This window comes from Caloenas nicobarica, chromosome 15, assembly GCF_036013445.1.
Source record: "Caloenas nicobarica isolate bCalNic1 chromosome 15, bCalNic1.hap1, whole genome shotgun sequence".
Lineage (NCBI taxonomy): Eukaryota > Metazoa > Chordata > Aves > Columbiformes > Columbidae > Caloenas > Caloenas nicobarica.
In genome coordinates, this window is record NC_088259.1 from 2,013,259 (window position 1) to 2,152,355 (window position 139,097).

The 139,097-nt window shown below is 51.4% G+C and overlaps 5 protein-coding genes across 13 annotated transcripts; 4 read left to right on the top strand and 1 right to left on the bottom strand.

Annotated features, from left to right (window-relative positions):
* The first annotated feature begins 4,728 nt into the window (after positions 1-4,728).
* RAB5IF (RAB5 interacting factor) lies at positions 4,729-12,980 on the top strand. 2 transcript variants are annotated; one of them, XM_065645677.1, is made up of 4 exons: positions 4,729-4,894; positions 7,596-7,699; positions 10,449-10,583; positions 11,181-12,980. In XM_065645677.1, exons 1-4 carry the CDS (start codon positions 4,766-4,768, stop codon positions 11,248-11,250), a joined length of 438 nt encoding a protein of 145 aa, XP_065501749.1. In that variant the 5' UTR covers positions 4,729-4,765; the 3' UTR covers positions 11,251-12,980. The 2 variants fall into 2 exon arrangements, with proteins under 2 accessions (XP_065501749.1, XP_065501747.1); XM_065645675.1 differs by having other exon boundaries at positions 10,449-10,578; positions 11,213-12,980.
* Positions 12,981-19,336: 6,356 nt separating this feature from the next.
* Positions 19,337-40,415, top strand: GGT7 (gamma-glutamyltransferase 7). Its single transcript, XM_065645785.1, has 15 exons — positions 19,337-19,517; positions 22,623-22,849; positions 24,188-24,339; positions 25,248-25,362; positions 25,830-25,897; positions 26,580-26,653; positions 27,421-27,614; positions 29,828-29,915; positions 30,654-30,781; positions 33,237-33,325; positions 34,092-34,244; positions 34,741-34,858; positions 35,576-35,713; positions 36,710-36,809; positions 38,177-40,415. Exons 1-15 carry the CDS (start codon positions 19,337-19,339, stop codon positions 38,338-38,340), a joined length of 1,989 nt encoding a protein of 662 aa, XP_065501857.1. The 3' UTR covers positions 38,341-40,415.
* Positions 40,416-41,797: 1,382 nt separating this feature from the next.
* On the top strand, positions 41,798-48,495 carry LOC135995015 (proteoglycan 4-like). Its single transcript, XM_065645974.1, has 4 exons — positions 41,798-41,875; positions 42,077-42,232; positions 46,538-46,735; positions 46,843-48,495. The coding sequence occupies exons 1-4, from the start codon at positions 41,798-41,800 to the stop codon at positions 48,493-48,495; spliced, it is 2,085 nt and encodes a 694-aa protein (XP_065502046.1).
* NCOA6 (nuclear receptor coactivator 6) lies at positions 47,868-93,906 on the top strand. Of its 6 annotated transcripts, XM_065645383.1 has the most exons (16): positions 47,868-47,901; positions 55,019-55,121; positions 60,272-60,424; positions 60,528-60,802; positions 63,729-63,884; positions 64,474-64,596; positions 66,027-66,155; positions 67,860-68,675; positions 71,490-71,636; positions 72,590-73,709; positions 80,126-80,247; positions 81,149-84,184; positions 85,783-85,851; positions 87,664-87,700; positions 90,329-90,477; positions 93,326-93,906. In XM_065645383.1, exons 4-16 carry the CDS (start codon positions 60,568-60,570, stop codon positions 93,370-93,372), a joined length of 6,186 nt encoding a protein of 2,061 aa, XP_065501455.1. In that variant the 5' UTR covers positions 47,868-47,901; positions 55,019-55,121; positions 60,272-60,424; positions 60,528-60,567; the 3' UTR covers positions 93,373-93,906. The 6 variants fall into 6 exon arrangements, with proteins under 6 accessions (XP_065501455.1, XP_065501457.1, XP_065501454.1 ...); XM_065645385.1 differs by lacking the exon at positions 90,329-90,477; XM_065645382.1 differs by lacking the exon at positions 93,326-93,906 and having other exon boundaries at positions 90,329-93,261.
* A 2,923-nt stretch (positions 93,907-96,829) lies between these two features.
* Positions 96,830-119,782, bottom strand: TP53INP2 (tumor protein p53 inducible nuclear protein 2). 3 transcript variants are annotated; one of them, XM_065645314.1, is made up of 4 exons: positions 119,631-119,782; positions 110,284-110,622; positions 106,553-106,685; positions 96,830-105,102 (listed from the first exon to the last, which is right to left on the bottom strand). In XM_065645314.1, the coding sequence occupies exons 2-4, from the start codon at positions 110,405-110,407 to the stop codon at positions 104,850-104,852; spliced, it is 510 nt and encodes a 169-aa protein (XP_065501386.1). In that variant the 5' UTR covers positions 110,408-110,622; positions 119,631-119,782; the 3' UTR covers positions 96,830-104,849. The 3 variants fall into 3 exon arrangements, with proteins under 3 accessions (XP_065501386.1, XP_065501385.1, XP_065501387.1); XM_065645313.1 differs by having other exon boundaries at positions 106,553-106,865; XM_065645315.1 differs by lacking the exons at positions 110,284-110,622; positions 119,631-119,782 and adding an exon at positions 107,389-110,266.
* Between the last annotated feature and the right edge of the window lie 19,315 nt (positions 119,783-139,097).

Consider the following 139,097-nt stretch of genomic DNA (forward strand, 5'->3'; position numbering starts at 1 on the left):
GACCAGCAGCCCGTTTGGGGGACACGGAGAAGCTTTGAGGGCACCTGGAAGGCTGCACCACAGCTGACCGAAAGCTTCTGTTCATGGGCCAGTGGGAGCACGCTAGCAAGGGAACAGTGGCCAGAAAGACCAGCCGGTTGTTCTGAGCCCTGCCTCTGCTGGGCTGCGAGCCCCAAAAGGAGGTGGTTGAACAGCCCCTCGAAGTGGAGCGGAGAGCAGCCAGGGACCTGGCCCATTCCCGAGCTGGGGTCTGGAGCCCCGAGGGGCAGGGATGAGAGCTCCTGCCCCTCACCAGCCCTGGGGTCGCCTCTCCAGGGCAGCATGTCTTGCTCATGTTTCCTTCCCAGCACCAACCCTGCACCGCAGCCCAGCCCCCGGTCACCCAAAGGAGCTCCCTGTGGGCTGCTGCTCAGGAGGGTGATGCCCTCCCCAGACATCGTCCCAGGGGGAATTTATCTTTGGTTTGGAGGACCCCATGACACTGGAGGCAGAATTCAGCCCGCAGAGGAGCAGGCAAGTGGGAGACGGAGACACCAGGAGCGTTTCTGAGAGGGATTTGGCCAACCCTAGAGCAGGCAGCCGGAGCAGGGCTGCTCTGCCCGGGCACTGCCTGTGGCTCTGTCACTGCCCACAGAGACGTGGGAGCTCGAGGACAAGGACCATACTCTGCTGTCACTCCTGGCCACTTCCCAGCATGGAAGGGTGCCAAGGGGACAGCATGGAGCACACGGGCTGCACTCACAGCAACACAGGTGAAGAGCGGAAATGAGCATGACATAAATTAATCTTCAGCTGCTGTTCTCCTGTGGGGCATCACTACAAACTCTTAAAAAAAAAAAAAATGTTTCAGCACTGGTGCAAAAGCATTGGCCATGGCCTCCGGCAGTCTGGCCAGACCCTGCCCAGGGCACAGATTTTGCTCCCACTGGCTCAGAAGACCAGTGACCTGCTCTGCCAACAGCCTGCCAGACTTGGGGACATCCTAATCATACTCCTGTGCTGCTTGAAGAAACCTGCCAGGGCATTTCCTCCTCCAGGGAAAGGGGAAGCCACAGGGCTCGTTCGGCCTTAGCTGGGGCAGGTGTCCCACCCACACCCCTCCAGAGCACAGGCTGTGCTGGGGGAATCAGGAGCCGGCCAGGTGTGGAGATGGGGTTAGAACCACCACTGAGCACCGTGTGGGGCAGAGGCGAGGCAGGGAGAGCCCAGAGCATTCTCCATGCCCGTGGTCTGCCGGGGGGTCCCAAGAAGGTTTGCCTTTTTAAAAAAATATAAGGAAAGAGAAAAAAGAAAGAAAAAAAGAACAAATCACACGAGTCAGCCTGAGCTGCCACCCTGTGGCTGGTCCCAGGTTTTCCTGTGCTGGAGTAAATCCGGGCCTCAACCGTGTCCCCGGGAGGCTGGCAGGAGGCAGGATGCCCCGCCAGCCCCTCCGGGGTGGCCACTGCCCCTCCTCGAGCCCCAGTTCCCCGCCACTGGGCAGGTGTCAGCCCAGGCCCTGGAACTGGGGAAGAGGGGCTGTACGGACACGGCAGCTCCTCGCACGCTTTGCAGCCCCTGACGCTGCACGCACATAAGGGGCTGCTGCTGGGCTGCCTTGTGCAGCACCTCAGGCTCACCCTTGAGGCCAGTCCAGCCCTTCCCACCTCCCCCTGCCTGTGCCCAGGCTCCCCATGTAGTCCTTCTCCCCTACTTCCACAAGCCTACTGACACACATGCGTTACTGGGGACCTGTTCGTACCCCCATGATAACCTCTGGCATCTCTCCTGTCTCCTTGTTCTTTCAAGCCCCAATTTAATTTGCTTTTCTCTCTGGGGCATGGATCGGGCAATGGAGATGGAGTAAAACAAGCCAGAGTTTTTTTAGCATGTGAATTTTAGATCATTTCGCTGATCCAGATGTCGTGTCACTGTGCAAGTGCTTCCACCCCTGCAAAGTGGCCTGGAGCAGGATCGTGGAGCTGGGGACAGTGTGACTCCTTCCATGCCCAGGACACAGCCTGAAGTTCTGGAAGAGGTCGGCCATGGGTCCCTCAGCTGGCACCTTCCTCAGTGCTCAGCAGCCGTGTCATCATAGCACAGAGGGTGCAGAGCAGGAATGGGGCTGCCATGCCCCAAGCACCTGAAGAGCACCCTGGGAGCAAGGCTGGAACCCCCAGCACGAGAGACCTGGACCTTCTGCAAAGGGCCCGTGATGGTGGGCGCGTCAGAGGCAAAGGTCCTGCCAGAGATACAGTGATGACCCCCCAGCTGCATGTCCCCTTCAGTGCAACATGGCTCCATCGGCTTGGACCAGCCTTTGGCTTGTGGCAAATGCCCAAGTGGTTGGGCATGTGCTCACGGGCCTTTTGAAGTGCAACAGTATCTTGCAGAATCTGTATTTAAATTACATGGCCTCGGTTGGACATGACTCGAGGTCTGGGACAAAGACTCGCCTGCCTGCTCCCCTCAGTGACAGCCACACACAGCGCACGCAGGGCCTGTCTGCCCCTGCAGCTTCCCAGCTCCTGCTGCAATCACAAGCAAGGTGGCTGCAGCTGAAGTAATTGATATTTAGCGCTGCAGAGAGCAGGCACGCTCCCGAGATGCTCAGCACATCATGCATTTACTGGTTTGTGCAACAGAAAGAAAAGCAGGACCCTGGGCCTGGGGTTTGCTGACAGGGAAATGAACCAGTGAACGTCATCGAGCATCCGTGCTGGGGGCCACGTGTACAAGTGAGGAAGGGCTCCCCACGAGGTGTCTGTGCAGGGCTCAGCCCTCACCACCACCAGCAAGGTTCGTTGCAGGATCAAGGTCTCTCAGCAATGCCTCGAGTGGCCCTTGCACTGCTGAGCAAAACTGCTCACCACGCCGCCCACCAGAGGGGAGATCTAGACCCATAGGCATATGCGGGTGCATGGGAATATAGCGGAAGATTTGGCGAGGAGGTTAGTTAAATGTAAATACGCTCAAGTGACTTGCACCTGGTTTTAGAAAAAGCACATACATCACACAAATTGTTTTACTGACCTTGTGTGCTTGAGGAGTAGAACCTCTGTGTTAGATAACATAGGCCTGTGAGAAACTCCAGACAACTTATCACCATGTCTGAGATTCCTGCTTTGCTGTGAGAAAGAGCAAGAGGCTGCGCCTGCCTGAAACCTTGAAATCCCGGCGAGCTCAGCAGGCCCAGCGATCTTCCAGCAGCGCCTGCGTCCCCGCTTGTGTCACCTCTGCCTGGGAGCTCAGGTGCTACTTTGGACATCCCCCAGTAGAGAGGTAACTAAAATAAAACTTGCTCTTTGCAAATGCATTCGTGGCCTCTGGCTCTTCTTGCGACGTGCCTGCGTATGTGTACACAGCGGGGAATTCAAGCATTTATTGTCACAAACCCAGGCCCCGCCCTGCCCCCCTGCCCACATGAGCTCACTCTGGACAAGATAATAGTGAACTGATGCCAACCAAACACCCTGCACACCCCAGGCTGAAGAATTAATTCCCAGCATGTTTTTTTCATGAGGAACACAACTGTTTTAAGTTGAATACCATTGCCCTTTTAAGGCAAGAATATTTAAAAAAAGGTCAAATCTTTAGGACTCCATACGTGTTCCAGTGATTATTCTATTTGCATACACTTCCAAGAGCATAGTTTCTGCAGACGGGGCGTGCTTGCCTGCTGTAATGTCTGCTTGAATAAACAGACATAAAAAGCTGTAGTGCCCTGCACAACTGTGCTTTATTTTAAAGGCTGTCCTGCTCAAACAGCCCGGTCCTGCAGCCCGCCTGCAGGAAGGAAGGACAGAGCGTCTCCAACGCACGGATCCGAGCAGCCCAGACACAGCACGGAGAGACCTGCCCCCGGAACCCTGGTCTCCGTGCGGCGGTTCTGTTTGCACGGCTCAGCATGACACTCCACTGCGTGCGTGCGGCGAAGGGCTGTCCCCTGTCCCCGTCCCCATCCCCTGTCCCCGTCCCCATCCCCTGTCCCTGTCCCTATCCCCATCCCCTGTCCCCATCCCCTGTCCCCGTCCCCTGTCCCTGTCCCCGTCCCCATCCCCTGTCCCCATCCCCTGTCCCTGTCCCCATCCCCTGTCCCCGTCCCCTGTCCCTGTCCCCGTCCCCATCCCCTCTCCCTGTCCCCGTCCCCATCCCCTGTCCCCATCCCCTGTCCCTGTCCCCTGTCCCTGTCCCGCCAACGCGCCAGGACAACACGGGGGCTGCTGTCCCGGGGGCTGCCCCTTCCCCGGGTGTCCCTTCAGGCAGCGGTGCCCGGGGCGGCCGGGATCGGCCTCTCTCACCCCGCGGCCGCTGCCAGCCCAGGCACCCCCGGCCCGGCGGCCTGGCCGAGGCTTGCCCGAGGGGCCGCCCCGTACGTCCGGGTCCCTCCCCGGCCTTCGCTCCAGCGAGAACAGCGGCGGCAGCGCCGGGCCCCGCAGGGCTGCGGAGGCGCCAGGAGGCGGCGGGCGGTGCCGGCGGTGCCGGCGGTGCCGGGTCGCCGGAGCGCGGAGGCCGCGCGCGGCCCCGGCGGCGGCGGGAGGAGGAGGAGCCCGGTGGAGCCCCGCCCCCCGGCCCAGGCTCCGCCCCCCGACCCAGCTCCGCCCCCGACCCCGCGCGCACGTCCCTCCGGCCTGGCCCCTCTCCCCTGCCGTAGAAGGAGTGGCGCTTGTCTTTGTCACGTCTAACGCGCGACGCCTCTGCGATTGGCGGAGCGGGGGCGCGGGCGGGTGACGCTGCGCGGCGGCCGCTTCCGGGCCGGGCCGGAGCGGGGCGGGAGAGCAGGAGGATGAGCGGCGCGCGGCGCAGGGAGGAGCCGCCGCACGCGCAGCAGCACGCGGTGGCCAACGGCGGCGCGGGCGCGCGCGGGTCGGTGTGGGGCAAGGCCCTGCGCAGCGACGCCGCCTGGCACGACAAGGTGCGGCGGGACCCGGGAGCGGAGGGGGGGAGCCGGGGGTGTCTCCGCCGTCAGCGCCGCCCCGCCCGCGTGGAGGCCGCTCTCGCCTGGCGGTACCGGGGCCTCACTGGCCTCTTCCCGGGCTTCGGGCGTCGTGGCGCGGAGCGCTCGGCGGGGACAAGCGGCCTCCGCCGCGGGCGGAGCTCGGGGCTCGGCAGTGCCGGAGCCGCGGTGGGAGCGGGGCAGACCGGCCGCACGGACACGGCAGCGCCCGGCACGGCGGGTCGGGCGGGGCGGCCGCCCGGGAGGGTGTGGGATGAGCGTCCCCGCGGTGCCGGGCCGGCGGCCGCTCGGTTGGTTTAACCCGCTGTGCAGGGGTTTGTATTGTGTCCAGTGCTGGGCCCCTCAGCTCCAGAAGGACAGGGAACTGCTGGAGAGAGTCCAGCGCAGCCACGAAGATGCTGAAGGGAGTGGAGCATCTCCCGTGTGAGGAAAGGCTGAGGAGCTGGGGCTCTGGAGCTGGAGAAGAGGAGACTGAGGGGTGACCTCATTCATGGGGATCAATATGGAAAGGGGGAGTGTCAGGAGGATGGAGCCAGGCTCTTCTCGGTGACAACCAGTGACAGGACAAGGGGCAATGGGTGCAAACTGGAACACAGGAGGTTCCACTTAAATATGAGAAGAAACTTCTTGATGGTGAGGGTGCCAGAGCCTGGCCCAGGCTGCCCAGGGAGGTTGTGGAGTCTCCTTCTCTGCAGACATTCCAACCCGCCTGGACACCTTCCTGTGTAACCTCATCTGGGTGTTCCTGCTCTGGCAGGGGGACTGGACTGGATGAGCTTTCGAGGTCCGTTCCAATCCCTGACATTCTGTGATTCTGCGCAGGACCGGTGGGCAGATGGCCTGTGTGTGTCCCTGCACTGCCTGCCCGGAGCTGCTGTCTCTGCCGATGTCTCTGCCGGTGCCAGCTCGGCCACGCCCCGGGTTCTGCAGCACTGGGGGGGGGCCGGGGTGGCTGGCGGTGGGTCCCAGCAGGCACAGCCCTGGTCTGGATCCGGCCGAGCTGTCCACCTCGGGTGTCCTTCGCTGCACACAGAACCTGCCCTCCCAGCCCTTCCTGAAGGCAGATGTGGCACATCTGTGCTGAAGCCTCCAGCAGACCCAGTTCTCTGCTACTTGGGCACGGAACCACAGTAAACACAAGCCGCATTTATATTAAGATACCTCAGTTAAATTTGACTTTTGGGTTAAACTCTTACAGGACTAAATAAAAAAACTACTTTGTGTAATTAAAAGAAAAGTAGAAATATAATCTACCTTAAGTTGGGGGAAAAATATATTCGCAAATCCAGCTGACCTGTCAGGCATGAAGGGAAAGGGCAGCGGCAAGAACAGGCTTGTGTGCCTCTCTCTGCTGCGGTGCCACGGCGCAGGTTCTTGCAGAGGAGTAGCGTTGTGCAGTTGTTTAGCTGTTTGTGGTCTGCTTTGCTGTGCCTAACCTCACCATTTCCAGTGAACAAAGAGATTTGACTTCCACAAAATTTCATGTGTGCTCAACTTGCACATTTTGTTTGTGTTTGCCAACAAGCCTTCCAAGTGTGGGTGAAAACATGTCAGCCACAGACTTCCCAGTGGTTTTGGCGCTAGTGAGGCCTTTTTTGTGTGTGCTGTAATGCTCCAGGTCAGTGCCTCTTCCTGCTGCCCCCAGCACACAGGCACAGGGTGCTCTGAGCTCCGGCAGCAGCCCGGGTCCTGCCGTGTCCCCAGCCGGGGCGCACGGTGTGTGGTGCAGCACGACGTCTCCTCCCCGGTTTGCTGGCTTTGCCTTTCAGTGTGGAGAAGGTGCGGACTCCGTCCTGCTTTTCCTTGGGGGACAGACATGAATCTATGGCACTTTTTTCTTATCAGTTGCTGTTGCTCACAGAACTGGTGGAGCTCTCCTGTACTCAGCCTCATCCCCCTCTGACAAATTGGACAGGAATTTCGGAGTTAGTGAGAGGAACAATGACAGGCTGTGACAATGCAACAGGATGTGACCTGAAGGCTAAAATGACTGAGAGATCATATCTGGCATGGATTCTGGTCTTCCACGTGGAGCCAAGCAACTTTGCCCATCCTACAGTAAAATCACAAAGGCTGTTGGTGTTTGGGGATGTGCTGAGGCAATCTCATCCTTGGGGAGGGCAGAAAAAAAGATGTGAGTGGAAGTGAATTTTATTTAAAGTGTAAGTCAGCATTGTCCATCTGCAAGACGTACAGTTGTGTCAGCCCTATGGACACACAGGAGCATCCACCTCCCGCTGCTCTGAAAGAATGCAGATGTGCCTGCAGAATGTGTGAGGTACAGTTTGTGGTTTGGAGTTGGCTGAGTACTGGGTAGGAGAGAGCCTGGGGCACTGAGTGTGGCATAAACAGTTCTTTAAACTTTTATTCCAGTGAATTTTTGTAGACTTGAATCTTTAGTAAGCAAGGGGACTAGATACTTGTTGGCCTCTGCAGTTAGCCCATTGGAGGACAAAGCCATGTATTGAATTTGGAAGCAGAGAAGTCCAGGGTGCGTCATGCCATAAGCTGCTTCCATCTGCTCTGAGTGCAGTATCTTACGCTCTGAATGGAAAACTAAGTGTTCAATGTGCTAATTTTTCAACTGTTAATTGCATGATGCTTTAAAAAAACCAAACATAATAAATGCCAAAATCTTTCTTGTGCTTTATCTCCTCAGGACGAATTTTTAGATGTGATCTACTGGTTCCGGCAGATCATTGCAGTTATTTTGGGAATCATCTGGGGAGTAGTTCCGCTGAAGGGATTCGTGGGAATAGCAGTGTAAGGTTTATTTCCTTTTCTGTCTTATGTACTTTCCCACATTTGGACTTCACTTGGTGTCTGTTTTAAAGTTGTGCTGTAAACAGTGGGCTGCCCAAACACAGTCTCTGTCTGCTGTGCATCTTAAAGCCAGCGTTGCATTCCAGACTGTTATTTGTCATTAAATTCATACAAATCATAACATATCTTCATCAGCCTCTTTCTCCTCAGCCTGATTAATGCTTTTAAAAATTATTATTATTTTTTAAATATTTATTTTTATTAAAGGGGGCAGAGAAAGAAGAAGGGAGCAAAAGGTTCAATTGACTTGTGAAGTGGCCTGTTCCTGCATGTGTGAGTAGGGGCTCTGAGTATGGTGCCTAGTGTGGCAACCAAAGAAGTAAGACCCATAGAACAGAAGGGGTCGTAGTCCTTCTCTTTGAGTCAGGAGCCCTCCTCAGAGAGGAGGTTCTGTTAGTAGACAAGAGAGGCAGCATCTCTTTGAAAAAGAAAAGGTTTCTTCAAAACACCAGCAGCCGCAGGCAGCCAGCAGGCTGAGCGGCTGTGTTGGCAGTGCTCCTGCAGCGCTCCCGCTGTGGGGAAGGCAGGGCCCGGAAGGGTACGGACGCATTGGATTCCCACCAAGACATGAGATTCAGGCCACCTCCCAGCAGGTGTCCCAAGGCTGCAGTGAGCACTCTGAGTTATAAAACAAAAATTTATTTGGTCCTGGTACGTTCTTGAAAGCCTCTGGAGGTTCAGCAGAGATGGGAAACACAGCCCTGCCCCCTGAACACCAGGTTGGAAGATGCTGCATCTGTCCTGGGGAGTCACTGTTTGCAAATGCCTCTGCCTAGTCAAGGTCCCTTAGTCAAGTTCACAACCTCACAGCTTTTCTTAGGGAAAATTAGCTTGTCATCTTGTCCCTCCTCCTGAGTGTCCTGGCTGTGGCAAGGAAGTGGAGGGAGTAGCAGCAAGTCTCTGTAAGAAAGAAATAAAAAAAGTTTGAAATCTAGGGAATCAACAGGAACATGATAGCTACAAGCAAACAGTTAAATCTCAAGTTTTTCCAGTAACAGATGTGGAGTAGCCGACAAGAATTGTTCTTACTTAGTCATCCATTAATTTACAAGGCCCCTTCAGGCACCGAAGCCAACTCCTGTGCTAAACGCTAATAAGAAATTAAATCGATCTGGTGTACAGAGGAAAAACTAAAAGCTTCTGGAACAGTGTGCGTGCTTGCTCTGTGGTTTGCAGTCGCACAGCTGTTCATGGCTTGCTGCCAGTCACTGAGATTGTGCGTGTCTTCCCATATGGCCCTTCCTGCACAGCCTTCTTTCCAGGAGATGTACCCATCGCTCCCCAGGTTGCACCAGCCCTAAGCTGGGGTGGGTAAAGCCAGAAGTGTCTGAGGACAACCAGGAGGTCATGTTTTTTTCTCTCAGTTGAAGCATAACTGTTGGCATGGACTAGAGAGTGCCGAGAGTTGTCTCAGGTTGAACCCTCATGCTGTTGCTCTGAGGGCGCTATCGAGTCTTCTCTGGCCCTTATCCCTAAGTTGCTACATTGGGTCATGGGACTTTAACAGGGATCTCACACTGAGCACACAGTCTAACAGTCGTCCCTCTTAGCAGCCTCAAAATCAAGTAGCGTGCACAAGGAAATTGGATTCTGTGTGGAAGCAGGACTGCTGCTGATCTGTGGGACAGGAAAACCTGCAGGGTTTGCTGATTTGCTGATACTTCCAGCTTTTGACAACTGTCTATTGAGCCTTACCAGGAGTAGGTGATGCGTTGAGAGGTGAACTCCAGCCAAACCCAGCATGCTATGGCAAGCTGTCATGGTTTAATCCCAGCTAGTAATATAACCACAACAGCCGCTCACTCACTCCCCCCGACCCTCAAATAGGGGAGAGAATCGAAAGGGAAGGGAGAAACTTGTGGATTGAGATAAAACCAGTTTAATAAAATAATACAAACGTACTACTTCTACTACTATATATAGAATAGCAATAGAATATTACCTGTGCTGAGCAGCCGGTCCCAGGAAGAGAGGGAACACCTTGGTCCTGTACAGCCAATCCCAGGGAAAGAGAGAAAAAGGCAGAAAGGCCCAGAGGCCACCGCAAAATGGTGGAATGGCAAAAAGCCAAACTCAGAGACTCCCAAACAGAACTCAACCGAAACAGAGCAGAACTGGAATGGGTCTCCCCAGCTGGAAAACCCGTCTCTCATTAAATATGAAGCCTGACGCTAATGGTGTGGAATATTCTCATTGCTCAGTCTGGGTGTCAGTCAAGGTCTGTCCCACCCATGTCCCCGTTCCCAGCTGCCTCACACCTGTGGGCAGAGCTCAGAGAGACCTTGGCTCCCAGACAACAACTAAGATAACAGTGAGCTCTGACATTGTCTTTGTTCCAACTCACAACGCTGGAAAGGTGCTTGGAGAAAAACATTAATTGTGTTGCAGAGTGTTATCTTCTTGTTCTCAAACTACATCCAAACGACGACTGTGCTAGCTACGAGAAAGAAAAAGTTTCTAACTGCATGAAGAAAATTAACTCACTTTCAGCCAAACCAGCGCACAAGCTGACCTGGAGCTGCTCTTCAAGCAAGTGACCGAGTGGCCTGGGAGCGTTGCAGGAGCAGGTTCCCCTTTGCTTCCTCTCTGCTGCGGCTGGAAGGTGTTTCACTGCTACGTTGCTGTATGGTGTGTTGGATACCTTCACCCTGTATCACTGACATGATGGTTCCTCGTCTCTTTCTTCCAGATTCTGCCTGATCAATGCTGGTGTTCTGTACCTCTACTTCAGTAGCTTCCAGCAGATAGATGAGGAGGAGTATGGCGGGACGTGGGAGCTAACAAAGGAAGGATTCATGACGTCTTTTGCACTGTTTCTGGTAATGCCTCTTGCTTTCTTTAAGCCGATTAGTGAATTGTGTTTCTGAGGGAAAAGACCTGGAAGAAAAGCAGATGAGGTCGTGCACTGATAGAAGAGAGATGTGTTAACGTCATCTAATAATTGAAGTTGATTGGGCAAGAAAATCCCCAAATCTGATGGCTACCGGCTATGAAATACAGTATTAATGCCTAGGATTTCTCTGTAAGAAAGGATGTTGGAACAGGCAGCTACACTTCTGCATCTGCCACTTTACTTTTACGTCTTCCCATTCTCTGTCCCAGATATCCTGGTGGAGTTTCATCTAGAACTCGTTACACCCAAACTGGTGGTTTGGGGGTCTTTGTTTGTTCCCGTACTCCCCTCTCCCAAGTCTCTGAATACACCCAGCACTTGATTTGGTGGTGTTTCTAAATCATTAGAGGGACTGTGGTGGGATTTTAATGTGGAGAGACTAGTCACCCCAGAAGGAAAGCAAGTTGAATGGCACATGGTGATCCCAACATCTCTCCAAGACCATCTCAGAGCTGAAATTCCGTCCCCAGTCCTATGTTGAGAGCAAAGCATGAGGCTTCTTTTCTGTGTCTGAACCATCCTCCAGAGGCTTCAAAATAACCATTGCTTCCTTTCCACAGGTTGTTTGGATAATCTTCTATACTGCCATCCACTATGATTGACACAGTCTGCAGCTTCTGCCTGTTAAATCAGTCATCAGTAAATTGAGAAGGTTTTAATAAATCATAGTCTTTAGTGGACTGGTGGGAAGGCCGGGGAAGGCAAATCAACTCCCTTCTGTACCAGCGGTCTGATTAACCTGGAGGAGCCCCAACTCTTCTGCTGGAGAAGTCCGTCTCCGTTTTATATACCGTTAATTGTTGGAACTATTAAAAAGCCATTGGAATTTTTGGCAGTGGTTCAAGACTGTTCAAATTTTGAACTTTCTGTGACTCTAGCCAGTAATTCTATCAAACTCCTGTGTGCTGAAGGTTGAATCTGTTAATTTAATGTATGTGTGCCCTTCTGTTTGAAATCTGTCATTAAATCCTGACTTGTCTTCCATTGTTGTCCTTTAGACAAACAGTTTTTAGAAAGCAGTTGTAGGCTACATGGGCGGCAGGCACTGCGGCATCCAGGATATGAGTTGAGTGGCTGTCCTTAGCATGTTTTTGTAGTAATCAGATCCGATGTGATTGAACAGACTGTGTTGTTACCATTTGTAATATTATTTGTTTTATTTGCAAATCAGTTGTTGACCAGAATTTTTAAATTGTCTTTGTTGAAGACAAATTTTTAAGCAACTTTACTAGAAAGAATTGTGATTCTTTTGGTTAATGAATGTTTAACTTGAGGTGTGTTCAAGAGGCTTAGAAACTCCGCAGCATTCTGCTAGCGTAAGTTACCAGCACATACCTCAGTAGTCTTGAAGGACAGTCATTCTGGAGATAGCTTTTTAAATGTTAAGCATTTAATTTTTTTTTTTTTAAGAGCTATTGAATTGAACTGCTCATTGTTAATAACTGCAGGAGATTAAGACACAACTGAGGCAGCTATTACCTTAAACACAGAATTACTAACTTGCAAATCAGGTGATGTATTATACATTGCCTCTGGTTTGTGAGGTGCTTTTTATGAGTTGATCACTTCATAGCTCAGTTCCTCCTTAGTCATGCCCTTTTTGTGCATCAATGGGGGAGTCTCTGCATCAAGATATTTTTAAGGACATGTCTTTCAGAAATAGTTCTTGGGAAACACGCACAGTCCTTGTTGTTGTCAGAGGACCTTGTAGTCCTGTTGCAATGTGGTCCTTGCTTTTCTAAACAACAGCTCAGGCACTCAAAAAGTCCTGACCTAAAGCTGCCTTATAGTGAGGAGTTGATAGGTTTAGTGCGCTCTTGCTGAAAGTCTGCATTGCTTCCTCGCTGGTGGACGTTCAATATCCTGTTCTCACATGTGATTACACAAAGCCAGAGATCTGTATCTCTAAGTGCTGTGCTGGGGGCCCAGAATCGCCCAGCGGTGCAGGTCTCCATTCTTACCAGGGAAAGTGCTGCCTGTTCTTGGTGGAAAAAAACACACCTGGCTTTTTCAGGTCCTTGGGCTGCCAAGGGAAGAGTGCAATAGCAGACAACTTCTGCTGCTTCTGAGTTGCCAATTTAAGTAAGTGATCTCAAGCAAAAACTTATATAGTTGCTCCTTCCCATCCCCAAACTTGCTCAGCTTTTTAGTCTGATACTTTCTTTTCCTCTACTTTCCGCTGAAAGCATTAATTTCCCCACAAGAATTGCATAGCCTGCTAGTTCTAGGTCACCCTTTCCTACTGGCATCTGTTGCATCGTAGCTGTTCACAGCCATCAGTAAAATCATTGTATACATTAAATGCTCTAATAAATGTCACCTGGATAATCCGCTGTGCAGCTTCTGTGTCCTCTGGTCTTTGAAGTTTTATAAAATGGTGAAAGTGTGGGATTCCTTTAAGAGTTTGATTTTTGGTAAATATCTAAGCCAGCAGCTCTTTGTGGTTCTCAGGTCTCCTGTGCTGCAGGCCTGCACCGTAAGAAGAGGCCAGAAGCATTTGTAGTGGAAGTAGTACTGCTTAGATCCATGCTTTAATGGGTGATTAAGCAGCTTAAGCCAAGTGTTGCCTCTACATAAACTGTTCTGCTGCTTCAGCAGCTGTCCCTGCCCCGTGATACGCAATCCTGACAGAGCCACTGCCACGCTGCAGGGTCCCCAAGCCTGGGCAGAGCAGGACTTGCAGCACGGCTGTAAAACCTGCCGAGTGAAAGGGTGCAGAGCTGGGGACTTGCTTACCTGCCCCTTGGCTTTATTCCTTGCTTGCCTGCAGTCCCGCCAGCTGAGTTTCTTGGTCTTTGCAGTTCTCTACAGTTCTAGTGTCTGGAAGCTGAGGCAGAACCTGAGTTGAGGAGGATCCTCTTTTGAGGGTCATGACTGTGTGGAAGGGACACTGGTCTCTGGATCTCGTCCTGGTAAATAAGTTAGTGATCATAGTCACTCAGCTGCAAGCTTTTAATCTCTCACGGTTTCTGTTTTAAGGGGTGCCTCAATGGCTAGAAGTAGGTATCCCCAGTGCTGATCACCAAGAGAACTAAAGCTATGATGTCTGCCCCCAAAGAAATGAGATTAAGTTTAAGAAGCTCAAGGAAGTGTGGCAGCCTGTAGAATGGAGCTGAGCATCTTACAATGATGAGCACTGTAAAAACGAGGTTTTTTGCAGAGACTTGAGAGATTGACACAGGGATGGTCTAGCTGAGAGCATGAAGTTGAGTGCTGGGAAGACACAAGAGCAGCAGCTGACAGGGGCAGGGACTATGGTGAGGGGAACAGGCTCGGGCAGCACCTCTGTCCTCAGCAGGTTTGGTGTGGGCACAATGCACATACTTGCTCTGCACTCTCCTCTCCTTGAGGGACGAGGGGGCTAAACCAACGGCTGGTGGGAGATCTGTGCTACCACGGAGCAGTGACTCATGGAGAAAAAGGTCTTTCCTGCACTGGAGAGCTGAGCTGTGGGAGCCACAGCTGTTGGGATACAGTTCCACCAGGAGGCTGCGTCCTTATGGGGCCTACGTGATGGTGCAGAGAAGAGGCTGTGCTGCCGCAGGCTCTCTGAGGCTCGCTGCTAGCTGCAGACCTGGAGGAACATCACTGTGGCTTTCAGCAAAAAGCAGACTGTCCCTGGCAGGGTGGACAGAGAGATTTCCTGGCCTAACCTCCTCATGAGGAGAGAAGCAAGTGCATTCTGGAGTGGAACTGGCAGAGAAATTTCTTGTGGTCTTTCTTGGGCTTCAAGCATAATAGAATCATTTAGGTTGGAAAAGATCTCTTAAGATCATCAAGTCCAACTGTTAGACCTGCCAAGTCCACCACTAAACCATGTCTCTAAGCACCACATCTACAGATCTTAAACCCCTCCAGGGACGGTGACTCCAGCACTGCCCTGGGCAGCCTGTTCCAATGCGCAACAGCCCTTTGGGGAAGAAATTGTTCCCCAGATACAACCTCACCCTCCTCTGGCACAACTTGAGGCTGTTTCCTCTGGTCCTGGCGCTTGTTCCTGGGGAGCAGAGCCCGACCCCCCCTGGCTCCAAGCTCCTTTCAGGCAGGTCAGAGATCAGAAGGTCTCCCCTCAGCTCCTGTTCTCCAGCTGAACCCCCAGCTCCCTCAGCCGCTCCCATCACACTTGTGCTCCAGCCCCTCACCAGCTCCGTTCCCTTCTCTCAACTCGCTCCAGCACCTCAAGGCCTTTCTTGGTGTGAGGAGCCCAGAACTGACCCCAGGATTCGAGATGCAGCCTCAGCAGTACCCACTACAGGGGGATGGTAGCTGCCCTGGGCCTGCTGGCCACACTATTCCTGGTACAAGCCAGGATGCTGGTGGCCTTTTTGGCCACCTGGGCACACGCTGGCTCATGTTCAGCCGCTGTCACCAACACCCCCAGGTCCTTTTCCCCCAGGCACTTTCCAGCCGCTCTTCCCCAGCCTGGAGCGTTCACGGGGTTGTTGTGACCCAAGTGCAGGACCCGGCACTTGCCCTTGTTGAACCTCAGACAATTGGCCTGAGCACATCGATCCAGCCGGTTCAGGTCCCTCTGCGGAGCCTTCCCACCCTCCAGCACATCAACACTCCCACCCAATAGGGTGTCATCCGCAAACTGACTGAGGGTGCACTCGATCCCTCATCCAGATCATTGATAAAGAGATTAAACAGAACTGGCCCCAATACTGAGCCCTGGGGACACCACTCGTGACCAGCTGCCAGCTGGATTTGGCTCCATTCACCAGAACTCATTGGTCCTGGCTATCCAGCCAGTTCTTTATCCATCACAGATACACCCGTCCAGGCCATGAGCAGCACGTTTCTCCAGGAGATGCTGTGGAATATGGTGTCAAAGGCTTTACTGAAGTCTAAGTATACAACATCCACAGCCTTTCCCTCATCCACTAAGCAGGTCACCTTGTCATATCTGTTAAATATTACTGCAAGTTATTTTTGTTAAAGGGAAAAATGGCGTGGGTGCAAAGATGTGCTAACAGGTGTTGAGAGGTGGGTGCGCATCTTGTGTCTTGGCACCAGCGCCTGCCCACCGCAGGGCAGCTCTGCCGCAGCCATGGCTGAGCATGCAGCATGGTGTAAATTTGTTACCTGTGGGTTTGGCCTAGCAAGGGAACGTTGACGTCACTTGTTTTTGACAGTGCTCGGGATGTCTTTAAAGCAAGTGGTGCCTGTTGGGGTTGGGAGCATGGCCTGTCCCCCCTGCGGAGGTGTCATCTCTGCATTTTTCCAGCTTGATTTCCAGTCTTGCAAAGGTTGTGCTCATAGTTGCTGGGACTCAGGTGCCCACAGGTGACAGAGCTGATCAGGTTTGGTTTGTCAGAAACATGACAGTAGTAGAGCCTGGGTTGGTCTGGAGCAAGCAGGGTCTTGAAAACCCAAGAAGTGGGAAGTAGAGCTTTGTCTTCAAGCACTGTTAAGTCACATGAATAGCTGTCAACTGGGGACAGTGTTTGCTGCGACGTTCTGGGACAGCAGCATCCCTGCCCACACTTCCTGGGATGTTTCATTCCAAGGATGTCTGTTAATACTCTGCCAGGCAAATGAGTGGACGAGGACACAGTGTGCAGAGCTCCTGGCCTTGGAGGAGCTGCTTTGGTGGGGAAGGGACCACCTCCAACTGCTGGGGGTGGGAAGGCTGGAGAGATGTCTGAAAATGGGGCAGGCTGAGACTGGCTTGTAAAAGCCCAACTACCCTCCCACAAATATTTAATTACTAACTGGCAGTGTCCATTATGCCCTCATGCTGCTGGAGAGCACTAGTGAAACCTTGGTGCTGCCACAGCAAAGGAAGGTTTCCAACTCCCTGCGTTAAGGAGCATTGAGTGAGCTGGTGGAGCTGCTCATGCAGTGAAGAGCAGGGGGCACTGGCTGGCTCGTTGGAGGATGAAGAAACAGGACTCATACCTCTCAGGTGACTTCCCCAGAGCCAAACAGCCCAGCACTCAACACAGTCTGTCTCCCAAAACAACAGATGGCCAGGATAGATCAGGGCAGAGGGTGGATTTTTCAGATCTGGCAGCCAAACAGCCAAGCACATGTGCCAACCTGAGAGGGAGAGGCCAGTGTCGTTGTGGGGGAAAGCAATTTGTACAAACCTGAAGCATTTAATTTAATGAAATTTAATTTAATGAAATATAACAAGGGAAAATGTAGAGTCTCACATATGGGCAGGAACAACCCCAGGTTCCAGTACAGGTTGGGGAATGACCTGTTGGAGAGCAGTGTCGGGGAAAGGGACCTGGGGGTCCTGGGGACAGCAGGGTGACCATGAGCCAGCACTGGGCCCTTGTGGCCAGGAAGGGCAATGGGACCTGGGGGGGATTAGAAGGGGGGTGGTCAGTAGGTCAGAGAGGTTCTCCTGCCCCTCTACTCTGCCCTGGTGAGACCTCATCTGGAATATTGTGTCCAGTTCTGGCCCCTCAGTTCCAGAAGGACAGGGAACTGCTGGAGAGAGTCCAGCGCAGCCACGAAGATGCTGAAGGGAGTGGAGCATCTCCCGTGTGAGGAAAGGCTGAGGAGCTGGGGCTCTGGAGCTGGCGAAGAGGAGACTGAGGGGTGACCTCATTCATGGGGATCAATATGGAAAGGTGAGTGTCAGGAGGATGGAGCCAGGCTCTTCTTGGTGACAACCAACAGTAAGACAAGGGGTAATGGGTTCAAGCTGGAACACAAGAGGTTCCATTTAAATTTGAGAAGAAACTTCTTCATGGTGAGGGTGCCAGAGCCTGGCCCAGGCTGCCCAGGGAGGTTGTGGAGTCTCCTTCTCTGCAGACATTCCAACCCGCCTGGACATCTTCCTGTGTAACCTCATCTGGGTGTTCCTGCTCCGGCGGGGGGATTGCACTGGATGAGCTTTCGAGGTCCCTTCCAACCCCGACATTCTGTGATTCTGTGATTTTGTTCAGCCGAGAATGAAACAACCTTTCCCACCTTCCAGTTATTTTAGTGGTGTTTTTTAGCTCAATCTCCAAAAAGTGTAGGGGTAAAAAATGAAACGTTTCAGCCAGTTCTATTTCAGAAATGTCCATGCAAACCAGGCCTCCCCTGCTGTACATATTTCAATCGAAATTCCTTGCCAAACGGGAGCTGTTGTTAACCATAGCCCCGGTTTGCCCCAAGCAGGGCTGATTCTGTAGCCTCAGCTGGGGCTCTGTCCTGGCTCTGTGCTGGCCAGTCGAGCTGCCTGGCAGCCTCAGCCTCTCCTTGCACAGGTGCTGGTGGTGCTGGAGCTGGCAGCAGCGATTGCTGCTGGTGCCAGGGCTGAGCCTGGCCAGCTTCACGTGCAAACACCAACGAAAACCTGTGGTGCTGCAGGGAGGTGATCTTCAGCTCTCATCTCCAGGCAGTGACACACAAGAGGTCCACATCGGAAGGCCAAGCTGGCTGAGAGAGAGCACACCCCAGGCTGCTCCGCGGCAGCGTCATGGTGTCTCTCGCTGGTGGTGTCCCCCTGGGTGCCGCTTGTCTCGGTGTCTCTCGCTGGTGGTGTCCCCCTGGGTGCCGCTTGTCTCGGTGTCTCTCGCTGGTGGTGTCCCCTGGGTGCCGCTTGTCTCGGTGTCTCTCGCTGGTGGTGTCCCCCTGGGTGCCGCTTGTCTCGGTGTCCCTTGCTGGTGGTGTCCCCCTGGGTGCCACTTGTCTCAGCGTCTCTCGCTGACGGTGTCCCCTGGGTGCCGCTTGTCTCGGTGTCTCTCACTGGTGGGTGACCCCTGGGTGCTGCTTGTCTCGGTGTCTCTCGCTGGTGGTGTCCCCCTGGGTGCCGCTTGTCTCGGTGTCTCTCGCTGGTGGTGTCCCCTGGGTGCCACTTGTCTCGGTGTCTCTCGCTGGTGGTGTCCCCCTGGGTGCCGCTTGTCTCGGTGTCTCTCGCTGGTGGTGTCCCCTGGGTGCCACTTGTCTCAGCGTCTCTCGCTGGTGGTGTCCCCCTGGGTGCCGCTTGTCTCGGTGTCTCTCGCTGGTGGTGTCCCCTGGGTGCCGCCTGTCTCGGTGTCTCTCACTGGTGGGTGACCCCTGGGTGCCGCTTGTCTCGGTGTCTCTCGCTGGTGGTGTCCCCCTGGGTGCCGCTTGTCTCGGTGTCTCTCGCTGGTGGTGTCCCCCTGGGTGCCGCTTGCCCCTTGCTGCCAAGGCAACAGGTGAAACGGCGGTGTGTGAGCCTCCTTGCTAGAGGCTGGCTTCCATAAGCGATGACACAAGGCACTCGCACGCCCCATGGAAAACTCCTCCAGCCTTCTGGAGGCAGGACCGGGAAATCTCTGATCCCGCTACCCGGGAGGCTCAGCCCGGGAAGCCGGGACCCCTGGCCCGAGGGGGCCGGGGCCGATCCCCCGCACCAGCCATGGGCTCTGCCCCAGCGTGTGGAGGCGGGGGCGAGCTCAGCCCCGCAGAGCTTCACCCGGCTGCAGCCAAACCCGGCCGGGCCGGCCCTTCTGCCCCGCCCCGAGCCCCGCTGCGCCCGACCCCGCCGGCCTCCCCAGCCCCCGGGCCCGGCTGTCCCCTCCAGCGCCCGGGCTGTGGGGCAGCGACCGCAGCCGCAGGGCTGCGCAGCCGGGGCGGCTTTGCTCTGCTGCCCGTGCAGGCCCCGCCGCGGCCTCGGCCGCGCCCCCGGCCCTGAGCTCCCGGCAGCGGCCGCTACCCCGCGCGGCCCCGCCGCGGGGAGGAGCCGAGCGGCCCGGCCCCTTCCGGCAGCGGCGGCGATGGCGGCGCCGGCGGAGGCGGGGGGAGGCCGGCAGCGGGCCCTGGCCGCCGGCTCGCCCGTGGACTACATGAGCATCACCAGCTTCCCGCGGCTGCCCGACGAGGAGGCGGGCGGCGCGGCCGAGAGCGGCCTCCGCGCCCGGAAGGAGGAGGACGCGTTCCTGGGCGAGCAGGACACGGGTGAGCGGCGGCGGCCGAGCCCGCCCGCGGCCCAGCGTGTCCCCGGCCCCGCCGAGCCCCCGCTCCGCCCGCGGCCCCCGGCAGGCCCGGCCCGGGGGTCCCCTCAACCCGCAGCCCCCTCGCCCTCCAGACCGCTGCTCCCCCTCCCCGGCCCCCGCAGGGAGCGGGGCTCGCCGGGCTCCCCCTGGGCCCCAGCCCCTCGTTTACCTTGCGGGGACGTGTCGGGGCCGCGGGCGTGGGGGGAGCGGGAATGCTGGGGGTTCGGCACCGAGCTAGCGATCCCACCCGCCAGGTGGCGGGGGTAATAAAGTCAGGTGGTCCTTTGATCCTTGAGAAAACCCTTTTCTTGTTTCTAATTGATTGCTTCCTTCTCAGTAGTTCAGAGAAACGTTTCTTCTCGCTCATGTCGCGTTTCTCCAGGAACATTGCCCTTCATCCCCGGGGCTGCTTCGTACCCCATGAGCAGGTGTCTGCCCTGCCGACCCCAAAACCCCACGGCCCACGTTTGAGCAGAGCCCTCGTCCTCTGCCCCATCCCGCTGCGACCGCCGGGTGCGGTTCCCATCAGCCGTTCTTGTCCCGTGCCATCCCGCGCTGGTGGGGTGAAGCCGTCGTGTGCGGGTTTGGGAGAGCAGCTCCCCCGAAAGCACGAGGCCTCTTGGCTCGCGCGCAGAGCGCGAGCGGTTTGGAGCAGTTCTGGCCGTGCCGCTGCCCCGCTGGGCACGGGGTCTCCGTCTCCCCGGGGTCTGCGCGGGGGGCGGCTGGAGGAGCTGCTGCTCTCCTGCTGTGTGCAACCTCATGCTCATCTGACACTGCCCGCGTGTTGCAAAATCCAGCTGTTTCTCCGTGCCGCATTATCTGCCGGACCAGCAGGAAGGGAATGAAGATCTTTGGTTTCTACCACCCAGAAGATCTCATTGAAAAGAGTGAGCTCTGTTGTGCTGTCGGTGCTGGGGACAGGCTCCCAAAGGACTGAACGGTCCCACATTGCAGCGCCTGCCAGAGCTTGTGAGCAGCTCCAGTCTCTGCTGTCCCCTCCGCAGCAGCTCCAGAGCTGAGGTGGCCCTGGTTCCCCAAAGCGCTGGTTCCCCTGTGAAGCCATGTCTCCTTCACAGCCCCCACAGAAACCAAGTAGTGTTTGGTGGCTTCTCTTTCAAGCATGGATGTTGGTGGTGGGACAGTCACTTGTGTGTTGGCCTCTCGGGCTGCTTCTTGCCCTCTGTGCTCCTGCCTGACCCCTTCCAGCCCCTTCCATCCCCAAACCATGGTCCTGCTGTCCCCATGCTGCGCCAAGGGTCACAGAGACTAAGTGACTTGCTCAATGCCATGCAGGATGTCTGTGGTGGAGAACGAAGGGATTTCTGTGTGGGTGGGCAAGGCCACCCTGGAGGGCCATGGCCTGACCTCTCCCCTGGTTGCTCCCTAGATGTTCATGTCCCCTTGTGCCGGGCTGGCCTGTCACCAGCGCTATGGGAGCAGAGCAGAGCAATGGTGTCCTGGCGGGGCTGGGTAGAGGAGCCCAGTTCACTCCTCAGTGTTTCCCCACTGGTGGGGCTGGTGCCCCACTGGGGTGGTGCCAGGGGCCGTATGTGACATCGCTCCCCAATGGCATCCCCTGCCAGGGCAGTTATGGCCCCCAGCGGCGACATCCCAGCCCATCACCCCGTCCCAGGTCTCTCCCAGCTCACTCAGACCAGACGCGCCAGGGAGGGGCTCTGTGCATGCTGAGGTGTGGGCTGGGAAAGCTGAGCCTTTCCCAGTCCTACTCCTAAATCACCGCCGCGTAAATGAGATTAAATTCACCCAAAGGGGATTCCCTGGCTGCAGGGGGTTTACTCCTGGTTGCAGCATCACTGAAAAACTGACTCCCTGCCTGGTCCCAGGACAGCTGCACCCAGGAGGTCTTTTTGATGTCATGGCAAGGACAGGGCTGGCAGTCCCCAGGGAGATGCTGCCTGCCAGAGCAGATGGAGTGGAGTGACAGGGGATGCACGATTTCCTGCTCACTCCCTTGTCCCTTACGCCAAACCCAGGAAACGTCCCCTGAGTGGAGGGACAAGCTTCTCATCTTGTCTTTTCCACTCAATGCTTCTCTTCTTCCCACCATGGATGCACAGGGCCCTGCAGCCCCTGCTGTCTCTCAGCAGCCCCTGAAAACGTTCATCCAGGAGCCCTGGCTGATGCCTGAGCTGCGTGTCCCCTGTTGTGCCCGGCAGCGATGGGCATGTCCCCACGGCTGCAGCAGCAGCTCCGCATGCCCGGCAGCGCCCGCACACGGGGAGGGCACGCTCGGCCGGCGTCTGCCCCGCCGCAAAGGAGCTGGCGTGAGCAGAGATTCAAAGCATCTTTCAGAGCAAAAGAGAGACTTTTTCATCCTGCTGAACACTGTTTGCCATCCGGCAGACGCCCAGCAAAACCCTGCCCCACTGCATTTGCCATCTCAGAGCTGGGCATTCGGCGAGCGGCTTGATTTCACAATGGGCCCTGTCAGCCGGAGGAAGCGAGAAATTAAAGCAGAGCCGATCCTGCCGTCAGAGCGGGTGGACGCCCCGAGGCCCTCCGGTTTGCAGGTTTGCTCCTCTCTGTCCCGTTTTGCCTGCTTCTGTAGGGGTATTTCCTGTGCCCAGGCCACACATTTTGCTTCACCTCTACCTTGCTCAGGTGCTCTAGCTCAAGCATAGCTCCCGATAAGGCTGCTGGACTTTTTATTTTAATATCTTAATTTCCTCTTCTTCAGTCCTGATGCATTTCAGAGACCTGTTTGCAAGTCAGTGCTGTGTTAAGAACCCATCCAAACGGAGCAGTAACTGTGGGCCCGTCACTGAAGACTGATGAATGGACTGAAATGGAGCAAAATTCAGGTTTTTTTGCCCTTCTTAATCTCCAGGGAAGTCAGCTTGAGCTGACTAGAGCTAGAGGAAGGGATTGATAAAGCGGCTCAGAGCAGCGTCTGAGCCAGAAATTCTCTATCGAGCTGGAATCAATAGGGAAGGTAATAGCCTTGCTGGAAGGGGTACGGCGTAACGTTAGCGCTGGGTAAACACTGCAATAAGAGCCCCATGTTGCTCAATAACTAACACTTGTTTTCTCCCTGCTGCTCACAAAGACCCAGACTCCTTCCTGAAGTCTGCGCGTCTCCAGCGCCTGCCCTCGTCCTCATCAGAGATGGGCAGCCAGGACGTGTCCCCTCTCCAGGAGACCAGCAAGGACCCTTTTTCTGGAGACTGCAGCTGCCGGCAGGATGGGCTGACTGTCATCATCACCGCCTGCCTGACCTTCGCCATGGGGGTCACGGTGGCCCTGATCATGCAGATCTATTTTGGGGACCCTCAGGTAAGATGAAACAGTGCCTTTGCGGTTGGGCTTTGGCTCCAAAAATAGGAGAAGCTCCCTAACTTTCCACTTTGCCCACAATTTAGTGGGGTAAGTGCTGGTGAGCCCCAGCTGGTGTCAGTGAGACCCTGGGTTCTGAGTCTCTCTCTCTGTGATTCCACCCCAAATTGTCTTGAAAGCTTTTTCCCATGGCTGGGGGTGGTGCTCAGAGAGGCGAGCTGGGCTCTCAGCGCCGGCCCTGTGGTCAGGGCTTGGGTGGCTGTGACCAGCAGGTTTGGGGGTGCTGCCAGGGGGAAACAGGCACCCCCGCTGCTTTGTCTCCAGCTGTGGTTTGAGCCAGATGTGAATGCTTTCAGAAGGCAACCCTTAGTTAAGCAGTAGGCATCTTTCATATATCTCGACTTGAAGAGAGTTCTATGGATCTGCATGTCCTCTGGAAGAATCCATCCAGGACCAAGCAGGGCAACAGCTGAAAACAGAGCTGAACGTCCTGCTGATCTGTCCCACGTTGCAGTGCTAAACTGCTGAGCAAAGGCAGCGTGGCTGTGGGGTTGTACCTTCCTGCAGAACAGCTCCTGCCAGGCGCTGCAGCCCGAGAAGAGCCAAGGGGCAGCCAGCAGTTACCGTCATCTTCTCCACCTGCTGCTCGGAAGGGCAGAGCTGCCTGCAAGTCCACATGAAACAGATTTGCTTTTTTAAATGTTTTGCTCTCTCACTGGCACGCAGAACACAGCCGCTGGGGGTGGAGTGGTTTGGCCCCGCAGCCAGCGGGGGTGCAGCACCGGAGGGAGCCAGTCCTGCCCCCAGCCTGCCTGCGCCCTTCTGTCTCCACAGTTCCCAAAGCCACGCTGGCTCTTGCTGAGATGCAGCAATTTGTAGCATAGGGTTAAAATGAGCCTTTTATAACTTCCTGTGACTGCATTAGTGGTGGCACTGGCACCAGGGCAGGGTGAGAACGAGCCGTGGTGCTGGGGGGATGCTGCATTCTTTGCAGCTGTATTGCTGTTTCCAGTGACCGCATTGTGCAGCACAGGGACAGCACACTGTCACCCGTTGCTCTGGGGTTGTGGAGGACAGGGTGAGACGTGGCCCAGCAGCACAGCACCTCTGCTGTTGAAAGCCAGATGTGCTGATGTTCATGGTTACATGCAGAGCGGCCACTGCTGCCTTGGCGGGCCAAGGGATGTATTACTCCCACCTGCCTTTGGAGGCACCTGAAAATGCAGATCAGCCACAGCCTTGGCAGTGGCCTCAGGCTTCAGGTCCCAAGGAGCTGGGTGAAGATCTGGGTGGCCCCAGCGCTCCTCCCTGGGCACAACTGCTCTCCTCGTCCGGCAGATCTTCCACCGCGGTGCCGTGGTCACGGATGCTGCCCGCTGCACGGCCCTGGGCATAGAGGTGCTCAACAAGCAGGGCTCCTCAGTAGACGCAGCCATCGCCTCAGCCCTCTGCGCAGGAATCGTCAACCCCCACACGTCAGGGATCGGCGGGTAAGCATTGGTCATTCCACCCCGTGATGTTTTCTGTGGTTGTTCTTAAGCAGATGGTTTCCCCATCAGCTGAGACTTGCCTCCTGGTAGCCCGAGTCCCAGCACGTGGTACCGCATCTGTGACATCAGGCGGTGGATGTGTCCACATCTGCACAGGGTCAGGGACCCTTAATGTGCGCCCAGTTGACAGTGAGGGACGGAGACACCCAGGGAGGGAGAAGCTGTGTCTGCCGTAGTGGCTGCCGAGCCCCTGTGCGAGTGTGCTGGGAGCTTGCAACACCCTGGGCTCGGTCCCATCGCTTTCGGAGACTGAGTGCTCCCTTCCGTGAGCTCTGCTCCTGCTGTGGCAGCGGGCTGAGGCTGGAGCCGGGTGTGGGGCAGCAGCCGTGGGAGCACCCGGCGAGAGGTGTCCTCTTCCCAGCCCCGTCCCAGGGTGGCATCCACGTGAGCCTGCTGCTCTCCGGGAGGTCTCGGGAGCGTTGCATAAAACACTGTCACCTGATAGCTTCTCCAGGTTGTGCCACGGGCTGCTGTTGTAAGCAAAAACCCTGTTTTGTTGCAAAACTGCTCAGATTAGAAAGAAAATCCCAGGTAGTCCCAGCCTGACAGTGGAACAGAGCCAGCGGTCCTCTGGCCAGGCTGGCAGGGGCTGCTCCAGCCTCGCTGCAGGCTCAGCACAGGGCTGCCTGTGTCCTGTGCCAGCTCTGGCTTAGTTGTCCTCAACTGCTCTCTGGGGCAGGGCAGCAGCGTTCTGCCAGCCCCAGGTCACTGTGGTGACCTGTGACGATGGCCCTGTCACACTGGGGCCGGCCCCGGCCCTGGTGGCACCCATGCTTTTCGTTTTGGCTTTACGGCAGCAGCTGTTGCAGGGACAGCTGTGCCGCGCTGTGACCCCCGTCTCGCTGCAGGGGCGGGGTGATGCTGGTCCACGACATCCGGAAGAACAGGAGCTGGGTGATCGACTTCCGTGAGGTGGCTCCCCTGGGCATCCCGCTGGAGGGGGACCTGCAGAAGGACACCAAGGTGAGCAGCAGTGTCCCACGGCTGACCCCTCCAGGGCTGCAGCTGGCTGATGTCTCCAGCTCTCCTCTCCCCATAACTCTCTGGCACAGGGACAGGAGGCCTATCCCACCACCAGGGAGATCCTGGACCCTGCAGACATGTGGAGTCCAGGGAAAATGCTTCTTTGGAAGTGTAAAAACACCTGGAGCTTGCAGGGCTGGGGAGTAAAAAGCCACGTCCCTCTGGCAGCAGGGAGCCAGGAGAACAAGGGTCACAGGATGGAGCACAATCCTGCGTTTCTCTGCTGAGTTATTTCTCCTGACCAAGCTGGATTGAGAACAGGATTGAATTTGCCTCTTTCCTTCCAAAACCTCTTATTCCCTAATTCAGTGTGTTGCTCCAGACCTCTTCCCCACTCCTATAGACCATGTGAATGTGACTTGCATCTTCTTGACTTGCAATTCCTTTTTGTCCTTCCTATTGTACAGCCAGGTCTGCTCGTGGGGGTGCCAGGCATGATACAAGGACTGCACCACGCGCACCAGTTACATGGGAGGTAAGAGACGAGGTGGGCACAGGTAAGCTGTCCTTGTGCTGCACAGACTGTGCCCTGGGGTCCCCACAGGGGACCTGGAGCTCACAGGCCCTCGCCATCAGACCATGTTCTCAGCCATCAGTCAAAACCATTAGCTAAGGGATGCTTGGAGGCTTGCATTGAAAAATATGTTCATTTTTCAGTACTTCATTTAACAAAAGAAAATGTTCAGCTTGGTCAGGTTTTCTGCAAAGAAAAATTTTGGCTAACAAGATGGACAATAAATGTTCTTTTAGAAACAGGCACAGAACATTTTGATGCATGTCTGCATTTTCATTCTCTCTTTAGCTGGACCCTAAGAAGTGTGGCTGTCCTTGATGCCCTGTTGGGACAGGGAGGGAGAAATCTGAATGATTTGCTCAGGGCCAGGGCCTGGCTTGAAATTTTACTCCAGAGGTGGCCCTTCCCCTGTCCTTGTGCCGACCTTCCTGTCTGGTGCCCATTATGGAGCATTTGATGATGATCCTGCTAGAAAGAAACGACCCACTGAAAGCTCAGTCCTCCCTTTGGCCCCGCTGGCCCCACAGCCTGGTCTTTCAGGAGCCCCTTGACCACAGAGCCAAGCCCAGCGTGGGCTCCCCAGCACCCTGCCCTGCTGCACCCCTCCAAGGCACGTTTCTCCTTGTCCTTTCTCCTCTGGCAGACTCCCATGGTCCGAGCTGCTGGGTCTTGCGGCTGGTGTCGCCCAGGAGGGGTTTAATGTCACACACGATTTGGGTGAGTACCTGGTGGGGAGCCATTGCATGTGGCATCTGGGGATGTAGATCGTTATTCAAGGGAGATTAGGGCTCTTTGGACCTGGAGGTGATGGTGGTGGGAGCTGAGCAACGGCGTGAGCCACAGACCGCAATGGGAGAGCGTGGTGACAGCAAAGCTGGAGCCCTTTCCCAGGACTGGTCGGGGACAGGTCAGAGCAGCCCACACTGGGCAGCGCCCAGGGCCAGCCGGGGAAGGGCACGGGGTCCTCTGGGTTTCCTTCCCGGCCCTCAGGGATGCACGGCCCAGCCTCCACAGAATCCCAGAATGTCAGGGGTTGGAAGGGACCTCGAAAGCTCATCCAGTGCAATCCCCCCGCCGGAGCAGGAACACCCAGATGAGGTTACACAGAAGGTGTCCAGGCGGGTTGGAATGTCTGCAGAGAAGGAGACTCCACAACCTCCCTGGGCAGCCTGGGCCAGGCTCTGGCACCCTCACCATGAAGAAGTTTCTTCTCATATTTAAGTGGAACCTCCTGTGTTCCAGTTTGCACCTGTTGGCCCCTGTCCTATCACTGGTTGTCACCGAGAAGAGCCTGGCTCCATCTTCCTGACACTCCCTTTCCATATTGATCACCATGAATGAGGTCACCCTTCAGTCTCCCTCGGGTTTTGAAGCAGGGCAAGAGGCAGCAGCAAGTCTCCAACATCCCCATCAGGCGCACAGTGGCTCCGGGTCCCCTGCGCGTTCTTGGCTTTTCTGGATGTCCTTCTCCCTCTCACCCACAGCCAAAGCCATAACTGAACTGAAGGACCTGAACTGCTCGGACAGATTTCGGGAGATCTTCCTGCCGGACGGCCAGCCCTTGCTGCCAGGCACGTTTGTCAGGCGCCTGGACCTCGCGGCTGTCCTGGAGCTGGTGGGGACAGAAGGGGTCTCAGCTTTCTACAGCGGAAACTTGACCCAGGAGATGATCTCGGAGGTGAGTCCCTGTCTCTGCCCCAGACCGCACGGCACAGCCTGGGCTGGGGATACCACTTGCCATGTCACCTGCCCAAGGTGACAATCTGGAGATAAGCCACACCCAAGTGTCAGCACAACAATGGGGACAAATGCATGGAGCCTCCTTTTTCTTTCCTGTCCCTGTCACTGCAGCGGTATAAGTGCCACACAGGTCACTTCCACAGGCTGCAGAAGTGAAACCTCCATTTCCTCTGTAACCAGGACAGACTGGTTTTTTGAAGGCTCATCTCAATTTCAAGACCCCCTCTAGGCTGTGTTGGTATTAGTGGCAACCCCTTTTTCCCCATAACTAAAGGTGCCCCACTGTTCAACACAAATTTTGGTTGTTAATGGGTCTGTAAAATATAGACTCCAGCAAGATGGTTTAAAAATAAAACTGTGAGCCTTGTGAGCAGAGGATCAGGCAGGCTTGGTCCCACTTAGGGTTGCCCTAGTTTAACTCCTGTTGTTAGAGGTGCTCTGGAAAAAATAGCAAAAACAAACAAAGTAATTCTTCTGGTAAAAAACCCCAAACTTATTGCTGTATAGCTGCAGTCAGGGTAGTTGGTGGCACTATTTTTCCCTACCAATACAGTTCAAGTGATGCACCTTCGACATGCTGTCGGTAATCTGGAATGGGCTCATTCAGCTTAAGCCTGAGACATTTGTGAGCTCTGTGTTTGGAAATCTTCTCCTATGGTTCATTTGGGCAACGGCAGAGGTGGAGAACGAGGAACGGGAAAAGTCCCAAGCTTGTGGTGCATCTCCACAGCTAAACCCTGCCTCATCAGCCTGCTCCCCTGGCTGGGCTGCTGCAGGGAAGCACAAGCTCTGTGGAGGGGCAAGGCCCAGAGTTGCAACACCAAAGGCCCTGGCAAGCTCCAGGATCAAGTGCATAATTCCAGCTTTGGTTGCAGAGCAGAGCTGAGTGTTTATTGTTCCAGCAAAGAGAGAGCGTCAATGTGGTGAAACCAAGTAAAGCTCCAGAACACCCCACCCTTTGTTTCCATCCTGTGGTGGGAAGGCACAGGTGCAGAAAAGTTTTCTTCGGCGAACCTGAAATGATGTCAGCAGTGTGTGGGTGACCAGGGCTTCTCTTTCTGTGCCGTCAGGCTCCTCCTGCCCCACTGCCCACCGCTTCTCCGGGGCTTCTGCTGCCTGAGCTGCAGGGAGGCAGCTCGTGGAGCGAGCACAGACCTGCTCACCTCAGCAGAGGTTTCAGCCCGGCCTGTCCTCTGGGACTTTGGGAAGGGGACAGGGATCCCAAGCAGGGGCTCCATCTTATTTTGCAGCTTTGGGGTGGTTTGACATGCTGCCCCCCACAACATGCCCTGCATTAGCTTTTCTGCTCCAGTGATTCATCCGTTTCTGCCAGAGAATTTTTCTTGCCAAGTTAGCTGGCTTGGAAATCAGAGCATGCACAGGTTATTTGTTCTTACCCATTTTGGAATGGAAATCCAGAGGGCTCATGGCAGGAACTCACCCCAGCAGAACCTCTCGCTGGGTTGTGTGGCTTCTCCTGGGTGGAAGGAAAGAGTTGCCCCATGGGCACAGTGCCCCTGTACGCGGGCTGAGAGCACTGCCTGCGTCAGAGCCGGGCAGCAGAGCGCAGTTACCATGATCCCCCCTCATCTCCATCGTGACTCGGCCACAGAAGACCTGCACTGGGAGGGATTACCCATCTTTCATGTGTTCATGAAAATTACCAAGCCCAGCAAAATGTACGTTTAAGAGAGTCTTAAAGAAAAACCAAGGGTACAGCAGACCCACTATCACCTGAAATAACTAAAAATAGAGTGGGAATTGAATGCTAAAGATTTCTAGTGATAGTGACGTGCTACGTCTGTTCTGGATCCATATATATCTTTTATCCTGGTAGTATTCAAATGCTTCCATAACCTTTAACATACTCATCCTTCCTACCCAGGGGAGAGGAGGCTGTGAGGCAGCACCAGTCCCCTTCGTCATGGGGGGGCAGAACGTCTTCAGAGCACCCCTGCGGTGGGTGAGCTTTTTGGTGCTGAGCCAGGCCACCAGGGCCGTGGAAGCACAGGGTGCTGGGGCATCCTGAGGAACCCGGCACTTGGCTCAAGAATCTCGGTTTGTTTGACAACATGATGTGTGTTCACCTGAGGAACACAGAAAGCCTTGACCCGGTGTTCTCAGGGTGCGCTGCTTTGCTGTCCTGCACAGGTCCAGAACTATGGAGGAGTCTTGGTGGAGGAAGACTTCAGCAATTACAGCGTCACAGTGGAGAATCCCATCCACACGGTTTATCGAGGTAAACGCCTGACCCATTGCCATGCAACTCCAGTTAAAATGTGCTCCGCCTGGCAAGGGGTGGTGACGGCATTTAATTGAAGTCAAAGCTGCACTGAGGCACCTGCAGCAAAGTCCACCGGAGAGGTTCCTGCCCTTGCCCGCTGCCACTGGAGCGTTGTCAGCAGTTCAGGGGCTTTTCAGCACTTTGGGCCCGTGTTTTCCTTCATAGTGACTGGTGGTATTTTGATAGTGTTATAATGTAAAGGTGCAACATGATCGCACACTGACGCAATGTCTAGATAGAAGCTGGACTATAGGCCAGCATCTGTGTCTGAAGACAGTTCCCATAGTTGACCTACAAGGGAGAAAAACTTACTTTATGCAAAAAGTTTCCAAAATGTCATTCTCTTCTAGAAATCCTTGTATTTATTCTCCTTATAGCTGTAATGTTGCAAACTCATTTTATCTCCATTCTTCCTTACTGCAGTTTAGAAACCAACTAGCCAACCAACAAGAACTGAATTTCAGATGTAAAAAAAAGTATCCTTATTTGGGCTTCCTTCATTCATCATAAAGAAAAAGAAAGATACAACAGGAATGTTTTAGGAAATCCTTTTCAAATAATGTTGCTTTCTATTATTTCCCCCCAAATCTGGAAAGGTTTCCCTGTCCTCAAGGACACTAGCTTATGGGAAAGTATTATAACTGAACAGTATCTGACAAAAGCAGCTTTATTCCTCTCTTTTTCTCTTCACAGGTCATCTTGTTTTCAGTCCCCCACCTCCACATGCAGGTCCTGCACTGATCACAGCACTGAACATCCTTGAGGGCTTTAACATCACAAGTCAAGTATCCAGGGGGAATGTCTTGCACTGGATGGCAGAGGTAAGAAGAGGTTCAATATTTGGATGAATTTCTTGTGCTGCTAGAGAGTTATTTGTTTATTTATTCCTTGGTTGTGCAAAAATGTTGGTAGGTAATTCCGAGAGGAGAATGAGCAAATAGACCGCTAAGGTGTAAATCTGAGCTATGCTGCTGCCTCAGGTAGGTGCAGATGCTGGAGCCTCCTGCTCAGCTGAGCTCTTTCTTGCTTAGGCAGAGCTTTTTCAGAAGAAAAAAAATGTGGCTTTTGCCCATTTCTTGTATGCAATCATCTCTTCAGAATGACCCACAACAGCTGAGGGTGATCCCATCTATTTCCTTCACCTCCTTATGCTGCAGTGGCCCTGGTCATAGCAGAGCACTGCTGGGGCACTGCGAGGAGAGGCAGCAAAAACCTGTATGTGGCGATGACAAGGAAAACCGATGCAACACTTTATATTTTTTAAAAATCTTTACATGTAGCCAACCTCCTGATCTCAGTGATCCAGATCATGATTTTCCAGTATTCAGGGCTGTCAGCCCTACCAAAATGTTTCAGCTTCCCAGGAAGCCAAGCAAGTCCTCAGGTTCCTGCTCCATAAGCAGAGTTATGTTCTTAGATGCTTGTCAGTTCCACTGCTGGGTTTTAGGAGTTGGGGATTTTAAGCAAGGGTTCAACCACATCCTTCTAGCAGACAGGACAGTGGGCTCTTGGAAGTCGTTGCCTCTCATGAAAAATGCAACAACTGGAGGTGTTATACGCTGTTAGGCCTGTGCAGAGGCAGAGAAGGTTGATTCACTTAAGTTATTTTTGAGCTCTCTTCAGGAAGCTTTAGATGAATCTGTTTGCTCTGCATTTGCACCAGGCCAAGAGTTCTACCCATTGGTTATCATGTCCCAGCCGAGGAACAGCAACCTCCAGATACAGGGCCGTGACTTCAGAAGGTGTGTAACCCTGATCAGCTGGGATCATGTGGCTGAGAACAGAGCTGAGATTCAGTGCTAGGGCAGCACCAGGTAGTGCAGCCCTGGGACAGCCATGGCCAAGGTGTGGGGTGGACATGGTCTGCGTGTTTCAGTGGAGCTCCTCCCCGACCACCAAGTACATCCTCCGTGTGGTGTGGTGGTCAGGAGACTGTTTCATGCAAATGCAACCTTCTCCAGAAGTTAATCGTGTTCTACACTGTACATCAGAAGATAAATTATGACTCTTCTGGATAAGTTGTTGATATGTGGCACCTATCAAAACAGACATCACATCCAGCTACCTACCTGCAGGGCAAAGTACTGTCTTGAAGCTTGAATGAAAATGGCATGACCTGCAAGCTGAAAGTCTGGTGCGTTTCTGCTAGGCACAAACTGGCTTGATGGACAAGCACGTTTCTCCTTGTGGCTTTCTCTGGTTACGCACGACTGGATAAACTGTGTCTTTTGAAATGGCATCTTCTGTCCCCATTTTTAACGGACTGGCTTAGGCAGGATTCTGCATGTATGAGAAACCAGATCCCTTCCTCTTTTTAAACCATCGTTCCCTTAAGTGTGCTGGGACTAACACTTTCTGTTCAAGCACTTTGGATGACTTGCAACTAGGAACATGGGTAGCAGCTGGTGAGCGGAATAGCTCGTTTCTCCTCAGCTGTGGTGCCGGGCCAGTGGAGCTGCTGTCCGGAGGCAACGGTGAGCCCAGGACTCACTGTCCCACTGGGATTCAGTGTAATCTCCACTCAGGAATGGAAACAGAAAGTGAGCGGCATCCTGGTGACCCCGTCTGCCAGCTGGCAGTGCAGCTGAACCACAGAGCTGGGTCAAACCAGCTGGTCAGCACCTGCCAGGGGTGTTCCACCATGTTCAAACAGTGCTGGAGACACTCAGCTCCCCCACACACAGTTTGCCATGACAAAATGATGCCCTTTTGGTCCCCATACCCACATGTGGCAGCCCCTTGCATGAGGTATTTCCAGGACGAGGCTTTTAGACAGTTTTCTTCCTAGCCTTTAGCCAACATGCCAGGAGACCAGATACCTCTTCCTCTTTGGAGTATGAAAAGTTGTATTTCCAGAACCACTTAAGTGTTTCTCTCTCTCTCTTTCTCTCTCTCTCTCTCTCTCTCTTTCTCTCTTTCTCTCTTTCTCTCTTTCTCTCTTTCTCTCTTTCTCTCTTTCTCTCTTTCTCTCTTTCTCTCTTTCTCTCTTTCTCTCTTTCTCTCTTTCTCTCTTTCTCTCTTTCTCTCTTTCTCTCTTTCTCTCTTTCTCTCTCTCTCTCTCTCTCTCTCTTTCTCTCTCTCTCTTCTCTCTTTCTCTCTCTTTCTTTCTCTCTCTCTCTTTCTCTCTTTCTCTCTTTCTCTCTCTCTCTCTTTCTCTCTTTCTCTCTCTCTCTCTCTCTCTCTCTTTCTCTCTCTTTCTCTCTTTCTCTCTTTCTCTCTTTCTCTCTTTCTCTCTTTCTCTCTTTCTCTCTTTCTCTCTTTCTCTGTTCAATTTAGACATTAAAAATAGCCCTGAGTCTAGCTAGTAACCTGGGAGACCCATCTGATGAAGTGTCCGTCACTCACGCTGCAGAAGACATGGTGAGGTAGGTCTGAGGCTGACAGGTAAGGTGACAGTTGCAAGGCTTGTGGTTTGGATATCATTCCTGGATTTGCCCTTTTCAGTGCCCAGGGAAACCTGAGGGTTTTGTGCCTCTGTCCTATTGAGGACACTTCAGTGTCCTCCTGGGGCCCATTCTTCCACAAGGATCACAGCTGATACCAGGGGGCTCTGGGGATGGGTCACGGGATGTCCTCACGTGGAGGCTTCCTGGAGCCAGCTTCATCTTCGGGATTCCTCCTACTTTTTCAACCCTCTAAATATTCCTTCTCAGCAGGTCAGATAAACAGCCATCCACATGGTCATGACCACACACGCACGTTTCTGGCTCTCCCTCCCCCAGCCTGGGGCTCGGTGCCTTTGCAGGACACCCAGACGTGCGGGAGAGGCCAGGCCCGGCGTTTCAGCCCAGCCAGGTTTAGCTGTGGCTGGTGGCCCCGGGCTGCCCCTCGCTTGCCCTCCTGCTGGAGGACTGGCCCTCAGGCAGGTGGTGCCAGCCTGGCTCCACGCGGCTGAGTTCAGCACAGCAGACAGAGCCCGGGAGCTCCGCGGCATTGCCGCTCTGCGCGGGCTGAGCCATCTTGTCTCCTTCCATCGGGGGGGCCGGAGGAGCTCCCTGTCCTCAGCGCCAGCCCCGTTTCAGGGGCACGCTGCCAGTGGCCATGTAGATGTGCTCCCCACAAGAGACCAAGAGATGTTTGGCTTCCTAGGCTCATGGCTTTCTTTCCTCTTTCCCTCCCTCATTGCTGAAGTAAATCAGAAGCTAATTCCCTGCGCCAGCTGATTAATGACTCCCAGTCCTTCTCGTCTGATCTCCATGTGCCTCACTTCTCCGTGGAGAGCGGCCCCGCTGCTAGCCAGGTCCTTGTCATGGGACCCGATGACTTCATTGTTGCGGCTGTAAGGTAAAGGCTTTGCTTCCTCCCTCCGTGATGGACTCAGAGGGTGGGAGCAGGGAGGAGAAGGCAGGTTCACCAGGACGCGATGGGGACCAGAGCTGGAGCAGCTGGGCTGCTCTGTCTCAGTCCTGCAAGAGGAGAAACGGGGAGATGTGTGAGCTGGTGCTGCTCTGCCCTATGCGATCCTACATGTCTGGACTGGCCTGAATCTGCTCCCTGGAGAAGAGGTCATGGCCAAATTTGAGGACTGATTGGGGCATGGAGACAGATCTGTCATGCAGAGGGGAATCCTTAAACACAGGGAGGGACAGAGCTGCTGTCGCCCATGTGGTTCCTGCTCCTAAGTACACGGAGGCTTTCCTCACATCTAACCAGCCCTAAAGAACTACTGACGAGTCCTTATCAAGCCAAGATGGGACAGAAAATTGGAGCTGTGAAAGCCTCGAGGTGTACAAAAATCTCTGGGAGGATTTGCATGAGATTTTTTCATGCTTCTTTTCAGTTCTTTGAATCGTCCCTTTGGCAGTGGAATAATGACACCCTCCGGAGTCCTCCTGAACAGCCAGATGTTGGACTTCTCCTGGCAAAACAAAACAATGAACCACTCCATTCCCAGACCGGTAATGAATGACATGACATTGAGCTGTCTGCACCATTTTTTTCAATTTTATTCTCATCTCCACAACAGGGAGGCTGTGTAATACCATATTAATAACTGAGATGCAACAGCCTGTAGAAAGCTCCTGGTTTTTTATTATACGAGCCACTGAAACAGAGTGAACAGAAGGCTTCATGTGTATCAGTTATTATTATAATGCAGTTTTATCAAACAATACTGCACATCTTAGCTGCCTATTTTCCCTGCAGTCCAGATGCACTTTAAAGCAACCATCCATTTCTCTCGACTTGAATTAAGGACTTACTTTATTAATTGATGCTCTGCAGGTTTAAAATTAAAAGATAGTGGAAAAAAAATCTTCAGGTCTTGGGAAGAAACAATTACAGACCAGTACTGGTGGCTTCCAGTGCTGGGGTGTTGTTTCTTCTTGCCATGTGTTGTAAAACCATCCCAGTTTGCTGGGCTGGTACTTTAGAAGGGGGTGAATGGCTCCATATACCTTCTGTATATATAAGAGAGCCATGGTGTGAAATGGGACAATCCTATTAACATCAGAGAGCATTATCGAAGCAGTGAGGATGTCAGCCTTGTAAAACTACACAAGTGCCATTGCTGGCTGAAGCGTAAAGAGTAAGAAGTTAACCTGCACAACCTGAGCACCGGCAAAGCTTTAGTCACCTTGCTGAAATTCTTTGGTGTGTCTTGTCTTCAACTGCAGCAAAACCTCATTCAGCCTCGGAAACGGCCCCTGTCTTTCCTGTTGCCCACCATCGTGAGACCGTCCAAGGGGATGTGCGGGACATACCTGTGTCTGGGAGCAAACAACGGGGACAAAGCCTTGAGCAGCATTGTTCAGGTCGGTGCTGCGTCCAGGCACCTGCCCCTCGGAGCCGCTGTTGGGCTCAGCGCTGAGTAGGGTCCCCCCCGTAGCGCAGACTTTCCCTTCCTAACATCCCAGGCTGTGTTGGAACTGGTGGCCACAGGATCACCAGTTCAGTCTTTGATGTCACCAGCTCCACACATTTGGGTTTTCAAATCTCTCACAGCTACCGATTTACTTCTCTTGTACCTTTCCTGGTTGCACCACTCACAATTGTAGAGGAAAAGCATCTTGGCAAAATCTGTAATGGTTTTGTGTCTTTCTAAAACCTGTTCAAAGCTTGTCATAAGGATCATTAGGGAAAAAAGGAGCATTTTGTATTCAGAGAATTGCAGGAGACTGGCAGCCCTTTAGCCCTTTTCCCTATGAAACGCTCCTTTTAGTGCATTCCCAAATGAATTCCTCCCTGCTCATCATGTGCTAGAAACTGGGCAGCTCCTCCTGATTTATGATTTATGATAATGAGGAGAAGTACTTGTGTATAGCGTGATTTCATGCTCAACAGCAATGGATTGCTAAAAAGAAAGGCACAACTGAAGCTGGCTCCCATTTTCCTTACCTTTTGGAAGGCATTATTCAGAGCAAAACTAAAGCCAACCATTGCTTCCTAATGCTTTGTTTGGAGAAGTCATGTGCTGAGCTTTTGGCTGTAACAAACACGTATTTAGAGATTGCATCACGTTCCAGACACACAAATCTCCTAAGTTAGCAGGAACTATGTGAGAAGAAGTCCAGGCAACCCTGAGAAGGTACTGCTTTTGCACCAACAGCATACAGGCTGTATTTCAAGGGTCTCTTTGTGTGTGTGAAACCCTGCATTAGTTCATGCTGTTTGGTAAATGGTTCAGAATCTCCTTTGCCTGCTGCATCTGCAAATGTTGAAGCCACCAATTAGAGGGGTGCTCGAGGAGCTGGCTTCTCCTATTCTCTTTACTTTTAAAAAATTATTGAAGATCTTTTATTCTCTTGCAGGTTTTGGTAAATGTGTTAACATTTAACAAGAATCTGAGTGAAAGTTTGTCACTTGGTCGACTTCACCCGCAGCTTCAGTCCGACACTTTGCAGGTTGACAGTGAGTATGGACACTGGGTGTTGTTCAGCCAACAAATCCAGTGTGTTTAGAAAAGGAGATGGATTTTCCTAGCGCGCTGCTGTGGGCGTGCGACAGCCCAGCACACAGCTCACCGTGTTCTAGGGTCCCCAGGGGGTGCAGAGGGTTTTGGGGAAGACAAGAAGCAGCAGCCTGGCTTCTGCAGAGCCTGCAGCCCTTGCTGGGCCATGCCCTCTCCCTCTTGTCTTGGGAACGTGCCCTGGCCCCTCCAACACTACCTGTCCAAACTCCCCATCCCTCCCTCTGTCACAGCTCACCTCCTGGTAGCGCTCCTGCTGTCCTTAAAACCTTTTGGCGATCTGATGTTACACCATTGAGGACATCCAGATAAACAAGCGTGCAACCACAGCTTCACCCAGACATGTCCTGGAAGCTACCAGCTCTGCATACACTTTATTACCACTGCCATAAATGACGTTATTTCACTTTCCAGTCCGTGTCCCTTAACTCCACCAGCTGGGGAGAAGACAACGCTTACGGCAAGGCTTGTAGCTTGACAGTGCTGGAAATGCAGCATCCATGCTGACCCTCTGGAGACGGCACTGCCAGCTTTTGTCCTTGTTATTGCAAGTCTTGGTCTAGCTGGTGTTTTTCACAAAGCCCCATACCTTACCAGAGTGAACCACAAGTGAAAGTTGGTTTAAATTTGACACAAAATAGCCAAAGTTTCTAGGATTTCACATGTCAGAGGAAAATGTAAAAACTAGGAAAATCTTGGAAACTAGAATGTAATTAAAACAAATCTAAAACTTCAAAAGGTCATAATTTGTGGGTTTGGACATTTGGCTTCAACAAGAAATATGCAATATATCTGCAATGTATAGAGCTTAAATAACGGGGATTTCTGTGTGCCTGCTTGGTTTGTCCAGCTGCATCCCCAGCTTCGTGTCCTCAGGCACTTCCATTCATACAAAAATTAGAAAACATCAAATAAACAAAATAAAGGCAGAAGAGCAAACAACCTAAGGTGGATGGCTGGAAGATTAAGAAATACATGAAGAGGAAGTTGGAAGGCTTATCACAAAGTTTGTCATTTGACAACTTGTTTTACTCTTGTTACTTCTGAGTTGCCTTGCATTTTATTTTCACTCATAACTCTTAATACTGTCATTTGTACCTAAGCTCTTAAGAGCAGGAACAGCCTGGTAAGCAGAATAACTACTCGCAGTGGCAGCGCTGGTCCTGGCGCTGGGCTCGCCCCAGCTGGGACCCCCGGGGGGCTGCAGGCGCTTCCAGCACACTGTACACCCCAGCAGGGTTAGGACAGAGCTTGGCATGAAAGGCAGCAGTGGTTTCAGTTACAAGCTCCTCTTTTAAAATCCCTACAGGTGAGTTTTCTGAAGAAGACATTGAATTTCTCGTAGCCAGGGGCCATCAAGTGGATAAAGTCAAAGTGCTCTCCCTGGTTCACGGGGCCAGGAGAACCAACAGTTTCATCATTGGCCTGAAGGACCCCAGGAGCGCGGATGCTGCCGGAGCCACAGTATCGTAGGACCTGGCAGATGACGTGTTCAGTGAACGAGACTCAGACACTGACGGGTCGCCGTGCATGCTGTGACATGGCCCTTCCCACCCGGGGAGCCCTGCACACACCGCTGATTGACTTTCTGCCTTCCCCACCCAGGACGACACCAGAGGGGTTCGCAGCCCAACATACAGCACTCTCGTCTCGTCTCTTTTATTTTTTCATGATTTGAATGGCAAGCAGCCCAGTCCTTGTTAGAGGAGTGCAGGGAGCACACTTTTTTCTTTTGGCAGAGTCTTGCTAATATTTTTAGTCTTTTCAAAAGCCCAGTTCTAGCCAGCATCTTAATTTTAGTGAGCAGGAACATTAGCAAAGGAAAAAACAGCTGCTGCTGATACTGTCATCTTCATCTCCTTGTCTGTCCCAAGTTCATTCTTTGCCACCTGTGTAAGCCAAGAATTAATAGAGCCTAATGTAGTGTCTGTAGCTGCCTGTATCTGGAATTTCAGGGGGTCCTTTCATGCGCCGTATGGGCCAGCTGATTTTTACCAGGGTGCAGCCTCCTGTGTTAGTTCTTCTTCTCACATCACTACACATCTTGAATTTTTGGAGGAAATATTTTGAATCAAGACACTGCGCAGACTCGCTGGCAGTCTGATTTTGTAACCAGAGCAGTGGTTTTCAACTTCTAACTACTTGTGGACCCCCCAATAGTTTTCTTACAGAGGTTCAGCCTCCTCCATGGTAAGTTTAAGCTTAGTGGCAATGGACTTAATTTTCTTAGATACTTTTTGGAGATAGCATAGCAGTACTTTCCAGATTTATAAAAATCCACAGACTACAGACCGAAAATCACATGGAGAGGGTTTAGGTGGGTTCAGGGCTTTCCTTACACTGCCGTGGCTCTGCCTGCTCTGAAAGCCTGAATCGTGTAATCCCTACAGAGAGGCTTGGGATTTGCTGCCTACTAAATTCACGCCTGTGCTTTTGCTCCCTATTTTGATACTGGCGGCTTCGTTGGAAAAGCCGAAGAGAGTGAGAGAAAAGGTGCAAACCAAACCAAACACTACTGTGATAATTTTCTGTCCACAGTGCATAGTGCAAAATATAAGAATACTTATGCATTTCTTGTCTGAAACAGAGTGAAGAAATAATAACACATCTGACAGCTGCATCACTTCATTCAACCCACATTTGAACATTTCCTTCTCTTTTTACTAGCAAGTTTTACAGACACTTGACACTAAAAATTCTGGAATCTGATCATTTTCTGCAGCTTAAAATGTTATTATTTCCTTCATAGTGCAAACGCATCTATGGCCACTGTACATATTATGTATGTGTCTGCTGATGGTTGTCTCGGTCTTTCATTTGATGGTTACACCTGCCACCCCCACACCTTCCTCCTGAGGGACCCGGTGACACCCACCGGTTTGTATCGCACCTTCGAGCACTCGTTGCCGTTTGACACAGGGAGCGCACGGGTCATTCTGTGGCAGTCGGGGCACTACGGCAGATAATCGGACTAATCGTTCCTGCCACCTGCCAGCTGAGGATCTCAAAGCGCCTGATGTGAAGCCTTGCACGTTGTGCCCAGGAAGCACACAGATGCTTTTATGCTCCGCTGAAGCGCAGCCACCCGTGAGAAGAGCCCAGCGGACAGGAACATTGACGGTATTTTCTGTTACGAATGTGCCAGTGGCCTCAGCTGAGAGAGGGGAGAAGTACAACGTTGTCTTTGGGACATTGTCTTCTGTGCCGCCACGCTGCCTGTAGGGCAAGAAGAAACTTTTTTCACCGTAGGAACGTCAAATTATTTATCTTTCTGTCGTCAGCGCTGGAGTTAGTCACTGCCCAAAGTCAGCGCGTTCCTAAAACTTGATGTGTCTTGGAGCAGACCCCCAGGTTTCACAGGGAGGGGAGGCTGCGGTTCTGTGCGTTGAATCTCACTGGTGGAAATTTGGGGTTTTCTGGTACAGTTCAGCAGGGATTTGTCCCTCGGGCACGGGGGTTTACTGAGCACAGCTGCAAAATAAGAGGTCAAGTCATTGTTGCTTCAGTACTTTGCATGGAATATCACAGAACACTTTGAAAGATAAAATTCCTCCTTATTAAATGGATTTGCCAACTTCTGATGCTGGAAACTGTGTATTCATTTGGGAGTTCAAGACTCTGGTCTTGATTCAGAAGGGCACTTCCACACCTCAAGGTACAATTTCACTGCAATTATTCAGAATCTTAAAATAAAGCATGTTCCTAACGGCTCTGCTGGAAAATGGCCTGTGTCGCCAAAAAAAAAAAAAAAAATTGAAGATGTGACTGAGGCCCCTAAGGTCATGGCTAAGAGAAGTAAAGACAATTTGAATTATTTCCCATTTTTTCTGTTTAAAAATGGCATCAAGTATAGCACAGATGTCTTCAATATGGAAACCGTTCATCTGCTAGTTGGCCCGGTGTCTCCGACACTTTGAGTCCATCTGTTGTGATGAGATCTGGTTAATTTAATGTGTAGTACCAGGAAACACCCGATGTTTCCTTCTGTGCAGGTGAGATAGACATTGTGAAATAAAGGGCCGTATTCTGGAGACGTGTGTGTGTGGAGTAACTGCACTGATTTCAACCTGGCTATTGCAGACGTCTAACAGCTCTGAAGCAAATTTGTCCTGAAACTTTCATATGAAAGTGTCAGTGAGGAGCTCAGAATGCAAAGTACAAAATATAAAGTGACTGACAAAAACAATAAAGAAAATTTTAAAGGCGCAAAATAAAACATAAATAAATAAGTGATGCCTTTGTCAAATGTGACTATTATGATCTAGAATGTGATCAGCGTGTCTCTGCCCATGTTTGCACTGCTCCCCATGGATGTGCACTGCGTTTTGCATGGGGATAAGCTGGAGACAGGCTCTGCCGCTCAGTGTTAGCTCAATTTATCAATGTTTCTCACGAAGGCTGTTGCCATTCGTGAGCGCAGTTAACAAGTCATGCTCGCTAGCTGTACATACTGCTGTTCACCTGTGTGCATCAAGCACCGATCGCTGTGTGTAAAAGCCTAAAGGAGGGATGAGGCAGAAGTCAGCACCGCCGTCCCACGGCTGGGGGGACAAGGACGCTCCAGCCCCTCAGCTGAGCCGTTTTGATCCATCGCAGTCCTGTTCAGTGCCTGGACGCCAAGAGGGGCTGGAGCCGGCGCTGCTCCCACTGCTGTGGCCGGGGCAGCTGCCGCCGGGGGCTGCAGTCCCGCTGCCGGCGCGGGGTGCGGCGCCCGGCACAGGCGCGGGAAGCGCCGGGGTCCCCGCTGCCCCCGCACGGGTGGGAGCGCGGGTAGGGCGGGATGTGCGGTTCCAGCTAAAGCGCCTTGGACGGGTTATACAGAAGTACGTTATTTATGAGTGTAAGGAGTGATAGCCCAGGCCAGTGAGAACGATATCTCGCGCCAGAAAACTGCCCCCGTATGTGTGATGTGTGAATGCTGGGCCCGGGCATGCGAATGAGTGGGTCGGAGTGCCGCCCACGAGATATGCACGGGAACGTGACTGAAAACAGTCACGACGCGAGTGTGGTGTGTTTGGGATAACATTTTTGAAAAAATATCCTGTCTAACCTCTTGGTCCAGGCCCATATCTGTAAACCTATAAATTGAGACCTGTTAATAAAAGCCTGGCTCAGCTCTGCCCGGCTCTGCTCTCGCTGCTGACAAGAACTCTGTGTCTGTGCATCTCTGCCTGCGTCTGTAAGAATCGTTCTCGTTGCCGCATGTGAGAGCAGCCCAGGAGCGGCCCTGGGCACCCGCGTGTCCCTGCGCTCCGGTGAGCAGCTCCAGCAGCTGCAGCGCCGGCCCCACTCCATGCCGGGGGCCCAGGGCTGCCAGGGCAGCCGAGGGCAGAGCAGCCGCCGCCGCCAGCGCCGGGGCTGCAGGGTCAGGCCCCGCTCTCCAGAGATGGTGACCCGCGTCCCACAGCTCTGCTGCAGCTCTGCCGGTGTCAGTCCGAGGGGTCCCTCAGCTGGTGTGGCAAATCCCAAAGTACCTGTTCAGCATCCCGTGGTCAGCCGGCTGCCACGGGGGAGCTGGATCCTCCGGGTGTCTGCTGGGCCCCTCTGGCTGGACCATCTCAGAGCCTCCTTCCACCCCTCACACACTCAACCGGCTTCCACGGACTGATCGGGACACTGATTTGTTGGAGAGAAAGGGGAGTCAGGCCTCGGTAAACACCGCGAGATGAAACCTGCATCTCTGTCATGAACACACCAAGACCACTGAATATTCAGTAAGGTTTCGCAAAGGATCAGGTGGCGTGGGATGAGCTCCTGTAGCACCCACGTACCTTCATCACAGTGTGTTTGGAAAGATCTTCTGTACTCCGGTGATGGATATCTGCAGGCTGGGCAGGGCGAGGAGAGCTCCGAGAGGCAAAGCTGGTTCTCGGAGCAGCACCTGAAACGCGGCTGTGTGGAGGGCAGGAGGGCCGATGGAGTAGGAGCAGATGGAGTAGGAGCACCGGAGCAGCGAAACACTCTGCCCAGGACAGGCCCTCCAGTGGCCACAGCACTTTTAGCTGCAGATTGTCCTGGCAGAGCTGATGCTGCTGCCCGGGGGAAAATCCTGTTTGCCAACAGCCCCTTGGCAGCCAGGACCTTCAGCCATCAGAACTGTCTCCAGCACGGGCAGGCTCCCCACCCGGCGGCTCTCACCTCTGCACCTCCCTGGAGCCGAGGAGAGGATGACTCCTACGTGCTGCCACCCCATCTGTCGCGTCTGTAGCCAGTTGCCCACCTCTCCCACCACACTCACGGATCAAAAAGTGGTTGTGCCTGCAATGCTTCATTCTCTCTAAGTGAGCATCATACCAGTTATTAGAGGAGAAATTACTTTGGTCAGGTCATTGTATAATATCTAAGTTTGGAAAATCTAAAGCTGCTCATGAGTTTACTTACTTTTTCTGTGTATTTCCTTTGAAAATACTGTCATATGAAAATGCATGTAAATATAACCACAATCTTGATTGTCATGATCTCAAACGCATTTCCCTGATCTATTTGTGAACACCGAAGCAGCTCAGACAGCCGTCTCTGTGCTGTATGTAGCCCTCCTTCCTCGCGGTGGTGTCCGCTCTGCAGGCGATGTTGTATTAGTTTGTGTCATTTATTTTGCAGCAAGGCTTTGGAATACAAACCAAAATGAGGATCAGCTCGTGGAGGGGCTCCACAAGCACAGATCTAGCTCAAAAAAATCCGCTGTTTTGGTTACGGTGTACAGGGGCCACACAGCGCGGCTCCAGGCTGTGCAGCAACCTCAGCCCTGGAGCGCTGTCCCCACCGGCGCGCAGCAGTGCGGTGCCAGGGCGGGAGCACTGGGCTGTCCCGTGTTTCCCCCATGTCACGTTATTCCCATCTCGGCACCGCCAGGCGCCGGTCGGTCTCCTGCCACACGCGCGGTGGCCGGCGAGCTGCCTGCCTTCCACCAGCTGCGATATGGAAGATGGCAAACCCCGCCTTGGGTTCCTCCAGCTGCCAGTCCTGTCACCCTGGTGTCCCTTCAGCTCTGCATTCCCTTTACATCCTTATGCTGGTGGCGAAGCTATTTTGAGAGAATGAGAATTGATTTTAATCGTGTGGCGTTTGTGGCAGCTCTGGTCTTTCCCGACAGTGAGCAGAAGCCGGCGGAAGAGCCGTGGCAAGCAGCGTGCTACAGGGTGCTGAGCGCATGTACGAGGCACCAAGCTGCTAACGAAGGAAGTTTGCAAACTCCAGGTGTGATTAGACACAGGAAGGTTATAACCGTGGTACCTCTCAAGACCAGAACAGAAAGCCACAGCATTTGGATGGCCCCAGCAGATCTTAGTGAGACACCTCGATATCGCACTTCCAGAAAACTCACATATTGAAAAATAGTGTTCTACCGGTTCTGGTTTAGCTATGGTATATGAGATGTGCCCAGTTTTAATGTGAATCACACATATGAAAACAAGCACATGAAAAACCTGAAGGGCAGAAGGACTGTTCTGCAAGACAAGGACAGCAGCACCAGAGGGTGACACGGGGATCTTCTGGAGGCAGCACTGATCTGACCGCACCACAGTGGGATGTGCACGAGCCTTTTGGAGCAGATCAGGCTGGAGAAAGAAGAAGTTAAGTACAGCTGTGTTAAAAAGTGTCTCCTAAAATAGATCATGAGGTTCACTTGTTTTGGGTTTGTATTTTTGTTGTTGGTTGGCTGGTTTTTGATGGATTTATGTCATTTTTTTACCCTGTGTTCTGAGGTATAGTAACAAATGAATGTGGGGTTATTGTATTTAAAGGGGTTTGCAAAATAAAAAACCAAACCAAAATGTTTCCCTCTTTTCATGACATTTATCCTGCAGTGATGTGCATAAAGGCGATGTCAGGAGGGTCTGTGAGCGCAGGCTGCAGCTGTGCAGCACCCCGGGCCTGCTGCGCCCCTCCTGCAGCCAGCGGAACCTACTCGAGTTAGTAACGTTAGTAACGTTATCACACATATTTCTGCAGGACCAAAGTCTTCCACCTAGCAGACGAGGGAAAGGCTGTGGATGTTGTGTACTTAGACTTCAGTAAAGCCTTTGACACCATATCCCACAGCATCTCCTGGGGAAGCTGCTGCTCATGGCCTGGATGGTGTATCCGCGATGGATAAAGAACTGGCTGGAGAGCCAGGACCAATGAGTTGTGGTGAACGGAGCCAAGTCCAGTTGGTGGCCGGTCACGAGTGGTGTCCCCAGGGCTCAGTACTGCGGCCAGTTCTGTTTAATCTCTTTATCAATGATCTGGATGAGGGATCGAGTGCACCCTCAGTCAGTTTGCAGATGACACCCAGTGGGTGGGAGTGTTGATGTGCTGGAGGGTGGGAAGGCTCCGCAGAGGGACCTGAACCGGCTGGACCGTTGGGCTGAGGCCAATTGTCTGAGGTTCAACAAGGGCAAGTGCCGGGTCCTGCACTTGGGTCACAACAACCCCGTGAACGCTCCAGGCTGGGGAAGAGCGGCTGGAAAGTGCCTGGGGGAAAAGGACCTGGGGGTGTTGGTGACAGCGGCTGAACATGAGCCAGCGTGTGCCCAGGTGGCCAAAAAGGCCACCAGCACCATGTGCATCAAGAACAGTGTGGCCAGCAGGACGAGAGAAGTGATTGTGCCACCGTACTCGGTGCTGGGGAGGCCAAACCTTGAATCTTGGGGGCAGTTTTGGGCCCCTCACACCAAGAAAGGCCTTGAGGTGCTGGAGCGAGTTGAGAGAAGGGAACGGAGCTGGTGAGGGGCTGGAGCACAAGTGTGATGGGAGCGGCTGAGGGAGCTGGGGGTTCAGCTGGAGAACAGGAGCTGAGGGGAGACCTTCTGATCTCTGACCTGCCTGAAAGGAGCTTGGAGCCAGGGGGGGGTCGGGCTCTGCTCCCCAGGAACAAGCGCCAGGACCAGAGGAAACGGCCTCAAGTTGCGCCAGGGGAGGTTGAGGTTGGATGTGGGGAACAATTTCTTCCCCAAAGGGCTGTGGGGCACTGGAACAGGCTGCCCAGGGCAGTGCTGGAGTCACCGTCCCTGGAGGGGTTTAAAAGGCGTTTAGACGAGGTTCTCAGGGACATGGGGTAGTGCTAGAGTTAGGTTAGGTTATGGTTGGACTCGATGATCCTGAGGGTCTCTTCCAAATGAAGTGATCCTATGATTTTTCCCATTTTTAAAATTTTTTTACTAGCCTGAAATAGTAATTGTCACATTTTGGTTTTTTTACCACTGCTAGATAACAGCTTTCTGCTTAAAGCAATGACTGCCAGGAAGAATATCGATCGGACATTTCTGCAGTGCACTCTTTTTTTATTAGTTCAGCATTTCTCATACTACGGAAGGTTTGTAGGAAGAGGCGGGCGGTGTGTCCTGCAGGCTGCTCTGTGGGGCCATCTTGCTGGAAACCCCCGTGAGCTGAGGTGGCTTTTCAAGGGGTCAGCATCACCCTGGGGGCCGCGAGCCTGGTCAGGAACCAGATAAATTGACTTTTAATGAAAATCCAGCATTGTAGCCTTTGCTGGGTGCGTATCAGGTCACCCTCTGGTTTCTTTCCCACCTCCCCAGCGGTAAGGCTAAAGAAAGTATAATTCATTGGTATTTATAAAGTTCGAAACCTTTGGACAATAAGTTCCTCTAAATTAAAATTCTTCTGAACCAGAAACCTTGTTCCCCACTTTTCTTCTATAAAGGCCTTAATTATGATTTTTTCTCAGACTTCACCCAGGAAATACTCTTTACTCAGTGTCAGCAGCGGGTGCGGGCCCCGCAGCCCCGCGCAGGCCGTGCCCGGGCTCCCCTGCCCCGACCCGCAGACCGACCCCGGCCCGCCGGGAGCCCCCGAACCCGCCGGTCCCTCCGCCGGGCTCCCGGAGCAGCCGGGACGTCCCTGCCGGTGCGGCCGCTCCCCGGCGGTGGGGGATTGGGCCCGAGTCCCCGTGTCCCCGAGTCCCCGTGTCCCCATGTGCCCGAGTCCCCGTGTGCCCGTGTGCCCGAGTCCCCGTGTCCCCGTGTGCCCGAGTCCCCGTGTGCCCGAGTCCCCGTGTCCACGTGTGCCTGTGTCCCCGAGTCCCCGTGTGCCCGAGTCCCCGTGTCCCCATGTCCCCGTGTCCCCGAGTGCCTGGCTCCCCGAGTACCCGTGTCCCCGAGTGCCCGAGTCACCATGTCCCCATGTGCCCGAGTCCCCGTGTGCCCGAGTCCCCGGCTCCCCGTGTCCCCGGCTCCCCGAGTCCCCGTGTCCCCGGGTCCCCGAGTGCCCGTGTCCCCGTGTGCCCGGCTCCCCGAGTCCCCCTGTCCCCATGTGCCCGCGTCCTCGAGTCCCCGTGTCCCCGGGTCCCCGTGTGCCCGAGTCCCCATGTCCCCGTGTCCCCGAGTCCCCGGCTCCCCGAGTCCCCGTGTGCCCGAGTCCCCGTGTCCCCGAGTCCCCGTGTCCCCGAGTCCCCGGCTCCCCGAGTCCCCGTGTGCCCGAGTCCCCGTGTCCCCGAGTGCCCGTGTCCCCGAGTCCCCGGCTCCCCGAGTCCCCCTGTCCCCATGTGCCCGAGTCCCCGGGTCCCCGGGTCCCCATGTGCCCGAGTCCCCGTGTCCCCGAGTCCCCGGCTCCCCGAGTCCCCGTGTGCCCGAGTCCCCGTGTCCCCGAGTGCCCGTGTCCCCGAGTCCCCGGCTCCCCGAGTCCCCCTGTCCCCATGTGCCCGAGTCCCCGTGTCCCCGAGTCCCCGGCTCCCCGAGTCCCCGTGTCCCCGGGTCCCCACCACCGCGGGCTGTGCCCCGGGGGCCAACCACGCTCCGCCCCCCGCACCGGCCCCAGCGCGGGGGCTCAGCCCCCCCGGCTCCGCGCGCTCGGACGCAGGCGCGCGCGGGGCGGGCGGTCACGTGGCGCGGGGGAGGCGGAGCGCGCGGGCCTGCGCTGCCGTCCCGGGCGTCCCCGCGCCGCGCGCGACCCCCGCCCCGCGCCCGTCCGGCCCCGCGGGCCCCGCGCGCGCCCCGGCCCGCCGAGCCGGACCCCGCCCTCCTGCGCGCGCTCGCGGCGCGGGCGCGGCGGCGGCGGCGGAGGCGGCGGCACCGGCAGCGGCGGCAGCGCCAGGTGAGGGCGGGGCGGGCCCGCGGCGGGGCCTCTCCGCGGGGACCCGGCGGCGGGCGTGACAGAGGCGGCGGGGCGGAAGCGCGGCCGCGGCGGTGTCAGGGCCGGGAGCAGGCCGGGCCCGCGGCGCGGTGCGGCGGGCGGCGCGGCGGGAAGGAGCAGCGGGGCCTGGCGGGGCGCGGAGCCTGGGCCCGGGCCGCCGCGGCGGATCGCCCCGCGGGGCCGGGCCGGGGTGCCCGGGGCGGGGGTGCCGGGCGATGCCGGGGCCCGCGGGGCTCCGCGGCGGGAGCCTGTCAGCGGGCTGCGGGGCCGCGGCCTGGGCTGCCGGCAACGGGTGAGCCCGCTGGCCGCGGCCTGCAGCCCGTCCCGCCGGGCCGGAGCTGCCCCGGCCGGGGGGGGCTGCTGAACCGGCCCCGTTTCTCCCGGAGCTCAAATCTGAACCTGCTCAACCCTGAAACCAGCCCCGCGGCCCCGGCCGAGCCTGCCGCGGTGGCAGGTGGTCGCTCGGCCCCCGGGGCCCCCGGGGAGCGGGTCCGGGCACTCAGGTGCTGTCAGCCCGGGAGCTTGTCTGCCTTAGGACGTTGTTTCTGGTTCTAGTTTCTCAGCCCTGACCTCATGCGGGCGCTGACATCTTTGTAAGATGTCAGCAAGGACGCGTTGACATTTCTTTGAACCCAAGCTTTTGTTTGAATTACTCGGTAACTATTTAAAATAGTTTGAGAAAGGCTTCTTAACTTATTCCCTCGGTTTGATTTCTGTGTTTCCTTACATTTCATCTACTTTTAGAATGTCTCAGAAAACTCAGGGTTTCTGATCCCCTCACGCTTCTTTGGGGAATGGGAAGCAGCTTTTCCATCGCTCATCTCGCAGGGTTCCGAAATCTGCCTGCGAATCGCAGCTTTACGAGCTTTGTCTCTCCATAGCCCCTCAGCTTCCAGTCACACACTTGTGTTCATTCATGACTGATGCTATAGTAAAACCTTTCTCATTTCAGTTTTACTAGAGGACAGACAGTGCCTCACTGGTATTTATAATTATTGTGCATTGTAGTCTTTCTGGCTGGTTCTTCAGCTAAGGCATCTTTCAGTGTTTCCCATATGAGGAAACAACCACAGAGAACTAACTTGGCTTTTTCGAAAAAGATCCCCAGGTGCAATAACCACAATGTTTGGGTTTAGCAGCTCTTTTACAGTTATAGCAAGTGTTCCCAGCTTTTCTATGCATCTTGTGGAGAGAGAAACAAAGGACTCAAGGCACACATCCAGAAATGCCAGGTCTATGAGCCTCTGGACTAAACGCACTACCTACAGCAAGACGTTTGATAGAAATTCATGTATTCTTCAAATATTCACTGAGCCACGTGGCTTCATTTGAGCATTAACCAGCTTTACCAGGAATTTTTTTGCAGTCATACTGTATCCTGACTCTCTTGTGAGAAAAAATAAAATCAAAATGGGAGGAGGCTGCACACAGACCTGATCTTCTATTGAGAAATGATATTTCTTGATATTTGAAACCTCTAAAAGTGTATTCTGTTAGGCTTTGGGTTTGGGCTGGAAAGACTTCCAGCAGCGCTCTCTGGAAAGCCTGTTCTTCTATGGGACTTGGGGGGAGGAGTTGTTTGCAACAAGCTTCCAACTGATACAGTAATTTTACGCTATTCTAGTAAAAACATAGGTGCTTCCTTAAAATAAAAAACAACTGTGTGGGGAGAAACCTGAGAAATCCAGCCCATCGTGATCTCTAAACTAAGTGTTTTCATTTTTCAGTGGCTTAAATACTTGAAAATGTGAGGGCGTAGAGGTAGATTCTGCTAAAGAATCGTAATGTCTCTCTTGGTTCCGTTTAAGTATGATGCTGGTAAAGGTTGCGTGCCTTCGTAGTAGATGATAAATATTTCAAACTGATATCTGTTGAACAGATTTCTATTCTATTTTTATTTTCTAATACCATATTCATTGCTTTTGGGTGGAAGCTGGAGTTACTATACAACTGAGTTAGACAGACATGCCAAATTTAGGGATTTGCAGCAGCACAGTGTTTGCTGCTGAAGCTCTCAAAGAGTTAATGTGGCTCTAACTCGTTGATGGCGCTGGGAATAGGGAAATTTTACAGATCACTCACGTACCTCGGCAGGGTAGAAGGCGTGATGGTGGGGTCTGTTTTAAAATCGTGTGCTCTGTCTTGAGAAATACAGATGCTGTGGCATGGAGAGGAGTGAGCAGGACACCTGTTGGTGTGTGTGCCATTGAGCGGCAAGACTTAACCCTCTGTATTACAAAAACTGTCTTCAAGCATAAACTTGTTGCTTAACGCTGGGCTGGAGCAGAAGCAATGGGAGAGAATGCGGAGGGTTGGAAAAAGTTAAGGGGCAGAAGGGGAAGGAGAACTAATCCTAGGTGGCACAGACCTGAGGCAGGGAAGATGGAGCATCAAACTCCAGGTGAGATATTTTCCATCTGTTAGCGAATGACCAACTCACCTGTGCCTTACTGAGGCTGTGGATATTTTGTGTTTTATCTTATACTGTTAGGAGCTCTGCTGTTCCCTCCAGAGCGGATCACTGGTGTTCATCAGCAGGAACTGCCCATAGCAGATAACCGTGCGTTTCAGCCATGTAGTCAGCCTGTTCCTCGGTGTGTACACCTTGAGAGCTGGAGGTTTGGCTCAAGATGGTGCATGAAACTCAGCTTGTCTAGTGTCCTGGCTAATTAAAAGGAAGGAAAAAGTCTTTTCAGTGATGCTGCTGGAGTTGAAAGTTCATCTAAGCTTTGGATTACACAGAAGGATAGGAGTGGAAGTTTTCCAGAGGTCCAGGAGCCTGGGATTTTTCCCAGCCCATGGGGCATCGGGGGTCATTTTTCATCCAGCGCGTCCTCTGCCGTTAGTCGATGCTATTACCAGCATCCCGCCTGCGCTCCGAATAGCACACCAAAACTTGCTATTGTCACAATTAAAAATAAAAACTAAAAGTGAATTCTGTCACATATATATTGCGACCTTGAGGTTGTGTCACAGTAAATAACCCTTCTTTATGTATTTGGGAACAAAGAAAGGCGAGCAGTGTGTGTGGCAGTGTCGCTGGTGTGGGAGCGGGGCAAGGGGGAGGCTCCTGAGAGCCACCGGCTGCTGGAACCGAGGACACTCGCCCGCTTCTCCGGCTTGCGTGAGTAGTCTTGACGCACAGCCCTGCGCAGGGGTTTGGATCAGATTTGTATGGAAATTGAAAAGTACAGGACATGAACAATGCCTTGTCTAGATTCATTTGTCTTCATGTAAACTGATTATTCGGGACAGGGAGTTGTGGACACTGATTTGCCTATGTGGGAGCCTGAGCAGTAGGTGTGATGTGTGAAAGGGAATGACCTAGGTATTCCCACTAAAAGATGCGTACTGTTAAATTCTCCAAGTCCTATGCATATCATTTTAATTTTGTAATTTTTATTCTTTTAAAAATCAAATGACCTAGCAAGACTGCGCTGCTGGTATGAGATTGCATTTGCCGACATGGTTTCTGGGTATTACTTGCAGAGACTGAATTTAGATGTGAGCCCCTGTGTTCTGCATACACGTGCACACGTAGACTCTAATGAGGCTGCTGCCTCTCTGGATGGTACAAGGGAAATGTGAGGAGTTGTTTCTGCCTTGCTTCCTGATAAACTGGAAGTTTTGGTGTCTGTAATAACATCACTTTTCCCAGCAGTGAGTGAAGAGCCTGCGAGAGGTGAGATATGCGGCTCCTATTGGCAGTTCCGGTGGGTCTCTTTCCCAGAGCAGTCTTGGGACTATGGCCGTAGGAGCTGAACCTCCCAAAGAAAAAACCCAACGAGCTTTTTTGAGTGAGCCTCAATTAAGAATAATACTGGAGAAGAACTAGTGCCTCAGCTTTTGGTTGCAGCGTGGGAAGGTTCCTGCTCAGGAGCGTCTTCCCGTCCCAAGGCCGCCTTGCTCCCTGGTTCTGCTGCACCCTCGTTTTACCAGAAGGTGCAGGGGTGAGCAGTGATGACGTGGTTCTTAATAGCAGTAGTGACAATAAATGACACTAGTGAAATTTGATTATTCCAAAAGTCCAGAGCAGCACAAAAGAAGCTGCAAGTTCTTATACAATCAGGAAGCTCTCAGAACAATCTTGGTTTTAACAAAAGCTGTACCTACCTGTGTTAAGATTTTTTTCTTTTTATTGGTCAGGGACAACGGTTGCCTGATTGAGTGCTTCATATAAAAGGAATTACTTTTAAGCCGTTTGTTTTATCTTAAATATTTTCTTCATACATTATAACATTTCAGTCTTAGTGACATTAGTGACATTTCCTAGACTTTTTTTACATGTAAGAAGGAAGGATATTGCAATAAGCAAGAGATGCAGTTTTCAGTCAAATCCCAGTTCAGGACTGGTAATCACAAGGATACCTGGACTGGCTGTATCAGTGTTGATGAAGCTTGGTGGGAAGTTGGTGATAAAGGCGGACCTGTGGGGCATGTCAGCCCAGAAGGGCTTGGTAGTGGTTAAATTCAACTTTAAATAAAAAGCTTGTTGCAACACAAACAATGAATAGGTTGCTACTTGAAAAGGAGTTTTCTCATAGCCTTTGGAAGGCAAAAGAAAGTATAGATTCTTGTCAAGGTACATCTGATTTTAAAGAGCATCTCATTGTACTTGTTTGCTGATGCATTGATGGATCTTTGTGAGTTGTATTTCTTCCAAATGGAAATATCCTTAACCTGTGAAATTAATAATTCAGCTAATGAGAACTGATTGTTCAAATATTACATTGTGTAGACTACAACTTTCAACAGAATTGCTGATCCTGAGTTAACCTGTGACTCAGGAGGAGGCCTGGCAGCCTCCTTGTCTTGGTATCTCAGCTGCCAAAAGTGGGAATTTCTTTGTGGCTAACGTAGCTGCCATTGAAACTTGTTCTGGAGTTATCAACTTACTTTTTAAAGCAACCCTGATGATCTCATCAGTCAAATTGTGTTGAAATAAATATTAACAGCTCGGTTGAGATATGTTCATTGCAGCTTGGCATGAGCTGTGGGGTTTCAACAAACTTTATGAAACTTAAACCAGCGTCCCACTAAACCTTCTGTCAAAATACACACTGCAAAGGGTCATATGCGTATAAGAAGCTGTAGTTTTGTCCTTGTTGGAAGCACTTGGCTTCAGGTGTTTTGTGCTTGAGGGCTACAGGAGTGCAGCAGAACAGCATGGAGAGCGGTCTGGATCAGGATGGTGAACGAATCCTGCCTGCCTGGGGGCTGCTTTTGCGTTCCTGCTGTTTGGGAAAGCATAAGCTCTTTCTGTAGATGGAACACTTTGCAGGGCTGATTTTGTGGTGTCTGCTAAGGCATGCATTCAGTCTCTAGGGATTTCCACGGTCTCGGTCAGGTAGCTTACTCTAATGAAAGTTGGAGTTAATGAACTGATGTCGATTAGTTTTTTTCCTTAACCAAATTCGGTATCGTCTCACGTACAGCAGGAATGGAGACAGCAGCAGTTAATTATCCTTCTTCCCATAGCCCGGGCTGACCATGCTCAGTTTGGTGCCCGGTCCCTTGGGCAGCCCGTCCTTCCCAGCCGGGTGTCCCCGGCCACCCCCCCGAAGGACGGTCACTCTGCCCCTCAGGAGGGACAATGGGAGAACTAAAAGCCCCTCGGTTCCTTGTATCAAGTTCAGGTGATTTTCCCTCCAGTTCATCGTCCTTCAGCCAAATGTCACCGCTGAGCCGTGCCAGGGCACGGACGGTGTGAACGGGCGCTGGGAGGCCTTAAACCCAGCTTTTACTGGGCAAGTAAGGCCTGTTCTTTCATCGGAACTCTTAGCACGGCTTTGGAGATAAGCAGCCTGGTTGTTACGTGACTCAGTTTTAGTCCATCTAAAACAGTCAGTGAAACATCCTTTTATAAAAAGGGCGAAAAAACATAACTAATGCAGTATGTGCTATAGAACGTGGAAAGCTGTCATAGTTTTGGCTTACACTTAATAATTAACAAAAAAAAAATCATATTTCAGATTTTGCTTTGGCTTGTCAGCTTGGTGTCCAGTCATGGTATTTATAAGGTTTGCATATAGCTGGAAACAGCAAAGTTACTGCTTATGATTTAGCTACTCAGACCTTCTACTTGGTACTATAGTGCTTACCGAATTCCAGTACTTATTTAGAAAAAAAGACGACACCAGATGTTGAAAAGTGTTAGATGACTATTAAAAGTGCTACAAAGCATGTAAGGTCTGATTTAATGTGAATCATCTTTCCTTCCTTTCCAGTTGCTGGGCCGGCAGAAGTGCAAAGGCTGTGGCACGATACTAAGGCTTTTAAAGTGATTTTCCTTTGTTGTCTGGATAGAAGACAGCAGATTTCTGCTTTGTCTCTCTGAGTCTTCTTCCCTCTTCTGCTTCCCCAGCTTGTTTTTGGGTAGTCCCCTTCCTCACTGAAGAGCAGGCTGGCATGAAAGGAGAAGATCTGCTTGAAAAGTAGCACTGGGATGTTGTTATAATATAAATCATCTTGATTTGAGAGGCGGTGTTTTATTCTCACTGAAGCCATTAGCTTTACTGCCGTGTTTTCATTACCCAGAGAGATTTGAATGAAACTTGCTGAGAGTGTGAACAGGCACACAGGTTGTGGGGACGGATCCACCCAGCCTGGTTGGGCACCTGCAATAAGAGCGGCCACCTGAGGGGTTGTGGGGCTTATAAACGCACTTCTGGAACAGGCTTAACTTGAGCTGGGTTAGACACCTGCTCACGATGAGCCAAGAGCATCCTAGTAGTGCCAGTCTCTCTTTTCGGAGGACGAATTTCATCTGGAAGAGTTTGTCTTAAGGCTTAGATACATTATTCTAAATTAAACTTGCCCCTGTTGAGAAAAATATGATGTTATTTCCAGCCAAAGGGAGTATTCAGGTTTTTTGTCTGTAATGAAAGGTTGATTTTTCCAGATACTCAGTTTTTGCTGTTAATATTTGAATGCAATAACTTGTGCTTTTTACATTACTAAGGAGAGAGTTGAATTTGGTGTGAAACTGCATATTAAAAAATCAAGGTATTCACTATTATATTCAGTATTTTTGTCATTTTGCATTCTTGTCTGTTGAAACGTGATGGTTTTCTTTCAGGATTACATTTTTGGGAGTTGCTGTTTAACCATGTTCGCCAGTCTGGACTTACCTGAAGACCTGTTGCATGCCACAAAATACTGAAGTTGTGGAATTTGTTTTGGTAGGTAAAGTAAGCCTATGATGCATTTGAATGTCTCTCGTTCTTACATATTCTGCTCCGGAGCGTCCAGCTCCCAGGTCCGTGCCTCTGACGCCGGCGTTGTGAAGGGCTGACTCTCCACTCTGCGCAGAGGGTTTCGGGCATTTGCCGTCTGGTTTGTGGTTGTGCTCACACCTCCCCCCAAGAGCAGCTGAGACGTTACCATTCTTCAGTTTGAAATTCCAAATTGCTCCAATGACCTCTAGCTAAGTTGTTTCAGAGGAAATTTTACTGCATGTTTAAGTATTATTTCGTATTGTAACAGTGATTCTCAGCCTTATTTAATCTCCTTGTGTAACAATATGACACTTGTCTAGGATTTATTTAAAATGGTTTTTTGCCAAAACCTATTATGTCATTTTAGTCTTTGTATCATAGAATGATTGTGTGCTTATAAATTTATTCATTGGTCAGATTTAACAAGCTCCAAGATCACTACGTTAGGCAACAAAATGGTTGAAACAGTTGTAGGAGGATAATACGCTGTTAACAAATTAGCAGTAAAACCAGTGTTAGGATCAGAGTGGTTCTGGGTTTTATAGGTGGTACACTTTAAAAGTTTGCCTGTGTGGGTGCATGTGTGTATATGTCGTACATTAAAAGAAAGCCATCTTCTCAATGCTGAACCTCCTCCATCCTCATCCTCAAAAACTTAATAAATACCTTTACATATTTTCTCACTGGCACCAAAAACAAAGGAAACAAGAAAACTTTCAAGTGTATTATTCAAGATCTGGGGTTTTTCTGATTTTTTTTTTCCTATTAAGTTGCTTGAAAGCCATTTTTCAATGATGGTGGAAGGAAGGAGGGTTCTTTGTCCCTTGAAAATCATGCTGCTACTGCTATCAAAGACTTTTTCTCCTTGCTCTCAGTTCTGGATTCCCCAGAGGACTTGATCATAGTCCCATTTCTGAACTGATTTTTCTTCCTCTTCCCTGTTGCAGCTTTAAATAATGGTCAGTGCGGGTGAGGACCCTGCTCAGTGCTGACTCTGCCGTCTGCCAGTGAAGGACATCACTCCATCCTTCCTGCTGCTCTCACCCTTTCCAGTCGTCGGTGTGATTTGGAAGAGTGCTTTTGCAGGCATAGAGCACGACTTTAGTACTTTTTATCTAATTGGTCTCCCTGCATATTTGTTTTTAGAAGGCGCGTGTTCTGGTGTGACATCTGTTGTGAAAGTGTTTATTCTGAGTTGCCAAAAAAACCAGCTTGTAACTCGATAGACCCTGTGACAGAAAACCCGGGAGAGGTTATTAGACAAAGCCTTGGTTTGGTTTACTCGCTTTGTGTAGTGCAGGGGTTAGAAGAAAGCAATACAGAGGGTTTCAAGTTCTGTTTAAGAAACAAATTGACATAGCCTCAAGTTTGGATCAGTTGAGCGGATCTTGGGATGAGGATACCAAGACACCAGGTTGTTGGTTGGTTGGTTGGTTGGTTTTTTGGGTTTTTGTTTGCGTGTATTTCTGGCCCGAGAGCCCAGCAGTCTCATCTGCGGTGCTGTCCCTCCCCACCCTGCCGGCTTCCCCGTGTTTGGCTGCTCCCTGCTCAGGGACGACCGGCTGTTCCAGGTTTTGCTCTAATCCCGTCTCCAGGGACTGGACGGGATTTTCTGGCTCTTGGCCCGTACATGGCACTGGTTTGTCGTGCAGGTTTCCTTTGGCCATCAGGGCTGTTGGTGGGTACGACCTGTGGTGTGACAGGTGCCTTCTGGGACCCAGCTGTCCATCAGCCCAGATCTAGACTGTGGCATCATTTATCCTACGTGAACTTTGCCTCGGGATAGTGTCTGTCTGGCCCATTTTACTCCGTCAGTTGTTTTACCTGTGTGGTCAGCGTACCCAGGAGCTCCAGCAGCCTGGGGGGTGCTCTGCGTCCTTGGTGTGGGCACTCCTGTCCTCATGGGCTGTCCCCTGCCACCCCCTGCCCTCAGTCGATACTGCAGGTGCATTTTGGTTATCAGTCTGTTATCTGGCTGTTTATCCCCACCTCACTTCAGTTACATATTTTTAATAATTAGACTATACTGAATAAAACCAGCTTTCTAACAAACAGGCTTTTTGTGCTGCTGTGGCGTGTCCCAGGCCAGGTTCATGGGTAGGTGGTTGCCATGTGGTAGCACTGGACTTGCTCTGAGTTTGTAGAAACAATTGTGTAATGGGAAATATTAAATTATAAACTCTAAAAGACAGGGAGCAGGGGCGGGAAGGAGGCCATGTGTGTTCTTTGGACAGCTCAGGTTCAGGTATGGTTCTTGCTCACCAGAGATACTCGAGTCTGCTGGGTGTTCATCTAGTTTACAGGAATTATTGAATGGTCAGAGTTTTGCCTGTGTGTAAAGGCTTTTTGTATTTATGTGGAAGAGTGTTGAGCAAAGGTACAGGCTCATTGCGGTTATGTGCTGGCTCGTGATTTATGGAAGTCAAACCTATAACCAGGAGATTACAGAATTTGTTAGGACGAGGGATGCAGCTGGGATTCATTTGGTTTGAGATGGGTGGCGTGCTGTGCTCTGCCTGAAGAGGAAGATTTTGCAGATCATTGCTTCCTCCTGTCATACTTCAGATAAATTATACCTGAATGTAGGAGTGGACTGAGCTGTGTGTGTTTGAGAGGGAGAGAGGAAAGGTGGATGTAACAGAGATGCTTGAGGAGCATAATGTGAAGAGAGAAAATGCGAAGGGAGCTGTAGCCACATGTTCTTACCCAGAGAGTAAATTTTAAAGTTCGGTGCGGTTTTGGTTTTATTTTCCTTAACTCAAGGTTCCCCTGCTGTCCTATGATTTTCTGAGTCAGATGAAACAAAGCCTGTGGTCCTTCAGGATTTAGTGAACTATTTTACTAGTGTCCGTGAAGGGCCATAAATTCAAGAAATGTCAGATGTTGGCACGTTGAGGCGAGGTTGGTGGAATCTGGTCTAAGCTGAAGTCTTTAAACCCCCCCGTTGGAGCAGTCTGGAGCTCTGCTGTTTCACGGAGAAAGTAGATGCTTCAGACACTTCCATTCAGAAAAAGATTAAAAACCTTTTATTTCTTTGTTGTCAGGAATACTCATGTTTCTTGCTGCAGGTGTAACATCCCATCCCCTCTAAGTAATTGTGCTTTTTCAACACATAAGGTCCTGTATGTTGAGCTGAGATCTTTCTGCCTGAAAAACTTACTCAAGATTTTCAGGTAAATAATTTGCTGTGTAATTTTCTTCAAAATATAGTGCTTATATTTCAGAGGTTACTTGCCTCATTCAGTGCACAGAATGACTGTGCTTGGTCGTTAAAAAGATGGTTTGTGTTGGACTCCCAGTTCCTTTCTCCCCGCGGTCGGTTTCCGTGTAATGAACAATGTAGGGGTGCAGAAGGAGCAGGAATTCTCCCCTGGGTGGTGTAAAGCGAGCTCTGGGAGGGAAGTTCTCTGTCCAAGAAATTGTGTGTGAAAATCAATTAAAACAGCTTTTCACAGATGGTTATTAATTGTCATTCTCATTTTCTCGGCACCTGACGTGAAACTAAATAGTTTGACTTAATGGAGGTACTGAACACTCAGGCCTGTAATTTAGATACAGAGCTGAGCAGCAAAGAGCCTGGGGAAAAAAAGATTTATTTGTCTCTGTGTTCACCTGGTAATGAATTTAAAAAAAAAATCTCTATTCCCAGTCTTCAGAATTTCCATGGTAATAAGAAGTAACTTATGAAAGCACTATGGAAATAGATCAGTGACTGTGAAACACTTTTACTTACTTTCTGTTGCAAGACTGCAGAAGAGTTTGTGAGACAAAACTAACTGTGTTTTGAATCTGCCATTTGAGCCACGTTTGAGAAGGAAGGGCTGGTGCTGCGGGATGAGAGAGTAGCTGTGTGTTAAATAGGTGGTTATTCGTTAATGCCATTTAGGCTGCCCAGTGTGGTGTAGGGTTGCCAGGGAGACAAAAAAATATCATATTTTGTAAGATCGCAGTAAGTGTGTTTGTAGAGACCTGATCAAAAGCTGTGGGTATTTTGTGACTTCTGAGTCCTTGTTTTTTCGTTTGTAATATTGTCCCTTCAGCAACATTATGCGAGTGTACAAACAATGTAAAGCTGAATCTCAGCTTGTCTGACATAGTTATCGTTTCCTTAAAAAGGGCTGTTTCCTGGCCAGTATCTGCAACTCAGTGTTAATCTCAGAGTTGTGGTTTAAATTTGTGTTGGGAACTTGAACCTCTGCCAACACCCCGGTCTGTATCCTATTCGAGGGTATGTTGTCCCAAAAGAAACGTTTTTGGTGGGTTGTGCTGAATACTGACAGCTTTGGAGTTATGAGGTCTTGACAGTCCCGGTTGTTGAATTGATTTGTGTCAGGAGCAAGTCCCTTCTTGGGTTTTGCCATCAGCTTTGGCTGTTGGTGTAGATGGTTTTAATCTTCTTAGCAATACTTGCAAAATGTTGAGTGTGATCATAGGGGCCTCACCGGGAGGAGTTAGTGCTGGGGCCCGTGTAATGGCTCGTGTTGGAGTGGAAAAACATGTATCTTAACATGGGTATTGTTCGTAGATACAGGGATAGCTTTTATAGTAGATTGTACTTCTGTACAGATAGCAGATTACCATCGTAATGTCAAGTAAAATTTATTGCAAAGTCAAGACATTTTACAAAATAAAAAACATCAGGTGTGTGACTTGATTTACTGAATTCATTCTTATCCAAGCTCAATAGGGCCATGGAGGGAGTTGTGGGCCAGCAAGGGGGAGTGAATTTCAGGTGGTAATGTGCATAAGCAGCTGAAAACACCTAAACTTTTAGAAAGCAGGCATAGTATGCTTGAGGTTTCTCTGGGTGGGAGTGAAATATTTGTCAAATGCTAAATTTCTCCTGATAAAAATGTTCTCTGGCTGCTTTGTTTCCTGCTGCTTTGCTGGATGGAGGAGTTGCCTGTTGCATCTGCAGTCGTTCCAGCTGCATCTGCTGGGTTTTCTGTCTCTCTCTAGTGAAGTGTTGCTGTCAGTGTCGTCATTTCCCGGCAGTCGGGCACTGCAGGATTGGTGCTGGGTGCTTATTTGCTGTACAATATGGAGATTTAAGTCATTGATTTTTTTTTTTTTTTCTTCCCCACTACCTTGCTTTCTACCTGACTGTCATTTAGGTCAACTGGAACACTTCTCAAGTCATGTGCAGCAGGATTCTGTCAGGAAACCACTTCTGTTTGTTCTAGTGGACGCACAGCTTGGGTGCTGCAATGGCCACGGTTTTCCAAGTCGCACAGTTTGTCTTGCAGACACTAGCATTGGGTCACCCGGTAGGTTTTTCTGTCAATGATCTTACATGCCATTGAAAGCAGTTGTTAATGTCTTTACATACTTACTATTATACTTATTATAATTTTTTTTTCCCCTCCCAAGCATCATCTTAACGTCTGACAGGCTCCCATTGTTGGAAACAATGGTTTTGGATGATCTACCTAACTTAAAAGATACATATGCCTCCTTGTACTCCTCAGCTATGGAAGACTTAGAGGTGGATTTTGATTCAGGACTGGAGGAAGATGAACTGAAAGAGGATGCTGCTCCTGAGGATTCCACGATCTTTGTAGCTTTTAAAGGAAATATAGGTGACAGAGACTTTGAGCAGAAACTAGATATCATATTGGAGAATGTGCCTGGCCTTTTACACATGGGTAACGTACCTTCTTGCAATTTTTCAACTGTCCTTTAAGTATTCATTTACTTAGGGTGCTTGTATAGAGAAATAGATTATGTTGTTTTCGAGTTACTTAGTTTGTAATAAGATTTGTCTGGGTTATTCCTAGTGGATTTGGGAACTGTTGTTCTCAGAGACACAGGGTGCGAGTTTCTGCAGTTGTTTTATTTTTCAAAACTGATTTCATTAGTGAATTCATTTATTCCCCTTCAGTTTCCATGTTTTACTTGTTTTTTTTCTCTTTCATTTCCCTCCATTACATGTCGCTGTGTTACATGAAAGTGAAGCCAGTCTTGTCCACGGAGATGTTTTTTACTACCCAAACCATCCAATTTAAACCACTGCCGTTTGTCTGAGAACAAGTTCACTCTCAAGTAACTGTGTTACTCCAAGATGTTACTACCCCTTTGCTGCTACATTGACCTACCCTACCTGATTGTTTTTGTTTGGTTGGTTTGGTTTTTGGTTTTCTGGTGGAGGACGTGGAGTGCTCTCACATACCCCCGCATACCCACTGAGGTCTGGGCACATCTGTGTATGTAGTGAATGATAACAGGCTTTTGGGAGAATCTTTTACCAGCACATCTAGATCTGGACAAAGACATCTGTCCACTTTCTGAGCATCTTTGCAAAAGATCATAGAATCGTGAGTCGGAAGAGACCCACGAATCCAACTCCTGACTTGGCACTGGACAACCTGAAAGTTAAACTGTGTACCTGAGAGCGTTGTCCAAACGCTTCTTGAGCACCAGCCGGCTCGGGGCCATGACCCCTTGGCTGGGGAGCGTGGTGGTTGTTGACAGCTGGTGACATGGTTGTGCTTGTACAAGTACAACCTTCCTGACTCAACAGCCCCTTGGCGAGGTTGGGCTCAGTGTGCGTGGGTCAGTGACGTGCTCCGTCCCCACCGCCAGCTCCCCACCACTGCCCCTCAGCTGATACCCCTTGAACATCGGGTTAACGGCTTCATCCCTTGCTGTTGGCCTGGTTTGCAATAGGAAGAGCTAAAGCTGGGCGGTGCGGTGGCAGGAACACGTAACCAGAAGAGCGTTGGAGAGCGGGAGCACAGCAGCGCTGGTCTGAGCTGGCACAGTGTCACCAGCTCCAGTCCCAGAGCCACAGAATGGCTCAGACCCCTCTCTCCCTGTCCTGCCGTTGTGGCCCAAGCTTTGCCTCAGAGCTCTGCGTCACCATCCCAGCACGCTACTCCTCTGTTGGGTGATCTGAAATCACACCGTACAATGCAGAATCCACCTTTCTTCTTCAGGCAGGCAGTCTTGGTGTTTAAACAAAACGAAGTTTCTGGATTAGGTTTCAAAATGTTCATTGCAGTCTTTGTTTTTTCAGTAATTGTCATGGTTTAACCTGAGGTAGCAATACAACCACAGTAGCTGCTCGCTCACCTCCTCCCTCACCCCCAACAGGGGAGAGAATCGAAAGGGAAGGGAGAAACTTGGATTGAGATAAACACAGTTTAATAAAATAACTAAATACTAATGCACTACTAGTAAATATATATATAAAATAGAAATAAAAGGTACTTGAGGCAATTCCTGATGAGCTCTGTCCACAACTGAGCAGCCAGTCCCAGCAAACCACACCTGGTCCCACGGCTGATCCCAGAGAGAGAAAAGAGGAAAAAGGCAGAAAAGCCCAGAGGCCTCTGCAAAATGACAAAATGCCAGGCTAAATGTCCCGACTGAACTCCCCCGGCTTGATAGCAAGGGAAACAACCTGGAAGAGCAACTCTCCTTAAATCTGAAGCCTGACACTAATGGGCTGGAATACTCTCATTTCTCAGCCTGGGTGTCAGTCCAGCTCTGTCCGTCCGTCCCCTTCCTCGCTGCCTCGCACCTGTGGGCAGAGCTCAGGGTGTCCTTGGCCCTCAGACCAGAGCAATCAAAAACATTAACTCTGTGCTGGGCTGTTATCTGCTTGTTCTCAAACTAAATTCAGACAACAACTGTGCTAGCTACAAAACAAAACAAAGATTTCTAATGCATGAAGAAAATGAACCTATTTTCAGTCAAATGAGCACAGTAATGTAAAATACCTTTCAGAGAAATAACCTATGACTTCTGAATAATCAAACTGAACCTCTTTGTCACTTTGTTCTTTCCGTTTTGTGCAGTTGTGGTCAGTTGGGTCTGGTGTCCGTTCTTGGGCTCCTTGCTGTAATCTTCTTAGGTACCACTTCAGATAATACATCCACCGTGGCTGCCCTGCCGCTTTGCTAATTCCCACCTGTTGCTTTTAAAACAACTGATCTGCATAGAAATATTCATATGTAGAATATGTTTTCAGAAAATCTGCAACTAAATATTTTGCAAAACATTAATATGCCTTTCGCAGTGGATTGAATGTTCCTATTCAGAAATACTAAATAATATGATAGAAATCAATGAAATACTGCTAGGACTGTTGGCACTGGTCTTCTAAAAAAAAAAAGAAAAAAAGATGGTTTCAAAAGCATTTGTAGAGCAAGTATTTCAAGAATGAGGGTTTAATTCTTGTAGTGATTTTTTTCACACATCCCTCTGGTTCTCTAAACAAATTTACTCTATCTTTTATTAGACATTTTAATATCTTTCCAAAGTACTTTATCCACAGAATATTTCAATTTTTGACTAATATTATGAAGTGGTTGTGTTGGCTGTTGCATTGGTTATTAGTTGGACAGTGTTTATATCACAAATTTTTGGAAAATACCTGAAGTGGTTTGGCAGCATCGGTTGCTGTAACCCGGTGCTGGAGAAATCTCCTGTGCCCGAGACCAACCACTGATCATTTTCAAAGCCAAATAATTCTTTCAGTTTTTTCTGCTGTGCTTTTTTTATCAAGTTATTTCATCGTACTTGTTTGAAAACTGTCTTTGCACTGAGTCTGACTGTTTTCCTTTTAAGAATCCAACAAGTTAAAGCTGCAGAAGATAGAGCCATGGAACAGCGTCCGCGTCACCTTCAACATACCCCGGGAAGCTGCCGAGCGGCTGCGAATTCTGGCTCAGAATAACAACCAACAGCTTCGAGACCTGGGGATTCTCTCAGTTCAGATTGAAGGTACCTCACGCTTAATTTGTTTCCAAAGGCACTAAGCTAAATTTCAAGTATTCTCAACAAGCGGTTTTGTGTACTTGGTTAATGTTGCAAAACTCGTAATTTAGTAATCTGGAGAATGACTTCAGTGAAAAGGTAGCTTGAGATTTTTATTCTTTCAGGAGTAGGTTTAAAAATAAATATAATAGCCAAAGACCCTCAGAACATCAGGAAAACTCCTCATAAACGTTTTTTGACTGTTAGCTAGCAAAATGTGCCCTCATTTTTTTTCCCCTAATTATTTCATATGAGATTTTCTCAAGAACAAGTTTTGAGTGGATTTCACAATTCCGATGTCCGTTCTGGGCGATTGTTCAAGAGCACACTCAGGGTGAAACCAAGGGCTTTTAATGCTTGTCATGGTGTTTGTTTTTCTTAAAATTGAAATCCAGGAGATAGAGGTAGTGTGATGCATAACTATCCTTCTAGAGTTCGCATTATAGGTAAAGTTTGTCCCTCTTTCCATGACATCTTTTAAATGTCGTTTTGAAAATGTCTGTGTCCTGCTTCTCCATGTGTGATTCAGCTCACCCAAGGTGTCCGTCTCTTGCAGGGGAAGGTGCCATCAACTTGGCGTTGGCTCAGAGCAGGAGCCAGGACGTGCGGATCAACGGGCCCCTGGGGGCCGGCAGCGCCGTGCGCGTGGAAACCGCGTTTCCCATGCAAGGGGGACAAGGTAGAGTCCTTTGAAGCTTTAAACACTTGGAAATTTGTTGCTAAGCTAATAATAAAATGTCACTGATTATAGCAATTATTGTTTGCAGAATTATAATTGCCATTTTAATTAATGTGCGGTGTTGTTTCTGTGCTGTCAGGCCGTGTCCCACATTATGTAAAGTAAACAGTCGGCTGCATTTTTTCCCCCAAACGTTGAAATGATCTGGGTGGGGCAGATTGGTTTGTTTAGGGGGTTTTTTGAGGGTTTGGTGGTTCAAGTTTTTGTTTCAGTTTTGGTGTTTTGGTTTGGTTTTTTTCTACATAAATACTGTAAAAGCGGATGAGTCTAGCGTAGTGAATTCACAAATCAGTTTTATATGTCGCCACCTTTATGAAAGTGAGCATAAGCCTTTGTTCAGTGTACAGTAATAAGCGACACTAGATTAAATACATTATAATTGTGGGAAGGACAGGACACTGTCATTGTTAGTCTCTCTTTTTATTTCCTGATAAACTTTTGAGATCTGATCATAGAATATTAATTTTCCCAGAGAGGTGTAGTTTTATTAAACTCTACCTTTTAGAGCATTATATGTACATAAGTAATATTTAACTAAAAAGTCAGATTTCTATGAAGAGTTTAAAAAAAAGTTACTGTAGTATTTTTTAATAGCTGAATCATAAGCAAAATAAACTGATTAGTATCTTAGTAAATAGGATTTAAAGCGATTTAAAAAATGGGAATCTTTTCAGTCAAGAGTTAATATAAGATGCATGTGTGGCTGTCAATGGGAAAGAATGGGCAGAACGTTTCACTTCTGTAGAAACCCGATTAAACAGTAGTTAAATAATTGTGCTTAACAAGGAATGTAAAACATTTAAGGAAAGTGTGCTTGAAAGTGTCTGCTCTGATCTTCAGTGTGACCATCAGGAGCTTCATTTCTTGCCTGCAGGTCAACAAAGTAAACGTAACCAGTATAAATACAACAACAAGGTAACCAGCAGGTCAACAATATAAACCATTTCATAAAATAGCAGCCTGTGGAAGTGAAACATTGAAATCCTGCTCTTACAATGCCTCAGTTACTTTTTCATATCAGATTTTGCAAAAACCTTGATACATGTGTAACTGATACAATCTCATCACTTGGTGACTTTAGTGGCAAGTGAGGCTCAAACAATGACTCCGTGGTGTTTCCTTCTATAGCCTTTTAAAAAGTTCGGTGCTAAAGGAAAAACTTCAGCATGACCTTAATTTGTTTATTTTATACCAGGGAATCTGAGCTCTCAGAGAGACATGTGTCCTCAGGTTATATTGGACAAACAATTCTTAAAGTCGAAATAAATGTTTTCTTAATGAATATAAATTTTTCTTGTAAAAAAATAATCTAAAATTTTTCTGTATGCTAAAACTGCAAGACTTGATAATGTCTATTTTTATTTTTTAAGGTTTAATAAGAATGAGCAATGCTGCAGCTGTCATGATGTCCCAGGGTGGAAACGTGCCCTCCTCAATGGTGGCTGCTGGTGCTGGTGCTGAGCTGCAGACAAGAACACCTCGGCCTTCCTCGCAGCCAGGTGGTAACATGTAGTCACAGTACTGACCTGAAAATGGTTTTGAATTTTTATTCTTCATCACACAGGCTTGAGCGTGTACTCACAAGAGTACTGCAGAATTCTCCTTGAGTATTTCCCCTGTCCTCTCTGGACTTACTCTTTCTGTGGAACCCTCCGTGTCCCCAGGGATAATTTGGGTGCCTAATAAGCTTGGTGTTCTGGTCAAATGCGTTGAGCAGCGGCAGAGGTATTTTCGCAATAGAACTGCTGTGACTGCGCTTTATGCTTAGATAAAGGTGAGAGGGTTGGTTGAGGGAGGCAGATGTCTCTGGTAGGAAGCAAATGCACCAGACTGAGCAAAGTGCTTTTCAGGAGGCGAAGGTAGACTGGGAAGTTAAGGGCTGGGGATCTGAGGAGTGCAAATGGTCAGAGTTTATTCTTCACAGTTCTGCCAGTACAAGTTACTTGCACTTGTAGGACTACAGAAAAAGAGAGGGAGTTTTCATTGTCTCTCCATGTATGGTGGCAGTACTTGCCAGCCTCTGTAGATCTCTGCAATTTTATTCTAACAGATAGCATTTTTCAGAAATGTTTTAAACATTCTGAGAATATGAGTTTACGATACTACCTTAATTCCTTGTTATGCCACTTTTTTAAACTGGTAGGGATAAATGCCCCAACAAGTGGGTTATATATACAAATTGGGGTCTGAGAGGCTGGAGAGCAGCTCCATGGAGAGATCTGGGGTTTGGGTTGATGGCAAGTTGAGCAGGAGTCAGCCGTGTGCCCTGGCGGCCCAAAGGGCCAGGCGTGTCCTGGGCTGCGTCCAGCACAGTGTCCTCTCTGCACTGCCCTGCTGCGGCCCCACCTCGAGCACTGGGGACAGTGCTGGGTGCCTCAGGAGCAGAAGGACATCAAACAACTGGAGTGTGTCCAGAGGAGGGTGACCAAGATGGTGAAAGGTCTCCAGGGCAAGACTAACGAGGAGCAGCTGAGATCACTTGGTCTGTTCAGCTTGGAGAAGGCTGAGGGGTGTCCTCAACACTGAGGGGTGTCCTCATCACTGAGGGGTGTTCTCATCACAGTCTACACCCTCCTCAGGGGGCAGTGGAGGGGAGGTGCTGATCTCCTCGCTCTGGTGACCAGCGACAGGACACGAGGGAAGGGAATGAAGCTGCATCAGGGGAAGTTCAGACCGGACATTAGGAATAGGTTCTTCACTGGGAGGGTGGTCGGTCCCTGGAACAAATTCCCTGGGGAAGTGGTCACAGCACTAAGTCTGTCGTAGTTCAAGGAGTGTCTGGATGATGCTCTTAGTCATATAGTTTATTTTCGAATAGTCCTGCGGGCAGCAAGGAGTTGGGCTTAATGATCCTTGTGGGTATTTTCCAACTTGAGATATTCTGTGATTCTATGATTCTAAGTGTGTTGAGGGTTTACATTAGTTTGTAGCAACAAGCACTGTGGAACTGTTGTGCTTCACTGTAGAGGTTATAAATTGATAAGACCTGGCTTCTCAGGATTCCCGAACAACCTGCAGATTTTTTAGAGCATTGCCCATTCTGTCTGTTGGAGAAATTGGAACATTGGAACGTGAATTTTTGTGCAGAGCAAGCAAATGCAAGCAAGCAATTTATCCTTTCTTGGTTTTGTCTTTGTATGGGTTTTGTCTTCAGTAGGTTATTATTATTTTTTTTTTTTTACTTTTCTTTGCTATTTTAATAGATGCAATGGACCCACTCTTATCTGGGCTAAATATCCAGCAGCAAAATCATCCATCTGGATCTTTAGCTCCCCAGCTCCATTCAATGCAGTCAGTTCCTCTAAACAGGCAGATGAACTCAGCCAACTTTCAGCAGCTACAGCAGCAAACGCAGTTGCAGACGCGTCCTCCCCAGCCACATCAGCAGCCACAGCAGGGTATTCGACCTTCCTTTACTTCACCAGCACAGGTTCCAGTTCCCCCTGGCTGGAACCAGCTTCCTTCTGGAGCACTTCAGCCTCCTCCGACCCAGGGAGCATTGGGTACATTGACAGTAAACCAGGGTTGGAAAAAGGCCCCGTTGCCTGGACAAATGCAGCAGCAACTTCAAGCAAGACCATCTCTAGCAACAGTACAAACTCCTACTCATCCTCCACCTCCATATCCTTTTGGAAGCCAGCAAGCTTCCCAGGCTCACTCAAACTTTCCCCAAATGAGCAATCCTGGCCAGTTTACTGCTCCTCAAATGAAAAGCCTTCAGGGAGGGCCCTCACGGGTTCCTACGCCACTACAACAGCCCCACCTGACCAACAAGTCTCCTGCTTCCTCTCCCTCCTCCTTCCAGCAGGGATCTCCTGCATCATCTCCAACAGTTAACCAGCCGCAGCAGCAGATGGGACCAAGGCCTCCCCAGAGTAGCACGCTTCCCCAGGGATTCCAGCAGCCTGTCAGTTCTCCCAGTCGTAATCCTATGGTGCAACAGGGGAACGTACCCCCCAACTTCATGGTGATGCAGCAGCAAAACCAAGGTGCACAAGGTTTACACCCTGGTTTAGGAGGTAAGAAGTGCTGAGACCTTCTTTTATTTTAAAAAGAAAAGAAACAAAATGGCTAGAACCAATGTTGCTGTGAGTTTTGATGAGATCCTTTGAAAGACAGAATAAAGGTATAAATTGAGTATAAAGGGGGTGGGAGCGAATTAGCGTCAGCATCACTTGGTTTCTCCGTCTCTGCCCTGCAGTGTCAGTGGTGACCTGAGGGCAGACCCTGCGCTGCTGCAGGAGGAAATTGCTGCGTGCAGGTGCTGGTTATGGCTGCCAGTCGTCCTCTTGGCAATTCTTCTGTTGTCCTAAGCAAGTTCAGGATATTCAGAGATGATGTGGGGTTTTTTTGTTTTGGTTTGTGGTTGTTCTTGGGGGAGGGGGCATTTTTGTTTGAGCAAGAGTGTAATAAGAACAAATGAACGTTTTCTTTCTCTCTTCAACTTCCTCTGTCACCATTTACATTTTCAACTACAGAAGTGAGGCATTATTTTGCATCTTCCTTTCCAAGTTGTGGATGTCTCTTCTTGAACCTGTCTTTGTCATTAGTTTCTTCCCACATAAAAGAGGAAAGAGCTATTATTGCCATGCTGTTGTATTCCCTGTTCTAAAATTGAGGTCAAGGGATGTTTTAACTTCAGTTTTAACTATATTGTCTTTAGTTTTCTCATCAGACCTCCACACTCATATCTTTTGCTTACTACTCCTTGGATTCTTCTGTAACAGTGAAGGAATTTCATTTGTCAGTCCCAAGATCTTGTTTGTGTCCTTGGTGTTTTTTCCCTTTGAGCATTTTGTAGTTCGGTGCCAGACTTCTAGCACTTTTCTCTGCTCACTCATTTCTTCATCTTTCCCTTGAATGGCTGCTCTCAGACACCCATACACAAGCTCTTGCTTAAGCCTTTGAAATATTTTATTTCTGTACTTATAAAATGTGAGCCATATACTTTGTCCACCTACATACACACACATACATATCCTAGTTTCTTGCATTCTCACATTGTATGTCTGAAATCTGCCCAAGAGGCTGTAAGGAATACCCGTTTCTTGGTCTGCTGATCTGGACAAGCTTCTCATTTTCACTGTTTGTACCATGGGTCTCATTTGAGTTGAGATTAATTTGATTCAGATGAATTGTCTCATTTTCAAGGTTTTCCTCTTGCAGACCATTCTTACGATCTGCCAGTGCCCTGTACTTGGTATATCTTATCTTGTCTCCATCTAGATCAGTTATTTATTATTTATTATAGTCACATTTCCCTACAGTTTTTCCTCACCAGCCATATGTTCCCATCAGGAATCATTTCCTCTAGGCAGCACAGCCATGACCTCTAGGTAGTAAAACCTCTGTATTTTCCTTCCTTTCTAAGTAAACCTACTACAAACAAAACCTTTTTGAGTTAAAAATGACACCTCAAATAAACTACCCAATACGTGATTTGGATTCACTGTGGACCATACTGCTAAAATCAGCAGTCCTGCTGTGCAGGATTCCACTGGTTTCAGCACAGCTATATTGCTCCCACTTGCTGAGATTTTTGCCAGCCTTCTGTGCATGCCAATTCCTTGCTGCAATTTGTACGTTAATTAATTTGTAACCACAGATTTTTCAGTTTTTAAGCCATCTTGCATTGAAAGGTTTGGAGTAAATGAATATATTAAAACACTTTCCATTTCACCTAGTTAATTTAGTAAATCAGGATTTACGTTAGATTTGGAATCGGCCAAGTTAATACTTGTTTTTTCTCAGTTCAAGCATTCCTACGTTCAAAACTTTCCTAAAAGTTTAGCAGAACTAAAACTATAGTCTGAGGATGTGATGTTTCAAGTACTATATGTTCCATATTTGCAGATGCGTCTTATTGTTTGACCTGTAAGCTTAATTATCTTGAAATAATAATTACAATACTAAGACAAGATTAATTAACACAAGCAATACAATTAAGTGTGCAGGAAAGCTGTAACTGTAGAAGGAACCAAAGTCAAATTCTGCTTGCGTATTGTGGGTCTGAAAAATAAGGAAGGACAGGGTTGCTTCTAGGTCTGTGGCAGCATTTATTTGACAGTGAGTTAAAAGAAGTAGGTTCTATTAAACCCATTTATGCTGTGCTCACGTTGGTAGGTAGAAGGAAGGTTTTCCTCTCTGTCCCCAGCAGCGGTGATGTTTTGGTGTGTCACAGCGTGGGGGTTGTGCCAGACAGGGGTCTGCAGAACAACTTGCTCTGGCAGCAGGAACTGCAGGAGCATTGTTGTCTGCAGGAGCATCGTTGTCTGCAGGAGCATCGTTCTGCGCTCTGGATGTGCCGTCTCATGCGGTTCCCCAGCCCAGCTGGGTTATTTGGGGTGCGCACACGTGGCAGCCATGCAGGAGCGCTCAGGAGTGTGCACCTGGTGTGTTACGGTGAGAGTTGCTGAGAGGAGCACATCCCTGTGACAAAAATGCAAGATACTGGTGTTTGCGTATGTGGAGTAAGTTAAGGGCCTGATTAGAGTTGAGGTGCAGTAGAGAGGAAAACAGCAACGCATCGTACTTTAATTTCTAGTTTCTAAAAAGTCAAACATGGACTTCTTGCCTTCTGTGTGGGGTAAGTTTTGTGCTTAAATTACAGTTTGAACTGAGTCACGGTAACTTGTTAGGCAGAATTATTGCACAGATAAGAGCTATAAATGTCTTCAGTGGGTTTCTTATATTGGCAAAAAAACACTTTCTGCCTGAACGTGTAATGTGACAGTACAGATTCACAGGTATTCTTCCTATCATGCTCCAATTATAGATTTTTATATTTTCCTCCCATTTTCCATGCTTACTAACCAGACAATTCCTGTCCTCAGGAATGCCCAAGCGCCTCCCGCCGGGGTTCCCCGCGGGCCAGCCCAGCCAGAGCTTCCTGCAGGGCCAGGTCCCCTCCACAGCCCCCGGGACGCCGGTGAACAGCGGAGCCCCGCAGCTGCAAACCAGCCAAAACGTGCAGCACACAGGTCTGGGGGAAATGGGCCATTCCTCGGTGTTGTCTTTTTTGGTAGAAAATTATGCCTTTACTTGTGTAACACAGATACCAGAGCGCTGAACTCTTGTCGTTAATAGGGAGTTAGCTCGCTGGAGCTGCACGGGCCTTCTTTGGGTGTTGCTAAATGAGGGAAGAAAAGCAGGAGGCTGCTTGTGTTTTTCAAACTACCCAACTATTATTGATTAGGACTGTGGTACTCATATCCAGAAGAATCTGTTAAGGAATTGAATGGAAGTAGCATTTAAATTTGGAGGCTGGGTTAATAAAGGTAGAACACAAAGGTAACTTCTTGTCCAGGAGAAAAAAACCCAAGGGTGTCATTATCCTAGAAGCAGAACAACAAAATAATCTTGTTTTGCTTTGAAAATATGATTTATTAGTTCCTTTGAAAGCTTTGGAACTGTACTTACAGTTAGTCTTGTAAAATTAAATTTTTAGTTCACAAATGTCTCCATTTAACAATCTGATTATTAGTCTTTTGTCTGGATTATGAATACCCTGATAATGACATCTCAGCAGGATTGCCTGTGTATTTCTTTTTTAACCCATTATAAAATAACCTTAAGGTTTGAAGCTTATTTTAGTTTGGAATTATTCTGTTAAGTCAGGTGATATTATGGAAGATTTTCAAACTTACATATAGATAACAAGTGAAATTAAATTTCTGTTGTGTCCTCTGTAGTGGGGTACGTGGGAAGTATACCAGTCTAAGGGTTTATTCTGAGAAGTATGAGGTTTTGTTTTAACAACTCACATGTACCTGTAGCATCAAGCATTGCATCACAGGACTGCAAACATGTGAGATATTCCAGTTTATTGGAAAAAGGAAGAAAACCGTTTTGGAGTACTTAACATCAAAAGATGTGAAAACTTTTATACTATTCCAAACAGTTTCTTACTGGCAATTTCTTTCTTTTTTTTAAGGTGGCCAAGGATCTGGACCTCCTCAAAATCAGATGCAAGCACCACATGGCCCACCCAATATGATGCAGACCAATCTAATGGGACTTCATGGAAATATGAACAACCAGCAGGCTGGTGCTAGTGGGGTGTCGCAGGTGAACATGGGCAACATCCAGGGACAGCCGCAGCAAGGACCACAGTCTCAGCTCATGGGCATGCACCAGCAAATTGTGTCTTCTCAAGGACAGATGGTGAACATTCAGGCTCAGGGATCGCTGAACCCTCAAAACCAGATGATACTTTCTCGAACTCAGCTCATGCCACAAGGCCAAATGATGGTGACACCACAAAACCAAAATCTTGGTCCTTCTCCCCAAAGGATGACCCCACCCAAACAGATGATTCCCCAGCAGGGACAACAGATGATGTCTACACACAATCAGATGATGGGACCTCAGGGCCAGGTCTTGTTACAGCAAAACTCGATGATGGAACAGATGATGACCACTCAGATGCAAGGAAATAAACAGCCTTTTAGTACGCAAAACCAGTCCAATGTTATGACGGGGCCAGCTCAACTGATGAGAGGACCAACCCCAAACATGCAAGGAAACATGGTGCAGTTCACTGGGCAGATGATGGCTCAGCAAGGCCCTGTGAATGGTAATCCTTCTCAGGTTATGGGAATTCAAGGGCAAGTTTTAAGACCCACTGGACCTGGTCCTCACATATCTCAGCAACTTGGGGATACTACGACTACAACAAACAACGATGTGAACTTGGCACAGATGTTACCTGATGTTCCTGTGCAGCAGCCAAACATGGTGCCTTCTCATATGCAAGCAATGCAAGGAAACAACAGTGCTTCAGGGAGTCATTTCTCTGGCCATGGGCTGCCTTTCAATACTGGGTTTAGTGGAACGCCAAATGGGAATCAGATTTCCTGTGGGCAGAATCCTGTTTTTCCCGTCAATAAAGATGTTACGCTCACGAGCCCGCTCTTGGTTAACCTTCTACAAAGCGATATATCGGCAGGACACTTTGGTGTGAACAACAAACAAAATAATCAGAATGCCAACAAGCCGAAAAAGAAGAAGCCTCCAAGGAAGAAGAAAAATAATCAACAACTAGAACAAACAACGTAGGTTTAATATTACATCGTTTTTATAAGGGGCATGGGGAAGCTCCACAGGGAACTTGTCAATATTTTTCAGCAAGTATGGGGTGAGAAAGGACCTGTATTATTTCATATTCTAACAATTTCTCTCAAGAGTTAAATGATAACCCACTGGCAAGTCTGCCACTGCAAGGTTCATTCAAGATTAAAAAAATCCCATGCAGACATCCGAGCTTGGTTATAAACCCAATTATAACATCACCATTCCTTACATTTACTGGGTAAGGGAAGTGCAGGAGTCGTTTCTAAATGTCAGTGGCACGTGGTGCCGCAGCCCTTGGGAGAGGAGGTGCCTTTTCTGAGCCGTTGGTCAGCCACAAAGGTTGGGAAGTACTTTCAGAAGAATTAGCAGCCTCCATATAATATGTGCAGTAGAGATTTTGGGGGACTTGTTTCATGAATTATGTGTATATCCTGTCATGGTTCTGCCTGGCATTGAGCTAGACTTCTCTCATAGTTGGAGCTGCTGCTAGAATTTAGAGGGAGGAACCTGGTACTTTCTGGGTATGAGGATAACAAGCCCAAGCAGTGCTGGTCTTCCTGGCCTGGAAGAGATTAGGAAGGAAGGAAAATCCACAACCCTTGAAAGGGAAAAGACAAATGGGTGATATTGAGAGATAATGAATGAGTGTACCTGTTAGATGGAAATACAAGGTTGCTGAATCTCTCCGTTCCTCTTTGGCCAACATATTCTTCATCAGCTGTCCTGTCACCTTTCGCTGTTGACAGTCTGCTCATACCAGCACAGGGCAGCAGGATGCTGCCGCTGTCCCGTTAGTCAGCTGGTGGTAAAGACAGGTATGCTGTATCTAATTCTTCTAAAGCTGCAGATGAACCCCAGGAGCATTAACAGGAATCCACCCGATGGAACTTCTGGGCACTGTTTCCAGTTTGCTTTAGAAAAAAATGGAAAAACTCTGCACAGAAAATTATAAACCAGGAATATCCAAATTTCAAAGTTAAATTCTGAAACAAACAAAAAGGTAGCAATGGCACGTTAAGCTACTGGTGTGACTCTGCTTCCACCAGTCCCAGTCTTTTGAATAATCATTATTAGTCGTAACATGAAGTTCATGCTACTGTTTCCAGAGACAGATGTCCAGTTCAGTGCAAAGAGTGGATGGCGTTTGAGTACTAAGCGACTTTTCAGTATTTAATTTTTTCCTTTGGTTATTTGTTGTGTAGCCCCAACCTTCATTTTCTGCACAATGGCAAGATTCCTTTGTGAAAATTGAATTTTCTCAGGGACATTTTGGTTCTGCACTGAAATAACTCGCATCATCTATAGCAAGTGATCTTTTGTGACAATCGTTAACTGGCTTAACTAGTACTAAAATAAAATACAGGAGGTGTTATGTTCATTTTACAGGTGCAAAAATGCTGCATAGCAAAGGTAAAGCAAAGCATGCTGATCTAATCAGCCTTGAAAAAAAGTCTTTCAAATACATGCTATATAATTACATATGGGGGTGGTATGGCCTGTCAGCTCCATGCTGCTGAAAACAGGCGGTGTGATTTCAGGTGAGATCAGAAGGAGACACAGTCTGTGGCCTCTGTGAAAACCTGCTCGAAGTGACTGGGCGGGAGCTGAGTGCCCCACGTGTGGGTGGGCTCAGCGTCACGGAGACGTGGCAACCGTGACCGGGATCCCAGCTCGGCTCTGGCCCAACTCGTTCTGGCTCGTCAGCGTCTGCCACGTGCTGCCCAGGGCTGCCCCGGGCCCGGCGGGCGCTGGGACGGCCGCGGTGGGATGGCCGCGGTGGGACGGCCATGGCGGGATGGCCACGGTGGGACGGCCACGGTCCGTCTGTCCTGCTGCTGCGCAAGGAGCGGTCAGGCCCGCGAGGGAGGCCGCAGGGGAGCTTTCCAGCTTTGCTTGTCTTTGGCTGTGTTGAAGGGAGGTGCGTGAGGGCGTGTAGGTGTCTTCAGTTTGCCGTTCCAGCAATTTTAAGTGCAAGCGCTGGTGAGACCGCATCTGGAATATTGTCTCCAGTTCTGGAGAGAGTCCAGCGCAGCCATGAAGATGCAGAAGGGAGTGGAGAATCTCCCGTGTGAGCCCCACAAGACTATTTGCTCGTTAAAAAGTTTTCACAATAAAGTCAGCCTAAATTTTAGCTTTTCTATTGAGCTATGACAATTCAAAAGAATTCCTAGCTCTTCAATAAGGCTTTTAATCAGATTTTGGTGCATTAACAAAGGAAATACCGCTTTGTAACAATTCTGTTGCTTTTCAGTGAACGTTCTCTTCTCATTGCTGCCTGTAGAATGCTGTTTTGGCACCGGGTGTGGATTAGCAGTTTGTTTCTTAATAGGCTATATATTAATCACTTTATCCTTGCAGGGGCAGTAAGAAGGGAACTATCCTTACAAGTGTGGTTGAGATTATTCTCCAGCAAAAGCAAGGTGACTGCAGTGCCCCAGCACCCTTAGGCGAGCTCAGCGTTTTCCTGTCTTGGAATTGCTGACACTTTAAAATCCAATTTGGATCCCCTTCCTTTGCGTCAAAAGCAAATAGGATGCTTTTCATCTCAGCTTCTCCTCCGTCATTCTTTCTCAGGAAGTTTAGAGTTCAGAGCAGCAAACCCTGTGTGGAAATGCAGTTAATTTGATGAACATGGAGTTTTTTTTCCTTAGAAATCATCTCAGAAGATGTAATAATATAGTAACAAAAGTACCATTAATAATACGGTTTGTAGGCTGAGCCGTATTAGAGTGTAAATAGGATAAGTGAGCTATTGACAAGAGTTCATTCCCCTGAGTTTAAAATAGTTTTAAGGGTTTGTTTAATTGAGCAACTCAGCATTGGAATGAAAACCAAGACATTTTGGAAAAAATAGGTTGTTTAAAAGAGATCGTGTCCGTTTTCTGAACCTGAAGACTGTAGGTAATGGGGTGTAAACTGAGGGAAAAGATGCTAGATGAAATGTGATTGTAGATAAAACATCTTAGTTAATTCTATTAAATGCATGCACAAACGAACTGTTGTTCAACGTTCTCCTGTGCACAGACCATACCCGTGGGGTGCGCTGGGTAGAGTCCCTGGGGGTGCTCAGGGCTGCGGTGCCGGGGTGGGGGTGACGTGCAGGCGGGGACACGCGGCAGCACAGGGAGGTTGTTCCCAGATTCAGAGCTTTTGAGCGTGGGCCTGGAGGTGACAGTCCTGTGCACATGGGAGATGAAACTCATTCAGCATCAGGGGACAACGACTTTTCTGTAAAAGCAAAAGTTGTTGCAGAACATCGTACCGTGTTGGCAGGGCTGATTCTGCTTACACCTGTACCGTGATATCATTTTTGCACGCCTTATTTCAGCATCTGCAGCCCTTTTTGGTGTAGGTTTGTTGGCTGGGTGGTTTTGTTTGTTGGGGGTTGGTTTGGTTTTTTGGTTTTGTCTCCTGGAGTTCTTTCCACTCTGACAAGGGATTTTGTATCTGAAGGTTGTGCTTGAGAATGCAGCTGGTGGAGCAGAGGGTTCCCTTACGACGATCCGTACTGTACCTCGTGTGCAGTTGGCTTTTATTACATCCAGAGCAACAGGAAAGATGAACAAATACAATTTCTTCACCCACAGGGTGCTGGACACTGGAACAGGCTCCCCAGGGAGGTGTCACAGCCCCAGCCTGACAGTGTTCAAGAAGAGACTGGACAACGTCCTCAGACACACGGGGTGACCTGTGGGGTGTCCTGTGCAGGGACAGGAGTCGGACTCGATGAGCATTGTGTGTCCCTTCCAGCTCAGGACATTCTATGACTTTAATATTTGTCCCTCTCACACCAATTTCTCATCTTGCTTGTTACTTATATTCAGAATTTGTTGTTGGTTTGGGTTTCTTTTTGGTGACTGATGGTTGTTAAATATGCCCAGTGAATTTCAGCTACGTTCAAAATTCAAGTTATGTTTAAGTTTTCCAGCATTTACAGTAGCAGTCTTCTGCAATAGCTGCTCCTCTTTGCTGGCAAACAAAGCTCATGCCTATTTTGCAAGGTTTATAGAGCTTGCTCGATTAGACCCATCTGGCAGGAGATGTTTTCCAAGAATCGATTTTGCGTGATTGTTTTCTAGGTTAAACCTGTTTGTGCAGTGATGCTCTGCATCGGCTTTTAATCTAGTCTTTAACTGTAGCATTTTTAATCTCCCACCATTACAAATAAATCACAAATGGCAAAATTACAAACTCCAGATTGTATTCACAATTTTAGGCAGTTATTCCAGTTCATGTTGCTGGCACCTCCATCAAAGGCTGCAGCTCCTCTGGGTGATTTTGTTGCCAGGACTTTTGTTCATTTGGGGCTGCTAATATGCTGCTTCTGGGGCTGCTAATATGTATTTCTGTGGCTGCTAATAAGTATTTTGCCAGTTTTCATCAACTTTATTGGTGGAGGCATGTGAGTGTACAACTGCATCACGAAAGTTGGTGATGTGCTGCATTAGACAAAAGGTTTAACTCAAATACTTCCCTTGGCAACACTTGTGCTGGAAGCGGTTCTGTGTTTGCCCCATTTCTCGCCTTTCTTCTCTCTTGGTTTATGTTCTCCCCAGTTTTGACCTGCAGTAGTTCAGGGTAGTTCAAGTCACACGCTGGTTAAGTAGTTAATAGGACATTAGGACGTGTCTGTGTCTCCTTGTCAGCTGTGCAGATGCCAGAAGCGGTTACTCTCAAGTAAAATTAAATAAGATAGAGTTCTCTGCCTTTGTATACTTCGAATTCTTTTCCTGAAAATTTCTTTTGCTCTTGGCATTTTTGCATGATTCTTCCTCACTTTGGTGGCAGTGGTCTTACTTTGATGTCTTTAAGTTTAACTCAGAGCTTATATTCCATAGATCTCCCTACACCCTTCGTATACTCATGAAGCTGATAAGCAGTTATAGTCTTTTACTCTTCATCCCTCTATATCCTACATCCGCTCACCATATATATTGATAACTATAGAAACTTGGTTTTTTCTAAGTCTGCAAAAGCTGTCTTGGTTCAGTGGAAATATTGGGCATTGAATCTGAACGATTTTATGGAGTCTTAAGAGAGTCTCCTGGAGCATCAGGTAACCCTGGAGAGGTGCTTGGGGACACCGGTGGATGAAAATCTGGACATGATCCGTCATTGTGTGTTTGCAGCCCAGAAATTCAACCGTATCCTGGGCAGCATCCCCAGCCCCGTGGGCAGCAGGTTTGGGGGGGATCTGCCCCTCTGCCCCGCTCTGGTGAGACTCCCCTGCAGGGCTGGTCCAGCTCTGGGTCCTCAGCACAGGACACACATGGACCTGCTGGAGAGGGGCCAGAGGAGCCCCAGAAATGATCCGAGGCTGGAGCAGCTCTGCTGGGAGGATGGGCTGAGAGAGTTGGGGGGTTCAGCTGGAGAAGAGAAGCTGCGGGGAGACTTATTGTGGCCTTTCTGTACCTGAAGGGGACCTGCAGTAATGCTGGGGGGGACACTTACCAGGGAGTCCAGTATTGGGTGGTATCTTGAGGTGCACTAGGGCTCTCTGTTGTCCTCAGGAATGCCAGTCACAGCAGGTACAGAAATTGCAGGATTATGTTGAGGGGTAACAGTTTTAAACCACAAGAGGGTAGATTTAGTCTAGACGATAGGAAGAAGTTCTTCCCCGTGAGGTGTGACCCTGGCAGAGGCTGCCCAGAGCAGCTCTGGATCCCCATCCCTGCAGTGTCCAGGGCCGGGCTGGACGGGGCTCTGAGCAACCTGGGCTGCTGGAAGGTGTCCCTGCTCATGGAAGAGGGTGGAACTAGATGAGCTTTAAGGTCCTTTCCAACCCAAACCATTTGGTGATTCCGTGATCGCTTCCAGAGCTGCAGTGTCCCCCAAAGGTCTGTGCTCTGGCAAGTGACTTTAAATGTCTGACACGTCAGTGCTGTGGTGTTAACAGACATCTCTGATCCCCTGAGCTGGTCACCTCTGGGTATGATACTGGAAGAAATGGTGCTACCATTAGAATAAATTTTTGTGTATCTACCCATGGTACTTACTTATCTATAGAGATGTCACAGCACTATTAGAGGGAAAGCTATTTAATTTTTTAAAAATACATACATATATATATATATATAATTTGAAATATCCATTGGCATTCTTTTAGTTATAAAACTCACATTCAAGGCAGAAACAAAGGAAATGTTTATGATCAATAGAGCACCAGGCAACTCGTTTCCTTTTCAGTAATATTTAAGGCACAGGGGTAACTGTCGGCAGAGCTGGGCTCTGTGTTCGAGTTTGTCGTGTTATACCAGAAGTCGTGGTTTGTGTCAGTGAGTTATGTGCAGGTCTGTGAAAAGTGCTAAAAATGATCTACTCGAGTACTTAGGTATGGAAGCAGAAGTCAAATGCTGATGTGAGGGCTGGATCTTAATTGCAATTATTTTTCTTTCAGTTCTTCAGAACCACGTCCAGCTGGCCTGGAGGAGAGTGATCAGTCATCGATGTCTGGAGAACAAGGAATGAATTTAGATAATTCAGGCCCTAAACTTCCAGATTTTGCAAGTAGGCCACCAGGTAGTAGGACTTTTTGTGCGGTTTATATGAGTGTAATAGCTGTAGGAGAGCTTTTACTGGCCTTTCTGACAGTTCAATTTAATTTGTGCTATCATATGTTCAAGTTGAGAACTTTTTTTTTCCTGCTGATAACTGATTGGTACCATTGTTTAAGTGTTTTCTTTGAATTAGTTCAAAATGAAGAGGTGGTCACATTCTCATGTATCATTCTGCAGGTATCATATTGAATAGTGTAGAGTTATTCAGCAATAACATAATTGATTAAAAAAATCTGTATTTCTAACTGTAGCATGGACTGATGCCATAAAAATGTAGCATTAACCAACAGCTGATTTTTCAGAATTATAACAAGAAGGTTGCAGTTGGAATTATCCTTTGCATGTAGTTAAGATTAAATCCAAAGTCAGTGAAGTAATTTATATTAAAAGCCACACAGGTGGTTCTTAGCACTGTATTTGGCCAAGTGATACATGGCAGATTCTATTTTGTACACTACAAAAATGCCAGATCTGTAGCGGGTATGCTAGTCTGTGTCCCACTGTCAAAGTCTTGTTTGTGTTAAACAGTATTAATTAGCGAAAGTCCAAGTCTGCATTTGCAAGTGAAAACAAGCCCACGGACAGTTGCAGAGACTTTTCAGGTAGAGTGAATTTGGAATAATAGCTGGTAGATGACACGATACACTCAGTGGTCTTCTCCAATTAAATGTCATGCAAGTCATTCGTATATTAAGTAAAAATATTTTTAAGAATTAACTAAAATCTTCATCCTTATTTGTGAAGCCTCGCATAAGATAAACGGGCTCCTGGCCGTACCTTCCATCTGATCCTGTTCATTATAGAAATTCTGCTTTCTCTGATTTTTCTTTGGTTTTAATGAACACATCATCTTGTTGTTGTAGGTTATCCATCTCAGCCAGTGGAACAAAGGCCACTTCAGCAGATGCCGCCTCAACTCATGCCACACACGCAGCAGCCGCAGCAGCAGCCGCAGCCACCGCCACAGCAAGGCCAGGCCCCGCCACAAACACCGCAGCAGCAGCAGCAGCAGATGATGATGATGCTCATGATGCAGCAGGATCCCAAGTCGGTCAGGCTGCCTGTTCCGCAGGGAGTTCACCCACCCAGAGGGCCTGTGAATCCAGACGCTCAGCGAATGCCGATGCAGCAGAGCGGCAACATGCCGGTAATGGTTAACCTCCAAGGTCCAGGGTCGGTGCCTCCGTCTCCTGATAAGCAACGAATTTCCTTGCCGGGCAATCTTCCTCTGGGAAATAATGCAAGAAAAATGGTTTATCAAGATAATGTACAGAATCCTTCTAGCTCACCCCTCAGAGAGGTTTCATCAGTATCCTCCCTTCCCGAAGGAGGTGGAGCTGAAGGCCCCCCAGCATCAGGAGCTCAGAATAACTTGACATCTCATTTAGTAGTTTCACAGAACCAATTAATGATGACAGGACCCAAGCCGGGACCATCCCCACTTTCAACTGCCCAAGGCGCAAGTCCCCAGCAGCAGTCTAATTCTCTGCCTACTGCTCTTACGCACCATTTTCCAAATGTTGCCACCCCATCACAAACTTCAAGGCCTAAAACGCCAAACAGAGCAAGCCCAAGACCATACTATCCTCAGACTCCTAATAACCGTCCACCTAGCACAGAACCATCAGAAATCAGTTTGTCTCCAGAGAGACTCAATGCTTCTATAGCTGGTCTGTTCCCTCCCCAGATTAATATTCCTTTACCTCCCAGGCCTAATCTCAATAGAGGATTTGATCAGCAGGGTCTTAATCCCACTACTTTGAAGGCCATTGGACAAGCCCCGTCAAACCTCACAATTAACAATCAGTCTAGTTTTGCTGCTCCACAGTCACACAAATTGGAAGGTGTTGTCATCAATTCAGGCAAACAAACCAACAGTGGAGGAACAAAGAGAGCGAGTCCAAGCAATAGTCGAAGGTCCAGTCCTGGATCCAGTAGGAAAACTACACCAAGCCCTGGCAGACAGAATTCAAAAGCAGCTAAATTATCATTGACAACTCAGCAGAATCCATCTCTCTTGCAGAACATGGAATTACAAAGAAATATGATGGCTGGTCCCTCTTCTTTGCCAACACCTGTGACTACAAGTTTTCAAAATAATAACATGCTAAGTAATCAGAATCCTACAGTTTCTGTACCTGCTGTAACAGGGATTCCTGAAGACAATAAGGACAGCCTTAGTGTGCCTCAAGATAATGAGTGTCAAAGTGCACAAGGTGTCCAAGGTAACAAAGACCAGACCAGTATTGAACTAAAAAGTGTCCCTGCTCCAGAAATGAAAATGTTGGTTCCAGAAGAACAGTCAAAAAAAGACGGGCAGACCTTAGACACCAGTAAGCTTCCAGTCTTGGAGGAAAGTAAAACCATGGTATCTCCAGCCATGAGGGAGGCACCAACTTCTTTAAGTCAACTTCTTGATAATTCTGGAGCTCCTAATGTAACCATTAAGCCCCCTGGGCTGACTGGTCTTGAAATGGCACCGATAGTCACCACTGGTGAGGAGCTAAAGAAGATAGCTGTTGTTCCTCCACTGCAAGATTCATCCTCGAGCAAAGAGACATCTAATTCACTCAGCTTGCCTCAAAATAATGAGCCCTGTTCAAATTCAGGGCACCAGGAATTGGGAGAAATAAACTCAAACGTTGCTCAGAGTGTTCCTCCAGTAATGCAAAGGCCCGTCAGCTCTTCTTCTATATCAGGTCCTTTACCCCCCAACCAGATAACAGTCTTTGTAACTTCAAACCCTATTACATCCTCTGCTAATACATCAGCACCGTTGCCATCTCACTTGCAACCTGCATTAGTGTCGACTGTTGTCACAATGCCCAATGTAGGGAACAAAGTGATGGTTTCTGAGGGACAGTCAGCAGTTCAGTCGAACACCCGGCCACAGTTTATTACACCCGTTTTTATAAACTCATCATCAATAATTCAGGTTATGAAGGGCTCTCAATCAAGTCCGATTCCAACAGCCCCGATGACTTCTAGCTCTAGTCTAATGCCTCAGTCAGTGGCGGTTGTTGGTCCTTTGCATATACCGCAGAATATCAAGTTCTCTTCCGGGCCCGCTCCTCCCAGCACATCGTCCGGCAGCCCTGCTCCCAGTGTTCCCACCAGCAGGCCACTGGTTCTTAATCCCTTGGCACCTCCTGTTCAGCTGCCTTCTCCCACTACAACTTCTGCCAATGTTCCTTCACATCTTCCTGCTCAGCAAGTCAAAGACTTCAGCCCAGAGGAGACTTCTCAAACGGGTGGGCCGAGCGAGCCGTGCTCTGTCACAGCAGCGCAGCCTGGGCCTGGAGTTGCGCCTCTGCTTACGAGCAGTCCGGGATCTGGGAACAGGCGCAGTCCTGTTTCATCGAGTAAGGGAAAGGGAAAAGTAGACAAGATTGGCCAACTCTTGCTGACTAAAGCGTGCAAGAAAGTCACCGGCTCCCTTGAGAAAGGGGAAGAGCAATATGCTTTGGATGGAGAAGCAGAAGGTCAGGGACTAGAAATGTCAGTCCCAAGTAGTTTGGGAGCAGAGCAGTCACCAGCAGAACTGGATAATAAAACTGCAACTCCTCCATCACCCAGTCTTACAAAACAGAGCACTTCTGGGCCTGGCAACGCGAGTGTCGGCGTCAGCCCTGCAGCTGCTGCTCCTGCCGCGTCCCCCGGTGTCTCCACAAGCACTCCTCCTCCTCCTCCTCTTCCTCCTCCTCCTGCTCCTGCTCCTCCTGCTCCTCCTGCTCCTGCCCCCAGCGCCCCGGCTGTTCCTGCTCCCGCGGTCCCCGACGCGGCGCCCGCAGCCCCCAGCACTAATGGCAGCGACCACGGCGGCGTCCCGGCCGAGCAAACCGCGGCTGGCGTGGCCGAGGAAAAAGCAGGAGCGCATCAGGAACTGCTGCAAAGTGCAGGTAAGTCCAGTGCTACCCCGCGGACATGGAACAACTAAAATTGCTTTTATAAACTTCCCGTGGACGTTTATTCATGAACATAATGAAATTTAGACACTGTAGCCAAGGCTGACAGCTGCTTTTGTTTCTAACATCTGAGTGATGCGCAGGGTTTTATTTCACTAAGATTCGTGTTTCAGATGTTTTATTTCAGTTTCCATTTACTGCTTAAATGGGGCATTTGTTATGAACATATGATGCAATAACAGAAGTGATTTCACTTAACTGTTAGAAACTGGGAGAAAAAGTGAGTGTATCAGTAATGACAAAAGTAATACTTAGCATGCCTTTTATACCAGTAGATACACTGGTATTCTGCTTCAGCCTTGTCAGAGACTTTTTATTTTTGTAACTAATTTCAATTTATTGACTTAATTACAATATTTTGAGTTAATCCTAATTATACTGGTTCCCTCTTTGAACAACATGGACCTTGTGGGGAAATAGCTGAATAACCTCCAGAAGAAAAAGAAAACCAGAAGCCCTTATGCCTAGGGAAAAATTAAAATGCTCATTTCAGAGAAATACCTGAAAAAGTGATTAGAAGTGAATTATATCCAATTCAAAAACATAAAATACCTTCACATCTGAACTGTTTTATCCTTTACTATTTTAATCTAAGCATCTGACAGACTTTATTTATGACATTGCTGCTATTTCTTGATGCCATTTTTAATCTATTGAAAATAGTGTGGAAATAAACCATGACCCTTGAAGTAAGCTGTCAGAAAATCCACTGTGCTTTACATCATTAATTTAGACGCAAGATAAAATCATGGACGATAAAATCCACGGAAGTCAGTGGGACTGAGAGCTTCAGCTTGAATGTGACAGTCCCTGTGGCCATTGACGTGTGTCGTGGCCACGTGCCACCAGAAAATGGGAATGTTTACTCCGAGCTTCGCAGAAGGAATTCTGCTTGTTAGGAAAAAAATGGAAGTGGATATTCTTTATTTAAACAGGAATGTTTAACTTCTTATCCTCATGTTATTTTTAAGTTCATTATCACATATAAAAGAAGACCAGAAAGCATTAGCCCAGCAGAATTGGTTTTCCATCTTGGTAACCTTAAGAAATGTTAAGTCACATCGTCTTATTGCCAGAGGACTTCAAGGGAGCCTCTGGAGCACATTTTGCACTTTTGCAATTTAATTGAAAGAGTGAGGGCATTGATTCATTAACAAAGATGCTATTTTTCCTCAGAACTTCTGTTGAAGTTAGCATTGAACTGAGAGAGACTAAACTCTTTAATTTCTAGGACTTTAATTTCTCAGTTGGGTAAAAACCTGTTAGTTTTAAAAATGTGGTTTATGATACTTAATTTCATCACTTATTCTAGTTAGACAAAACTTGCTTGGGATAGTTTTCCCAAAGTTTAAACTCGGGGCGGTGGGAGGCGGGGTGGAGTAGAGGGGTGGGTTTAAAAAATTGTGTCTGTAAATGGAAAATTGCAGTAAGCTGGAAGATACAGCCTTTTGTAAAAGCGGCCTGATCGCACAACGGAAAATTCTTGTGACTCCCTTTGAAAATAATGCTTTTTCCCTGCACTTCTATTCCAGCATCCTCTCAACATTTAACACAGAAAAAAAGTTCAGTTGCAACATCAGAAAGTACTGTTCAAAGAACAGGTAAATCTTCCTTTGGAAAAACAGAATATAGGTGAACTAAACTCTCTATGTTTGTAACTGAAAATGCATTTATTTTAATGCATATTTAATGGTCACTAATATGTTTGGTAGTTTGGGGGTTGGATTTTTTAAAAATTATTTGTGCTTTTGGGATTGTTTTCATTTTTTTTTTTCAATTTTCATTTCAATTTTCATTTTCATTCATCATTCATTAGCTAAATTGTGCTTTAGAAGTCTCCAAAGCCTTGTTGGAGATTCAAAATGGGATCAACAAATGAAAAAAACAAATGAAAAATCACGGAGGCAGTTTGTAGATCTTCAGTCATGAGCTGGAGGGCCTGGATCTGCAATGATACACTTTGTCTGCCTTCTGAAGTTTTGCTAAGAGCAAATAGGGATTTTTCTTTTATGTGAGACACTTCTGAAAATATTTTCAAAAGCCGTGCTGGGAACGGAAGTTTGAGATTCGTAATCTTTTTTTTTTTTTTTTTCTGTTCAGCTTTTAATGACCCCTTGGCAGTGTTTTGAGCCCAGGCAGACGACTCTTGGTTGTTGCCATCTGTTCTCATGGTGTTTCACCATCGGTTCTGTGGGGTTTTAAAAAAAGTTGTTTCTGAGATGAGTAGGGAAAATGGATAGACGTGGACTTGCACATGGGAAGTGCCGCTCTCCACCCATTTGCCATCTCTACTATGAGTGGAAGTAGAGCTTTCAGAAAGGAGAAATTGTGCCAGCTTGTTTTCTTTAAACTCCCACTGAAAGACGTTCGTGCGCCCTGTGACGTTACATCCCACCCGGGGCCCAGTGCTGATGTGGCCAAACAGGGGATAACTCGTGTTATCAACTTTTATGATTGAACTTTCTCCCTGTTCAAATTTTGGGTAGGAAGAAAAGTAACCTTTATTTCGTTTAGTCTGTTTTTCCTTTGTTACACTGAAGAGTCTGACGTTCCAATACAAATTGTAAGGGCTGTTTACCAGAACGGGACAAATATTATCTATTTTCTTTTTTTTTTTTTTTTTTTACACCTTTATTCCTTGTGCACACTGACAAACTTTGGCCACTAAATTGATCTTAAGAGCAAAGCCCCGGTTCCGTGCTGAGCTGGAGCGCACGGTGGGAACCCTCCCAGCAGGGGCAGCTCTCACGAGAGGTACAGACAGTCCCTCTCAGCAAAGATCCGGTGGATATGGGGAGAATTAAAAGATGGACAGCAAAAAGCTGAGAAATATGACGTGACGAAAAGGAGAGCTGTTTGTTGTCGTGAAGACTCAAAGGGAAACCTGCTCTGCATGGGCAAAATCACTGTGAGAGAGGGAGAGAAAGGAGGCGGGTCTGACTTCGTATCAGCTCCTCAGGGGTTTTTTCCAATTCAGCAGAAGTATAATTTGGCTTCAGAAAACTGCCTTCCTTTGCATTAGAAGATACTGCTGTGAGAGGTGGTTGGGTCAAGGCAAAATTTTACATAGATAATAGGTCCAGATTAGTATTTTTAAGGTTTAACACTAGTAAAACCTAGAAGTTTTAGAAGTAATAAACAGCCTAAAATGGAAGTTTAAAAAGGGAAAGGCTGTGGCCCTTGTCGGGAAGTTTCTCTGCAGGTTTCCTCTGCAGCGCTCGTTTTAACACGTCCCTGAGCCCATAGGCAGGAGCAGCACATGGCTGCGGCGGTTCTGGGTTGGAAATGTCACCTCGCTTTGCTTTGAGAGAAACGATAGATGAGTTTATTCTTCAGACCTAATACACAATGAGAAAAATGTGAGATGGTCGTGCCTTGTCAGCAGACTTAAAAATTATCTTTTTCTCTTGTAGAACTTGAAACAAATGCTCCAGTAGTTGCTGGTCAAAGGTAAGGAGATAGTTTGTGTAGACTCGCAGTAGATATAGCTTCCCTGGGAGGAAATCCCTTTCTCTTTGCTTCATTTGCACAACTTCTGCTACTGCTTTTCATTTTCTTTCTCTCCTGCTAAGAAATTGGGCTAATTGAATGCTTCAAAACACTGCTGAAATGCAGAATGTAAGGTAACTTTTTCCCGAATCTGTCTTCATGCCTTGGACACTGTTTCCTCTTATCCCTTCAGGCCTGAGTGTTTCACATCGTGGAAGGGTCTTGATGTTTCCACTGTTCAATATTTTCTGAAAACAAATCAAAACTAAAACCTCCACAGCCTGCAGCTTAGCTGTCATGTGAATTTTTGTTTTCTGAAAGTAGGACTTCCTAAAGTTTGCTGTTCTTCTGCCTTCCTGACTGTTTTCTCCAGATTTCTTGTGTGTTTGCTTGTTGACACTTTGCGGAAACCTGATAGGAAAGCCAGGTAGAAACTCCATCTTGTCCCAGTTAAGACATTAAGTAATTAAAAGATCAGTTTTCAAATGGTTGTGTTCTGTTAGAAGAAAATATGGTTTCCAAGATCCTTTTCTGTTAGATTCTAAACCCACCAGGCATGAAACTCAGTCTAGGCAGCTGTAATGACAGATCTTACAAGGTTTTTGGATAAGTGTGCTGGCACGACTGGCCGGGTTTTTGATGCTGCCCTCATCAGCGGGACGATGGGGGTGCAATTAGTCCAGCTGGTTCATCAGGGAATAAGGCAGTGTCTTCTTTTGTAAGGAAAGTAACGCAACACACTTCATCAGGTCAGGAATGACTCTGAATTGAATATTTAGCTACATTTACCTTCACATGGACTGGGATCTTTCTAGTTAATATCAAAGATGAACTGAAATGTCACAACAAGTTTTTTTTAAGGTAGAATTTTTCTGAAAAGCTGAAGGTTTGACACTTGGCAGATGAGCAGATTCTCCAAATGAAGTGTCCTTGCATGACCAATCTCCAAACGCCTTCAGCACATCAAATTACCACAAGTGCATTTCTGTTTGAATTTTTCTGCACTGATGCTTTTCGGAGCAAGACTGGAAAAGATGGGAAGTTTTCAGGCAAACTGTGAATGTGCTGTTGGCTGATACTCGCAGCCGTCGGCTTGGAGCTCCTGGAGTTAACGTCCCACGCTGCAAACTGGAGAGCAACCTTGCAACTACGGAGCACTGGAAATATTTTCACTTGGGCCAACTTGATTTCCTCCTATGAAAGGAGAGAAGTGATGTGTTGGTTCCTTTGAGACAATCCAAACTGTGGATTAGTCATTAGAATCTGTAAAAGTTCTGTGTAAGAACTGAACTCGAGGTGATGGTGCCTTTTGTTGCCTCCGGTCCCTGTGAAGCACGTGGCTGCTGGTCCGGCTGCACAGGTCACTCAGCAGGAGACCAGTTGGTGACCGGTTTGGGGGATTTGCTTTGTAGGTTGCCCATGATGCTGACTTCGGGGGAAAGAGATTTCAATAGTCATTTTGTATCTGAGACAATCCACGTGCTTCAATATTCTCCTCTACTGTGTGTTTCCTTGCTTGACAATGTGCGTCTCTCCTGTCATAGACAAATTGTGTTTGATTTCAGGTATCTGTTACTTAAAACTACTAGTATTTGTAGTAGGTTTTCCTCTCAGAGCAGGACTCTGTCACGCACAGGTCTGCTCTGGCTGTTCTCGGTCAGTTCTGATTGAGGAGCCTTTCTTGACGTCTTGCAAGCATCACCCAAAGGGCTTGAAATGAAGTTCCCTTTCTCCTTTCCCATTATCAGCAGAATAATTTATTTGATTGATTACTTAGCTTTGAATTCACAGGAGATAAGTTTAACTTAATCTTCAGAAACCACTTAGTGATTGGAAATTGTCTGGCATTAATGCATTAAGGAGAAAACACCCAAACCTCAGGATGAGTTTACAGGGTTAAGAGTGATAAAATAAAAGAGGAGTTTAATTACAAAATGTAACACTCCATTCATTACCTCAGTGACAAGAAACATGGATTTCCACGCTACCTACAATTATTTTTTATAGCAGAAAAAGCTTTCTGTTATTAAAAAAAAAAAATTTAACTTCAAGTTTTAAAGCTTGAAGAAAGTTTTAAATAAACATTAAGCTTTTTAGTATATGAAGAAATCACTTGGATCAATGGAGTGAGCCTTTTCAGTAAAACAACAGCTGGCACACTCACTGAATGTTCGTAATTCCTCCTTATGTTCATCTGCAATTTCAACCCTGTATTCCCGTACCGTAGCGGTCTCTAATGTAACTTGTTTGCTTTTCCTAGACTTCAGTAATGGTGGCACCTGTGGAAAACAGAGCAGACAATTTATAATGCATCTAATTTGTTGGTCTTCTAATTTTGAAAATATTCTCTTTGAGGACTTCTCAGTTCTGTATCCTCTGATAATTTTTAATAGAAATGGACTGTACTCTGGCTTACTCAGGTCATTCTTCATCTGATAAAACTTCTGGTATCTCTAGCATTTCATATCTTCAGTGCTAATAGTCCGGAACTGGTACCTGTGTCGGTCCATCCTCCAGCTTGTCTGAGTTGCATAGAAAAACATAATTCTTCTTACACTTCATCAGAAATATTTTGTCCCACTTTATTAGTAATGAGACAAAAGAGAATTGTGAAAAGTCTAAAACTCCAAATAGAAGAAATTCAAGAACAGAGGATTCTGCCGCTTCACAGGAAACTGTAGAGAACGGACAGCGCAAGAGATCGTCCCGACCAGCGTCTGCGTCCAGCACTGCAAAAGGTAAAATGCGCAACCACCATGTCCTGGAGAGGGCAGGAGGTAACGAACCTCCCCAGACCGTAACCCTAACGATGCTTCACAGCTTGTATGTGCTGAGTGCTGTTCACTCTAGTTTCAATGGTTTAGACACAGGTTGGTGTGGAAGTATTTACTGACATCTGTACTGGCAGTAAATCTTGTATGAATTTCCCACTGTTCAATTTGTGGAACTCGTTGTCTGCAGGACTCATCAACATAATGTTCTGCAAGCTTGCCTAGTTGAATTCTCTTGGCAGATGTGTTGCCATTAAAAGGACCGTACTCCACTAAAAGTGACTTTTTTTTTTTTTTTCCCTGAAGCCTGAAAGACACGAGACAAATGCTTTAAGTCTTCCCCAGTGCACGGTCAGCTCTTGCGAAGCCAAACGCTGAGGTTCAGGTGGGCTCAGACGCTGCCTGCACGGAGCTCGTGCACAGAGCCCCAGCTGTTCTTGCCAAGAACACATGAAATCTGAAAATGACAGATATTAACCCATGGCATTAGCAGTTGCTGATGTGCCTTATTTCTACACAGGTTGCAGTCTTTAACAAAGGATGCAGCATTTGTGTGATAAACGCGGTCGTTACCGGAGTGCACGGTCCGCAGTGTTATTCTGCGTTTCTGAAGCTGTGTCAGCTCCTTATATTTAAGGGTCAGAAAAATTCTGGTGGACAAAAGTTGTGCAAGAGGGTAGAGCCTGTCAAGAGGCAACATTTGACCAATATTTTAAAAATAACATATAGAACAAAGAGGTATTAATATAAAATGATTATAAAAGGAAGTCAAGTTGAATTCAGCAACCATTTTCCATACTGAAGATACTAAAGTTTGCTGGCAAGAATATTTGCGTTTTAAGAGTTTCAGAGAAGACTTCCAGCTATACGTAATTGTGCAATGACTCTTGAAGATTACGTGGAGGGACCTAAATGTTCTGCACTTCTGTGGCTGCTGAATTGAATTAAATTTAGCTTCTTGTGGCAGGATTGTGCAGAAGAATCTAAGTCTGTATTGTAAAAATATCTTTCATGATTGTGAAGAAAAGTTTGAAAAATGTGAAGCTGATGTAAAACCGATTTGGTGATACCTTCCTGAGTTTGAGGGGATCTGAAACTATGACCTGCCCACACACTGTAATGGATAAACCTAAAGATGACAACCAGTGGCATGTCAAATTCTGAAAATGTGGGAACACCAAAGTACATCAAATTTGAATAATACCAGAACTCACTTAGAGGTTTTGCACTGACTGTATTATTCGTTTACCTCTGTAAGTAGAATCACTGTTTTTAAAACATGCATCTGAAACTGCGGCAGTATCCCAGGGTTTTGCTTGAGAACAAAGGTCCAGCTCACTGTGCAGTGCCCTGGGCTGAGAGTCCTGATCTGTGCAGGGAGAAAAGGAGCAGAACAAGACTCTAGTGGAAGAGGACGGGCGTGAGGCAGGGAGCTGAGGGAGCGTAACAAGGTTTGCCACTTGTGCCTACTCCGTTCTACATGTTTATTAGTGACTCATAGCTTAAGAAAGCACATCTGGTTTGTGTGCTCCTGGCCTGGAGGCTGATTAAAGTCATTGTAAAAATGGCAATTATGAAAAACAGGTGAGGGAGCTGCTGGTGTCGCCCCCAAGGGACAGGGACAGGGACAGGGACAGGGGCAGGGACTGGGACAGGGACTGGGACTGGGGCAGGGACAGGGACTGGGACTGGGACTGGGACAGGCACTGAGCGCAGACCCTTCCCCTTCTCGGCGCTCGGAGCCGGCTCAGCTCTCGCTGCTGCTGCCCCAGGATGAGATGCAGCATTTGCTGCTTGGAGGGAGCTCCGGTGACTGGAAGTCGTGTCTGTTAAGGTGTTTCACTCCTGAAAACTGGTGCTGTATTGGTATTTTCACTTTTTTGGAGTACCTTTCCAGCAAGGGCTGTTTCAGCATTTACTGTAGCTTCAAGTTTGTCGAATTTTGAAATGTTGATTATTTTTTTTTTTTTAATACAACATTTAACAGCCATGGAGTTGTACCGTTGCTTTTCTACTTTTAGATGTCTTGGAAATTTTTTCCCTTTTGACTCTTAAAATACACACGGCTATAATAGCTTTTGGAAAATATTGCAAAGAGCCAAAGATACATTGCCAACATTTAAAATGACATAAAAAAAAAATGTAAAGATGCAAATACCCTTGGTCCTTACTCTTCTCTTTTTTGTTGTTGTTTTGGAACGGAAACTTAGTGCCTTGGTAAGTGCACTGACAATGGCATCTGCTTTTGCTGCAGCTTCTGCAAGTGCTTCTGGTTGTTCTGCTCCAGCGCTATATAGTATTTTGTATCTTTCTGCATAAGCTGTTTTTCTGTGAATCATAATGTCCGCTGAAGGGACTTATTTTCTAATGACCTGACTCTCCAAGGACTCCGACTGCTAGATGCTGCACTTGTGTGCCAGGCTCCAAAACACCTTCCCGGGTGGTTTTTGGAACCATCTCCCCATTTGGGGCTGGCTGAGGCGGTTTGTGCCGCGGGGCTGCTGCTCCACAGCGGCTCTCTCTGAAGGAACAGGTGAAAATACACAGCTTTTGTTTTGAAGGCCGTTATATTAGAACTTGATACAGGTCAAACTGGCGGCGGCAGCGGCGCGGCCGCGCGGCGCGTGTGCTGCTGCAGCTCCCGGCGCCGATGGTGCCTCGTCCTGCGGGGCTGCGGTCCCGGCTCTGGGGAACCCCCGTCTTCACAGGTTTGCACTCTGGTGTGATTTTAGCAAAATGAAAGGGCAATCTGTGCACCTCTGCTGAATGGCTTACCAACTCCGTATCCATGCTTTTTTTCTTCTCTTGATTTCAGAAACGAGTGCCAGTGCAATGCAGTCAAAAAGAAGAAAATCCAAGTAAATTACTGCATGGAAACATGAAACTTGTAAATGAGTGTGAATTTACCAATAGCAATTTTGAGCTGTGATTTTTCTTTTTTAAATAAAATTCTGTACAGTAAGTCATTTTAATATTATACTGTTCCCAATAAATGATTTTTTTTCTAAAAAACTGATAAATAGATATAAAAACCGAGTTCTTCTAAACCCCCCTGGATTTACAAAGTGAAGTCCAGGGTTAGCACATTAGGTTAATGTGTTCGTACGAAATGGAAGGGGAGGGGATGACAATTGTAAATTTATTTGTTTCCACTTTTCATAAAGAAATTAGAATACAGGGTTGTCATTTTTAGGTATTAAAATAATGTATTGTGCTGTTGTTTAAGTACTGTATGTGAATAGCAGTAAGAGGGTTTATAAACAGACCCGATCTTGTTTGGAAATGTAAATAATTCTATTATATAGTAGATCTGATGTATTTGTTGTAGAAATGGACCAGTGAAACAAAAAATAAATTTAAGGGTTTGTATAATGTGGAATCCCTCGTGCTCTAAATAAATGCTATTGTCCTGTAATTTGGGTTGTATTATTATTAGCAGCAACAACAGCATTATTCCAAACAGGAAGACTGGAGGGATTATTTAGAGCTCTAGGCCTGCAAGCTCCTTATATGGAGCTTTAGAAAGGAATTTGTTTAACCACAAACGAATTAACTGATGCAGCTGTTCTTGCTTTGCAAGAAAAACATCGCAAAGGCCGCCCTCCTGCCCCGGGGTGTGCGTGGAGGAGCCCCAGACCACAGCACTCTCTGCAAACAGAACTGCTCGGCAGGAAATCACGGCAGAGAACGATGCCGTGTGGAATGGTGTCGAGACTTTGGGAGACGCGGTGGCTGCAGCGAATTTCTCTGGATAACTGCGCTGCCGTCAGAGGTGACTGGTTGGGTGCGCTGCCCGGCAAAGGGGTCCCGTCTGCTCCGGGAAGCTCACACAGGGAGAAACTGAGAAGCCAGTAGCTTCTGATTGCTTGCTGCTTTGTGCACAAATAGACACTTTAAACTTTTTTTCTTTTCTTATGGCTTATTTTTTTTAAATATATTTATATATCTAGCAAAAGGCTGATTAAATTGTCACCTTTTATAACGCCAGGAATGAGCTATTTGTGCACAAGGTAACAGACCCTGAGCGAGGCTGACGTGTGGTCATCCCTGTCGGGTTCGGCTGCTCGGTGTGGTTGTTGGTCCGGGACCGCTGCCCCTCCGGTCTCGAGGCGCCTGCCCTCTGAGTGCTCACACTTCCCATACATCGGGGGGTAATATATGAAGGTGGTTTCCACAAAAGCTATCTACTCCTTTAGGATTATAGATCCATACATGCACATTGATACATGCTTATATGTATGTCTGTATGCGCTCCCACACATAAGTACAGTCAATAGGAAGCAGTCTCTGGAATGACTCCTTGTTACTGCTTCCATTCTCCACGTTGCATTTCTTAACCCTCATCTTGTCCAGTTCACAAAATCGGTTTTATTCCACCTGTCCATTTGTGCTCAGGACAAGGCAGGATCATCCCGCGCAGGGCAGAGGCTTTGGTGGGGTAGGAGCAGCCCCATCGCGGCGCTGCTGTTTGATGTCCTGCCCGCTCAGCGCCCCAGCGCCAGGGCCGGACCCTGATGATCGCCCTGCCCGGGGCGCGGACTCCCTGCTGGTCAGGTCAGGTGGGAAGTTTTGGAGAATAAGGAACTGGACAAAGTCCACAAAACTAGAAGGTTGTCTTCACAGGTGAGGTCCACGTACCAATAAACTCGAGGACGAGAGAGAGTGCACTCAGCTTTGCCAAAAACACACGACGGGAAGCAGATGAGCTTGAGGCTCAGTGTTTACAGGGACCTGGACCTTGGGAAAGGACAAATGCAAGATCCTACACCTGGGCAGGAGCCCTGGAGGGAGCCGAGGACCCAGGTACCGGCGCCCAAATGGTGCCCAGCTGGTGCACTTGGCAGCGGCTGCCTGGGGAGCAGCTCTGCAGTCAGAGCAAGCTAAGCCTGGCTTAAGGCAGCGAGGAGGGCGGCTCGGCCAGGCCGTGCCAGCGGGAGTGTAGCCAGTGGGTGAGGGAAGAGATCGTTCCCTTCCTTTTGGCACTTCCACATCTGGAATATTATCCCCTGGTTTCCACCCCCCGCCCCTCAACACACAAGGAAGATGTTGATGAGGCAGAGGGGACATGGCAAAGGGCCACCAAGGTGGCCAGGGGCTGGGAACGCCTGGCCAAAGGGGAGGTTGAGGGAGATGGGCTTTGTCATCCTTTCAGGTACTGGAGAAGAAGATGGAGCCAGGCTCTGCGGAGGTGGGTGATAGGAGCGGGGGACATCACCAGAATAAGTGGGAAAAGGAGGTTCTCCCCAGGGACAGCTGGATACTGGACCGGGGCATGGAGGGATCTCCCTCTTCGGAGATTTTCAAGAATTGGCTGTACAAAGACCTGTACAACCTGGTCAGAATTTGGTATTTACCCTGCGGCGAGCAGGAGCTTGGACCGAAGACCTCCTGAAGTCCCTCCCAGCCCGAGTGACCCTTTGCTTTGTCTCTCGCTGCAACTTCGGTTCTCCCGTGAGCTTTATCCAAGCTCACTCTTAACCTATTTTTTAGCTTCCCAATATCTAACCTAACAATTCCTTGAAGTGCTTCTCCCAGCAGCTGGGGGATCACATCTGCAAACCTGGAGCCCCCTTGGCTTTGATCTGCCGGAGGAGCTGGCGCAGCTGCTGACGGGGCCAGCCCCGTCCCACCCTGCCCAGAGCAGCTTGCTCACGGCCGCGTCCACTCTCATCACCTCCAAGGATGGAAACTCCTCAACCTCCCTGGGCAACCTGCTCCTGTGGTCAACCACCCCCACAGTAAAAAGGCATTTTCTTACGTTTAAGTGGAATTTCTCTTCTTTTTTACCTCAGTTTGTGCCTCTCCTCCTGCCCCTGGGCTGAGAAGCGTCCGGCTCTGTCTCCTGCGCTCCCCCCATCAGGTGTCTGCACACATGGACGGGATCCCCAGAGCATCCCCACTCTCGGCCTCTCCTCATGTCAGATGCTCCAAGCCCTGAATCACCCCAGAAGCATCACTGGGCACCAGCCATAGGTGGGTGGTAGGAACATATCGGGCTGTTGTGTGCTCAGAGAAACAGCTGCTGCTGGAGAGAGGGGCTGATGGGGACGCCCCTTTCTCAGGGCAATCGGCATCTGCTTTAGCCCTTGCAGTCAGCTACTGAGTTTTAGGGTTCGGTAACGGGGAGAGAAAAAAAATCCCCTCAAATGACTCAGCCTGTACCATCCCCTCCCCTGTGCATCCTTGTCTTCAAGGGCGACTTTTTTATATTGACTTGAGTCCGTTAATTACAGCATTGACTTGTAAAAGCTTATTTAAAAAACCAAAGCTTTTTGCAACAAGGTTTACTTGCAGGCTTTAGAGGAATACACATAAAATAGCATTTAAATATTTTTTAATTTCTTGTGTTCTTTCTTTATATTAGATTTTTTTTTCAGTCAAAAGACAGCTTTACAACCTAACGACCAAAACCAGGTTACATACACACAGGCACACTACGTAACATACTCCAGGCAGTCATGTCCTTCAGTCTGTTGACACACAGCAAATGTTTAAACAATGTCCTACAAGAAGTAGACACCCTTTCTTTACTGACCTTGCTTACAGCGATTTAACATGTAACACACAACAAGGACATTTTTTGTTTGCTCCGAGTTTCAGACGAGGTGTCAGTCCTACAGCATAGGTGATGTAGAAAAACGTGGGGCTTTTTTCCCCCTCTTCTCAAAATCCCGGCGTGGAGGTTGTCCCGCTGCTGTGGGGTGCTGAGCGGAGCGGGTGACAGAGCGGCTGCGTGGGCCGCGCCGCGATGGCGCCTGGGGCCTCTGCGACAGCCCCGGCTGGGGCGCGGGGCCGGCGGCCGCGGGCAATGACATTCTCCGATTCATCTTACGGAAGGCTTAAGGCAACCTCTTCCAACCAAATAGCACTTTCTTCTCCTTTCTCTTGAAAGAAAACACCAGCTACTGAACACACTGTCCTGGAGAACTGCTGGTGCTCGTTCTGCCACTAGTGCTGGCTCTCCACATACGAACTGGTGAGGAACTGGGGTTTAGGCTGAGCTTTTCGAAGCTGCTTAGGAGATTGAGCATCTGAAATGCTAAATGCTTTTTAACTAAAATTTTTTAAAAAGCTAAATGCTTTTTAGGGCATTATTTCTGTTAGGCTTCTCTGAAAATCCCAGCATCTACTTTTCAAACAACATAGAAACACAGAAATACTGAAAACTGACTCCCCAGTCATCTCTTGCATAGGACTTTTAACTATAGTTCACTGATTTATTCAAGTTCTGCAGTCGTGTTAAAAAAAGATGACAAACCATGAAAAAGGGTGAAAGGCACATGTACAGTCAGCCCCGAACGGAGATGGATAATGTGTGTGGGTGAGTTTTACAAGCAGAATACCTGGGGTTGATACATACAAATAAAATATTGCAGTGCTCAGTGGCTCTGTACAGGTATATTTATGATACAAGAGAAAATATTACTATTCAACGTTATGCCTTGTGCTGTTCCCTCATCCCCGGGTTTCCCAAAGCGTAATTGTGTCAATACAAAGCTGAGGATAAGAGGTGCATGAGTCTTGGCGTAGCTGCTCCCAGCTTCCCTGACGCGGACGCGTGAGGTGAACGTGAACGAGTGCAGGAACTTTGGGCTCCCCTGCGCACCCCCTTTTTAGGCTGCACTTATCATTTACCGTGCTGGTTTCCCCTCCATTTGCAAGGAATAAACTCTTCCTCCTCCCACGCTGGAGGCAGCGGGATTTTCGTGGTTCACTGTACCAGAGCCAAAGCTTCGCGCAGGGTTTTCACGCTCCAGGGCGCTCGGTACCATCTCTAACAGAGCTTTGATCTTGCTCTGGGCGTGGGGCTGGAAAAGCAACACCCGCGACCGGCCCAGGAGGTGTCAGCTCAGAGTGAGTGTGAAGGGGAGACCCCTGTGTGTCGCCCCTCTGTAAAAAAGAATTTAAAAAAGGACTACGCGCAAGAGCCACCTTCGTTATTAAATGTAGCCGCTCGTCTTTGTCAAAGAAAGAGTTGAGGGTTTAGCTAGTGACGCAGATCTCTTTGGAGAAGCGAAAAGAAAGGCTGTTTGATGGGGCATAGATGATGACATGGAACAGGAGGTGGAGGGGAGAGCCCCGCCTGGGGGGGGCTCCCAGCACCGGCACCCGGCGGAGGAGGCAGCGTCTCCAACGGCTTTGGGGACACCTCTCGCCAAGAGAGGGACGCGCCAACCACGCAGAGCCTCTCCCACCACTTCATCCAGCTGCGGCAGCCACGTTCCTGTGACCCGCAACAGCCGCTCTGGCCGTGCCAGTGCGGCGAGGTCTGATCCCTTGAGGACACCGGGAAATTATTCGTGACTTTGACATTGTATTGAGCAGATCCGAGAGAAGCAGGTGGAGATGGAAAACTCTGCCTTGAAGAAGACAAGCCCTGAGGTGATCAACCCCACTGAAGGCCCTTTAGTGTCCCCAGCTGGTCTGACGATGGGAGTCCCCAGGGATGGAAGGGCTGTGAGCGTGGGGGGGGCGTCCCCAGGCTGCGGTCCCTGCGAGCGGCGGTGCTGAGGTCGCCAGGCACAGTCCTGTGGCGGAGAAGGACGTGGGGGGAACCTCAGAGGACTGGGGGGATGCTGGGGTGTCCCTCCCACCACCAGCAGCTATTTCTGAGTGCAGACCCCAAAGCAGGTGCAGCAAACTGGAGGCACATCTGTGCCACCTGTGGAAATGGTGGCTGTTGACGATCCTTGGCGGCTACAGAGTCACCGTGGCAGCCGCTGGACACACGCGGCCTCTTGTTCTAAACCTGGATGCTCAGGGAAGACTCAGGGACTGGAACCTCCCAGCCAGCACAGGGAGCTGGTGCTGCTCTCTGCCAGGCAGCAACAGGCAGATGCTGAGAACCATTTTTCTTGAGTTGTCCTACCACTTTTTACTAGCTGTTTTCTAATTATTATATGGTTTATTCTTCAGGGACTCACTTGTTTTTCAATAAATTCGCCTGAAAATTAATTTCTACTTTACGCAGGGCACTGGAACTGATATTTTTTCCTCCACACAAGTGATTGCAAAGCTGTGTGATTCGAGTCTAAAACCTCGCTGGAGTATTTTTTAATCTTTTTTTTCATTATTTCATTTTGACTGGTATGACAAAACATCTAGTGTTTTGTTTTTTTTTTTCTCTGCAGTGAGGCTGGATGGAAGAGGGAAAAGGTATCAGTAAGATGTAAATGTAAAATAATCTATTGATTAGAAACACACCTAAAAGAAGAGTAAAAATTCCCACAGCGGTGATCTTTGGGATGAGCCATGTGTTCATGTTATCCATGATGAAAAAGAAATGCTGACTCCCATGGAAAGAATAATTTTCCTTCCAGATCAAGCTTTTACAGTAGAGCTGTTTGGAAAGCACATTTGTGAGTGCAAGTTTCAGAGCATCAGGTGACAAGGACCTTTTCCCCTGTCTCCCCTGGCAGCTCCCGCCAGACTTGCAGTGCAGGAGAGAGCCAAAATTTGGCGACGGGACTTTGCTGTGGCTGACGTGGCAGCCGGTGAGTTGCCCTGCGTGTGCTGTGGCCACCAACCTGCCCTGGCACCGGGTGGCCGGGGGCCCGCGGGAGCTGCCCCGGGAGGCGGGTCGGGGGGGGGACGTGTGTTTAGCCGTGACCTGGCGCTCATCTCAGGAGGTGGCACTTGTGACGGCTGGGGAGCCTCGCCACTCGCTTTGGGGGTTCACCCACTGCGTGGTATGAGCCCAGCTGCCCTGGCCCGAACTGAAAGAGGGCAGCTGAGATGTAAATCTCTCGTGCCCTGCTTAGAGAAGATTGCCCTACGCCACGGGGTCTGTGAGTGGTGGAAAGGCCCAGCCCCAGTGTCCCCACGTCCCCATCCCTGCCCGTCCTCGCTGCCGCGCTGGGAAGCTGCTGTGGGGCCAGGGCCGGCTCATCCATCTGAGCCCGGCCGGCACGGCTGCGGCACTGCCCGGCAAAGCTGGTGTCTACTGAACAGGGATATGCCCAGGTCTCTCCATCATGGAACTTTTCCTTTTTTTTTTTTTGTGCATTCATTGCAAGAAATACAAAAATTTCCTCCCACAAATCTGCCTGTCACCTGCATCGGCATTTCTCCACGTGATTGCTCTTACGGCTTCCCCCATCCCGGTTGCCTCTGACCCCTGGGACACGGTGGGTGCCAGAGCAGCTGGGGCTGAGGCAGAAAGCACAGCTCCGCTTCACTTCCCAAATCCTTGGGGGCTCATTGCCTAAAGTCCGTACCTGGTTGTTCACAAACAAGCCCCAGGAGGGGCCAGCTGCATTCTAGCAGCGGTAAGGTGAATTTCTGGGACGCGGGCAAAAAAAGAGGGGCTGCTGCTCGGGGATGGCGTCACCCACAAGTGGCCGCAGCTCCTTTTCTATGCAGGTGCTGTGTCAGAGCATCAAACATCGAACCCTGCAGCTCCCCCAACGCGCAGCCGCCTGTGCAGCCTCTCACTGACACGTGCTGCCAAAGGCTTCAGCCGCATCCCTGCAGCATCCCGCAGGACCGCGCAACCAAAGGCCTCACAGACAGGAACAAACCCCACAGCCGAATGGAGAAGCCCGGAAAAACCCCACATTTTTAAAGATCTCAGCATATTTGTTTGTCCCTGAGTCCATGCTGTAGTTTCCCCTTACGCAAGTAAAGAAAAGAAACCAAGACTCCTCCTAGCCGTTCACGCAGGACAGCAGCCCAAGGGCCTCCCTGCCAGCAGCGCCGTGTTTGCTTCGCCCTCCCATCGGGAGCTTCACACAGCTAGTCACAAACTGAAAATACTAGATGCAAACAAAAAAACAACCAACCCCTAAAAAAACTAAAACCCGCACCCCAAAACAGCCTACCAAACACCCACGCCGTGTCGTGAAATATCTACACACATGCACACGTGTGCACACACAGGAAAAGTTCTGAGTTTTTAAGCACCTTTCATTTGTTTTAAGATTCGAGGAGTCTCGTAACCTCAGTGTAAAGGCGTTTTCTTGCTCTGGCAACACTGGGCAGGAGATTTGGTATCAGGCCGGCTCTTGTGCTCACCGTTGGGCAGGAGAGGAGCATTGCAGGGCTTCTGCAAAGCGCAGTCTGAGCACACCTTTGCCGCAGCATAAGAATCGTTGGTTGCACTGGTGGATCGACAGTCACTTTGCAGGGGGTTAATAGTTAATAGGTGATTATTAGATGTTAATACACGAACAAGTGTGGAAACAACAGAGGCAGGGATCACAGGAGCCCATATATGCTGCGGTAAGTGTGCTCCGTTGACCTGTGGGATGCTAGGACTCTGGATTAACCTCTTCATGAAAACATTATTAATAATTTATTAATCCTTTATAAACATACTCTTGATATAGTGTGATAATAGTTCTGCTTCATGCCTGTGCTGGCTGTCTCAGACTGGCACAGAAAGGAGAAAGGAAAACAGTTCGCATTAGCTTCTGAAAACCAGGACGGAATAACAGGATCAGCCGTTTGAAATGGTGCTGGGAGCCGGTGACTGGTGACCACGGCTGCGCTGAGCCTCCCGAGCACGGCCAAGGGCTTCCGGCTCACGACAGGAGCAGGGTGCAGAGGAGGATTTTGATGAGGGGTTTCTCCTACTGGGGTTCCATTTGCAACCAGAGTGGTGGGCAGGGGAAGGCTGGGTAGGTGACACCAGGCAGGGTCGGCCCCGGGGACACCGCTGCCCCCAGCCCGGCTGCCCCGGGAGCTGCAGAGGGGGACGGTGTCGCGCCAGCCGCTGGTTTCGGGAGCGCTCCAGAGGGACTGGCGGCATCTCGGATGCGCAGGAGAATTTGCAACGGAGAACAGGTTGGGAGGCAGGACGTTTCTTGGCTTGTCCGCTTCTTGACATATATTTGGGCTAGAGAGAAAATGCTTCCTCTAATGCTGTTGCCTGGTGGCCACAGAGCACATCACCCAGCGACACAGTGGCACAGGGAAGGCGTTGCACATCCATTGGGCACCCGGGAGCTCAGGCTCAGCCCCTACTCGTCCTCACAAGTACCTGTGCCAGCATCCCTGCAAATGCCATGCTCCCAGTTCATACCAGGCATCTCTTCAGTGTAAAAAAAGGCATTTAATAGGAAGCCCAGGAAGCCAAAGCATGTAAACCTTCCCCTCGAGTCAAGGAGCTGGCAGTCTCTTCACTGAGAAGACACCAAAGATGAAAGAAGGTGATCTCCAGCGTGGCCTTCGGTTCAGCAGCGAGGGACGGTGATCACAGTGAGGCCCAAGGAGCAGCGGGGGATGCCAAGGGCTGGGGGTGACACCGGGTTCCCCAGCCTGCTCTTTCTCAGCTGATAAGTCACCGCTGTGAAAAATCCACTCCAGTGCCACTGTGCTGACCAGAAAGGCTGAAAAAGCAGCTGAGCAAACCAGTGTGGTGGGTGCAGAATATGGCCCGGCACAGCAGCCGGCACAGCAACCGGCACCGCGCTCGCCCCAGCGGCACCGGCTGCTGCAGCTGGAGGGGCAGGAGGCATCACATCACACATGTGATGAGGGCACTGGGTCTCAGGGGGACTTGAAACACAAAATTGGCCTGGAGGAATTGAAAGGGAAAGGCTGAAATGGGCTTTTCATTCTTCCTGTACTTTTGGGAACACTGTGTCATCAGAGCAAAAGATAAATGCTGCAGGTGAGCATCACCAGTCAGCTCCTCCCAGGCACAGAGCTGGGACCTGGTGCTCGTAAGAGGGTTCATTTTGGTTTTAATCTCATTTAAAAAACAATAAATATCAGCTGTCTGTGGTTGAGCTTACAGTAATTCCTTCAACCTAGGTCCCAAGCTGATATGAAGGGATGTAACATGGTGAATGGAAGAAACTTTTGGGAAATCAGCATTTTTTGGGAGGGTGTGGGGGTATCTCTTGTCTCAGAGGGTGGGAATCCAGGCTGCGAGCCAGCCGTGAGCACAACTCGATGGTCAGAACTTCCCCGGGGCACAGGGTGCAAAACCGGTCCCTAAAGGGGAGGAGCTGCCGGGGGAATCAGCAAATTTCTGCTGGGTTTGGAGCCATCTCAGCTGGTGCTAGTGGCAGTGAGAAGTCTGGACCGTGTCCTTTGGAAGGCAGAACAAGTCATGGGGAAGAGAAGGGTTTGCATTAAAAATCAGTGTTGCCAACAACAGAATTTGGCCCTTCATGGGAAATGATGCAATTTTTAGTGGAGGAAGGCGGCGTCCCCATCGCAGCGACCCTCTCATCCGACCCTGCTGGGCCTGCCCCATCCTGTCCTTTCGCGACTCCCAGGTCCATCTTTGCATTTACTTCAGCCTCTTCCCCCCGGCCTCCTCTTCAGCATCCCTTCACCACCAGCTTCGACGTGCTTTCGCCACCTTGGGGAAGTTGCACAGGTCCCTGCCTCCGCTCCCCCCAGGGGTTAATGCTGGGCAGCCGATGCTCCTTGGCTTCAACGGTGCCTCTTCCAGGTATATGGACACATATATACACACACATACATATGTATATATACATGTATATAGGTGCGGCTTGTGGGCAGATGAGTGGCTCCAGGAGGAGGGGGCTCGCTCGGACGAGGCAGCCAGCAGCTGGTGGGACCAGCAGCCACGGTGACGGTGACGCTGGCCCTGGGCTGGGCATCCCCTCCAGGGGCTCTGGCAAGGTGCTGGGACGGTGCTTTGTTTCCTGAGATTGCTTTTAAGGTTGTCTTTAAAAAAAAACACCACGAGGCACCATGAGCCGCCTGGCTGACCGTGCCACAAAGGTTTTCACCAGCTTTTCCCCAAGACAAGCCCTTTTGGGACCAGCAGTTGGGTTTTTGTCTTATCAGGGTAAAAATGTAACTAAGAAATCAAGAACGGAGGGGGATATTTGCTGGCTTTGGGGGGAGGAAGCATTATTTAGTGTCATTGATGAGATTTTTCCTAAAAATCTCAAATCTTCTTGCTTTGTTGCTCTTTTCACTTGACTCGGTGTCTCTGCTTGTGACATCCCAGTCTGGCCACACCAGGAGTCATGACGCCATGAAGAAAGGCACTGATGTCCCAGGCTCGTCAGGACAAACAGGCTTTGCCGTGGATTTCAGAAACAGGAGATTTCACCAGGAACACTGATCTCCCACGTGAAGGCTGGCGTGGCTGCGAGGGTGGAGGTGGTTCTGGGGGCTGCTGGCCCAGCAGCGCCGGGGGCGAGGGGAGCGGCGGGGGGAGGAAGATGAGGAGCAGGGGCCAGCGTGCAGGTGTGGGGGTGTGGAGTGAAACTGCAGCCGGCGTCACCGGTGTTCGTGGGGGGCCAGCGCCCCCCGGGGTGGCTGGTGTCGGGGCGGGGGGTGAAGTCTCCCTCGCCGGGGGGTGGCGAGGGAGCGGCGGCGCCGGGGGAGCGGTGGCGCGGGTCCCGACGAGGTCAGTAGCTGCAGTGGCGCTGGCAGGGCTGGTGGATGAAGGTCCCGGTGTGTGACCTGTCCCGGCGCAGCGGGCGCTGGCGGGCCCGGTTCTGCCGCTGCAGGGCCTTCTGGCTGAGCCAGGGCCTCTCCGCGCGCTGCCGGGCCCGCTGCACCCGCCGCGCCTGCCCCACCTTCTCCAGGATGGCGGCCTGCACCGCCAGGGACCCGCTGTGGTGCGGGACGTGCTGCTCCAGCCGCGGCTCTGGCTCCTCCCTGCAGAGAAAGGGGCGTCAGTGGCCGCTGGCACCCAGCCCTGGCCCCCCCTGGCAAGAAGGCGACCGGGGTCTCCACCTCCACACCGCGACACCATGTCCCCAGGATGGACACGGTCCCTCCTGCCCCAGCAGCCTGCCGAGGGTGGGGCGGCTCCGGCACAGGCGGCTCTAGGACACCAGGATAATTTCAGACACCACTAGGAATGGGGCTGTCCCCAGAGTGTCCAAGTCCCTTGAGCCCAGTGGATGGAAGCCAAGTCTTGACCCATTCCATCCTGTTTGTGACCCATCTGGTCCCCCGGCCCGTTTCTGGCTCCCTTTGGTCCCCTTTCAGCACCCTTCAGCGCTGAGGTTCCTCTGAAGGTCTTGAGGCCAAGCTGTGACCCTCAGGAAGACTTTACAAAGACAGAAGCCCTGGAGGAAAGGCGTCCACCAGCCCGGGTGGACGTTCACCCCAAATTCTTGTGCTGTGTGTAAATCACCACACTGGCATGGGGGATGTGCTTCCTCCTCCCTTGCCCTGGTGAGGGGCTCCTGTGGGCCGTGCTGGAAGGCTGGGACTGGGGGGCAGTGGGGACCCTGGGGCATGGTGGGAACCGGGGCTGCCCGTGAGCGTGGTCAATGATGTCCTATTGCCACGGGGCACCCATGGGGAGGGGGCAGAGCTCCCCAGGGGCTGCAGCGAGGCTCTGGCCCCGGGAAGGAGGGTGGGGACTCCAGCCCACACCTCCTGGAGGAGGAGAGGACAGTGGGCCCATTTCTGTTTAACCTTCCCTGCCCCACTAAGCTGGACTTTGGGGCAGGAAGAAACGCCTGCATCCATGGCTGGGAGTGTCCTGCTCCCGTGCAGCTGTGGGACACCCATGTGCTGGGCCAGTACAGAGCCAGGAGGGGGATCAGGGGCTGCAGCACTCTCCTGCCTGGGGGAGCTGGAGGATCTGGGGAGAACCACTGTGTCAAAAAGCCACCTTGTCCCATTGGGTTTGCTTTGCTTGTACCGTACCTGTGCAAGACCCCGTGTTTAAGCCCAGCCTGGCAAGCCCCCCTGGCTGGGCAGTGGGGTGACAGGTGGCACCAGCATGGGCAGCTGTGCCGGGACACTGCTCGGGGCAGTGGGGGGGACACAGCTCTCCCCCACTGCAGCCCAGTGGCAAGACCATGGTCTTGTGCCCATGGCTTTCAACACGGTTTTGAGATCCTCTTAGCAGAATATTTTGGGACACAGAGGCTGCCAGCCAGGGCACCCTGCCAGGTGTGCAGGGTGCTTGCTGAGCTGGCACGTGGGACAATGAGGTCCCCCACAGCCACACTCCATCCACGGGCAGCATGAGTGAAACACTATCAGGAGTACACAGTGATTTAGGATGCCAGGAATGACTGTCCATCCCAGTTGCCCAGTGGGTGCAGGGGCCAGCAGCCCCCGGTGACTACCCCCAAGCCACACTCACCCAGCAGCATCATCATCCTCGGCGCCCTCCCCATCCACCTCGAGCGTGCTGGTGACGTAGACGGACATGCTGGGGTGCTCGATGAGCAGGTCCTCCATGGGGCTGCTCCCCATGCCGTCGGGGCCGGGCCCCTCTGCAGTAAAACAGGGGGGTGGGGTGACAAACCAACTCTCGTCCATCAAGCAGGGACTGGCCGGAGCCAGGGAAGCGGTCGGTGGCGGTGGGGGGGCGGGGGGTGCTGGGCGCGATCGTGCCGAGCACCCGGTACCACCAGCGCCTGCTCGCCGGGCTGCGCCAGGGCGGGCACGGCTGCCTGGGGTGGCGGGGGTGCAGAGCCATGCGGGGCACAGCGGGGACACACACACATACCATGTACAGTGGGGAGGGAGGGGGGAGAGAAAGGGGTATCGTTAGTGCAAGAGACACCCCACCACCATCACCACCGCTAGGACGGGCACAGCGTCGCCTCATGGGGAGGGAGACGCCAGCAGTGCCCCCACCGCACCACAACCAGCGCCCGCTGCACCGGGGCGGCTGCTGGTGCTGCAGGGTCCGGCTTTGCTAAGCCAGCAAGCAATGGAAATAGTTCTTGTTAGGTAGTTTAACCAAAAAGTGGGAGAAACCAGCAGGGTTTACCGTAGCATTTTTTTTTTCCTTCTCAAAACGGAGAAAGAAATTCAGCTGGCAAGAAATGCTGCTTTTGCCTGTTCTTACGGCACCTGAGCCGTGCCATCCCACTCCGGAGGAACGCCGGCCCGCCTGCACTCGCAAACACCGCCCGGCAGTTTGCAAACATTGAAATCAAGCGCACACACAGGACAAAAAACAACTCACACCTTTTTTACTGGAAGAAACCAGGGGAATAAAGTCTTCAGCAAAGATTTTCACCATGCCTTCAGCTGCAGTCCATTAGAGGCCGAGTTTTGGGTGGTTGATCCAGGAGCTGCACCCCACATCCCTCCAACACCCCAGCCTTCCTCGCCTTCCCGTCCTCACCTCCACCTGGCAAAAGCGCTTGGGCTGGTGCTTTTCTGGGCTGCCTGTGCTCAGAATTACTGGTTGTGTTATGGGAAGGGAGCCTGCACCTAACGTTGGGCTCATTGGAGTACCCAGACCCATTCCCGGCCTCACCACAGGGATTCGAAGGAAATGGTCTTAGGGGAGAATGTGGTGCAGTATCTATACGGACACGTGTGACTCTGCGGTTGGGTGAGGGTGCAGGAGAAATCAGAGGTGAATGTGTTCTTGCGGTGGAGAAATAGAGTACATGAAACATGAGGCCAGCGTTTGCCACCCAGCATGTCCCCAGCTCCTCCCGCAGACGATGCCCCAGCCCGAGGCCTGGGCAGGCCACAATTAGCCTTGTGAACAGGAGAGCGTCTTTCTTCAGGTCAGTGGATATCAAGCTATTAATAGCTGTTGACATGCCAGGCTGGAGATTATTTGTCAGCCTGGAGAGCCCAGCCGAGCGTTCCCGGCCCAGCAGCACCCCCACAAGAGTGGGGCTGCGGGCGTGGGGAACAGGGCACCCAGCGCAGCCGAGCCCGGCCCCAGCCATCCATGGCTACCTGTCCCCGTCCTTTGCCAAGGTGGGTTTTAATGTCACAAGGAATATTTTGCAGTCCCCAAATTCCAGGGTGACTTGCAGCCGTATCACTAAGCACCGGGAGATGCTCTTTGCTCCCTCCCTGGGTGCCGAGCAGAGCCAGGTTGGGTGGTGGGCAGGAGAGGCATCTGAAACGCTCCTGGGAGAGCTGGTTATTTTGTGTGCATTTCACAACATGTGGGTCAAAGACCCGGCTGAGAGGGAATGAATTCAGAGGCTTGTTCGGCTGCCCTGCTGTTGAAGGGAGCCGGGCTGTGAGATGGTAAAGGATGGGGGCTGGAGCCAGTGGGTTTAGTTTTTAAAGTGCTTTGCATAACTCCAGCCTCAGAAATGGGGCTGAAATAAATCAGTCCCTCGCTGGTCAGGAAATGCTATGGGAAAAGGCAGCAGCAGGGCCAGTGGGGATTAGCAGTGGGGTGGCAGGTCCCAGGCAGACACGCTACTGAAAGCCAGCTCTGCACTGAGAGCTGGGCCACTTGATTGGAAAAAAAACGGAGCCTTTTGTACCAAAGTCCTCCTGGGGCCCAGTGGAGATGGCTGCAGTCTCGGATACAGGGGCTCAGGGCCCAGGCCAGCGTTTCTCTGTCTGGGGAAATTCCTGGCTCCTTCTGGCATGCTTTGGGCATGCTGCAGCTGTTGCCAGCTGGCCCCGACATGTGGCAGCTGTGTGCCCATTGCTCCAGGGACCTCCTTGCAACCAGCACCCTCCCGTGTCACTGCTGTGATCCCTCCAGGACAGGCACCAGAGAGCCCAGGGGACAGGGAATCCTCCATGGCCGCCTGTGCCCACATCACCCACCCACCTCCAGCAGGTGTCCTTAGTGCTCCCATCCCACTCGGGGCTGTCCCTGTTCCCTTTCCCCATCCGGTCCCCTCTCCAGCTCACTGCATGGGGCAAAAAACCTTAATGAACAATTCACATCATGAAAATAAGCTCTGCTCAGTGTATGGAGGACAGGCAGGGAGCATCTGCTTGAAGAACAAACGCCTGCAAGAGGAAGGACAAAACCCTCCTGCTAAACCTGCAGGATGCGTTTGTGATCCCCTGGGCTGTGGCACCACAACTAACCAGAGGCTGCAAAAGCAGAGCATGGCCACCGAGCAGCTCCTGCACAGGCAGGCTTGTTTGTCTAAGTTCACTGCTTGATTTGCAAGCAAAAGGTCATAAAATTATCATTGCAATTGGTTGAGTCATCGACCCTACAATAGCAACGCCAAGGTCTTAATGGAGCTGGAGAAGCTCTCGGCACACCAGGAATTTGACCTGCATGGCTGGTGTCAAACGGGGCTCTGGATGGTTGTTGCTGTCCCTGGGAATGGGAACCCTGGAAGGATCTCTAGGTGCAGGGACCTTGTACCAAACATCCCCTGTCTGCGTGCTGCTGGCATGAGCACTGGGAATGGCTTGGGAAGATAAGCCCTTTGGAATTGAAATTTGCTCCCCTGATGGACTCAAATGACCCAAACATAGCCAGATTGCTGGCGGCATGTCCCCAGCTGGGACGAGCAGGCACTGCCACTGTGGGCCCTCACGTGGGGAACATCCCAGCCTCCCACCAGTGTCCAGGACCAGGTTTCCCCAGGGGAACAGGCTCCCCATTTGCTTTCTGTAGGGGCATCACGAGGAGTGGCCGAGCTCAGCTCCTCTGGGCAAAATGCTACCTGCGGCACAGCTTGGCTGAGCCCATGGCACTGCCGCGGCTCGCAGGCAGACAGCCCACGCGGACCGGCAACCTCCACCAAGCCCCCAGCGGGCAGCATCACCCCAAAACCCTGGCTGAACTCCCCAGGCTGGTGCTGTGCCAGAAGGCACCTGGGGGCTCCCGCGCAGCTGCAGCCCCAGCTGGGGACACCGTTCCTGCTGCTGCTCCCATGCTGGCAGAACATCGGGAACCACCATGGGAAGAGGAAAGGGAAAAAGGAGGAGCAGGTCAGGGACTGCCGTGGTGGCCACAGCGGTGGGCATCATGGGCAGGGCAGGGGGACCAGGGGAGGAGGGATGAAGGGCAGAGCTGATCACACGTAGTAAAAGCTCATCTGCTGTCATCTCAAGGGGTTTGCTCAGCTCCAGAGAGACAAGGTACAGCAGAGGCTGTAGGAAACCAATCTCCCCTCCTTTTCTCACCTGCAAGATCAATTATGAGCCAGCCATCCTCCTCCTCCTCCTCCTCGACAAAGGGTTTGGGCTCCTCCAGGCCCTCTGGTGTGTTACTGTCACTGAAGAAGAGGCTGGTGAGGCGCTGAAACATGGTGGGAAGCAGTCCAGGGGATAGATGGTGAGTTAGAGCTACTGCTGAACACTGGCTTCCAGGCACAGAGATAGGAGCAACAGGCAGGGAGGGGAAAAAACAGCACTCGAGGTCTCAGTGCTGGCAGAGATTCTTTGCTGCTAGCAAAATCGTAGCTGAGTTAAGCAGTGTGTAGTGCAATTCTGAGGTTCTTCACTTGGCTTCAGTGCAAAGGCCTGTAAAAGGGAAAGAAAAAGGGATATTCCATTTGGACTGGTAGGCAGCGTGGCCCTCCTGCATCCCAAGGGCTCCAACAGGCTGGAGGGGGGAGTGGAAAGGTGACTCCAGCACTGATTTATGCCATGGGTTCTCAGCTGCTACCATTTCACAGGCAGTGTGCGCACTGAGAGCGGCAGCAAAGGGCTGGGTGCCAGCACCCTGCAGCCCCTGCCTGCACCGTGTCCCCTTCCTCAGCGGTGGGGTGTCCCGGGGGACCCATCTGCGGAGCTGGCAGGGCAGAGCCAAACACAGTCCCAAAGCCAGGCTGGGACCTCCCTCCCCTGTCACGGAACAGGCACTGAGCACAGCTGGTGGCAGAAACTTTGCTGGAAGGAGAGGGCAAAGGGTAAGATGCTGCTGTCCCCAAAACCCACCACCAATCCACTGACAGCCACACCAGTGTGGCCGCCCTCCCCTCCTCGAACTGCATCCCAAGAAGTCCTGACTGGTGTTTTGCTCCAGCCCCACCTGTGCCGATACCTGCCTGAGGTTGGTTTAGTTCTGAAAGTCGTTACTGTCGCGCTGTGTGTGTGCGTGTATCTGCTCTCCTGATGCAGCTGTCACCCACCAGCCCCAAAAGATGACACTGTCACATGTGTCATCACCGCTCCTTTACAAGGACCTTACAAGGAGCCACCAACCAAAGCACTTGGCTACAGGTTGTGTCTTGGCCCCGAGTGCACAGGCAGCAGCGCAGGAGCCAGTGGGTCACTCCCCTCGCGGTGGGGCAGGGTGAGGATGGCGCCATCCCAGCCCTGAGCCTCCGCTCCATCTACGCTCATCACTGGTTTGCTCCTGGGGAAACACATTTCCTGCAGCTCAGGGAGATGTTGGGACTCACTAATTTTATTAATGACTGCAAAGCTCTTGGAGAAGGACAAACAGATGGCAGCCACAAGGTGCAGAGTGACATTCGTGCAGGGAAAATGCTTTTTGGTCCAGAGACATCAAAGGGCATTCAAATACCACCCAGAGCTAGATGTGGAGCAAGAGGACAGCCGTGTTATGCCTCGCTTGGCACGTTGCTGTGGGTGCATTTAGAGGGCAAACCCCCCATCCACAGCTCTGGCCAAGGCAACATAGAGCCTGCAAGGGGTTCTGGGCGCTGGTGAAACCCCATCTGTTGTGGGCAACGTGGACTGGGAAGGGTGGAGGGAGGCACGCTGTGTCTGAGCCCTAGTCCGTACATGTGCCAGTTCTCCAACAGCTCAGACCGCTGCGCTGTTGAAGTGGCCTCTCCGGGCTCAGTGTTGCCGGGACTGCTGGCCCAGCGCTTGCTTTGGATCTGAGGCTCAGGCACGTTGGTGTTTACCCACTGTGGGACTGTTGTGCCTTTTGCCTTCTCTTAGGTGCCTCAGGAGGTACAACATCTGCTCCACAAAGCAGAAAATGAAAAATCGAGGGGGGCCTTTCCCCATGGGCGGGATCCCTTGGGCTTCAGGGGCTCGTCTTGCACCTCTGCCCCCGGGATGCAGAAGGGAGTGGGGAGCATGAAGCAGCCCCACAACACCCAGCTCCCCCTCCCTGGCATGGCCGGGGCAGCAGCGTGACACTACCTGCCCCCTTGAGCAGGTCTCCAGCCCCAGGTGACTCCAGTTGCCCCAGAGGTGCAGGACAGACCAGGCGGCTACAGCCGTACCCAGCTCGACCCCAGTGCGCAGGGGTCCGTCCCCCCCAGTGCCCGCTCCCGCTGAGATGGCAGCCACCCCCACAACGTGCTTCATCCCTTCCACCTACACCCAGACCCACCCAGCTGCAGCCAAACCAGCCGGGTCCCAGCTGCAACAGCATGTTCAAAATGACTTGGTTGAAACTCATGGAGCCTCTCGCCACGGCGAATCAGAGTTTGACGAGGATTCCCCACTCCGTGTCCCAAGAGGGCTCCTGGCTTCCCCTGGAAGCACCGAGTGGAGGGTTTTGGGGCACTGAAACATGACAGAGTCATGTCCTCTGAACACAGCGAGAGCTGCGGGTTCAGCCAACGCAGCTCTTACCTCCCAGCCCCCCATCAATGCCATGACCGCAGCAAAGCCGCGGCATTTCCATTATCCTCCAGTGCGCTCACAATTAGATTAGCCAGACGCCTCCCTTTCCTAGAACATTAAAGTGTAATAATTTAAGTTAAGCAAATAACATGAAGAGGGGCTGATATCCAGCTGGGTGATGAATGGAAACTGGCCCATCGGGCTCTCCCGTGTGCTCTGTGCTGTGCACAGTGGAGATTTCCCATCCACAGGACTCACGTGCACATCCGCCTTCCCCAGGCCAGGCTGGCAAGGGGCAGCCCTGGAGGCTGCGGTACACAGACCCAGCTTCATTACATGCCTGTTCTCCCTGCCTGCAACCTGAAATCTGGCAGCTGCCTGGAGCACTTGCCTATTTATTAAATATCTTTTAATGTTATATTAATATTATTTATTGAATATCTAATTGTGGCAGAAACCTCACTGCTCCCAGGTACCTGCTAGTGATGCCTCAGGTCTTCCTGCTGTTTGTTCTTCCCCAGGTCCCCAGGCAGGAGGGAGAGGGGCAGGAGCACCCAGCAGCCCAGGGCAGGCAGGGGGGCTCCGGTCCCCCGAGGCCACCGTGGCCCTGGCCTGGTGCACGGCCAGCAACAGACTCATGCACTTGCCGAGCTGAGGCAGCTCTGCCTGCAGCATTTCCAGACCAGCAGAAGAAGGCTGACCCCAGCGTCACTGTGCAGCTTCTCAGGGTGACACAGCAGGGCTGGAGGGGGCTGGGGACAGCAGCATCCCCTGTGCTGCACCCCGAGCCCACCTGGCTGGAGAGGATGCTGGAAATGCCGGTGGCCTACATGCAAATTTCAGTCTTTCCCCCCCACCCCCGATGTGCATGTCACACAACAGCAGAGAGCTGGGGACAAGAGCTGGCACACAGGGGACGGGGGTCCAGTGTCCCCAGCCCAGTCACAAAGGGAAGGTCACCCAGAAAAGCACCCAAGCAGCTACCACAGGCCAAGGTCTGAGCCAGGCAGAGGTTCTCCCTGTTGTCTCAGCACAGGCAGCCCAGAGGGAGCTCGCTGCTGGCCTGTGGCTGGCTCGGCACACACGGCCCTGCCAAAGCTCCTTGCCCGACGCCCCGGCGTGCTCCCCTTGGCTCTGCGGGCTTGGATTGGAGAGCTCCCAGCAAGGAGTTCATCCTCAAGTGAGTTTAAAGCCAAATGATAAATTACACAGTCAAAACAGTGAGCAGAAAACCTCTTATTTTTATTTTGTCAAAACTTGACAGCAGCTTTTGCTGGACAGAAGGAATGCCAGGCTCACTCTCCAGCAATGCATTGATGGGAAAGCCAGGGGCTGAAGCGTCTGGACACTATAGGGGCCCACCCTAACCTGAAGATAATTTTCCTTTCCTGAAGACACAAGACACAGCAGATACTATTATTTTCAGTTGCCCTCCCTCCCAAACTTGATTTTCCTTATCTCTCTAATTAAAGGCCCTGGGATAACCACAGCCAGCCCCGTGATAACAGGCTGCCAGGGGCTGTCCTGCTCCAGAGCAAAGCCACAGCACAGCAGGACGGCTGGGGCAAGGGGGCTCACAGGCAGTGCCATAGCTCCAGGAGCAGCAGGAGAGTTTAAAAGCTCCCCCAAGAGCAAAAGAGGAGGTGGATCACTTTAAAGGCTCATTCCCCAAAGGATTTAGATAAGGCACCAGCTGTCCCCCATCTATGCTGGGAGCATGGGGTGGCCTGACCCAGCGCTGCGGTCTGTGCCGCACCGCGGTGCACGGGTGGGCTGCGTGGGCAGGGCAGAGCTCGCAGGACCAGCCCCATGGGTGAAGCAAACCTGCCTTGCTCCACGAGCTGCCACTGCCTGGAGACACCACAATCCCAAACAAGAACCACAATCCCAAACAAGAACCTGGGGAGGTTGGTACACTGGTAAAATCTGCAAGACCAACCATGGGTTGGTGCCAGCGTGGACAGTGGTGGCAAACACAGGTGCTGCACCGTGCCGTGATCCTCAAGAAGGGCTGCCTGGGGCTGCCTGTCCTGACCAGAGCAGGAGCTGGGCAGAGGGACAGACAGTGCGATCAGACAGGCTTTGTGGGAAGAGCAAAGGCTTCCTAAGAGCCAGAGCAGCCCTGCCAGGGCTGGCCCCGCAGTGCTGGGAGCTGCAGGGGAGCTCCTGCCAGCACAGCTGCCTCAGCCATCAGGATCAAACCTGCGGGGGGAGCCAGGAGCCAGATCCTGGCAAGCAAGAACCAAAATAAGCCTCACGCTTGCTTTATCCTCCCTGCTCTGAAATCCTCAGCACTGCTGTTTTAAAGAAGCAGGATCAGGCTCTTTATCACCGAGATGCACCCTCAGCAAGTTTGCAGATGACACCCAGCCGAGTGGTGCAGTTGACGTGCCAGAGGGACGGGATCCAGCCAGAGACCTTGTCAGGCTAGAGGAGTGGGCCCGTGGGAACCCCCTGCAGGGCTGGTCCAGCTCTGGGTCCTCAGCACAGGACACACATGGACCTGCTGGAGAGGGGCCAGAGGAGCCACAGAAACTATCCGAGGCTGGAGCAGCTCTGCTGGGAGGACAGGCCGAGAGAGTTGGGGGGTTCAGCTGGAGAAGAGAAGGCTCTGAGGAGACCTTATTGCAGCCTTTCAGTGCTTAGAGGGACTTACAAAAAAGACAGAGAGAGACTTTTTACCAAGGCCTGTGGTGACTAGACCAGGGGCAATGGTTTTAAACTGAAAGAGGGTAGAGTTAGGCTGGACGTAAGGAAGAAAGATTTTATGATAAAGGTGCTGAGACAGTGGCCCAAGTTACCCAGAGGAGCTGTGGATGCCTCATCACTGGAAGTGTTTAAGGCCAGGTAGGATGGGGCTTTGAGCAACCCGATCCAGATGAAGATGTCCCTTCCCATGGCAGAAGGGTTGGATTAGATGGGCTTTGAAGGTCCCTTCCAACCCAAACTGTTCTGTGAGTCTACAATCTCCCATCTGCCCCAGAAGGCAGCAGCTCCTGGCCAATGTGATCAGCGCATCATCCTTGAGTCACTCCAGATCCTCCCCACAAGCCACCAAGAACATCAGTTCCTCGATGTCACCATCACAGAGAGTTGGGGGGACTCTCTTGGCCCTTCACATGGCAAGAGGCTCCTTGACCAGCTACTATCAACCACACCCAGAGGGCTACATGCCACCTCAGTCCCTGCAGTTGCCGCCAAGCCCTTCTCCATCTGGGACAGCCCACAGCCATCAGCAGATCAAGCTCCAAAGTTTCTCCAGGTTTTTGGAAAGTCTGCACTTTCCCTGAAGCAAACATTTGCCCCATTTACACCAGGGGAACTGGAGCTGGCAACCTCAGGAGAACTGCAGTGCAGGGGGGACCTGAAGTTGTCCTTGCAAAGGAATTTAATTCACTGCTGCCCAAGCAGTGCCGTGTCACCAGGCAGAGACGGTGCCCGCAGAAGCAGTTTGGACCAGGAGGCGGCTTCTGTGTCCAGTGGCCAGGGCTGCTCAGAGCTCTGGTACCTTCTTTGAGCCCACCTGTATCTGGTACGGCCAGCGCTGGGGCACAGGGGAACTGCCCGTGTGCCACATCCTTGCGCAACCACACACCAGCCCATGCTCCTGTGACTGTCACCAGAGCCGATGTCACCACTGCAGGACAGCTGCCACCCTCCCCAGGCTTCCACACACCCCCTCCCTCAGCACGTCAACCCCATCCCAGGCCACTGCCAGCACGAGGGGACAGCCCACAGGTGACACTCACCTGGGGACAGATGAATTTCGTAACCACTAAAGTTTATCAGAGTCCTTCCAGAAAGTCTTTTAAAACTAGCCAGAGGGTATTAAATATTAAAAGTTAGAGCAGGAGTAAGGAAACCGTAATGCACAGAGTTGTTTTTTTCCTCCTTTAGAAACCATGACACAATAATTAGTTTTCTGAGTCACTGCCACTGCAAATAACCCTGGAAGCTAAGAATAGGCAACAGGATCGGCAGCAAAGCCCTGGGATGCGCCAGGAGCTCACCAGGGCTGGAGCGGCAGCTTCGCAGGACTGGCAGCTCCCAAAAGTCACAGGCTGCAAGAACAGCAGCAGCTTCGCTTGGAAGTGGCAACGGGCTCCTCGAAACTTTCCATAAATACTCGGCGGCAGGACTGATGCTGCTGACAAGCAGCAGAAGCGGTCCTTCCTCGGCAGAGCTAAGAATACCGCACGCAGTCATCACAGCAGGCGTTGGAGGTATAAATCAGGTGCCTTCCTCCAGCCCACTTGGGAAATGTTATTTTCAACTCATTTTACCTAAATTAGGCGAGTGTTTCACAGACTGCTCTCACCTTGCTGTATGTACCAAAATCCTAAACCTGGCATGGAAACACAAAGTGAAGGAGAAGGGGGTCTGGCAGCTGGGCAGCTTGCGGGGGGCGGGGGGGCCCTGCACATCACACCAAAATGACCAGTGAAGCATCCCTGCGCTGTCCTCTGTCCCTCCCCATCGAGGACGGGACCAGAGCTGGCAGGGGCCAGGACAGTTTGGCAGGGTTGGATTAATGCATTTGGTCACTCGACAACTGCTCCTGCTGCTCCCTTTGCTTCACCAGCAGCCTCGTTTATGGGGTTCCCCTGGGGAGCACTGGCCACAAGGGCAGAGCTGGACCCCGAGGCTGCTGCCGGCACAGACTCCAGCAAACCGGAGGCTGATTCACAGCCAGAGCCTCTTCCACTGCAGAGCAGGGAAGGGGTGGGGAGAGAAGGCAGAGAGCAGTTGGAAAAATTCTCCAAAAAACTCTTTATGAGATTCTTATTAGCGGCAGCTGAAGCCAGCACCTGGAAGCGCTTTCTCAACCAGCCCAGGAGCTCAGCATGGGCCAACGTCCCCATGTGCTCCTCCAGATCTCACCTGAAGGAGGGGGTCTTGGGCTCGCAGGAAGGGGGTGTTTTTCCTGGAGCTGTTGTCCCCACCCACACCAGCTCCCTTGCGCGAACTGCTGCAGGAAAGGTCCTTGTCCCAAGGACAAACCCGACCTGCTGCTATTTGATGGCATCGTACACAGCCCTGGAAAATCTGCCGGTGGCTAAAGGAATCTGAGCAAGCAAGACATTTTTAGATTTGCTATGAGCTATCCTATGAAACTTCAGAAGATTCCGCTCCAGGGCGCGCTAGGTGAAACGTCCCTAGGAGTGCACATATCAGGAGAGGGGCAGCCCCAACGTCACACCCTCCGTAAATCGCAGGAGGCTGAATACTATAACCGGCAAGTTGATCTTTGATAGCGCAGGAGCCCCGAGCTCCCCCCAGCTCTGTCTGGCACCTGCCCAGGGCCACGTGTGCGCTGGGCAAGACCTGCTTGTGCAGGGCTTGCTGTGCAATTAGCACTAAAAACCTCTTAGATAAGAGTTCACATCTCAAGTTTTTCCAGTCTTGCTACGAGCAGGTGATATCAGTTTATTCTCAAGGGGGAAAGCTTCCATTATATTTTTCCTTTTCAGTTCAGCCAGATAAGCACCAATTTGATACAACGGGTTCCTCGTGGTGACACTGAGCTACGGCAGAAAGCTTTTTTTTTTAATAGGAGGGGAAATATAAAAAGAGAGGAAAGATTTATTTTAAAGCAAAAAAAAAAAAAAATTGTTCCTGGCACTTTTTAGACTAAGTCCAGTGGAAAAGAAGGTACAGCGCAGTCCTGTACCGGAGCCCAACACCTGTTCCTGGGATGGTTTCCTACCCCAGCAAAGCCTCAGCCAAATTAGCGACAGCGCTTGGCGCCCGCCCTGCTCAGCCCTGGCTGGTGCCTTTGCTCAGGCTCCCTGAGCAGGGCTGTAGCGCTCCTGCATACAAGAGACATAAATGTATAGATATAGTATAAAAAAATTACAAAAGCAATAATGCCCCTTTGAACATGTTTCTACAGTTACTCTTCACAGAGTCCAAGATTTTCAGCAGATGAGCCCCTCAGATGGGAGCAGGTTTAGTCAAGCTGCTGAGGTCCCGAGGTGAGAGGCATGAAATCCCTGCTTGACCTTTTAGGACTTAATGACATTTTTGAGCTGTCCCAAAGTAGGTGCATTTTAGAGCAGTAATTAGACAAGTAGCCCACTACACATGGCACCCGATGTACCCAGGACACGGTGGTGCTGCCTCAGCCTGGCCCTGCCAGCGTCCTTCACCCGCTACGGCTCCCCCTCAGGCATCACAGTTAATAAAAATATGTAAGCACACACCCAAATCTCATTAAAACCACTTGGATTTACAAAATAAATCAATATCTAAAGATAGAGGTATTCAGAAGCACCAAGTATTTGCTGGAAAGCAGGTAGCTAAATAGAAAATATAGACGTAGCTGCTTCTATATTAGATATATTTCTACATTATATAGTTATACTCCCTTTTCAAAAAGCCCCGTTTTTCACCCAAACAGCCTCTCATGAAAACTGAAAGACACATTCAGGTTTGCGACTTGTCCGGGGAAAACCGCAGCAGAGACCGGCGGGCACTGCCGGCCGCAGAGCTGCGGGACACGGGGCGGGACGGGGACACGGGGCGCGGGGTAGGACGGGGACACGGGGCGGGACGGGGACACGGGGCGCGGGGGGTAGGACGGGGACACGGGGCGCGGGGGAACACGGCCAGGCGGCACCGCTGCCGTGAACCCCCCGCAGCAGCGGCAGCCCCGGGCAGGCCCCGGGGGGCCGCGCTCCGCCGGGTCACGGCGGGACAACGCGCCCGGAACGCGGGGCGGGGGGGGAAACAGCCGTATGACGTCTCAATGTCATATGTAAATGAGGCATACGTCACTAGCGCGGAGCCAATGGGAGCGGAGACCAACCTCGGATCTTAATCCGCTGATGAAGAAACAAACAACAGGCGCGGGGGGGCCCCTCTGCCCCCCCCCCCGCCGACCCCCCCCCGCCCCGCAGGAGGCACCGGGAGCCCGCGCAGCCCCGGCCGCCCCGTCCCGCCCCGCAGCGCGCAGCCCCCGGGACGCTGCCCAGACTGACCTTGCCCGCGGCGGCGCGCAGAGGAGCGGCGGGAGGGAGCGGCGGGAGGGAGCGGCGGGAGCGCTGAGGTAGTGCCGGGGCCGGGGCCGATCGCGCGGTTCTGCCGAGCGCCCGCCGCTCCCCCGCACAAATCGGGACCTTCCGACAGCTGATCGTGACGTCACAAAGCGGCCCGCCCGCCGGCGGCCACAGCGGCCAATGGGAGGCGGCGCCGGGAAGGCGGGGACGGGGGGGAGGGCACCGCCCACGTGAGCGCGGGGTCCCGCGTGGGGGGGTCCCGCGTGGGGGCTCCGGGCCGGGGACGGCGGCGCCCGGGGTTGCTCAGCCCGGGGGGTTCAGCCCCGAGCCGGCGCGGCGGCACCGGGCACCGGAGCGGCTCCGCGCAGGGCGTCCCGCTCCGTGTGAGGCCGGTCCTGCGGGGACACGGTCGCCCGAGGCCGGGTCAACCCGGGCCCCTTCCTTGCCCTGAGGGACGCGGCAGAAGCCCCACGGGGAAGGGCGAGGCTTCAGCGAAGGGAGAGCGGCGGGCGGCTGGGAAACCCGGGGCTGTGCTGGGGGAAAGGCGAGCTCCGGAGCCGGGACGCAGTGGGAGTGGGGAGGAAATGCATGAAAAATAAGAGCTGCAGCAACAAAGCTGCTGGTGCTGCGGCCGGGCCTGGGGAAGAGGGGGACAGGGAGGGAGCGGGCGAGGAGGTGCGCTGGTCCCGCCTCCGAAGGAACCGGCCGGGCCGCGGGTGGGGACGGGCAGGGGCTGAGGCTGCCGGGGGAGCGGCCGCGGCCCCGGCCGGACACCCGCTGCCTCCTCTCTGCAGCGCTGCCCAGGCCTCATTCAAAGAGAAACCGTAATGGGACACAGATGAGGAGGTCGGAGGTAAGTGCGCGGCTGAAAGCCCCGGCCGTGGCACCCGGACACCCACCTTCCAAACCAGCGGGTGCGGGAGGGATGGCTGGTACCTGCGGGCTGGTACCGGGAGCATCCCAGGAGCGTTACAGCCCCCAGGATGCTCAACAGCACCGGGTTTGCCTTCGTCCTCAGCACGGGCTGACCATGGGACCAAAGTTTGGTTTGACATCATGCCAAGCTTGTCACACGGCAGGAAATTGTCCCTATAAAGAGAGAACACTTATTAAAACTGTCATTAATAGAGCAGTTTAAGTGTCTGCGTCATGCATGGTACAGTTAGGACTCATTTGGTACCACAGGTGAGAATTCCCCATCACAAATTCACAAGGGGCAAAATTTAATTGAGTCTTATTCAACCTACAGTCACAAATTAAATAACATTTAGTCTTCTGTAATTGAAGGATCTTGCAGGAAGGTGTAAACCATCTCAGGACGAGAGCTGCCACCTGGCAGAGCTCTTACCCTGCTTTGCTGGGCAGGGAGCAGAAGCCCATTAACATTGAAACATTTCTAAGCAAAAAATGCACTCGTTTGGGATGTCCCATGGAGGGCATTGCCAGCTGGGAATGGCAGTTTCAGCTGATGCCACAAACAGCTGGAGCTGCTGAGCACCGCTGGTCATAGCAGTGCAGGCATCTGCAGGAGACACAGAAATTACAGCATAACTCAAGCTTGACCCTCAGGCTGGTCCCTGCGTGAAGACAACGGCTCATGCTGCCTGTGAGGTTTCATTTTGCTGCTTTTATTAGTACTTGTTTCACATGGAGTGATTACAACATGGCTCTTATTTGCTGCAGCAGGAGTGCAGAGCTTGACCTTTAATCCTGCTGCCATATAGGAGTAGATATAAATAAATGCATCAGAACAAATCTTGCTTGGGTTAAACTTCTCCCAGGGTAAATTGTCCCATTCACACTGGCACATCCCCTACAGGGCTGATTTTATGGGATGACTCTCCCCATTGAGACGGGAGCTGCTTCAGTCTCTGCTGCACCATTCCTTGGTCTTTTACTGCAAGAAAAGGGAGGCAGCCCCCTTCTCACGGCAGTTATTAGCCACAATGATTTATTGCTGGGGAGAAGCTGTTGCAAATGCGACAAAGCAGAGGTGTGAGCTGTGCACCAGCTTGGAGCGGTCGGCAGAGGCTGCTGGGTCTGGCCCTGGGTGCTGCAGTCCGTGGGCTCAAGCGATGGTGGCAGTGGGAAATGGTGCCTTTAATCTTGCCAGTGCAGGGAACAGCTGTCAGGAAGCTGTGGTCACCCAGCCCTCGTGTGTGTCCCAGCCTGCAGTGACAGAGCTGCCACCCTGCACTGGAGCTCGTGTCATTCTGCTGACTGGCTGTGCAGCAGGGCTGGCAGCGAGAGCCTGCGGGTGTTGGAGTGGCTTTGTCTTTGGTCTCCGGAGCAAGCAGTGTCTGCTGATACTGAATATGGGAAAGAAAAACAGAGTTACTTCTCTGTGGCATGCTAGGGTGGGCTTCGGGGACACCCTCCCCAGCAAAGAGGATGACCTGAGCTGGGCTCCAGGACATGGGGTCACTGGGGAATGTCACGCTGCGGTGAGTCAGCCTGCAAGGCCCGAGCTTGCTGTGCCTGCAGAGGGGAGCAGGCAGCTGCCTGCACATCACCTGCCTGCAGGTGATGGAGAGTGAGCCGTAGCCTTGGCATGTCACGGTGTGAGTCTATGCCAGCAGGCGCCTGGGGCTCTGCTGTGCAGATGCAGCACTCTGAGTATTTGGGTGACTGTTGGAAATAGGACAGTGATCACATTGGCTTCTGCTTCACCCAAGAAGTTTTGGGAAGCAGCACTGAGAGCTCCTGGCAAAGCGCAGTGCTGGCATGGCATGCACATTCTTTGTTTCACTCAACAAATGGCATGCAGATCAGTCAGGGCTCTCGTTATTTATCTGTCCTTGACTAAAAAAAAAAAAATGCTCTGTCCAGCTACTCAAAACTTCTAAAAAAAAAAAAAAGAGATCAGGAAATATAGTAGTACGACTAGATCTTTGCAAAGCCCTCCAGGAACAGCATCCAGCATTCAAGAGGAATGAGTGTCCCAGGGTGTCCCTCCAGCCCCAGCTGCCTGCTCTGGTTTCCCTGCAGGTCCCTGGGGTCACCTCGCTGCATCCTGAGCAGATGCGGGTCCTGGCATCCCTGGCGTGAGTTTTTCCCCAAGCCCAGGGAGCGCTGCCCCGGTCATTTCTCCTGGTGATGCCAGGTCACACAGGTGACTGCTGAGCACCCTGAAGAGGCATTTCACAACCTGCGTGTCCTGGGGGTATGGGTCAGCAGCAGCTGAGGTCCTCACAGTTCCCAGGTGCCTGCAGGCCACCGTCCCTTTGAGCCACGTGGCTTGCTGCCATTCTGTGAGCCGTGTGCTCATCAGCCGGGGCCTGAGAAGAGCAGTTAATGAAGAGATATGTGTGCGATGCACAGAGACAGTCCTTAAACACACACTCCGCACGAAACAATAGCGAACAGAAAAATCAGCTGAGCAGAGGCTGCTCTTTCTCCTTCCCCAGAAGGACACCCTGTGCAGCCACCCCACTCCTCTGTGAGCCCTTGGGGCACCGACTCCAGGGGCCTGGGATGTGCCCAGAAACCCTGACACTCACCGCCCCACTGAGGTGGCCTGGGAGGTTCCACCAATAACCCACATCTCCGGCATCCAGGTGTCTGCCAGGCTTCAGCTCCTCAGGCTGCTGTTTCCATGCTGCCTGTCCCTCGGGATGGGTCTGCCTGGGAGCTCCTGCCTGAAGTTGGTTTTCTGTGTCCTAGGTCAAGAAAAGGCGACATACACTGGTTTACATCATTAAAAATCCTCCTTGCTCTCCTTGCGAGCACCTCTGACTCCTTGAGTGGTGGCACCGGGGACAGGAGGTGTTGGTGTCAGTTGGTGTCTGTTCTGCATCTACTCATTCTTCTCAAAGTTCGCTTAAACTGGGCGAAACTACCAGGCCCTGAGAAATCTCAGCAGAGTCTTGCTGGGGCTTAGTGGCTAGAGGAAGATCCATCAGTGATGGGCCTAGCATGGTATCTCCCACCGCTCTGCTCCCCTAGAGACACGCAAGACCTGTCTGGCCCAGATGGGCTCCATCCCAGGTCCATGGGGCTCAGCAGAGTTGTCTTCTCCTTCTTCTTCTCTCCTCTCCTCTCCTCTCCTCTCCTCTCCTCTGGCATCAAAGGGACACTGCCAGGGAAACTCAACCATGCCTGGCCAGACACAGACGAAGGGTCCAATTCAGTCCCTGCAGGGGCCAGGACTGTATGGACATGGTGTGGCTCAGGTGGTCATTAAACTGGAGTTGTCATGACCTTGCTCCACTGCTGGCATCGGCGGCCAGCCCCCGGTGGGTGCAGAGACCTCTGCCCACCCACCCAGCCTGTGCTGGAGAAGAGCTGTGAGGCTTCTCGGATTCTGTGAGGAGCTGGGCACTCAGGGAACCTGTGATTAATTCAAGGCTGGGGACAGATCCTCCCTTGGGGACACTGCGTGTGTCTATGGGACAGGGACAGTGACGTGTTCTGCAGTGGGCAGCAGCTGCTCTGTGCTGCCGGAGGTGGATGAGAGATGCCAGCCTGAGTGAGGTGTGGAGGGGATTGAAGCTCATCACACCTATGGAGCAACCACAGGCCTCCAGCCCCAAGAAACCTCCTTGTGCCACCAACAGATGCCCACAGCCTGCCTGGCACCCAAAGGTGCGGGGCAGAGGCGAGGGGCCAGGCTTCCAGCCTTCCCCAGCTGCTCTGCCCATGCAGCGGGCAGCGAGCAGGCGTCACACCGCACCTTCATCCCGGAGGAGCTGCCCATCACGTGGGGATGGTCCATCACATGAAGAGCTGCAGACCCAGGCCTGGGATTTGCTACAGGCTCTGAGTGTGGCTTTCCAGCAGTGAAGGAGCATGGAGGAGTTTACCTGGAGCAAATAACTGTGAGAGCACTCTGAGAATGACCACTGCCAGGAGGTGACCTCACCTGAAAGAAATCTGGGTGTTACATTTACACTTCTCCGACAAAAGGACTTGTTTCCCAAAGATGAACGTGGTCCAGATGTTTTGTATTTGTTACAAAAAACGGATTTGCTTCTATGTTTAGAATTTGGGTCACCAGCAGCTTTCTGCCAGGAGACACCAAAACATCTTTTGAAACCAGGATTGCAAACTAGCTTTTGGCCAGGCAGCAGTGTCCCGTTGGGAAGGCTGCTCAGGGAGGCGGATACTTCGGGAGAGTCATCAGGGAGAAGTTGGCCGCCTTCCACCTGCCAGGGTGGGTTGTCCCTCCCAGCTGGGGACACTGCAGAGAGCCCATTGCCACGAGCAGCCCTGTGTGTCCCCAGCCCAGGAGCTCTCTGACTCAGTGCACCCTTTGACTGACACGTTCTTGTTTTCTACAAGCTTCTCGCTTGGCTTTGGAACACAAGGAAATAGCAGCTGGTGAGATGAGCCCAGTAATTTGACTCAGGGCGATTTTGGGGTGTGTGTCTCAGTGTGGACTAACCTTCCTGGCCTGGGTGCAGGCAGCCAGGGTCACTGCCCATGTGGCAAGGGGCTGCTGCAGGATCGGGCACAGCAGAGCCCCGTCACCCCCTGCCACTGCCACATCCCCATGACCCTCTGCCACTGCCACCTCCCCATCACCCCCTGCCACTGTCACCTCCCCATCACCCCCTGCCACTGCCACCTCCCCATCACCCCTGCCACTGCCACCTCCCCATCACCCCCTGTCATTGCCACCTCCCCATTATCCCCTGCCACTGTCACCTCCCCATCACCCCCTGCCACTGCCACCTCCCCATCACCTTCTGCCACTGCCACCTCCCCATCACCCCTGCCACTGCCACCTCCCCATCACCCCCTGCCACTGTCACCTCCCCATCACCCCCTGCCACTGCCACCTCCCCATCACCCCTGACACTGCCACCTCCCCATCACCCCCTGCCACTGCCACCTCCCCATCACCCCTGCCACTGCCACCTCCCCATTACCCCCTGCCACTGCCACCTCCCCATTACCCTCTGCCACTACCAACTCCCCATCACCCCCTGCCACTGCCACCTCCCCATTACCCCCTGCCACTGCCACCTCCCCATTACCCCCTGCCACTGCCACCTCCCTGGCAGCCTCTGTAGCTCTGCCAGAGCTTGGTGGATGGAGCAGGCAACTGTCATGGGAAAGGAGAGCAGGCGAGGGTCCGCCCATTCCCTGCCTGCTCTGTGGACAAAGGGAAGGGGAACCCAGCTGCTGCCCCATTAACAGCCTCCGGCCATGGGTCATGTCATCCTTAGTGGTGTGTTGGTGATGGGTCCCCTCAGATGTGGCTGATAAGCAGCTTCCACCGTCGCCATGGCACCGAGAGAAGGAGCCTGCCCACCCTGCCGCCCCTGCCCCTCCGCTGCCGGGGGATGGCGGGTCCTGCCTCCCCCTTATCAGTTCAGCCTTGGCATCCCCAGGGCTCCCCTTCCCCACCCAGGCTCCACGTGTGGTTTCCAGCAGCAGCAGTTACCCCCCAGACCCCCGGCCTCACCCCCGTAAGGCATTGTACTACGAACTGTAGGGGTGCTGTGTCCTCCATAGGAGTGGACTGTTCTCCAGAGGCTTATTTTCCACAGGAGTGGGGTGTTCTCCATAGGGGTGGTGTATCTTCCATAGGGGTGATCTGTTCTCCACAGAGGTGATTTGTTCTCCACAGGGAGATGTTCTCCACAGCACGTGTGTGTTCTCCGAAGAGGGGAGTGCGTGCTCCACAGGATGAGTGTGCACCAGGGGTGGTGTCCCAGAGAGCACACCATGGTGCGGAGGTGAGGAATGGACCCCGGCTCAAGGCTTGCTCTTTGTACGGCCCTGCTGACTCCAACCAGTCTGGACAAGGACCCTGGAGGCCCTTGGGTACCTCAGGACTGTAGAGTCTCCCCAGACCTCTGACACCCCCTGCGTGGCTTCAGCAATGACACAGGCTTGCAGCTTTTATAAATCAGGGCAGTCTCTGGCTCTTCTGCCTGCTCCAGGGTTGGAAGTGACCCCTCCAGACAGGTGTCATGAGGTGGCTGGTGTTCTGCCCAGTGATACTGTACTGAAGGGTGCTCCGGGATTGCCCTCTAGTCCTTGAGCTCAGCCATGTGTTCCAAAAGGAGAATGAGCATTTGAATCAGCATCCAGGGCCTCTTTAAGGTCAGGGTTAAATCCTGCCTAAGCTGACCCCAGGCCAGTGGAAGTTCAAGCCTCAGTCACTGGAGATGCTGCAGCCGCCTGGGTCAGGGCAGCTCACACCGGGATGCCGCTGGGACCCACGAGTGTCCAGGCTGGCTGAACCAAGCAACCTGCAAGCTGTCAGCTCTCACACGAGAGGCTTTCTGGCTCTTTTGGCTCCTGCCACATATTTGTCTTGTGCGAGATGAGGTCTTGGCTGTCAGTCCTGCTGGAGAATGGTGCTGAGCCCCAGGGATCCATCCAGGCAGGGCAGCCTCAGCCCTCCCGTGGCAAGGGTGAAAAATGATGCTGGGTTGCAGCTGGATAAAAGAACAACCCCTTGATCAGCCAGCCGGGCTGCCATGCTGGTGTGGATTTGCTTATCACTTGCCTGTCCGAGCTGGAGCCCTGGGAACACACGCACCTCCCCGTGAAGCCCGACTGGGCTGAGGCACACAGCAGCGATCACGGGGAACGTGGCACGGCAGCCGCACCCTCACAGGCCCACAGCCCACGGCGGGCACAGCAGAGTGCTGGCCTTTACCCTGGATCAGCTTCATCTGCTCACCGCCTCATTTATTGGTAACCATTTATTTTAAATCCCTCCCTAGAACAAGAGGCAGGAACTTTTGACACTCAAATTCAAGCCAGGACAATTATAAGCAAATAAATGAAACCTGGGTCTTCCATTTCAGGGGACAGGAAAATTAGAGGGGAGAAAATCCCTCTTCTGTGGGTGCCCAACCTTGCTTGCTTAGCCAAGGCTTTTTGGAGAGTGACCAGAGTGGTAACACCCAGATGGACCAGTTCTACTGCACTTTGTTGGTGCCATCCAGACATGTCCCTTCCCTTTGGTCCCTGTACCTCACAAAACAGGGTCACACTACACCTTCTCCAGTAGCTGGTGTTCACAGGGGACATTGCTACTGGCCACCGCCATGGTGACATAGTGACATGGTAACATGGTGAACATGGCCTGGTACCGGCAAGGAGACAGAGCTGCTCCCTTGGGCTTTCCTCCAGATGCTCGTGCTCCCATCCAAACTCCATGGCCAAAGCCTCATCCTCCATCCTCAACCCAGTAGGTCCAAGTAAAGCGAGGGGCAGTGAACCCATCAGCCCCTCCGGAGGAGTCTTCTGTCCTGAAGTTTGGTTTTGTTCTGATGTTGAGAGAAAGGGTTCCCCAGAGCACCCCAGGAAGGGGCCGTGGATCTTGTTCCAGCAGCGGCCGTCGGGAGCAGCTTTGGGATCCACGCTGCGCTCAGCCATCCTGGCCAGGGCACCAGCACCAACTCTGCTCTACTTTCTCTTTCCTCGTTAGTGAGTTTTCTGCAATCTAAGGAGTTCGTGCTGGAGTAGGTTCCCTGGGACAAGGATGGGTTTATCATTCAGTGTGAGCCTCGGCCTTAAATAACAGTCTTGGAGGATCTGTTCCAGGCAGTGTCTCAGCTGTGTTGATGGCTGTCCTTGCGGTGAGTCACCTCAGCTCTTTTTATGGTGCCTTCGGACCATGACATACCAGCCAGGAAACAGGGCAGCCCCCACCGTGGTGTCTCAGCCCCAAGACTCTTTGTCCCTGGCGGGGTTAGGGGGCAGTCAGGTGGGACCAGCTCACTGCAGCTGCCCCGGGGCGAGAAGGGACCTCGCTGCAGCTGGAGCCCTGAGCCCTGGCCTGGCTCTTCCTGGGGAGTGGGGACTGGCTGCCTGCAGTTTTTCCCTAGTGCTGCCCATGAACTGGTCCACGATGCCCATTTGGCTCTTTGGCTCAGAGTTTCTCCCTGGAGAGTTCCTTGCTGTTGGGATCCTGTTGGGCAGCAATTTATCTCCTTCTTGAAGCAAGATTGTAAAGCCAAGTGTGAAAAATGGAGAGGAGGGACCCAGGGAGCTGATGGAGAGCCTGGGGCAAGTTCACCAATGTACACCTCTCCAAAGGAGGGACTTTCCTCCTTGTCAAGCTCCTGTGGCTGCAGTAAAGGCTACGCTAGCACTGAGCAAAGTCTTTGGAGTCTTTTGACACAGGTACCAAGAGATGCAGCGTGACACCAGGCCAAGAGATGTCTCCTGTCTGCTGCTCACAGAGAAATGGGGTGGCCCCGAGGAGCACCGATGGGTGCTGCAGGTGTCCGGCACCATGGCTACCTCTCATAATTTGCACAACGCTGGCTCCCAGACTGCAGGGACACGGGGGCTGTGCAGCACACGCAGGGCAGGCAGACTCTGCAGCCTCCTCCCAGCTGTCTGCAGCAGCACCAGAGCACAGCCCCGGGTGTCACCCAGGAGTGAAACCCCAGAGAGCTCCTCATAAGGGAGGGCAGCTATAAATGTCCTGCCCTGTGCAGACTTCGCTATATGGAGGGAAAGGAACACTAAAGTCTTCTCTTAATCCACAGTCTGGTTTCGTGCTGAGATGGCAGGAACAGATCCCCTGTTATCATACCTGAGGTGCCTGTCCCGAGTATCAATGTCTGTGCAGGCACCCACGTGCACACATCCCTGCACACCCCATGCCCGTACATGCCCCTGCCCCGTCCTCTCCACGACCCACCCCCATGACCTGAAAAAATATAACGCTGCCAAGGTTAAAATTATCTTTGGGCTATTTTCAGCCAGGCCAGCAACACTGCTTAGTGGCAACACCAGCAGCATGGTCCCAGCCCAGAGAGGCAGCACAGCTCCCACACAGGAGCAGTGTGACATTTGGGACCACGGCTCTGGACAGCTGGGCATGGGACAGGCATCTGGAGAGAGGGGCTGTGAACGTCCATGCTCCATCTCCTGTGCTCCTGGGGATGTTCAGTGTTTCTGGTTACTCCCTTGGGCTGAGCTACAGCCATGTGCACAGGACTGGAGGAGGCAGCTCCATGGTGCACAGCCACACCAGAGTCATCGGGGAGAAACTTCCCACCCTACTGCTGTGCATCTGGTGCCCGATGCGAGATGAGCTGACAGGCATCGGGCTGCGGTGCCCAGAGGTCCCAGATGGACTGGGACAAGTGAAGGACATTCAGGGCCAGCAGAAGGGCTGAGTCCTGCTCTCGCCCTGCTCGTGGCTCTGGTTCTCCTCCTCCTGCACCTCTCCCATGGTCAGGCTGTGCCCAAGCACCAAACCACCACTGCCCCGCTGCCATGCTGCCTTCTGGCTGGCCAGGAGTGAGCCCCCGCACAGGGCTGGGCTGCAGGAGCAGCAGACTCCTCAAAGCCTGAGGACAAGCCACCTTCACTTGCCTGCACTCATGGATGGGCAGCGCTAATGGCCACATTTGCTCCAGCTGCTGCCAAGCATCTAGTCGCGCTGGCAGGGCACCCTCCGGCATCCCAGCACGGGGGTTCTGCCGTGGTTGGGTGCTGGGTGAACTGGGCTCTGCCAGTGCTGGTTGGGTGCTGCAGGCTGGGACCGAGGTCACCCCCGAGCCGGGCAAGATGCAGCAGCTCTGCCCTTCCGTGGGCCCGGGCTGACCTCACCGCACACAGGCTGGAGTGGATATAAACACCGCGGAGCTCAGTGACAGAGGACTGGAAGCCTCCAAGGACTCTGTGGCATTTCAAAAGTCCTCTTCAGATGACTGACACAGGGCAGAGTCTCACTGTGTGTACCTTGGCACCTCGTTGAAGGGCCGTGCCACCTGCCCTGGGAGCTGGGACAGGAGGTCAGATCGCAGCGTCATTGGAGATGGGACTCCAGATTTGAGGAGAGGAGAGGAAAGGACAAGGGGAAAGTTTTCCCTTTGCTCTTTGGGCACTATCCCAAGACCTCTGGCACACACAAGGAGTTTTAAAATACATACAAACCTCGTGCCTCTGGGTCGCACTGTCTGCTCCTGGTTGCAGATCAAGCACAGAGCATGGTGGGAGACACAGCAATACGTGTCTCTGCAGTGTTTGCCCGTCCTGGATGAGGCATGGTGGTGGGACTGGTCTGGTTTGCCTTGCAGGAGCACTGCACTGCCTGTGCCGACCCCGCATCAAAGTGTGGTGGCTCCGTGCCCCATGACCTCAGGAGGAGTAGCTGCTTTGGGAAACCTTAGAGATCTAATGGGGAGAGCACAGCAAGCTCTTGAGGGGGTGAAGCTCCCGCAGCACTCGCGTTGATGCGCTGCTCTGGCTCATCAAAGGTGCAGGCAAGGGGCTGCCGGGGACACAAGTGCCTGGCGCTTGCTCCTCGGACAGTGGCCTGCCCAAGCACAGCGCTTTTCAGGGAGTTGACCTTAAAAAGAGCAAAACACAGGCTGCTCTGAAGGTTTCTGCTCTCAGGTGTTTCTGCTGGGTCTTGGCAGGTGCCCTGGTCCTGCCGGCCAAGCTCTCCCACTGAGCCCGGCCACAGCAGCCTCAGGAGGACCATCGCTGAAACCACTCTCGGGTCCCTCTGCTCTCTCCATGATGCACATGGAGATGAAAACTTCAAAACCCACTCAAGGCAGAAGATGCTCCCAGCACCTTCTCCACTTTTCTCACACGTTAAGCCCAGCTTTCTGTTCCTCTGAAGGCCTTGTTGGGCGGAAGGAGAGATGGCAAAAAAGCCTTTCACGGTGTCAAGTATTCCATCAAAATGCCTTAAAAAAATAATTTTCTCACCTTTTTTTTGAATATTAGTAAAGAAGCCAAAATGTCCATTTGCTTGCTTTCTCCTCAAATGCCTTCCAAATATGCAGGTATCGGAGGATTCCGAAAATGGAAAGGATTTGAACCTGTGATACAGCCGAGTACAAGAGCAAAAAGGGGCCCTAAGTCAGCACATGGCCTAAAAATAGAATGAGAGGGTTATCTGAAAAACCCACTAAATATAGGCAAAAAAGTTTCAGCCCCCAGTGGCAGCACTGGCCAGCCCGGCACACAGCTAATGGTCACTTGCAGACCTTTTGAAAGGTCCATGTCTGCCCCAGCTGAGGTGCTCAGCGCGCGGTTATGTCATTCCTCGGCTGGATACAACCCCACATCGCTCAGCCACGGCTCTAAGGGCTCTCAGAAAGTGAGTGGCCAAGATTATCGTCCCTGCAGACACTCCCAGGGTGAGCACCCGCCTGCAGATGAGAGGCAGAGAACGTGGGGTCCGTACACCCCCGCTCACGGGGAACACGTCCCCTGTGTGAGAGATTTCCATAGCAGATCTGCACGGGCTTTCTGAGGGCAGAGGTGTCAGGGGATCCTGCTGGGAGTGACATTAGCCGAGCGCTGCTGCTGCTGCGATGTGACAGCAGTTTGCACAAAAATCATCTTCCCTGGACCCCAGATTGTCCAAATCAACCCAAACTTCAGAAATGGCTTTGCTGTTGGTTTATCCCGGAGGGGAAGGTGCAGCCCCTGTCATCAGAGGCAGGTCATTCTGCTCTGTTTGCAGCACAGAGTGGGAAACCTTCCAGTTTTCTGGCACTTCGCAGCCCTGCAAAGGCCTCACCCTGCCCCTCGCCCTGCATGGCGTGAAACAGCAACCTGCTGCAAAAGCTTTCAGGGCAGGAGGGTCCCCACAGGCCTGAGCCCAGCAGCATCCATCGGTCCGAGCAGTCGCTGCTGCCTGCAGCACTTCGTGGTTGAGTTTTTCCCAGTGGGTCTTCGCTTGCCCAGGCTGGGCCTTTAACACCAGGTCTGGGAGGTGCTTTTTCCTCCCGCAGCCCGCCAGAGCCCTGCCGACACCTCCGCCTGACAAATACGCCAGTTCCCCAAGCCCTGGCCCGCTGAGGTGCAGGGGTGACCAGGCTGTCCGGGCACGCAGGCTGCCAGAGCGGACAAGCACGGCCAGGGGGAGCAGAGGCGAACAGCGGTAGGCGGGAGGGGAGGAAGGGAATCTCACCCATGCGGGTGATTCCCAGACACCAGAGCACTGCTCCCCGGGGAGGAGATCTCCAGAGCTCTGGGCAGGCACCAAAGTGGATCCAGCAGCTCTGTGTGTTTCTCAGATTCAGTGATTTTTGGTCACCAGCTTCTGGGATTAAAAGAAACCTCCCCTGAGCATGAGGAGTGAGACAAAGGCAGTTCATAAAATGTGTCTGATAGGGCCAAGACTTGCTATCTTTTTGAAAAGAGATAGGAAAGTCTCCTTGGAAAAGGTCCAAGACCGCTGAAGTCCTTATGGCTCATTAACCGCAGCCTGAGCGAGCTGTCGCAGCCCGGCACCTTCTCCCATCAGTGCCAGCGGCACATCCGAGCTGCCAAGAACCAGCCACACCTGCAGCGGCTTTGGGAACAAAGTCACGCCTGGAGCACGAGGCTGGCTTCATCAGCTGATGCTTGCAGATGCACTTTATTCATGGATTTTTAGGTAAACACACACTTTGTCAGGCACGTCTGACGCAGCCGACCCAGCGCAGGGGCAGGGAAAGGGGTGCTGCTCCCCACGGTGTTGCCCTCGGGAGCTCAGGTGCTTCCCCATCATTTCTGTTCCCAACTCACATCAGCCCTTCCCGAGCTCCAGCCACAGGAGCCTGGATTCGGTCACTGAGGAAGGTGGTTTTGCAACATCAAAAACACAAACACACCTCCGAGATCTGTGACCAGACCTTCTCCAATGCCCCAGACCTTCTTAATCACTTCTTTCATAAAAACTGTCATGGTGTGGTACAGATAAGCTCTCACAAACAGTGTCAGGCGTTCCCATCCACGCCTGTCGCTCACGGGACCATGACACCCTATCATTACAGCTGAGACCAGGAAGGGCTGAAGGGGCGAGGTCAGCGCAGGGAATCGCTCTGTGGGTGTGTGGGGCAGGGTGCTGGCTGGTGGCTGAGGACAACCCACAACACGGAGGAGGAACAGGACGGGGAACTGCTGCAGTCACACCAGCCGGTAGCCCCGGGGGCTCGTGACCCCTGCGAGCCTTCCTCTTTGCTCTCCCGGCAGAGGGGTCACTGCTGCTGGAAGTGCTGCTGGAGACGGACCGAGGAGAAAGGACACTTTTTGGGATGCAGGGGCAGAGCTGGCCGTGCCCCAGTGCCCACCCTGCCTGCCAGCTGTCGCCTGGGCAGGCAGTGGGACCAGGGACCAGAGCCCAGAGCTCTGCCTCCTCCTCCTTGAGCCATCTGCTTCTCAAAGGTATGAGGCTCAATTCTGCCTTACTGAGGGCTCTGTGACCTTCATCCAGCAAAGCACACACACGGCTGGTGTTCGGAGCCTGCTGGGTTGAAGCCAGGCAGCACCGGGAATAACTCCGCCCGACACCACTTCTCTCCTGCTCTGCCACCGAGGCAGCAGCACCGGTGTGGGATGGTGCCTGTGTGCCCAGGAGCGGGTTAACCTCAGGCAAACACTCCCATGAGTGAGGAGAGACACCGGTGAGGTTGTTAGGGGCTGAGCCACAATGAGGGAGACCAAAGAATGGGTCCAGTGGGAAAAATCACCCTCATATCCTTCACCTCCATATCCGTCACCCCAGCTCCTGTCCCTGCATCAACAACCCCAAGTCCCTGCAACAATCCCCTGCAGCTCCACAGCATCCCTTCCCAGGAGAGCCATAGACAGGGATTTTATTTCATAAGCTCTTTCCGTGTTCTCATCTGAATGACAGCAATGACACCAGGGCAGCAGCAGAAAGAGCATGTTTAGGAGTGCTACCACTTTTCTGGCTACAAACCTCTTCACCTCTAAACCATCGCACACTTAGATGCTCCTTCAGAACTGCTCCTCCTGCAAACCCCATTTTGCCCTAGTTGGATAATTAAAACCCTTTTACTTCCTGCTCTTCTGCAGCTGAAGGCTGCCGGCGAGGTGATGCAAGAGCCGGCTGCGATTGCAGCCAGGGCAGGCACAGGCTCCAGTGCCAGCTCCTCTCTCCTGCCCCAGGACACGGAGTGTTGTGCAAGGGGGGATTTACCAAACTGGTGTGAAGTTAAGCTGGAGACAGAGACACCTGCCAGGCCTGGCCTCCCCTGTGGTGGGGGGAGGAAGTGGAAAAGCAACTGAGAGGACAGAAACCATGCTTTTGGTTGCAATGAAGTGTTTTAGATGTGGCTGGTTCAGCATCCCAAACTCTACAATTAAGATGGAGCCAGAATACTGTGATTCCACCATTGGGGTTGGCATCAGCGGGGCCGGTTTAAGAGGTTCCCGTTACAGAGGAGCACTCATGGACGTGCTCCTCTTCCTAAGGTGGTGGGACTCCATCTGCTCTGTTCTGCCCTATAACCAGGAAGCTAAAGGTGGGGGTTTCATCACCTCTTCTTTCCATCAGTGATCAGAAGAAAAAAAGCTGGAGCGGAACAAAGACAAATTATTTTGACTGACACCCCAAGGAGGGTGACGCAGCCCTGGTCCTGCTTCCCTGAGGTCTAGCGGCAGCGGAGGTGAGCGAGCAGGTCAGCACCTGGGTCCGGATCCCCTCCGCACTCCCCGCTCTGAGCACGGGTGGGTGACACCGACCTTCCCGCTGCCTCCTGCCATCCTGAGAGCAGGCAGCTGCGCCAAAACCCCAGGGATCACCCTGGAGACAAAACCTGGGGAGAGACGGCCTAAGCAATCCGGCTGGGCGAGTAGAACTGGGGGTGGCAAGAGCCAGAGAGACAGGTTTGGGAGAGGGATGGCACCTCCTCAGAGCTTCCTCCAAACACCGCGTGCAGCCGGGGCCGGTCCCTCTGCAGCCACATCACCTGGACCTGTGTCCCCACTGTGGCCATCAAACCCACTGGTGCCCTGCAGCTGCCCAGGGGGAGCAGCAAAGCAAGAGGTGCAGTGAGGGGGGAGCAGAGCAGGGGACCCCCAGGCTCTGTCTGTCTGTCCTCCCTGCCATGTCACCCAGCACAGCCCCGACCTGCTGTTTGCAGCAGGTGGGAAGAGTCCATCAGTGTGCGAGTGGGAGGACACACAGGTGCCAGGCCGGGGGGGCAGTGCCCAATTTGCACTCGCCCTCGTTTGGTCCCCGCAAACCACCGTGGTTACTGTGGTAGACGCACCTGTGATCTCTGGAGCATGGTGCGGCGTGCCTGGCACACAGGTAGCAGAGGTGCCGGGGTGGCACTGACACAGTCTGGAACAATCCCCCACCCAGGGAGAGCTGCGAGCCCGGCCACGCAGGGTCTGGTGCTCTGCTCCCCGCTCCACCTGTGGTCCCTCCTGTGACAGATGGGCTCAACCCTCCCTGCAAACAAACCAACAGCAGTCTGGTACTGGCTCCACAGCACATTTCGTCCACGCAGTAACAGCGACCCTTGCCATCAGACTTTGTTAAGTCACACTTGAAGTGATCTAAACTCTGCTCTGCAGCAAGCAGGACCCTAAATCACTCTTCCGTGATACCTCCTCATGAGGACAGGAACAGCCATCACAGGTAGAGGTGGGCAGTGTGTGCACCCCAGAGGGGCAGGGTGCACCCCAGAGGGACAGGGTGCACCCCAGTACTCTCATCCTTCACCAAACAGGACACAGGGTGGGGAGTTTGGCTGGGACAGGGCTGAGACATGGCAGCATCTGGCGATCAAGACACGGTTTTCCAAATGTTGGCCAGAAACTCCCTGTTGCTTCCCCAGAGCTCACAACTCAGGGCGGGGAGTCCCCAGTGCGGTCAGAGACCCCCGTCACTCCCTTCACCCCATGCACAATGGCAGCGCCCTGCCCTCAGGGGCACCATCCTCCTCTTGAGAGGCAGCAGCAAACCCTTCTGCCTTGCTGAGCACCCCAGGCCCTGCACCCGCCGCCCGGCCCCACGGTGGGGAGAGCACGGGGCTGTGGTCGGCAGCTCAGCCAACGCGTGATGGGCACGAGGGAACGGACCCCAGGGCGGCCAGCAGCCGAGTCACGCACCACAGGACAGTTTGGGTGTGGACTTCAAAGAGCCGGAGCCCACAGGACAAAACAGACAGGAGGTGACTCCTCTCGGAGAGCCGGTCACAAGGCTGAGCACCCAGCAGCCATGCTGAGCATCCGGAGCATTGGCAGAGTCATGGCCAGGCAAGTTACGCACCACGGAGGCTTCACGCATGACTGTGAATGGCCCCAGGTCCAGGCCTGGGGAGGCAGGAGGAGCAGAGGTCACCGGTGAGTCAACCGCAGGTCCGAGCACCGCGTTTCTCCGCACCTGCCATAGGCTCCCCTCCAGCCCTGCTCCCCAAAGCATCGCCCAGTGCCTCCTGCAGCACCATCACACCTTGACTGGACTTCTGCCCCCTCCCTGGGAATGTCTGTCTCCCTCCTTTTCATCCTGACACCCCCCATTTGTGACAGGAGGCTCCATTCGCACCGCGCTGGTGCCACGGTGAGACCTCCAGGAGCGCTGAGGCTGGAGTGGCCCATGCTGGGCAGGATCCCCTCTGCCCTGCAAGGAGCCAACCCTCAGCCCTCAGCAGCACCAGGAGCGGGAGCTGGGAGTCCTCTGCTCAGAGACCCCCCTCACCCAGGCTGCTGCCCCCCGTCCCAGCTGGCACATGCAGCCATGGCAGGGCTCAGCCAGCCGTACGGGTTATGCTGGGCAAAACAGTCCCAAGGTGGCTCCCTGAGCTGTTTTGCTTGTGGCCACAAACCTGCACCAGGGCCAGAGGAGGGCAGAGATCTTTAATGTTAACCCTAAAAGCCTGGGAGCATCTGGATGAGGCCTTGGCGTGAGGCAGGAATGTCCTGAGCTGCATCTGCTGCTGGGGAAGAAAACATGAGCAGGTGGCTCTGGCCCTGCCCACAGGTTCCAGTGGGGTTTGTCATGCGAGACGGATGTTTGCCACCCTGGAGGTTGTGTGGTTACCTGGGCAGCCTAGGAGCACTGCACAGGCCACGGTCCCAATGTCCCCAGGATCTCCCATCACTTGGAGGAACTCGAGCCACGGGGGGCTCTGACATGTCAGGGTGGTGCGGGCAGACAGAGGGACCGTCCCAGCCGTACCCTGATCTACAAACATTTCTAATTAAAATATTCAGTACATTTTGAAGCCAGGGGCAGCCCCTTCTCCAGGGAGGAGGAGGCAGCGTGGGCTAGGGAAATGTCTCCAGTGAAGGACCATTCATGTGGGAAGGTGGTTTCGAGGAGACTCCTCTGCTCCTCATCCCCAGAGAAGAGAGAAACAGGGCAGAGGGTGGGGGCAGCTGCAGCTGCGGGCAGCAGCGCTTCCATGCAGGTTCGCAGCAGGATGGCCGTGCCTGGGGGAGTCTTCAAGAGCCAGAGCAGCTCAGGGGTCTTTGCGTCCCTCTGGTGCCACAGCTGACACTCCCAGTAAGATGCTGGACATCCTGCACCCACCTGGGGTCACAGCAGAGTGTCCCCACTGCGGGTCAGGCTGCTGCACCCCCACCATGGGGGCAGTTCGCAGCTGCCGCTCAACTCCCTGCAAACTCCAGCTTTAGCAGCAAGAGGAACAAATTAACTCAAATGTAAAGCAAACATTCAGTTTGCACCTGGTAGAGGCAAAGCAGCTCGCGCAAGAAGGCGTCACCGTGGGGGAGCGAGCTCCAGCCCCAGCCAGGGTGGGGATGAGCCTGTCCCCGTCTCCTCCTCAGCATCCTGGGCAGCACGGAGCATCCCACAACATGCCACTGCTGTACTTGAGGTCACAAGAGAGCAAGAGGAAACCTCTATTTTAGCCCAGCTTTTGTCCCCCAAACCCAGTGGTCACAGAAAGCAGAAAGCGGAGTGCCAACCAGACTTGGGCTCCCAAATCCCTCACACCTGGTAGCGTTTTCTATAGCAAGCTTTTCATAGTAATAGGTATGCAAATACAAACCAATTAGTGGTTCAAAATGTCTGACCTAAAGTGTTTGCTATTAGGATACAGGTGTACTTGGGCTTCAGAATGAATATATAGAATATATAGAATTAATAGCTACAATATATGGGAAAGATATAAAGTCCATCTTAACCTACAAAATAAGATGTATTAAGTGTTGTGACATGCATGTAATGAGTGGAAATTTCAGCAAATCCAAATGAAAGCAGGAGCGGCGGGGCTTGTAGAGAGACTTTGTTAAAGAGGAAAAACACATGCTTTGGGTGCTCTGAGTCTTCCTCGAGTCTCAGAAACAGAGACATGCATCTTTAAAGCTAAACAGATCTGTAAATCAAAAGGTTTAATGATGAAAACAAGCTGTTTGATGGTTAGGCAGAGATGCAGCTCTTTGTGAGAGCTCTCTGACGTCTCTCCTTGATCTGGTTTCTACTACAGCAGAGCAACATTTGCCAGGATGGAAAACTGCCATGGATTTGGATTTCCTATAAACCTCGCCTGACGTGAGGAGGGAGGTGGAAACAGCATGTTCTTTTCTGGGCAAATGCAGGGGTTTCCCCAGAGTAATGTCAGCAGCTTTCCCGTGGCTGCTCAGGAGGAACTCGACCACAAAGAAGGTGCTGGAGCAGACGGTCGCTACTCAGCAGTGTCTGTCCTCACCGCCCACCAGCTGATGGACCGAAACTGAGGTTCTGTAACCCAGTTACGATTTTGGCAGCTGTCCCGAGGGCAGCCTGCCCTGCGGCCGCTG

Excerpts from the sequence above, each read along its gene's own strand:
- RAB5IF (XM_065645677.1), top strand. The coding sequence starts at position 4,766 with ATGAGCGGCGCGCGGCGCAGGGAGGAGCCGCCGCACGCGCAGCAGCAC. Across the intron at positions 4,895-7,595 it reads ACGCCGCCTGGCACGACAAG|GACGAATTTTTAGATGTGAT; the intron begins GTGCGGCGGGAC and ends TTATCTCCTCAG. Across the intron at positions 7,700-10,448 it reads GGATTCGTGGGAATAGCAGT|ATTCTGCCTGATCAATGCTG; the intron begins GTAAGGTTTATT and ends TCTTTCTTCCAG.
- GGT7 (XM_065645785.1), top strand. The coding sequence starts at position 19,337 with ATGGCGGCGCCGGCGGAGGCGGGGGGAGGCCGGCAGCGGGCCCTGGCC. Across the intron at positions 25,898-26,579 it reads GCGCACCAGTTACATGGGAG|ACTCCCATGGTCCGAGCTGC; the intron begins GTAAGAGACGAG and ends CTCCTCTGGCAG. Across the intron at positions 27,615-29,827 it reads CCCAGGAGATGATCTCGGAG|GTCCAGAACTATGGAGGAGT; the intron begins GTGAGTCCCTGT and ends TGTCCTGCACAG.
- LOC135995015 (XM_065645974.1), top strand. The coding sequence starts at position 41,798 with ATGCGAATGAGTGGGTCGGAGTGCCGCCCACGAGATATGCACGGGAAC. Across the intron at positions 42,233-46,537 it reads GCCAGCGCCGGGGCTGCAGG|ACTTCACCCAGGAAATACTC; the intron begins GTCAGGCCCCGC and ends ATTTTTTCTCAG. Across the intron at positions 46,736-46,842 it reads GGTGCGGCCGCTCCCCGGCG|TCCCCGTGTGCCCGAGTCCC; the intron begins GTGGGGGATTGG and ends CGTGTGCCCGAG.
- NCOA6 (XM_065645382.1), top strand. The coding sequence starts at position 60,568 with ATGGTTTTGGATGATCTACCTAACTTAAAAGATACATATGCCTCCTTG. Across the intron at positions 73,710-80,125 it reads CAACAACTAGAACAAACAAC|TTCTTCAGAACCACGTCCAG; the intron begins GTAGGTTTAATA and ends TTTTTCTTTCAG. Across the intron at positions 85,852-87,663 it reads AAGTACTGTTCAAAGAACAG|AACTTGAAACAAATGCTCCA; the intron begins GTAAATCTTCCT and ends TTTCTCTTGTAG.
- TP53INP2 (XM_065645313.1), bottom strand. The coding sequence starts at position 110,407 with ATGTTTCAGCGCCTCACCAGCCTCTTCTTCAGTGACAGTAACACACCA. Across the intron at positions 106,866-110,283 it reads GCTCATAATTGATCTTGCAG|GCAGCCGTGCCCGCCCTGGC; the intron begins GTGAGAAAAGGA and ends CCGCCACCCCAG. Across the intron at positions 105,103-106,552 it reads GAGGATGATGATGCTGCTGG|GGAGGAGCCAGAGCCGCGGC; the intron begins GTGAGTGTGGCT and ends CTTTCTCTGCAG.